We start from the raw sequence: 144,179 nt of genomic DNA, 5'->3' as shown, positions 1-144,179 counted from the left end.
CTCCCCGCTAGATCTTTTGCCAATGATCTTAAATCCATGGCCTCTGGCTGTTGACCCACTCTTCAGTGCATTACACGAGAGCCCTTTGTGAGCACAAACCAGGTATAAATACAGCTGTGGTACATACGGTATTGCGAATTGCATATATCCACCAGCAGATCACGGCACGGAGCGATAGAGTTAATTCACCGAGCGATAACTCAAAATAATTAGCATTTTCAACTTTTCAATATTGTGTATTCTGTTCATACTACGCATCCAAAGTTACACTTTTGTTTCAGTGTCAGATTACGGAAGCTAAAACCGCAGCCATGTATTTATAGTATTCTACATCATAGGTACTGGTTTGACACTGATACCTACGGAGATAGATATGGGATTGGCAGACCCAAGTTACATTGCCAGCACAATATAACAACAACAACAACTTGCATTTATATAGCACCTTTAACTAGTAAAACATCCCAAGGAGCTTCACGGGAGTGTTACCAAACAAAGGTTGACACCGAGCCACATAAGGAGATATTAGGACCAGTGACCAAAGGCTGGGTTAAAGAGGTAGGTTTTAAGGAGCATTTTAAAGGCGAGGCAGAGAGATTTAGGGAGAAAATGGCAGAGCTTCGGGCCTCAGCAGCTGAAGGCAACGGTAGAGCGATTAAAATAGGAGATGCGCAAGAGACCAGAATTGGAGGAGTGCAGAGATCTTGGAGAGTTGTAGGACTGGGAAAAAGCGGGGTGGTGGGGGGAGCTCTGTGCAGGCTTATCAGTGGCATCAGAATGCCAATTCAATTTTAACATTAGCAGAACTATCAGCATTCTGCAAGCAGCAAAAAGATTAAAAACGTGATTTAAGAAGTTCCCAAGCTGTTCAATGGACCACCTGGGGACATTTTAAACTTCGTTGCACACTGCCTGCAGTTATGAAGCCAAAAGTGGTGTAAAAATACCTCTAGGAGTCACTATGTATTCAAATCCCACTTCGCAGTTTGCGGTGATGAGAAGTCAAAACCGTATAATATAATTGGCCTATTATTAACCATCAGCCATACTTTCATCTCAGGCAGCTGTCTTTCTTGAAGTAAGAAAGATGTGGGGGGAAAAATCAGCCATTAAATTGATAGTTTTCAGCTTTTAAAATGCCATTATAGAACTATTAATATGAGTTATTTACTATAATGAAGGTTATCCAGCCCTAGGCTAAATAATCCGTGTTGCTTTTTTTTATTAAACCGACTGATCATTAAATAATAAACTTTATTGACCTGATCGCATGACAAACTCAGGATTCTAAGCAGCCCAGTGCTGCAGTAGTTTTTATTTTTCATTATTTATATAAAACTGCTGAAAAAAATGGATGCTGCTGTTTGACGTGCATTCCAGCAATCCTGTCGGCTAAAAAGTCCTTAGCCAGACCATCTTTATGGTGTGTCGGTCTTTTTAATAGTCAGGAAAATGTCTGCTGCAACGTTTAAAAGAATGTAACACAAATCATTGGCTTTTAAGCAAAAGTCTTTGGAAACCCCATTTTATTTTCTTCTTGCAGTTTGTTAAACAATTTTCTATACCAGTGGTTCCTCAGTCACTCCCCTCCCTCCTTGTTGGTGTAGGTGCATTTGGTGCCCTCTGGGACCTTACTATTCACGTGCAACTGCTTTAAGAAAAGACTTGCATTTATATAGCGCCTTTCACCACCTCAGGACATACCTTTACAACCAACGAGGTACTTTTGAAGTGTAGCCACTGTCATAATGTAGGAAACGTGGCAGCCATTTTGTGCACAGTTCCCACACAAACAGCAACAAAATAAGTATGCAGATCATCTGTTTTTAGGTGTTTGTTAAGGGATAAATGTTGGTCAGGACACCAGGAGAACTCGCTTGGGAGTGCCCTAGGATCTTTTACATCCACCCGAGAGGGAAAACAGGGCTTTGGTTTAACGCATTATCCGAAAGACGGCATCTCCGAAAGTGCAGCACTCCCTTGATGCAGCACTCCCTTGATACAGCTCTGAAGTGTCAGCCTGGATTATGTGTTGGAGCCTCTGGAGTGGGCCTGGAACCTATAACCTTCTGACTCAGAGACCAAAGTGCTACCACCAAAACCAATGGCTAACATCTAAAGGAAGTGATTCTTGGACTGGGCAATTCATTGTCAGGCTGGAGAACATACACACTATAAAAGAAAACAGAACCAGATCAAATGGTTATTGTACAGTAAATTAGCTTATTCAACCAAAAGGACTTATTTTTTATTCCCAAGATTTATCTGTTTATAATTTTTATAATTTTTGATATTTTACTTAAATTTTACTTAAACTAAACAATTCTTTAAAAATATATTTTTGAATTAATTCACAGCATGTGTGCATCGCTGACAAGACCAGCATTTATTGCCCATCTCTAGGGCTGTAGATAGGGCTTTAAACTAAATATTGGCGGATGGGGGGGGGGGGCATCCGGTAAGAAGAAATTTTAAAAGTCAAAGAGAAAGAAGGCGGCAAAAGTGCAGGGTAGTGATAGGGATAATGATAACCAGAGTGTGACAAGTAGGGACAGAGCGTAGACACATAAGACGAAATTAAAAGCTCTATATCTAAATGCACGAAGCATTTGAAACTAGATGAGTTGACGGCACAAATAGAAATAAATGGGTATGATCTGATTGCCATTACAGAGACGTGGTTGCAAGGTGACCAAGGCTGGGAACTAAATATTCAGGGGTATTTGCCATTTTGTAAGGATAGGCAGAAAGGAAAAGGAGGTGGATTGGCTCTGTTAATAAAGGATGAGATGAGTGCAGTAGTAAGAAATTATATTGGCTCAGAAGACCAAGATATAGAATCAGTTTGGGTGGAGATAAGGAGTAATAAGGGAAATAAGTCATTGGTGGGAGTGGTCTGCAGGACCCTAAATAGTAGCCACTCTACGGCACAGAGTATAACTCAAGAAATAATGGAGGCTTGTAAGAAAGGTACAGCAATAATCATGGGTGATTTTAATCTTCATATTTATTGGACAAATCAAATTGGCAATGGTCACCTTGAGGATGAGTTCATAGAGTGTATGCGGGATGGTTTCTTGGAACAATACATTGTGGAACCAACCAGGGAGCAGACTATTTTAGATCTGGTAATGTGTAATGAGTCTGGATTAATTAATGATCTTGTAGTGAAGGATCCTCTTGGAAAGAGTGATCATTACATGGTAGAATTTCAAATGCAGTTTGAGAGTGAGAAAGCTAGGTCTCAAACTAGTGTCCTGAACTTAAATAAAAGTAATTACAAAGGTATGAAGGCAGAGTTGGTTAAAGTGGACTGGGAAAATATATTCGAGGGGAAGATCGTAGAAATGCAGTGGCAAACATTTAAGGAGATATTTCATAACTCTCAGCAAAGATATATTACAGTGAGAAATAAAGATGCTAAGAGAAGGATGAATCATCCGTGGCTAACTAAGGAAGTAAAGGATGGTAATTGAAAACAAAGGCATACAATGTTGCCAAGGACAGTGGAAGACCAGAGGATTGGGTAATTTTTAGAAACCAGCAAATGATGACTAAAAAAAATGATAAAGACAGAGAAGACAGCATATGAAAGTAAACTAGCAAGAAATATAAAAACAGACAGTAAGAGCTTCTACAGGTATATAAAAAGGAAATGAGTAACTAAAGTAAATGTTGGTCCCTTAGAGGATGGGACTGGAGAATTAATAATGGGGAACAGGGAAATGACAGAGACTTTGAACAAATATTTTGTATCGGTCTTCATGGTGGAGGACACTAAAAACATCCCAATAATTGATAATCAAGGAGCTATTGCAGCCGGGGAGAGGGGGTGGGAGACTTAAAACAATCGCTATCACGAGAGGTAAAGTACTAGGCAAACTAATGGGACTAAAGGTGGACAAGTCCCTGGACCTGATGGCCTGCATCCTAGGTTCTTAAAAGAAGTGGCTGCAGAGATAGTGGATGCATTGGTTGCAATCTACCAAAATTTACTGTATTCTGGAGAGGTCCCCAGTGGACTGGAAAACCACAAATGTAACACCTCTATTTAAGAAAGGAGGGAGACAGAAAGCAGGAAACTAGCCTAACATTTGTCATTGGGAAAATGCTGGAGGCCATCATTAAGGAAGTAGTAGCAGGACATTTAGAAAATCATAATGCAGTCAAGCAGAGTCAGCTTTATGAAAGGGAAATCATGTTTGACAAATTTGCTGGAGTTCTTTGAGGATGTAATGAGCAGAGTGGATAAAGGAGAACCAGTTGATGTTGTATATTTGGATTTCCAGAAAGCATTCGATAACGTGCCACACAAAAGGTTACTGCACAAGAGCTCACGGGTTTGCGGTAATATATTAGCATGGATAGAGAATTGACTAACTAACAGAAAACAGAGACTCGGGATAAATGGGGAATTTTCAGGCTGGCAAACTGTAACTAGTGGGGGTGCCACAAGGATCAGTGCTGGGATCTCAATTATTTACAATTTATATTAATGACTTGGATGAAGGCACATTTGCTGATGATACAAAGATAGGTGGGAAAGCAAGTTGTGAGTATGATGCAAATAATCTACAAAGGGATAGAGATAGGTTCAGTGAGTGGGCAAAAATTTTGCAGATGGACTATAATTTGGGAAAATGTGAGGTTATCCACTTTGGTAGGAAAAATAAAAAAACAAATTATTATTTAAATGTGGGAGAGATTTCAAAATGCTGCAGTACAGAGGGATCTGGGAGTTCTTGTGCATGAAACGCAAAAAGTTAGTGTGCAGGTACAGCAAGTAACCAGGAAGGCAAATGAAATGTTGGCCTTATTGCAAAGGGAGGGAGTATAAAAGTAGGGAAGTCCTGCTCCTGCTGCACAGGGCATTGGTAAGACCACACCTGGAGTACTGCGTACAGTCTTGGTCTCCTTATTTAAGGAAGGATATACTTGTATTGGAGGCAGTTCAGAGAAGGTTCATGAGGTTGATTCCTGAGAAGAAGGGGTTGTCATGTGAAGAAAGGTTGAGCAGGTTGGGCCTATACTCATTGGAGTTTAGAAGACTGAGAGGTGATTTTATTGAAACATATACGATTCTGAGGGGACTTGACAGGGTAGATGCAGAGAGGATGTTTCCTCTTGTGGGGGAATCAAGAACTAGGGGGCATAGTTTCAGAATAAAGGGTCGCCCATTTAAAACAGATGTGAGGCGGAATTTCCTCTCTCAGAGGGTCGTGAATCTTTGGATCTCTACCCCAGATAGCTGTGGAGGCTGGAGCTTTGAATATATTTAAGGTGGTGATACATATTTTTGAATGATAAGGGAGTCAAGGGTTATGGGGAGTGGGCGGGGAAGTGGAGTTGAGGCCAGGATCAGATCGGCCATGATCTTATTGAATGGTGGAGCAAGCTCGAGGGGCCAAATGGCCTACTCCTGTTCCTATTTCTTATGTTGTTATTCTAATTGCCCTTGAAAAGGTGGTGGTGAGTCCCCTAGCTTTATAACTGAGTGGCTTTCTAGGCCATTTCAGTGGGGTAGTTAACAGTCAACCACAGTGCTGTGGGTCTGGAGTCACATATAGGCCAGACCGAGTAAGGAATAAGTGAAGAACATTAGTGAACCAGATGGGTTTTCACAACAATCCAGTAGTTTCATGGTCACCATTACTGATACTAGCTTTTCATTCCATTTATTTAATTAACTGAATTTAAATTCCCCAGCTGCCATGGTAGGATTTGACTCATGTCTCCCGATCATTAGTCCAAGCCTCTGGAGTACTAGTTCAGTAATATAACCACTATGGTACTGTTCCCTACAAATAATATCCCTTAAAAAATATCTTCTAGGGTGTCTGTTTTACACCTAGCTCGTGCCTGGACAGACGACATGAGTTCAACAGCTCGACCTATATTGCTGGCTGTGCATTGATTTCTGGTCAAAGAGGAGCTCCATTTTAGACATCCAAACACAAACCCTGGATCAAACCGCCATCTCTCTGCTAACATCTAAAATATTAGAAGTGAAGTTTACGATCCATTAGAACTTTTTAAACTTAGCTTGACGCTGATGGTCATGTCGGAGTCAGTGAGAAGCCACATTGCCTGAAGACCAATGTCACAAGGTGGTATTCCAGTGTTTTGGCCAGCTTCGCAGTTGCGTAGATTATGGAAGGCAAATGCCACTCTGCATGAATGTCCAGTATAATTGGCCTGTCACTTAACTGAACAGGGAACGTATTAATGTGAATGTAAAAGAGATGGGATTATATAAACATAAGCAGTGTTTCTGGTTTTTGCAAAATGTTTATTTCTACATTATCATACATGATTCAAAGCTGCTATACAAAAGTGCTTTGTACAAAAATAAATTCTGTTGATACAAAAGGATAAATGCAATGTTCATCACCTTCTTACAGGAACCTTCAGCTTGTTAAACATATCAAAATACCAATGTTAGAACCATGTCACATATTCAGATACTTCTGCATTTCATATAAGCAATAACCAATTTCTAATCATTTTTCACATAAAAATATTCAATAACAATCCAAAATATTTCTGTCTTCCTGGGCCACAAAAGTTGATTTTCTATTAATCTAATTACTGTGAAAGCACAGAGCCCAATGCAATGTTTTCTTTCATGACGAGATATACACTGAACCGAGCTTAAGCACATTAAGTGTGATAATGAGAGAGCTTTAATGAAGCATTGCCCCATTGCCGATTTACTCGCTTTCTCTCCCAAAGGTCATGGTCTTGTCCGGTACAGGTCCATGGTCTCAGCAGGCTTCCAATACCTCACCCAAGCTACCACTAGCCATGTGTGAACCTATTCAATTGATAAGGAATATCAGAGCTGAGCCCAATCCTATTCTCGTCTCAAATGACACCAACACTTTCCAGCAGGAGTGACTCGATAGCAATCAGGAATGAGAACAGTGACCAATGTTCCCCACCCTGTAGGTACTGAGATCAATTTTAACGCACCTACTGCCGCCCTGACTGTGGTCAGATAACTCAGCCCAGAACAGGGCTTTGTATTAATAAGTCGGAGTTGGGGCGAAATTGCATTGGGTTAGATCTGACTTTGTGCGATATTGTGAAACGGGTGATGGTGAGTCAGCAGCCTGTTTCCCATCCCTCCCTGCTTTTATTTCCATTGACTTCAATCGGGAGCGATGTAAAACGGGCTGCCGATTCGCTATCACATGTTTTACACGATCGCACAAAGTCAAGGTCTACCCTCATTGTATGATATTAACATACAAATGAGTGAGTGAATCTGAACTGAGATGTTTCTGTAGAACAACAAGCAAAAATGCTGCAGATGCTGGAAATGCGAAATACAAAACAGAAAATGCTGAACACACACCAGACAGGCCGCATCTCTCCAGGAACGCTGCCTGACATGTTTCCAGCATTTTTTGTTTGTATTTAAAATTCTTCTACCTTTTTTGAAATCAATGCCGTTAAACTTTTTAAAATAGAGGTGGCAGTAGGGTACTGTAAAGTAAATGAGTTGAAACAGCGGACAAAGATAGGGACATGTTAACACATCTGTGTACTAATATCACAAAGTACAGTAAAATCCCAATTGTGATTGGTCAATGGATCAGTGACATAAAAGTGTGTGATATCGCCACCTATTTTTCACCACTTCTGTTATGTATGCTTTGTTACTGTGGTCCCAAAAGACTGCCTTCTGTGACATATTCAGAGATGCATGCAAGAAATATACATGAGTATGTACTTCAATCTGATCTCCTCTGCACCCTACCATCTCATTGACTGAGGGGTTTCAACTTGTGGAAACCTTGATCATTTCACAATGTCATGATCTCATACAGAATTCAATCACAGGCTGTTTGTGTGCGGTGGAGACCACATTTGACTAAAGAGAAAGGTTTACATAATCTAGAATTGAAATTGGAATTGTTTACTAATTGAAATTGGAACTAAACAGAGATAAAGAACAATGTACATTGTCTAGTCAAATTATGGAGAGACTAATGAAGGTTAGAATTTCCTAACAACCCACCAGCGCCCAATTACTGCCCAAAAGACCGCTACCCAACATTATTGACGGCAAAAACTTCCCCCCAAAAAATAAAAAAATCCGCCCAGTGAAAAAAATGGGCATTGCACCCCGATTCTCGGCGAAAAAGTGGAATTTGAGGTCGATTGGACAGTTCCTAAAGAAAATGGGCGATAAATTAAAAAATCACTAAAAACTTACCCCGAGGCTGCAGGTTGGGCCTAGGAGCAGAAAACACTAAATATTTTTTCAAAAACAGAACATAAAAAAAATCATTAAAACATTCTCCAGACCCTTTTAACCTCAATCACCACAACAGAATTTTAAAATAACGAGTAAAAAAACAATTACTCACCTTTTTCTTGAAGAGCTACTCACCTACCGCCCAGCTCCGCTGAGTCTCAGGGGCAGATTTTTTAATACTTACCTACGGGTCACCGCTGAGCCAAATATCTTGTGATGATGATCTGAGGACGGTGCACGCTGGCGGTCCGCTTACCACCGGTGCCTTGAAACCGCCGGCGTAACTCAGGTGGGGAATTTCTCGCTCACCTGGTTATTGCCCACAATGGCCAAGACTGCCCAGAAACTGGGCAGTAAGCCAATGGAAATTCTAGCCCCAGATGACTCTGTCTTTGGTTCTTGACCTTTAGTTTTCCATCTTATCCCAAATTTCCAAAATCATACATCATAATTTTAAGATCCTGATATAAAGTAATTGTCACAAAGCTAATGGAAGCATTTAGCTACATCACTGAGTATGGTTTACATAACTAACAAAGTACATGACCATTTCCGATTGATCACAGTAATGATTACATCAAACTAAAATGGCGGCGGCCATACCAAGAGCGGAAATGGGTGAGTGGGGTGAGTGGGGTACTACCATTTTCAGCCCACTACTCTCCTGCTCCCACTGGTGGAGGCCATAAGTTTAGTGTTGATGCAAAGCCAAAACCACTTTGCACCTGAGTGTAAATTGGATGCCAAAGTTTGAAGTGACTCCCAATAAAAATGGAAAGAAACTCCCTCTCCAGGGAATCTCACTCAGTTTAGTTCTTGTGTCAGGTCAGGCCAAACCTCTTTGTACTGAATGTATCCTGAAATGAGTGAAAGTTATCTCACGTCCATATACGCCTTCTGATGCTTTACAAGCTCTGTTCATGTTAAAAATTAATGAAAAAATGTTTTTTCAATGAATGAATTATAATGAAAAAGTAAGTCATGATATAAATTGACTGCTCAATAGGTAAGTGGAATAACATACTTAATCATAACACATAACTCTCATTTGTGAATGTTTTCTTACTCAAGTGTTATGAATGAGATTCCATGTAGTCATGGAATGGCTTGTATTGGTTTAACTGGGGACTATGGTGCCTAGGTTCATATACTGTCGCTCAGATGAGTCTTTTGACTCATAAAAACATTTATTTTAAATAACTATTACAAAATGGAACAAGGAGCTGTTAGCTACTTATCCCTTTTTCACATGGGTAACATTGAAACATTACCGTTAGGATTCAAGGAATTAGTAATTATACCCATTGAATAGATTTACATTGCCACAATCATTTATGACTTAAGGATTCCTAATAGCTTCTCCCACATTTTTCAATCAGAGGAACTCTTAAAATTAACATCTTTACTTCACACTCTCACCTCCGAAGTGAATCTGAGGTTGAGTCTACTGTAACAGAAGCTTTCACTGGTTTTAATTCAAGAAAATAAATTCATCTCTCCTTGTAGTTTCCTTTCCACCAATACCTCCCATTTTCCTCTTCTACTCTCCTCCTGAGATTGACTCTTACTGGGGTACAATCCCATAGATACCATTGGCTGTCTGGTACTTTGGGCAACTTGCCAGTCTTCATTTGTGAGCCTGGACATGGAAGATGCTTCTGTTCTGGGTTTCTTCTATTGGGATTCTGCCACTCAGAAGCCGGCAAGGTGACGAGAAACTGCCACATTGGAGTAGAAATTCCGATGTCCTGGGCCCGTACGAAGTTTCTACGGACGCGGGAAGACATCGAAAAAGCCGATTTTCAGCGCGCAATGCGCATGCGCTAAAAACCGGCTTTTCCGATCTGTCAAGCTGGAGTTCGACAGATCGTAGACATCTTGGGAGCGAGGATGACATATTGGCTGCGAGGACATTTCTTGGGCAAGTTTGCAGGATTAACGCATATCTTGCCCAGCAAATGTCCTCAAAAATCTTGCGCCTGAAAAAGCAGAGTTCAAAAATTAGCTGCATAAATAGTTCCTGTGAAATAGTTCCCATTGTGCTGGATTAATGTGAAAAGCATGCAATCTGTTTCAAACAATATATTAAAGATGTCACTTTCCTAATACGAGAGAGCAGGGAGGAGGATAGAGGGGGGAACTTCTGCCACTGAACATTGGAAAATCAGAGTTCTCAGAACATAAATCCCCAAAATATTGATTGGAATTTCTGGACCTACAGAATTCAAACACAAAGGTAAAGTACCAGAACTGAGAATTGTCGGACAAATATAAACAAATGCAGTGCAGCTTTAGTCTCACGAGGAATGTTTTAACAAATGAAACTTAGTTCGCAAACACTCTGCGTTGACAAAATGTAGCATTACGCTATTCAGAGTGTGACAACTACGGGCACTAAATAGAAAAAAACAAGGAAGTCATGCTAAACCTTTACAAATCTCTGGTTAGGGCTAAGCTGGAGTATTGTGTACAATTCTGGGCACTACCCTTTAGGAAGGATGTCAAGGCCTTGGAGTGGGTACAGAGGAGGTTTATCAGGACAATTCTATGGGCCCGAACTTGGTGGAAGTTAAGTTCTGCCCAACTGCCACCTAAAGGATCGCCGAGATGCCTGACGGTACTTTGGACGGGAGTTTCATAAGAAAAGTCCTTGAAAGACCGCCCGGTGGCAAAAAAGGGACTTACAGCGTGAGTCTGGGCAGCAGCGGGCGGGAGCTCCCAATCTTGGCAAATGCAATCCTAAACAAAATGCCACCGGGTGGATTGAGTCGGGTCCAGTGAGGGGGTAGCACAAAAAAACCTCACTGGAAGACCCTTAGGGGACTCCATCCACATAAATAGCTGGAAAAAAAAATAAGGGGCTCAAGTTTCGGCCTGAGTTGCTCCTATTTTTTTGGAGCAACTAGTTTAGAATGGAGCATCTTAGAAATTGCAATTCTCGGCATTTAGTTTGCTCCAGTTCTAGTGAGTTAGAATAGTTTCATTTTAGAACAGATTTTTTTTTCAAAAGGGGGCGTGTCCAGTCACTTACGTCTGTTTTGCAAGTTTAGGCAGCGAAAATTTACTCCAAACTAACTTAGAATGGAGTAAGTGTAGATTTTTATACGTTCAGAAAAACCTTGCCTACACTTATAAATCAGGCGTAGGAAACGAGAGATGGTGGGGGGGGGGTTTAAAAACATTAAACACTTCACTTTTACAAATAAAGAGCCATCAATAATAAATGATAAATAAATCAATAAATCAACCAATAAATCAATCAAAAAAATTAAATATTAAAAAAAATTAAAAAATCAATCAATAAATAAAAAATTAAGTTTCTACTCACCGACTGCAGCACCGGGAGCCCTCCAACAGCATGCTGGGATGGCCCCCGCCCCCAATGTCTCTCTCTCTGTCAGTGTCTCTCTCTCTCTGTCTCTGTCAGTGTCTCTGTGTTTGACAGCGAGGGTTGGGGGCAGAGAGGGGGAAGGAGGGAGCAGGGGGGAGAGGAGGAGGGGGAGGGGGGAAAGGGAGGGGAGGGAGGGGTAGAGGGGGGGAAGAGGATGGGAAGGGAGAGGAGAGAGGGCGAGGAGGGGGGAGAGGAGAGGGGAGGGAGACAGAGGGAGAGGAGACGGAGGGAGAGGGATGTAGAGGAGGGGGAGGGGAGGGAGAGGAGAGGAGGGAGGGAGATGAGGGGAGGGAAGAAAGGCAGAGGAGGGGGGAGGGAGGAAGGGAGGGAGGGGCAGGGGAGAGGAGAGAGGGGGAAGAGGAGGGGGGAAGAGGAGAGGGGGGAAGAGGAGAGGCGGGGAGAGGGAGGCTGAACAGGCCCCGACGATGACGACGATGCCTGGCCGCACCGAAGACTTCGGGCGGGACCCGCCCCCAGCAAGATGCCGGGCGGGCAGACCCCGCCGAGGACATGGAGGGAGGGAACAAGGAGGCGAGAGGAGGGGGAACAGCTGAATGGGAGAGGTGGGGGTGGGGGGAGTGGGAGCTGAATGGGGGGGGGGGAGCGGGAGCTAAATGGGAGGGAGGGAGGAGAGGGGGGAGCGGGAGCTGAATGGAAGGGAGGGAGGGAGGCACGAGTCCGATCTTCGCCCTGGGAGCCCATTCAGCCAGGGCTAGGGGCGGTGTGTTTTGGGCCCCTCCCACGCAGCCTTGGGGGCCTGGAGCTACTGCACATGCGCGCACACTCTAGCATGCATGTGCAGAGGTCCCAGCACTGTATTCAGCGCCGGGACCTGGCTCCGCCCCCAACCCATTGTGCTGCGTCACGCCGAGCACGAAGACATCCTGAGGAGCTCGCAGAATCACAAGGTAACCTTTTGGAGGTGCGCCGTTCTGACAGAGGCCCGAAACGAGGGCCCAAGATCACTAACCTTTTTTTGCAGGTCTTCATACTTACCGTTGGGGTTAGACCTGCCTCCATGCAGCGGTCCTTCCCCCTGCTGCCGCTGACTCCCGCCTGGAGGAATCTGCCAGCTCAGCGGGCGGGAGGCCACTTACGTGCCTTGCACGATAGCCAACGTCAGCGGGTGGTTCCCAGCGGTCCTTCCCTTCCGGCGGCGGGAGGCCCAGAGGAAATTGGCACCGAGGGGAGACCGCCGAAAAAACTCGCCGGCAGCGGGCAGTAAGGCCACCAAGCTTGGGCCCGAAAACTCTGGATCCTATTGTTAAATGACTGTGTATAGGCCCTATAGAGTAGTTCATAATTAGATATTTTACTGGGGGAGAAGTTCAGGCTTCAAGTGTATATAGGGGTGATATATAAAATTAAACAGTATTGTCTCTGTAATTGGGATTGCTTCCTTCATATAACAGCTTTGGTAAAAATTAGAACTGTAATCATGATGAAAGTAAAGTTTTCAGGGCAGTAAAACGGGGTGCACTTTGCTGGTAAAAAATACTGTGCCATCTCTTAAATAGGTGCTACGTGACCAAACTGACCTGATTTAAGTAGGTAACTGTTGTGTATCTGTAAAGCATGCACTCCCATGATCCGCCACCAGGGAGTGCATCACCTAGAGTCCCAAGGGATCCCAGCATCCCTTGGGAGGACTGTATATAAGCTGGCCTCTAAGGCCACTTCCTCACTCTGGAGTGTCTTAATAAAGACTGAGGTCACTGTTACTTTAACCACCTGTGTGCAGTCTCAGCTGTGTTAGGAACACAATAACTGGCGACGAGTATACGAATCCAATGCAAAGATGCAGCAAACTGTGGGCATCCTGGAGAAGTCCTCGGAGGGTGAGGACTGGGAAGCCTATGTCAAATGGCTAGACCAGTACTTTGTAGCCAACGAGCTGGACGGAGAAGGAAGCGCTGCAAAAAGGAGAGCGGTCCTCCTCACGGTCTGCGGGGCACCAACCTACAACCTCATGAAGAATCTTCTGGCTCCAGTGAAACCCACATAAGTCGTATGAGGAGCTGTATACACTGGTTCGGGAGCATCTTAACCCGAGGGAGAGCGTGCTGATCCCGAGCTAAGGCGACTTGCAGGACAATGTGAGTTTGATGGCTACCTGGAGCAGATGCTCAGAGACTTTTTTTACTGGGCATTGGCCACGAGACTATCCTACAAAAACTTTTGACTGTAGAGACACCGACCCACAGTAAGGCCATTGCTATAGCACAGGCGTTTATGTCCACCAGTGATAATACCAAACAAATCTCTCAGCACACAAGTGCTAGCAATGTTCATAAATTAACTGGAACTGTGTATGTGAGCAGAAATGTACAGGACAGAAACCACGAGTCTGCAACCGCCAGCAGGCCTCAGGTGACCCAGATGACTCAGAGTCCGCAACAAAGGATGAATGCAAGGCAATTCACACCTTTTTGGCGTTGTGGAGGCTTCCATTCAGCCTATTCATGCCGCTTCAAAGGGTATGTTTGCAAGAGCTGTGGAACAATGGGGCACCTCCAATGAGCTTGCAGACAAGCTGCAAGCTCTGCAAAACCTGCTAACCACCACGTGGCAGAGGAAGATCAGAGAGAGGAGGCAGATGCTGAAGTACACGGGGTGCACACATTTTCGATGAAATGTCCACCTATAATGCTAAATGTAAAATTGAATGGCTTAACCATAGCCATGGAACTGGACACTGGCGCTAGCTAATCCATCATGAGTAAAAAGATGTTTGAGAGACTGTGGTGCAACAAGGCACTCAGACCAGCCCTGAGCCTCATCCACACGAAACTGAGAATGTACACCAAAGAGCTCATCATCGTCCTGGGCAGCGCCACGGTCAAGGTCACCTACGAGGGCACGGTGCATGAACTGCCACTCTGGATTGTCCCGGGCGATGGCCCCACACTGCTTGAAAGGAGCTGGTTGGGCAAAATCCGCTGGAACTGGGATGACATCCGAGCGCCATCACACGTCGATGAGGCCTCATGTACCCAGGTTCTCAACAAATTTCCTTCCCTTTTTGACCCAGGCATTAGATACTTTTCCGGGGCGAAGGTGCAGATCCACTTGGTCCCAGAGGCACGACCCATTCACCACAAGGTGCAAGCGGTATCTCACATGATGAGGGAGAGAGTGGAAATTGAGCTGGACAGGCTGCAATGCGAGGGCATCATCTCCCCAGTGGAATTCAGCGAGTGGGCCGGCCCGATTGTTCCAGTACTCAAAAGTGATGGCACGGTCAGGATTTGTGGCGATTATAAAGTAACTATTAATCGTTTCTCGCTACAGGACCAATACACGCTACCTAAGGCAGATGACCTATTTGCGATGCTGGCAGGAGGCAAGACGTTCACCAAGCTTAACCTGACTTCGGCCTACATGACGCAGGAGCTGGAGGAATCTTCGAAGGGCCTCATCTGCATCAACACACAAAAGGGACTGTTCATCTACAACAGATGCCCGTTTGGAATTCGGTTGGCTGCAACGATCTTCCAGAGAAACATGGAGAGCCTACTCAACTCGGTACTACGCACGGTGGTTTTTCAGGACGCCATATTGATCACGGGTCGGGACACCGTCGAGTGCCTACAAAACCTGGAGGAGGGCCTCCAGTGACTGGATCGCATAGGGCTGCGGCTGAAGAGGTCGAAATGCTTCTTCATGGCAACAGAAGTGGAGTTTTTGGGGAGAAAGATCGCGGCGGATGGCATTTGGCCCATAGACGCCAAGACAGAGGCTATCAGGAACGCGCCCAGGCCACAGAACGTCACGGATCTGCAGTCGTTCCTGGGACTCCTCAACTATTTTGGTAACTTCCTACCGGGGTTAAGCACCCTCTTAGAGTCCCTACATGTGTTATTGCGTAAAGGTGAGAACTGGGTATGAAAAAAAACCAAGTAATTGTTTTTGAGAAAGCCAGAAACATTTTATGCTCCAACAAGCTGCTTGTATTGTATAACCCGTGTAAAAGACTTGTGCTAACATGTGACGTGTCGTCGTACGGAGTCGGGTGTGTATTACAACAAGCTAACATTGCAGGGAAGTTGCAACCTGTCGCCTATGCCTCCAGGAGCTTGTCTAAGGCCGAAAGGGCCTACAGCATGATTGAGAAAGAGGCATTAGCGTGTGTGTTCGGGGTAAAGAAACTGTACCTGTTTGGCCTCAAATTTTAGCTGGAAACCGATCACAAGCCCCTCATATCCTTGTTCGTTGAAAACAAGGGGATAAATACTAATGCCTCAGCCCGCATACAAAGGTGGGCACTCGCGCTATCAGCGTATAACTATACCATCCGCCACAGGCCAGGCACCGAGAACTGTGCGGATGCTCTCAGTGGGGGGTAGAAATGGCGCAGCCTGCAAACTTGTTGATGGTGGCGCAGCCCGCAGACTTGTTGATGGTCATGGAAGCGTTTGAAAATGATAAATCACCTGTCACGACCTGCCAGATTAGGACTTGGACTAGCCAAGATCCTCTGCTGTCCCTAGTAAAAAACTGTGTATTGCATGGCAGCTGGGCCAGCATCCCTGTTGAAATGCAAGAGCTAATCAAGCCGTTCCAGCGGCGAAAGGACGAGCTGTCCATTCAGGCAGACTGCCTGTTGTGGGGTAACCGGGTAGTGCTACCCAAAAAGGGCAGGGAGACGTTCATCTCGGATCTCCACAGCACACACCCGGGTATAGTAATGATGAAAGCGATAGCCAGATCCCACATGTGGTGGCCCGGTATCGACTCTGACTTAGAGTCCTGTGTGTGGCAATGCAGCGTGTGTGCTCAGTTGAGCAACATGCCCAGAGAGGCATCCCTAAGTTTGTGATCCTGGCCCTCCAGACCATGGTCGAGGATCCATGTCGACTATGTGGGCCCGTTTCTCGGTAAAATATTCCTCGTGGTGGTGGATGCTTTTTAAAAATGGATTGAATGTGAAATAATGTCGGGAAGCACAGCCACCGCCATCATTGAAATCCTGAGGGCCATGTTTGCCACCCACGGCCTGCCTGACATACTGGTCAGTGACAACGGGCCATGTTTCACCAGTGCTGAATTTAAAGAATTCATGACCCTCAATGGGATCAAACATGTCACCTCGGCCCCGTTTAAACCAGCCTCCAATGGGCAGGCAGAGCGGGCAGTACAAACAATCAAACAGAGCCTTAAATGAGTCACAGAAGGCTCACTCCAAACCCGCCTGTCCCGAGTACTGCTCAGCTATCGCACGAGACCCCTCTCGCTCACAGGGGTGCCCCTGGCTGAGCTGATCATGAAAAGGACACTTAAAACCAGACTCTCGCTGGTTCACCCCAACCTGCATGATCAGGTAGAGAGCAGGCGGCAGCAACAAAATGTAAACAATGGTCGCGCCACTGTGTCACGGGAAATTGATCTGAATGACCCTGTGTATGTGCTGAACTATGGACATGATCCCAAGTGGATCGCGGGCACGGTGATAGCTAAAGAAGGGAGTAGGGTGTTTGTAGTCAAACTAGACAATGGACAAATTTGCAGAAAGCACCTGGACCAAACGAGGCTGCGGTTCACAGACTGCTCTGAACAACCCACAGCAGACACCACCTTTTTTGAGCCCACAACACACACCCAAAAGGATCAACGACACCACCCCGGACCAGGAAATTGAACCTATCATGCCCAACAGCCCAGCAAGGCCAGGCTCACCTAGCAGCCCTGCAGGGCCAAGAACACGCCAGCCCAGCGAGGGCACAGCCAACACACCAGAACAGACATTTGTACCGAGGCGGTCCACTAGGCAAAGAAAGGCTTCCGACCGCCTCACCTTGTAAATAGTTTTCACTTTGACTTTGGGGGCGTGGGGTGATGTTGTGCATCTGTAAAGCATGCACTCCCATGATCCGCCATCTGGGAGCGCATTCCCTGAAGTCCCAAGGGATCCTGCATCCCTTGGGAGCACTGTATATAAGCCGGCCCCTAAGGCCTGTTCCTCACTCTGGAGTGTCTTAATAAAGACTGAGATCACTGTTACTTTAACCTCCCTGTATGCAGTCTCATCTGTGTTAGGAACACAATAGTAACAACCACGCAATCACCTCAAATGGGCAGATAATGCCAATGCTAATGTGTTACTGGCAGTAAGCTGCAAAATACGTTGGATCTCATGGCCTCAAGAGGGGACAAAATTGTGCTTGTGAAAACTATTACCCAGTCCCTTCACAAAATGGCATGGAGAAGAGCCACATAACGTGCAATGGTCTTGAATTTACTTGGTGCAATACTAATGTATCCATGCTTAATGTCTTTATGTGAGATTCCTTTGTCTATTATTGGACGAGGGCATTAGCTAATTTATTTGGATTCAGTTAAGAGCTCCGTTAAAACACGGAATTTCATGCAAACGTACAAAAACAGGCACACACCAGTCAAGCACACATCAGGGTTCAGAGTTAATTCGTTGCCGATGCCCTCACTTTCTGGCTGAGTCCGTTTCATCTCCAGAGCTGCCCAAACTGCAAAGAAGATCTTTCTGCCGTTTTACATTATAAGCAATGAAGAAGGCACTGGGAGCTCACCGTTGCATTTCTATTTTTCTGATGTCTGAGCTACATAACAAGTGAAAACGTATTCTGGTTTTATTTGGCCTGCTGCTTGGATAGAAAAAGGTGACCGCGTGCAGTGACATGCATCTTTGTCATTGGGCTACACGGGGTTCTCTTGAATGATATTAACTCACAGCACATGTTTTTTAGATCGCTGGGAGGGTGGGGTGGGCAATTAATTCACAAATTAATCCGTGAAAACCAACGGGATGAAAATCGCACTGGTTCTATGATGGGTGGATCAGATTATTGCCCAGGTGGTGAAGTGGACAATTGCCAGCTTCCCAATGGTGAGATGAGATGGTAACATCACTCTGACTCTCTTGTTGTACACTGACACCATTTGACAGTCACTGACTGCTGGCTGCTTCCCTGTAGGGTACAGCTCTGATTAATGGCAGCCACCTAACAATCTTGCCTACATCTTGACACTATCTGTGAGATCTGTCTGACTGCACCCTTCCAAACCACTTCTAGGTCGATGCATTTAGACTGAAAAAAAAGAAAGATGGGTTCAATACCAGGCTAGACCAGACATTGTCAGATCGCACTGTAACTTATTGGGCTACACGAACTAATGGTTATGATGGGACAACAGCATTACATAGTATTTACCCTAATTCAAGAAGGGAAAATCAATGTGGTATCTGTTATACTTAAGCCAATGCTTTTAGTATTAACAGTGTCTGATTGGTTTATTCTTTGTGGTGAGGGGAAATCTTTTGTTGAGCCGCTGTCAGTTCTTCCTCTTTGTGGTTGGCCATATCTATTTTTTTATTCAGCTCTATTTGTCGATCCACCTACGGATCGGGTGGTGCGAGAAACATCATGAACTTGGCAACTAACCTGCTCCTATAACTGTGTTTCCTGTTAAAATCACTTTGATGATGGTCTCCAAACAGCCTCCCATGTTCTTCTAGATAGTGGACCTGAAGTTGCAGTCGGAGGCTTCCCACGGACTAATGCCTCTGAACCGCAAGTAAAATCCGTACGCCTGAGTAGAGGCTCACGTATCCCGGGGCGCAGGCGGTTCACAAATCTCCCTGGGATCATGTGGGCCAGCCCAACCAATCAAAAAAGAGAATTTGCATTATGATAATGGGGTTCAATTTACATACAGGACATTGTTAATTTCCACCTGGGCTTGGTCTCTGAAGTTTCCTCAATATTATCTGGCAATGGTAGGCAGTAGGCCACTTAATAGTGTAGATGAACAAAGGGACATGGAGTGCTTGTCCACAGATCCCTGAAAGTAGCAGGCCAGATGGATAAGGTGGTTAAGAAGGCATACGGAATGCTTGCCTTTATTGGCCGAGGCACAGAATATAAGAGCAGGGAGGTTATGCTTAAATTGTATAATACTTTGATTAGGCCACAGCTGGAGTACTGCGTGCAGTTCTGGTCGCCGTATTATAGGAAGGACATGATTGCACTAGAGAGGGTGCAGAGGAGATTTACTAGGATGCTGCCTGGAATGAAGAATCTTAGCTATGAGGATAGATTGGATAGGCTGGGTTTGTTCTCATTGGAACAGAGGCGACCTCATTGAGGTGTACAAAATATTGAGGGGCATGGACATAGTGGATAGTAAGGATCTATTTCCATTGGTGGAGGGGTCTATTACGAGGGGGCATAGTTTTAAGCTGGTTGGTGGAAGGTTTAGAGGGTGTTTTGAGGGGGGGTTTCTTTACGCAGAGGGTTGTAGGGATCTGGAACTCGCTGCCTGGAAGAGTGGTGGATGCAGAAACCCTCACCAGTTTTAAGAGATGGTTGGATGGGCACTTAAAGTGCCGCAACCTGCAGGGTTACGGACCGAGAACTGGTAATTGGGATTAGACTGGATGACCTTTTGTTGGACGGCGCAGATATAACGGTAAGTCCAGCAGGGAATAGAATACGGCCAGGGTGATCTCCTGGACCAGTTTCGATCACCTGGATGGGTCGGAGAGGAATTTTCCCAGATTTTTTCTCCAAAAATTGGCCTGGGTTTTTATCTGTTTTTTGCCTCTCCCAGGAGATCACATGGCTCCGGTTGGGGTGGAGTGTAGAATGTTTCAGTGTAAGGGGTGTCGCAGTTGTGTGAGGCGGACTGGTTGGGCTGGGTGCTCTTTGCCTTTCCGTCATTGTTCATAGGTTTATATGTAACCTTCAGGGCAGCTGACCAAAGGCCGTGTGGCTCTTTGTCAGCCAGCGTGGACACGATGGGCTGAAATGGCTGTAAATTTCTATGTTTCTATGTTTCTATGCATGGTATGTGCAAGCAGTCTTATCTGCTCGAATAACTTTCATTATTTCAAGGTCTGTTGATGCTTGTTACAAATTTAAATAATTGCTTTAAAAAAGGCAATATGATTTTTGGTGATTCAGAAATCTTTCCTTGACTAGGCTCAGTAAGCGGGTAAACATTCAGGTAGTCATATAAGCCCAGGTGATGGTGAAAAAATAGTAAAGTACCGTTGATACTGTTTGCTGTACTGCATTAAAGAGAGATTGCCTGGCAATACCATATCTACAAGAGACTCGCACATCCTAATGTGGGTATTGTTAATGTTGCTACAGATCTAAAATCCCATGTATTTTTTGGTAGTTACCACAGGTTGTTACAACAGCAACAAAGAGGGCAAGTAACCTGTTCCAGGCCTTCACCGATGGTGCTCCATGTCTGGTGCCAGAAGATGCACAGAAGCAGCTCGAGGGTTACTTCCTGTAAACGCATCAAGGACATTGAAAAGGCAGCCTGTTGCTCTTTGGAGGAGCTCAGGTATGGGGGGGGGTGGGGGCGGATGAGTTTCACTGGGCAGCATTGACTATTCTCATCTTTCTCTTCTGCTATGTTCCTAAATTTTTCTTCTGAGAGATTAGGGGCCAAAACTTGGCTGCTTAGCGCCACCCGTTAGTACCCCAGTGCGAGGCTAACGGGCCGTTAAGCTTCTACCGACAGAGAGCGGTGCTGGCAACGCCTCCCGGGAACCTCAGTAGAGGCTCACTGGCGGCGCTAACAGTTAGCGCTGTGCACTCTATCGCCACCCACTTGGTGATGTAGATGCGCGTGCAATGCCTGTTAGCGCCGTGATCGCAAACTTCATTGGGTTTGCCTGTCGCTAATCGTGACATAGAAAGCAGGCGGGGTTCCTCAACCTCCCCAGGTGATAAGGAGACGGTCGAGCAGATGGATGTCCATAAATTGCGATTTTTGAATTTCCATTTAGCTATTGTGCACTTATTTCACCTTGATTGGTGTGCAACAGTCTTCAAAGGAGCTCTGCACTTCCCCTTTAGGCGATAGGATGCCTAAAGGTTTCCGAGCGCCAAGCCTTCAGCTGCGATGCCGGACGATCGCCCCAGGAATCAGGGTTCGCGCCCCAAGAGGAAAGTTGAATGCTTCCCTTAGTGCTGCACTTCCCTTTTAGGACGCTAAAACCGAATGAGGCGGTAAACATCGCCCGATGCTAAAGTTAGCGACCAGGCGGTGTTACCGTCTCAATCCCAGCTATACTGAATTTCGAGCCTCGGAACTTAACAAAGTGCAGGCGTTGAACAACTGCTCCTGCCCATGCTACCAAAGGTATTTAGAACTGTTACATTCACAATGCCAGATGAGAAAATCCTACCCAAAGTTCTCAAATGACAATCCTAGGTACTCAGTGCATGGATTGGAACAGGTTAACATAAGACTTGAAACTGTTAGCTTTAAAAACAAGTGCATTTCCTATTTACATTAACTGCATTCTTAAACATTTAACAATGGATTTAAAAAAATATTAAATCTTGTAAGTTGTTATCATACAAATACGAAGCACACTTATAATTCTTCTTTGCCATTTTGACAGTAGCTTAAATCCAACCAAAACAAACATCTGCAGTTGATCATTAGGAAATAAGACAGCATATCTGATTGTTTTATCGGCAAACTGAGGGAAAGAGGTGAGGTTGAAAAGAACAGAGGAAAAGATGAGAGAATTGAAGCTGCAATAGTTAGGAAATTACAAGCTTGGGTTTCAAAAGCCTTTTAGGAAGGAAGGAAAACCATAGGAGGGGGCCTACTGAGGTCCTGAGAAAGACAACTGTGCAACTAGTCTTGGTCTTAGCACAGTGATGAGGCACAGAAGCGGAAGAGCAGGTAGGATACCATATTTGGAGATCAGGAAGAACAAGAAAGGAATGCTATGGAGCAATAATTGCAATGGTATCCATGCAATGGAGAGAGAACAAGAAAGGCTGTGATGGAGAGATTGGAGGCTGGAATTAAGAGGATCATGTGTCAGATGAGAAACATGCAGTAAATTGCAGGCAATGTACATATTACCCTAAAACATCGACAGCAACTTGTCTCTTCCACACCACTACTGGCCATCAGTATAATATATTCTATAATAAGATTCCCAATCAATAAGCCTAATTTTGCCCTTTTAACTTAAATTAAATTATACTTTTTTTTGCTCTCTGAGGCAGTATTTTATGAGACTAATACATTTAGAACTTTCTGTGATTTTCTCATTTTTGCTGAACGGATAATTTAGATAAATTGACTCATATTTTATTTAAGGTGATGTTAGTGACCCAGTAGTTACGGTGTCTGAGCAGTGAGCCTCCAGCTGGGAAACTTGACGTAAAATCCTAATTTTGACAGACAGTTTTTAAAATCTGTTAATTTGCCATTATACTGTATGCCCTCAGGTGATGCTCATGTTGCAGTCAATGCAGTTCATATTGGATTAAACCAGATAAATAATGAATTCTCCAAGAATTAAAAATTCATCATGCACAAGCACATACATGGCAAAAGGACTAAATAAGTGAGCAGGACCACAAGGACAAAAGAATTGGGCTTCGCCCTCGCCATTATTTGGAATGATCTATTTTCTTTCAAGACCTCCTGGTCTTCTTGGTCTGTCCCATACACCACCTGTAGCCAAGGCAGTGATCAATTTGTTTCTGGGCATTTCTCAATGCTTGGCAGAAGCTGTGTTATGGGGGACGAGGAGGAGCAATAGCTCTGGCCTCTGGGTTTCCATTCATCTCTTGGGAGATGCCTGGCTCTTGTCCCAGCAAGGTGGTGCAGTCAGGGAGGCAAAATTGACACAGTCCAGCTAGTTCTACATCAATCACGCACTCTTTGTCACACAGTTAGTCCAAAACGGAAGTCGGTCTTTCCTCCTGCCTGGAGGAATTTCACCGCGACATGAAGGGAAGAGAAACTACTTTACCGTTACATGTCACCAGTTTTGTCATATGCACCTCAGCAGATCTCCCGTGGCATTGCTCAGTGAATTAGAGGATACAAAGACAGGAGTACATTGTATTATACCCTATTTAGGACATAGAAACCTAGGAACATAGGAAGAGCAGTATACCATTCAGCCCCTCTAGTCTGTTCGAGTAGACCATGGCTGATCATTCTCAGTTTTGAAATTTTCAATTGACCTAGCATCGATAGCTTTTTGGGGGAGAGAGTTCCAGATTTCCACTACTCTGTGAAGAAATGCTTCCTGATGTCACACCTGAACAGCCTGGCTCTAATTTTAAGGTTATGCCCCCACCAGAGGAAATAGTTTCTGTTTACCCTATCAACTCCTTTAAACATCTTAAACACTTTAATTCGATCATCCCTTAATCTTCTACTCAAGGGAATACAAGCCGAGTCTATACAACCTGTCCTCATAATTTTAACTCTTGTATCATTCTGGTAAATCTGTGCTGTGCCCCCTCCAAGGTCAATATATTCTTCCTCAGGTACAGTGCCCAGAACTGAATGCATTACTCAAAATGGGGTCTAACCAGAGCTTTACATAACAGTAATATAAAATACACAGTTTTTATGTGACCCTTTGCTAATAAGCATAAAGGGACTACCATGAGGAAAGCTGTTTGCTGTTAAGGTATAACTTAAATAACTTGACCTTTAAGGCCAAAAAGTGGGAAAGTGTTCCAACCTGGCACATACTATTCTATGATCAATTAGTGGCTAACTGCATTTGGTAGGAGAAGTGACGATTTTTTTAATGGGGGTTAATTCATAACAGTGAGAGATGGAGATCCAGAATAGGGGGGAAGTGGGGGTCGGTGGGTCAAGAATACAGGAAGGGGAAGAGCGACAACAGGGGGAACAAGTGGGGATCCACAATATGGGGGAACAACCCACAATAGTTGGACATTCACAAGAAAGGAGCTGCACAAGCGATGATAGATCTACAAAGCTGGTAGTGGGGCAATGGGGCTTGATGTGTACAGGGGGATCCATATTGGTGAGAAGGATAATTGACAATGGGGTGAAATGACAGTGGGAGACATGAAGTGGGTGAGATATACAATGGGGGGGAGACATCGATAACTGTGAGGGGAGGAATTCACAATGGGAGAGGATGACAAGCAACATTAATCAGAATTTTCCCACTTATTAATGCCAACTAATTATATATAAGTTATAATAATTCTTTCCTTAATTCTTTCCTGCATCATTTCATAAAAGCCTAATAATTTGCAAGTGGCCTCTCACTTTCCAGCTTGGCGCATTAGTACATGGATGTTGAACACATTTGCCTGAATCCCGCATCCATTATTTCAGATGATTGTGTGAAGTGTTCTTACACCAGTATCCTATAGTGTAATTTCAGAGTAATAATGTGAAAAATACAGCACATTTGTATGTACAAATATTACTGTGTCTACGTGGTTAGTACACCCTTTTTCAAATATACTCTCAGGTTCCAACTACCTGTTGCCTCTGCATGGTCTTTGGTCAGCAAGGCAGGTAGGATAGGCTGGAGCAGAGATAGTTTTAATATAGCTGTCATCAATGGTACTGCACAATGAGCAAATAGAAGAGTTCTCTCGGCCCAGAATGAGCTCCTCCCGGTAGCCTGGTCAAGAATTGATAAGCCACAGAAACTTAACAGGGTTCAAGTGATATTTGAAGCTGAAAAGTGAACTCGTCTGTTGTTGGGAATATAATACTCAGCCCCCAAAAGGCTGCCACATTTAGGACTCATAGGAGCTTCTTTCTTTAGTAGGAAATTGTCTTGCTCTCTCAAAATTGAGCAAATTTTAGTAAACAGTGATGCCCTAATGTTACATGAATGCTCTTAATCCTATCAGAAAGCATTGGTATTACAACCAAGACTGCAAGCATTGACCACTCAATGTCAGTTTGCTCTCAGTAATCCCTGATGGAACGGATTTTATGATGGCAAAAAATAGTATTATTCTTTCAATTCTTGTATTGCCATTCCATTAATTCGGTAGGTTTGTTTTGATGCCCCTGCCTAAATCCCGATTAGGAGAGTGGTGTTAGCGTTTAAAAATCTGTATTTAACATTATGCAGTAGACCAGGAAGAAGCTTAATTGGAATTTACAATCATTGGTTCTTCCTTCATTCCAGTCGCAAGAACATAGACAGATGTAATTTTGCATATAGGAATTACAACAAAACTGTCAAAACATTAATTTATAAAAGATAATGTGCAACTAATCCAGGGTGAGTGGAAAAGAAGTTAAGCATTTTGATACCTACATCTGTATTCACTTCACTGTACAACATTATATGGCCCTTAATGTTTACACTCAATATGGATTAGGACAGATGATATACAAGTAATTCATGCACTGTTAATACAGGAGCGTTTAAAAAAAAGTTTGAATATTTTTTTCTATAAAAAGAAATATTTGATGCTAATGAGATAAGAATGTTCTAAAGTATGTCACTCTGCAGTATTACATAACCTTTATTTTAATTCTTTACTTTTTTTAAATGAAAATGTAGTCTGGCACTTTTTTAAATTATTAATGGTAGAGTTTAATGTTGGCTATCCAGATGAAAGCAACTAATTTCTATGTCCTGATAATATTTCAATAATTGTTACCATGACAGCCACACTGCAATTTTAAAAAATTCTACTCGTTAATTTTTTAGTGTTATTCAATAGAAGAAAAAGACAAATTTAATTTTTTTTATTCTACAGACACCTCGGAGGTGAAATACAACCTTGGTGGTGGCACAAATCAGGTGATGGTGAATCGGCAGCCCACTTTACTGCCCGCCTGATGTTCTTTTCCACGGACTACCGATTCCGCAATCGCCCGTTCTGCGCTACTGCACTCCCCTAATTTCTAACTTAAGAACCAGGTCACCTTGCCAATGTCTGATCAGTATTAAAACAACTGATCTTAATGATGCTCATTAGTAATGTGGAGGTATCACCTTTTTAGACTTTGCTGTCCAAGTAGATGTTCGCATACATTTTAACTATCTTTTATAATTCGCTCTTGGGATGTGGGCGTCTCTGGCAAAGCCAGCAATTATTGGCCATCGCTAGTTGCGCATGAGAAAGTGATGGTGAGCCTTCTTCTTGAACTGCTGCAGTCCATGTGGGGAAGGTACTCCCATAATACTGTTAGGTAGGGAATACCAGAATTTTGACACAGCAATGATGAAGGAACAGCGATATATAGCCAAATCAGGATGATGTGTAAGTTGGAGGGGTAATTATCTGGAGCTGAAAATGTTATCATGCGCTTGCTGCCCTTGTCCTTCTAGGTGGTGGAGAACACAGGTTTGTGAGGTGCTGTTGAAAAAGCCCTAGTGAGTTGCTACAGTGCATCCTATAGGAAGCACTGTAGCCACGGGGCACCAATGGTGGAGGGAGTGAATGGTTGAGGTGGTGTATGAGCTGCCAATCATATCATCCACTCCATCCACTACCAGTGCACTGATGGGCTATCTACACAAAATTTTAAAATATTGTGACTAAGATACAAATATTGGGGTCAGAACATGGTTATTATTTCAGAAACAAAAACCTTACCCTTGTGTTACATAGAATTAATTTAATATTTTTAATGGAAACTAATAATGACCTAAATGTATGCATTTATTTTAGTGAAACATATCCGAAACTTTCATATCACTCTGCAAAATCTTGAAAGGAGCTGGATGGGAACTAATAAGACTTCAACCTTGGTAAATCGCCTCAGCCACAAAGGGCAAATAAATGGCTAATGGGATGTGGAGGGAATGAACATTTGAGCTTTCTTTGGGGATTATAATGTAGATCAATTTGGCTTTGCAGCTAACAACCTGAACTGTTGAGCTTTTCAGAGAGGGTGCCCTCTGTACACTCCTGTATTTGCTCATTTTAAACAAATAATCCCAGAACCAGGAAGGATGCCATGGGGTAGATTTTTAACTTTCCAAAGGAAATGAAATTCACATAATCCCACAACGCCAGTTTTCTGCCTGGACAGCAAATTGAAAATCTACCCAATAAGTTGCTCAAAAGGAACGGCACTAAAATCAGCTTGTTCTGCAATTCCAGGGTAGTGACTGTTTGGTTAGTTGGAATAAACAACTGCGAGGGGTAATACAATTAACTTTTATAATCATAAAATTCTATGAACATCAATAGTATAATGACTCACCCACAAATTGAAATTCATAAAAGCAGTGAAGTATATTAAAATATGTTTGGCCAATTTGCACATCATAAATTGCATCATACTAATAGTACCACACATCTAAAGGAGAGTCCGGGAAACACCAAGACAAGAAATTGTTTGCACTTATTCAACCAGTACATGGCAAGTAACCGACCAAATGGCTCAGCAGTAAAATGCACTGTTGCCCTTGCGTAGTGCTAAGAATTTTGAGAAAGCTCCCCTGATGGCTCAGTGAGCTATCAGGTATCTGAGCAATACAGACCTGGAGGAAGGCCCGAAATTGTAATTTGACCTTTCTAAAGGTTAAAGTTTCCAGCGATTGCATTCTTTTAATGTTAGTAAAGTGCCAACAGGATAAACAACAATAATTACAACAACTTACAGTTATCTATCTCCTTCAACTTCGCAATAACCTTGCAGTAACTATAAACAACTTACAGTTATCTATCTCCAACTGAGCAAAACATCCCATAGGAGCTTCCCAACTCAAGCAGGCAAAGGGGGACAATTGCAGGAGGTGGCCGTAGGTTTTAAGGGGGCTTGTGAAGGCAGGGAGCGAAGTGGAGAGATTTGAGAAGAGACAGTTCTAGAGTGTGGGCTTGAGATGGCTGCAGGCCCTGCAGCTGATGGTGGGTGGACCCAGTGAGGAACACAGAGCAGACAAGAATTGGAAGAATGGAGGACTGGAGTAGAATGGCAAGCTTGTAGAGGGATGAGAATACGAGGTCCAGAATTTTGAGGTCAATGCACCGAAGGATGGGAAGCCAAGAGACAACTCAAGTACAGCGGTAATATTTGAATGGGACCTTCTGTGAACTAGGGGCAGTAGAATTCTGAGGGAATTGGAGTTTATGGAGGATAAGACTTGGGAGGACGCTAAGAGGAATGTGGACAAATCAAGTCAGTGCTTTACTCATTTTTAAATTTCACTGGACGATGTTGACATTGAGCAGAACATACACAGAGCTCCATTTTGCCAAGTGGAATTGGCAGCATATTCAATGCCTTTGTAAATGCAGCTACTGGTGTCAGTCTGGTAACTAGAGTTTTAAGACAGCATTGGATCAGCTCTTCCAAAACAAAGTACTACTGCCTACAATTTACACCAACTGGTCAACTAAAGTACTTGTATTTAACCCATTAATTGTTGGAATATCAAGCAAGTCACTGGAATGACAGAGAGGGTTTTATCTGCCACTTGATGCAAACTGGATAATAGCACCAATCCATCAATGCAGGGTCAACTTCAGAACTGTTTGTTGTCTTCAGGATGGTTACATGATTAAGATATCCACTGAAACTATGTAGGGAAATGTATTAAACACAAATGCTGAAATCTACCAGATGCTGAACATTTTTGAAAGGTCATTTATATGTTCGCTTTAAGGCAAATGGTCACACCGGAGATATACGTGCTGATCCAGTTTAGAAAACAGATGAGAAAAGGGTGGGAAGAAAAATATGCTTAATGCTGAAGTAAATTTGGATTTTCAGACATTACAGCCTAGAAAATTATTATTTGATATTAATGTCCAAATGTTTAACACAATTGTATGATTGCTCTGTCCACTATTTTAAAATAAATGGGTTAATACCTCCATTAAAATAGCAGACAGAAGAACATCAAACAGATATATTCTCATGGCAAACGACGATGTCTAGGTTTGTAGCTTTTCAGCACTGCTTCCCCCGTGATTTTTAGCTCATTGGGACCTGTTCGTATTTTCACAGTAGAACATTAATTTCACTGTATTGAGTTTAGTTAGAATAATACGGAAATGTTGCGCCCGGCATTGGCCTCTTTAAAGAAAGAAAATTGTTGGGGGGCAGTAACGGGGCACTAGCATGGCCGTCGCGGGGCGCAATGCTCAGCACATCAGTGCCACAGTGATGTCAGCGCGATGCGGACGTCCCACGTCACGCTGACGTGTCACAACGTCCCTTCCCTTCTTTTAAAGGGGAGGGCCGCTGCGAGCTCTGCAGCCGCTTTAGAGGCACCCAGTGGGCCATCAGGGAGGGCTTCGGTCTGGCCAGTGGCCCTGTACCCAAGACGGGGGTGCTGAGCTGCCCGTTGGTGGCCCGGCCGAACCAACGGCTGCCATTGCCGAGCCGACAGCGAAGTCGTCCGACAAAAAAAAAAGCTGCCGACTGCGGCACAGGTCCCTCCCCTTTACAGACGGACAGGACGCCCCAGCCACCACAGCTTCACGACCCACAAAGCTGTCGGTGGCATCGCCCCGCGCCAACCTCGCTCCCGCGGGGCGCAAAGGGGTCAGCGCGCGGCGATAAGGGGTCAGTGCGCACGGCGATGATGTCATCGCTATGTGCGCTGGCGCCCGGGGGCGAAAATTACAGGGCGCAGCACAAACCCGTTTTCGCAGCCGCCATCGTGGGGGCGATTCCGGGCGGGTCGCTTCTGTCGCCTGCCCCCGGGCGAAAACCCTTTAGCGTCTGTTGCCGCCCCCCCCGGAGGCACGACCGGGCCTTTTTGAGAGGGGCAATTTCGGCCCCTCAGATAAATCTTTTCAAGCAAATGTCCACTCTAACAGACCGTGAAACAGATAGGTCAACAGCTTTCTTCTCATTTATAATTTAACTTAACACTTTTGTAATGAAAGGGTCAATGCTAGCACAATCACCTTGTGAGGATTTCTGAATGAGTTGTTGGAAAACATTTCCACATTCGTAATGGTATGCTGTTGTAAACAGGCCGCAAATTCGCTCTGATTTCGGTCTTATTGTGTGGGGAAACCTCCTGGAATGGAAAGAGTTAAAGAAAATCCACCTGCACCTGTGCTATAAAAATTCCAGAGACACATGACGACAAGACTTAGGTCAAAATTTTTTGAGTCACGCAATCCAATAAGACACATTTTTCCTTGACCCAAGATTCCTGTCCGCTGCAGCATGAGGTTATTGATCTATTCTTGTTATGAAGACCCACTCTTTACCCTTCTTTCTGATCTTTAAAAGCATTTGTCAGCCTCACATTACCTTACGAACACAGGCTTGAAGTGGTGATACATTGTTTATCTCTTCAGCTACATCATCTGGGCAGATACTCCTTGGGCAGTCCTGTGAGGTTTTTCGTTTTGAGAGCGTCATCCACCATCTCTATATAACTATTAATTACACTTTTCATTTCGAGTGTAAATGGATCAAAATCTTTCTGCCTCAGACCGGATCGTTTGAAGCTTCCGTCCTTTTGAGTTTCGACGCATAACAGTCTGTCATCTGACACAGTGACATTCAGGAACTCCACCATGCGTCTCAGCTGCTGCAAAAGGTTGTGTTTCAAGTCTTCATAGTGAACTACTAGCATTTGATTGCAATACTTCAACCAATCCAAAGTATGGGAGGCCCACCAGGAGGCATAAGTGTTTACAAATTCTGGCCATTCTGCAGAGAAAAAGTTTGAACATTGTTCAGTAATGATTGCACATCAGAATATGGAGCTGCAATACTCCCTTAACCCAGACTGCAAATCTATCAGTAACTTTTTTCTCATAGCTTTTCCAATGGCTCAGATACACAGCAACGGAACTGATTATCAGGCGCTTCATATAATGGCCAGCTGATCCGATACCACCCGTTTTGGCCCACCGCCTAAGATGAATTTCTAGGCCGGTTTACCTCAGCTAAGGTGGTTTTAAGGTTGTTACAATTGGCCTCGGCTCCCCATTGCTAAGGAAAGGGAAATTTCACCTGATTTCCTGCCTCCAACTGACAGCCATCTACTCCTGCAAGAGCTTAGGTTCAACCCAGTATCTTATCAATCAGCAAAACTGCTTATTTCCGTCTTCCCAGCAGTGCCTGGCCATGCCTTGCCTCAACCCACTGCCGCTGAAACCTTATCAATGCCTTCATCACTTCTGGACTCAATGGGGCCTTAATTCCTGGGGCTCCTCTCCACAGAAGGGCAGAGCTTCCAGTCATCATTCTACTCCCGCCCCTGGCTCCAAGCTAAATCCCAGGGTCAGGGTCGCTTGCACAGAAGGGTGGGTGCCTGTGCCAGTTCCAGTGTTCCCAGGGTTCCCACCCTACAGGAGCCAGGAATTTCTTCGCAACACCTTACCTCTTTGTTTGGGAGTGAGCCATTCCAGCTGAAGATCTTCAGAAACCTTAAAAGGAAGTTTTGAATTTAAAGTTGCCACTTTTCCAGTAACAATAGATCACTCTGTGCTCTGCCTTTCAAAAACTGTCCTTTGCAGCTTGCTATTTTATTTGTCCCAGTTCCACCAGGATCTGATCCTGGCATGCAAATTTGAGATGGATAATATCATTCCACCTCTACTGCATGGAGGGGATGGGAGCAAGCTGGAGACCCAGCAGAACTGGGTCTGGCCCCAAATTATGGCCTGCCTTTCCAGGCCCAGGAGATTTGGGACCATATTTTCTAATGTTCTACTTGCCAACCTTTTGACCTCCACCTTCTACAAACTCCAGCTTCTCCAAAAATTGTACCACCTGCACCCTGTCTCTACATCTGGCTCCTCCCTCCCGCACCACCTCCATGTACCAAATTTAAGATTCTTGTTTTCATCTATAAATCTCTCTATGACCTTCCCACCTTATTTCTGCAAACTTCTTCAGCCTTATGTCCCCTATTATTCTCTCTGATCATTTAACCCTGGCCTTCTGTGCGTCTTCCATTTATCCCCTCCACAATCAGAGGCACAGCCTTCAGCCACTTCAATTATACCTCTTCAACTCCCTCCCTATACCCATCTAGCACTCTTTTTCCCCCTCTACCTTTGAAAGGCTGCATGGAGGATGGACCTGAACATTTCTCTGACCAAGCCTACGGCCACCTCTCGTAACTCCTCACAAAGGCTCCGTGTCTATTCCTTGCTTCCTCTGTGGAGCACTTGGGCTCTATTCTACATTAAAGGCGCTATATAAATACAAGTTGTTGTTGGTATAAGGATGGGTCAAGAGTTACTCCCCTGTGCATTTCCTTCACTCATTTCAGATCGCTCTTAGCCTTCATTTGATGCTTGGGAACTCACCAAATAGCAAATCACAAACAGAAACTGCCATCCAACTATTCCAGGCACAGGACATCAACGCACCTATGAACACTGCCACTATACAAAAAAAACTATCACAATGAGTCGGTGATCACTGACATGACAAGCATCAAGTTTTTAATATTTAACTGCACTGGATATCATCCTCCATGTTGTTTTGCCGAAAGTCATTCAATTGTTGGAGCGGGATGTGCCATTTTACCTTTGCTCTTCCAGTGGCGTTCTGATGCATATCCCAGATGTCCTGCACGCTTTCTATTAAACTCGGCCATCAAAGCCTTGTAAGGGTTTCTGATCAACAAGATGGCCGCATCAAATGTTTCTATTTCTCTCTTCCCACTCTCATGGGTTTTTATACAGATAGTCCGGCCACTTTTCCAGTAGTCCTTTTCCCCTTTGAAACCTATCAAAAGAAAAAAGAAATGAGCAATGCCAACTGAGAAGAAAGACTTGGATTTATATAGCGCCTTTCACGACCACTGGATGTCTCAAAGCACTTTACAGCCAATGAAGTACTTTTTGAGTGTAGTCACTGTTGTAATGTGGGAAATGCAGCAGCCAATTTGCACACAGCAAGCCCCCAAAAACAGCAAGGTGATAATGACCAGATAATCTTTTTTTTTGTTATGTTGATAGAGGGATAAATATTGGCCAGGACACTGTGGATAACTCCCCTACTCTTCTTCGAAATACTGCCATGGGATTTTTTGCGGCCACTTGAGAGAGCAGATGGGGCCTCAGTTTAATGTCTCATTCAAAAGACGGCACCTCCGACAGTGCAGCGTTCCCTCAGCATTGCACTGAAGTGTCAGCCTAGATTTATTTGTGCTCGAGTCCCTGGAGTGGAACTTGAACCCACAACCTTCTGACTCAGAGCCGAGAGTACTACCCACTGAGCCAGCTGCAACAGCACCTTTACATATGCTGTCCTATGAAATTATGCACAGCTTATTCAAATGGAAGCTAAGGTTTTGATTTCTTTGATTTCAAGCCAAATGCTACCATTATAGCTTCTTATATATGACAGTTGCCAATACCTTTATGAATGACATTGCTGCTGTTCTAAATATATTTTGACTGTTGCATGTGATCAATCCTAATCGTAAGTCTGTTGGGTGTTGTTCATTTTGTGATACAATGCCAAATGCATCCAGATTTCATAAATGTAAAAACAAATCAATAGGCTGCACAACATAAGGAGATTAAATAATGATACCAAAAATATTTAAAAATACCAGTTGGAAAGTACACAAAGTACTTGCTTAGCTTAAAGGCATAGACGCACAGAATGGCTAGATACATTCCCATTGTTTTATTGGTACATGATTCAATTTCAAATCATATAGTCGTCTGTTAATATATTTTTCTGCGAATGCTTAAAGATGCTGAATGTGTCTTATTCAATGGACGTGCTCAGAGATTTACTAAAATCTGTATTGTCAGGTGTAACTACAAATAAAGTGGTTAGGCTTCTGTTATCTAGGGGACATTGCTATACTCATGAAGCTCTATCAGAGGACACATTTTGAGTGCAGCTTAACCCATTTGCTTGTATTAATCTAGATGTGGGTTTAAGGAAAATGCTTTCTAAGCAGAGTAAAATCAACCGCTTATCAGAACCATTATACCATACAAATAAATGTGTCAATTTGCACTGCCTATTCCATTAGTTTTACATTGAGGAACAGATTTCATATCAATTTGTAATTGAAGTTCACGTGAAATATGCCATTGAAAATCTGGATGTGGTTTTACATTTCTCTGTACTGTTAATCAAATAAAAGCTATTATTGCTTCCGCACAACAATATTTAATCTTATAAAACAGATTCCTCATAAACCTAATTGATTGGGGTTACTGAAACTGGCGAACAATTAAAAGCTGTAAATATAATTTATGGAAATTTTATTTTCCCCAGGAGGGTTTGAGCACTAAAGCAGATGGCTTTCTAAGGCTAAAAGTTTACCATGTAGTTCTTACAAATAGTTGTTGAATAAATAGTAAGGAGAAGAATAACACATACCCTTGTTATAAAGGGTCCCATCAAAATAATAGCTTCCAGTGTAGAATCCAGTGCCGTGTTCTACCAAATGCCGTGCCCATGTATTTCCAGCACCTGGAAAGCTGGAGAGAGCAACCATTACCTTCGTTTTTGTAGGCAGAAACTTCCTATCTGTACATCTGGTGTCTAGAAAAGAAGTGGAGGTCTATGAAATGGCTTATAGTTCCTGATTTGTTTTTACCTGATATAATTTCATTGTGGACAGGACTATAAATCAATTGGATTGGACATATTAGGTATATTTTGAGAAAAAAAAGCTTTTCATTTAATTTGAATCCAACTTGGATGATTTGGACGAAGATAGCTTTCAAGTAAATTGTACTGCACATGTGCAGTGGTGTATTTAGTCCTATATGTTTAGATCTGAAAATATACAATCCCATAAGAACATATTATGCAGTTCCGTATTCTGTACATCCTGGGTGAAAGGAAATGACTAAATGATAATGGCTCTGAAGCACCATAAAAATACACACCTACCTAATGGTCCTGGATCCACAGTGACCCGCGCTCCTGGGCCTCTGCGTGTAGGCCCCGCGTAGAGGCCCACGCATCCCAGGGGCGCAGGCGGTTCACAAGTGCCCCATGGATCACATAGGCCACCCAACCAATCAGAAAGGGGATTCCTATTGTACTGATGAGGCTTCCATTTAGGTACGGTAGCCCACTAAGCATAAAAGGAATCACCTAAAGAACACATTTTTACAGCACTGAAGTAAAAAAAATTACACGTTTAAAATTAATTAAAATACAATTTAATTAAACATTTAAAACAAAAATTTTATTTTTTGAAAAATAAAAACATTTTTCATGGGGCCAAAAATAACAAACGTATTTTATAGGATTTTGAATGTTAAAATGATTCTTAAAAATTATTTTAATGTTTATTTTCACACTTAGGCTGGTAAAAGCTGTTACCAGGCATAAGAGTTTCATGGGCATTTGCTGGGCAAGAGTTGGGCAAATAGCCCATCGCTCCGTCAGCGAATGTCCATTTCCAGGGGACGCGGGTTTTCATGCATACGGAACTGGTGAGGCATTTACAGCCGCATACGCATCCGTACATGGTCATAGGCCCCGTAAAATCCCCGTAAAATTCTTTTAGTTAAAGATGATCACTGAATTGTTCCAATGTTTATAGTAGTCTCTCTGGTGGTCTTTGGCGCTAGTTCATTGATGAATGCAATTGCCATTGATCGATCCATGACAACCTAAATCTATTCCAGCCTAGCGAGGGTGTCTCTCATCAACCTTCCTGCAGTGTGTTATGTTTCCTTTCTCTCTGAACCTGGTTTGAAATTTGGATTTTCAACTCAGATAATTGCTGTTTTGAGATTTAGGATCCAGAGTCAGAAATAAAGTGACTGTTCATTCCTACAGCTTTGTCTTTAGATACACCATCCAATAAAAAAACAGGGAAATTAACACCCATCTGAGATTTACCAAACAGCTCATTTAAAAAAAAGAGAAAATATGTCCTCCTGATTCTCATTTGTTTTCTCCATTGTTTGCATTTCTATAAGCATTTCTGTTTTTGCTAATTATAATGAAAAATTAATTTGAGTAAAAGTGATGCAATGTTTGTATGAGAATATTTACAGTCTTGGTCATTTTGAACTCATGGAGCATTCTGCAGGTGAATATTCAAATTGAAAAAAAATGTACATTTTATTCCCGATCAGACCTGAGATTATTGAGTTCAGTGAAGAGAAAGATTTGGAAATATCACCACAGCAAGTAATAATAATGAACAGCACAGAGAAATATATATATGTAATACTGTTGAACTTAGTTGAGTGATCATAAAAAGTTTCCTGCACCAAATTGGGGAATTGAGGATAGACAGGTCAATTGAAGGATGAGATTGTCAGGTCATGTCCTTCAATCAAACTGCCGGTCCTCAATTTCCTGCTACATTACACACAACCATTCATTATTGTCATTTTATCAGATTTTAATGGAAAATCTGATTCCCACTTTGATTTCTTGGCTGCTTAATTTCCATTTTTGTTTCCACCTGTCACCGGCATCAGGGACTATGCTCTCACTCACTGCCACAGTAGGGGCTTGTCATGCAAGAGCACCCACGTTTGTGCCAAAGTGTCCCCTTATCACATTCGAAACCGCAGTGTTCAGACAATCAGAACAGAGCACTTGGCCGGGGTATGATTGAATATGCAATACCTTCGTCCAAAGATTAAACTGCAATAGATTGGATTAAACGGAACATTTTATAAAGGAGAATGGGGTTCTAATTAATTCCCGCTAGATCGCTTTTTAGGACATTTTATTTCTCGGCACATCTATGCTGCTTAGAAAATAAAATAAAAATGCAGAATAGATCATCTACAGTGTGCAGAATCAACATTCAAAGTAATTTGAATCAGCCCAATTGAGACCAATGCAGATTAGCATGTTGGATTTGCTGCTTGTCCTCCTGACCAGGACAGCAATGTGTTGTCTTTCATGCAATCCCTGGAGTATCATGTTGTCTGTCCCCTTCAAAGCCAACTACACAGATTTCTGATGTGTAGACCATGCTTAATGTTAAGGTGGATTTTCTATCTAGGTCTGACATGTGCATGCCAGTTTGTTAGCCCAGAAGAGGCGTGGGTCCAGTGTGATATGTGTGCGCACTAGGTCCATGCAGCAGAGCAGGTCTCCAGTCGTCTTGGTTAATCCTTGCCACTGGACCAAGACCTAGCTCTGTCAAGCCCGTGTGGTGGCTGATGTGCAACAGCCACCACACGTTAAAAAAAACCACGCAGAGGCATCTTCCACCCTTCAACATGCAGTTCGGGACCTGGAATATTAGGTCCTTCATGGAATACACCTGTGAACTCATTGAACTCATCCCTTTTTGGCGTGGAAGCAAGTCATCCTCGATTCGAGGGACTGCCTAAGATGAAGAAGAGTTTGCTAGCATTCAACACATTAAAAAATAAGGTAGTATGCGCCACATAGTTTGAATTACACATTAGCAAATATAGTAATTGTGAATAAGAATCACAAATTGCACCTAAAAACAGGAATAAAAGGTGAGATAAAGGTCTCAGAGTAATCCCCCTCCAATTTGTTAAACATACTCATCCTCTCCTGAAGACAGCAGAGGTATTAAACTCTGCCAGGAAATCTGTACCCCATTTAGGGGCCATCCTTCTTAAATGGTCCCAGACAATGTGTTATGACATGGGGTTAAGTGGCACCCCAGTCTGAACTCACCCTCACATACAAGCACTTTCCAACAAGGGTCACCAACCAGCAATCATGAGAAGGAATACCTATTATTTATCCTCCACTCCTTGGTCCAAGAATGTAGAGGCCAACTGAAATGCCCTTGCCATACCTTGGTTGAAACAGAAATATTCGCACAGGAGGAGGCCATTCGGCCTTCTTGCCAGTTCTAAATGTAGGCCTCTCCCTGAGGCTGATAATATGTAGATCTACTAACTAACTCAGCACAGATCAGGGTTTGAAACTTGGCCCTTCCTTGCCATAACTATTTATTCTAGTTTTTAAAACAATCGGGAATATGACTCAGTGAACTCTATGTTAATCAGTTTCCCCAAGTCCAGAGATTGACATTGGAAAATCATGGTATTTTTACTGTTCTTTTGCGGTCTGGATTTTCCTGAATATGTTTTAATCTGCAGCAAATTAATACAATTCTGTATGGATTCTACTTTCAATTTTTTTCTTATTTCATGTTTTTCCTACATTTAGCTTCTATAGCTAATTCATAGATAGACCCACGTATAAAGCGTTAAAAAGGCGGTGGTTGGTATTTAGGGTTAGACACTGAGGGGTCGAAATTCAGCACCGCAGTTTTTGAGGTGGTGTCACCGCATGAGTGCTGAATTTAGCTCCGGACATTAGACACAGCCTCAAAGTCCTAAATTCAGTTTTTACGTCCAAAGATGAGAGAGCAGCGCTAAAAAGTGGCATTGCACACTCCTCCTTGGGCGGGAGCTCAGCAGGCCGACTGAATTTCCCAACGGGAGGCTGCCGCCATGCTAGAAAAAAATGGGAAGAAAAAATAAATAACGACAACTTCTTCGATCCACACACACACTTCCCCACCCTTAAAACTAATGGAAACATGCAGAAATAAATAGAGTAAAAAAGTTACCTTCCTTTCTAGGCGATTCCACCCGAGATCCGATCTGTTACGACCAATTTTACCTGTCCGTGCAACCGGCAGTTTGCACAGCAGCCGTACAAAGCAAATGTCTCGACAGAGGCGTCAAAGAGGCATTGTACACTGGATGACACCACCTCGCGGGTGGCGTTAGCCAGCACAGTGTTGCCTCCTGGTGCCTCTGCCAAAGAGCCGACTTAATTTAGGGCAAGGTGTTGACGCCGCTTACCGATGATGGTAGACCTTTGCTGCCCATTAGCCACCTCCCGCGTGCGGTAACGGGGCAGCGTTCAAAACCAAATTTCAACCCCTGAGCTTTCACGTTTCTGGCCCAGGTTCAAATCCAACATAAACTGCTCGGTGAAAGGCTTCTCTGTCTTCTGCCTGTGAGGGGGCTATATGAATTGAGTTTGAGCAGTCTCAACAACAACAACAACAAAAACATGTATTTACATAGCGCCTTTAATGTAGTAAAACATCCCAAGGCACTTCACAGGAGTGTTTTAAGATAAAACAAATAAATTTGACACCGAGCCACATAGGAAGAAATTACGGCAGATGCTTGGTCAAAGAGGTAGGTTTTAAGAAGCTTCTTAAAGGAGGAAAGAGAGGCAGAGAGAGGGAGAGGTTTAGGGTGGGAGTTCCAGAGCTTGGGGCCAAAGTAGCTGAAGGCACGGCCACCAATGGTTGAGCAGTTATAATCAGGGATGCTCAAGAGGGCAGAATTTGAGGAGCGCAGATATCTCTGACGTCTCAATCTAAAACCGAGTGATCCACCACACAAAATTACCCCTAATTTGGCATTAAATGTTTAATTTTACTCTGAGAGGTCAAATGATGGCTGCTGTGGGATATCAAAACATGCCCCAATGGTATAGTAATTGGGCTCTTTTCTGAGGTTGAAGCTGGGGAACATTATTGGTGGTCCTGGAATCTGTACATAAAAGCAGTACTATACTTGACAGAGTGCTTGATGACAATACATAATACTCATATTGGAAAGTGTCCCATTCCCCAGTATTATCATTGCTTAAAAATTCACACACACAAACCAAAAATTGAGGAAAATAAATAACATTTAAAAAAGAATCATTGGATTATTTCATGACGATATCCCAGGTACATATCTGTTAGTTGAATTTACGATTCTGACCGGAACAAATATATATTACATTTCAAATCAACATGTCACTGTCAAGCCACAGACTATGATGTTCCAGTTTTACCTTGAACAGGAGTCTGATAGATAACACAATAATTTTCCTCTCCTAAGAACTCTGTTGTAGTGTCACTTGATAGTTTTCCACAGAGCTGGTCGTTCGCAATGTCATGAAGGGTGAAGTGAGTTGTGGCAAATCCGCAGTAACATTCCGTCCTCCTGATGACAACGAGGGGAAACTCCTGTCAAGGAAAATTGCATGAAATTGTGATAAGCGCCCCTGAATCTCTTTATAAGCTAATACCCTGTGTGTTGATGTGTCTGTCCTGTCAACTGAGGAAGAGTGTTCTTCTTTCTTTTGTTGACTGCACACGGAAAAACAGGTCAATTATTTTGCACTGCACAAATCTCCTTAGTAACAAAGGACTGCTGCATTGTGCACTTTTTAGACCTTAGCTTTCAAAGTTGATGTGACTCTTCACACTCAGTACATTCCATGCATATTTTACTTAATGCTAACTGTATATATTTACATACTAACTGAAATTGAAATCTGAAGATATAATATACTCTTCTGCCAAAACCCTTGAAATAAATATTTAATCTCATAAAAATGAAATTCCACAACACATTTGCCTATAAGCACAATAATATTTTTTTATCTTTAAGGGAATCTTACCACAATGAAACATAGCCCGAAAATGATGGTTGCAAATATTGGTGGAAGATTGCTTAATGTTCTTGCATGATATTCCTCTGTCTGCGAGATCCCCCTAATGGGTCGCGATGGCGCCACACGCAGCGGGATCGATGCGGCCGGCGTTGATGGCGTGTGGTAAGCCTGCTCCAACTCAAGCCCGACTTCTGTCCCGAATCTTCTGATGATTGTGCTTGTTAAACCCGCCCTGCGGGCTTCCCGGCCAATTAAGAGGAAGCCGGTCTAATGATGTCATCAGCCAGTTTCCTTAAAGGGACCATGGCCCACATTGCTTTTGACAGTTCTTCTATTAGTGTTCTGCAGCATTGAGGTGCTGCAAACGCTGAGAAGCACTGCACAGAGGTGACCGGCTGCACCCAGGCTCTCCCATGACTCCCTCCAGATGCTTATGGAGGGAGTCATAGCACGTAGGGAGGTCCTCTTCACTTCCCATGGGCGGAAGGGACCTCTACAGGACACCAACGCAGCCTGGTTGCACATTGTACAGGAGGGCTCAAGCAGGGATGTCGTCATGAGCATCTGGCTGTAGTGGCACAAACCTTTCAATGATCTCAGGAGATCATAAAATGTTACTGAAAAGCCACACTCAACCTCATCCTGCTGTGCCACTCATCACATTTCCATCACACTGCCTTCCCTACTCTAACCCTGCACATCCTTACTCATGCCAATTTACCTGGCACCTCCATCTATCCCATTCTCTCTCTATTTACATTATCACATTCCCATCTCACTAGCCACCCCTCACACTCACCCTCATCCTTGTCCAATCATACCAACTAACAACACACAAGGGTAGGCACTAGGGTCATTTAGCCAATGTTTATGTATAGTTAATGTTGATGTGTTGTGAAACATCAAAATCTTTATTTTCAGCACTTTGCGTTCTTGGACAGATTTGTGGCCAGCTTTGGAAGTGGCTTAGTGAGTTGTCGTGAATGATCAGACATAAGGGTGTCAGACACGATGGTGATGAGTGTGAAAGGAATGGCTTGGACATTGCAGGGATGTGGTGTGGGGTGGTGCGAACCTGGCACATCATGTGGCAGTGAAGTGAAGTAAATTTGGCCATGGTGAGGCCATCACTGGCCTCCCAGGCAGCAATGTGGTCAGGTGCTGATGCCCTGTGTCTTGTGCAGCCTCAGGTGATTGCAGAGAAGGCTGCTGTTGTTGCTCGTGATGCTGGTGTGTTTAGTGCTGTTGGTGTTGGGGCTGATCATGGTGGGATTCTAAGGACCAGGGTGAGATTTGTTCAAGCACACCGATACTGATGGAATAGATGGCAGGTGAGGTTGAGATGACAGAAGCGATCTGTCAGTGGTAAGAGAGGTTGCTCCAAGAAGGTGACAGTGAATAGAGAGTTCACTGCAAACGCTTCCAAACTACATACAGCTCAAAAGTCTCTTCCAAACCCTGAAGGTTTCAGCTTCTGACATTGGAAAGTGAACAACTGTGAAATGGTAGCTTTTACTTCTGCAGCTGTCAACTAGTCAGAGCAACCTGACTCCACTTACCTGGCGTGTTCCTCGAGGGACAGCAAACTCATCAAAAAGTTGGTAAAATTATAAGTGCCTGCTTTTAAGCCTCTTAACTAGCATTTAAAGTACTTTTTAATAATGTTAATTACCTGTCGCGTTACTTGTTGTTGGGCCTGCAATCCGAACGCAGATCTGACAGGTCAGAAACTCACACGGAGGCGGGTTTAGTGTGGGATCCCGCCTCCAAACCTGCACTCGCAGTGCTGGGACGATTCTGGCCACGGGAATCTACAATACATTGCATTAAGAGATAGCCTCATGCCACATTTGCTAGTCCAGATTCCGTTACCACACTTCTATCAGAGGTTTCCTGGTCAGTATTAGATTGGTTGATGTTGCCCATTGCTACACCATTCTTATCTCATCGTATAAATGACTGTCATCTCCCTTTACCAGCCTTGGGGAATCTATGGTTGAGCCTAGACCAGCTTCACTCATTAAATGATGAATGTCAGAAAGCTGGTTTGTTACCTGGTTACCTGAGCCAGTCATAGAATCATACAGCACAGAAGGAGGCCATTCAGCCTATCATGCCTGTGCTGGCTCTCTGAAAAAGCTGCCAATTAGTCCCACTCCCCTACTTTTCCTCCATAGCTCTGCACAATTTTCCCTTTTAAGTATGTACCCAATACCATTTTGAAAGTTACTATTGAATCTACTTCCTCCACCCTTTCAGGCAATGCATTCCAGATAGCATAGCAGTCCTTTATCTAACAGCAAACATCGTCAGTGGTTACACTAGGACCCCGAAATTCAGTCCTTCTGGAAAGCTGGTGCTCCCCCCACTTTTTTGGGGCCATTAGCACCAACATTTTTTTCTGGCTGGGCCACCCCATATTCAACTCCAAAAGTGGAACAATGGGTTCCTGCGCTAAAGAACCCTTTCAAAGTGGCTGTCTTAAGTTGAGCATTACCACTGAGAAATTCAGCATGCAGGTAAAGGTTTCTAATTAACCAGCTGTTCCCTGGCCTTTTTAAAGGCCAAGGTTTGCAGCAAGGTCCTGAGGGGGGAAGGAGGTTGGAAGGATGGCTGGTGTAAGAGGTGCAAGGAGAGCCAACAGGTTCACCGATATGTAGCTGGAGACAATGATGGACAGTGTGGAGGACAGAAGAAGAATACTGTTTCATAAGAACATAAGAACATAAGAAATAGGAACAGGAGTAGACCATACGGCCCCTCGAGCCTGCTCCGCCATTCAATAAGATCATGGCTGATCTGATCATGCACTCAGCTCCACTTCCCCGCCCATTCCCCATAACCCCTTATCGTTTAAGAAACTATCTATTTCTGTCTTAAATTTATTCAATGTCCCAACTTCCACAGCTCTCTGAGGCAGCGAATTCCACAGATTTACAACCGTCTGAGAGAAGAAATTTCTCCTCATCTCAGTTATAAATGGGCGGCCCCTTATTCTAAGATCATGCCCTCTAGTTCTAGTCTCCCCCATCAGTGGAAACATCCTCTCTGCCTCCACCTTGTCTAGCCCCCTCATAATCTTATACATTTCGATAAGATCACCTCTCATTCTTCTGAACTCCAATGAGTAGAGGCCCAACCTACTCAATCTTTCCTCATAAGTCAACCCCCTCATCCCCGGAATCAACCTAGTGAACGTTCTCTGAACTGCCTCCAAAGCAAGTGTATCCTTTCGTAAATATGGAAACCAAAACTGCGCGCAGTATTCCAGGTGTAGCCTCACCAATACCTTGTATAACTGTAGCAAGACTTCCCTGCTTTTATACTCCATCCCCTTTGCAATACAGGCCAAAATAGCATTGGCCTTCCTGATCACTAGCTGTAACTGCATACTATTCTTTTGTGTTTCATCCACAAGTACCCCCAGGTCCCACTGTACTGCAGCACTTTGCAATCTTTCTCCATTTAAATAATAACTTGCTCTTTGATTTTTTTTCTGCCAAAGTGCATGACCTCACACTTTCCGACATTATACTCCATCTGCCAAATTTTTGCCCACTTACTTAGCCTGTCTATGTCCCTTTGCAGTTTTTTTGTATCCTCCTCACACATTGCTTTTCCTCCCATCTTTCTATCATCAGCAAGCTTGGCTACATTACACTCAGTCCCTTCTTCCAAATCATTAATATAGATTGTAAATAATTGGGGTCCCAGCACTGATCCCTGTGGCCCCCCACTAGTTACTGGTTGCCAACCAGAGAATGAACCATTTATCCCGACTCTCTGTTCTCTGTTGGTTAGTCAATCCTCTATCCATGCGAATATATTACCCCCAATCCCGTGAACTTTTATCTTGTGCAGTAACCTTTTATGTGGCACCTTATCAAATGCCTTCTGGAAGTCCAAACACACCACATCCACTGGTTCCCCTTTATCCACCCTGTTCGTTACATCCTCAAAGAACTCCAGCAAATTTGTCAAACATGACTTCCCTTTCATAAATCCAAATGTCCTGCTACTGCTTCTTTAATAATGGACTCCAACATTTTCCCAACCACAGATGTTAGGCTAACTGGTCGATAGTTTCCTGCTTTTTGTCTGCCTCTTTTTTTAAACAGGGGCGTTACATTTGCAGTTTTCCAACCTGATGTGGGGAGACCTGGCAGACTGCCAGTACATAATACATGGAGAGAGATTGCAGGGGAGGTGTCAGGCACCTCCATATATGTGAGGATGCACCCTCCGAGGAGGGTGCTGACCAGTCTGCACCCGGCCCTTCCAGGGTGGCGATGGGTCGATGCTTCCTATGTCTGGGATGACGGGGATCCTCCTCCTCTTCCTCCTCAGGTGGTTTTGCTGGCTCGACATCATTGAGGAGAGTACTGCAAGGTGCCACCAGAGCGGTCCAGGCACCAGAACCTCTGCTTAAGGAAGCCCATGCACTGCTCGATGATGCGCCTGGTGGCACAATGAGCGTCATTGTATGCATGCTCTGGCGCTGTCCTGGGGTTCCACAGTGAAATGAGCAGCCAAGTGCCCTTGTCCCCAAGCAGCCAGCCGCAATCCTGATTCGGGCCGGTGAAGACGGCGGGCACACTGGTCTGGCGCAGAATGAACGAATCATGGCTGCTGTCTCCCTTGCCCGCTGCCTGTCTGCACGGCGCTGTCGCTGACATCTTCTCCTGCGTGCTGCCCTGCTTCTGAGCAGGTGTACCAGATGTCGCCCTCCCAACACTCCTCCCATCCTCAGGGTGAACCCTGCCAAGCAGGTCTCTGCAGCCCACAGGCCTCCACTACAGAGTCAGACCTGAAAGTTGTACAAAAGTACGGGGGTATGTGCAAACCTCTGAGCAGCACTCAGCAAGTTTAATGGAGCCAATTAATAAAACTATTTCAAAAGCAAAATACTGCGGATAATGGAATCTGAAATAAAAACACTAATAATTAATAAAACTATATGAAAAGCTAAGTACTGTGGATGATGGAATATGAAATAAAAACACTAATAATTAATGAAACTATTTCCCTACCAAACGGATTCGATCGCGGCAAAACTCCAGCGGTGTCGCGTTCGTGCACTGACAGGCGGGGGCACTGCCGGGAAAAATCCTACCTTTTTAAATCGCTGAATTTCGTTGTCCTGGCCGCTTTTCAGCGGCCCGAACGCTGCTGAGCTCACCGCAGAAAATCTTCCTTTACTGAGACTTCACCCCACCGTTTGCGGCAGAAGTGCGCACCGTTCAAATCCGCCCCCCCCCCCCCCCAAACCCAAGCTGAATATGGCTCAGGAGTGAAAAACACCCGACCGCGGCGTCTGATCGATTTTTCCCGTCGGCCGCCCAAACCACGCGGTAGCCATCCCGTCGGAGACGGTGAATTTCGGCCCCAATATGCTGCATTTTTTATGCTTCAGAAGTTGTTACTAACTCTAGCAACACTTCATGTATTCAAATGTACATGGGCTGAATTCACTAGCGTAGGCTACAAAACATCTTTGGCAGGCTCCTGAATTTAACGTCGAAATATCAGTGAAGCAAAATATTACAAATCACAAAAGGAATGACCTCTGCATTTCACACTATAAATCGACAAAATCATCCGCAGGTTTCTAATGTTGGAATGAAGCAGTTAGAGAAATCTTCCCAATCGTAGTGTATTTGGATCAATTCAAATATCCTGACGGTTAAATGAATTCCAATCCAAGCCAACGCTTTAGATGTCAGTCGGGCGAGGTTTCTGATCTACCAAGGGAATGGGTACCATGAATCTCCCCTGACTCAAGGATTTACAACACAACCTTGAACAGAGATATTGAAGTGGAGATGTGACACAATGAGCATAAGAAGCCAGTAAGAATGTATTTGTCTCCATGTAGGATGATATTCACACCTTCCAGAAGTCACTGGGTAGCAATTAGGAGGAGAAACATTGAGTGACTTTTCTTTCCTTTGTCAGTAGCACTGAAACCAACTGTAGTGCCCCATCCCACTGAGATAAAAGAAAGACTTGCATTTGTATATCACCTTTCATGGCCTCAGAATGTCCCAAAGTGCTTTACAGCCAATGAATAACTTTTGAAGTACAGTCACTGTTGAAGTGAAAGAAATGTGGCAGCAATGTGATAATGACCAGCTAATCTGTTCTTTTTGTAATGATATTGGTTGAGGGATAAATACTGGTCAGGATATCAGGGATCACTATCCTGCTCTTCTTTGAAATAATGCCATAGGATCTTTAATGTCCACCTAAGAGGGCAGACATGGCCTCCATTTAATATCTCTTCCAAAAGACGGCACCTTCGACAGTGCAATGTTCCCTCAGTACTACACTGGAATGTCAGCCAAAATTTTATGCTCAAGTCTTTAGTGTGGAGTTGAGCCCACAATCATCTAACTCAGAGGTGAGTGTAATGTATTTGCTTCATGGGTTCTTTGCTTAAGAATTCATAGCAACAAATTGCTGTTAAGAACTAGTTGGTTTATTAGCAAAGGTTTAACAATCACAGTACACATTACCAGGCTCACAACCACCTGCCTCATTATAGGTCCCCTAAACCCAACTGGCTGGGGTATTATTGAGTCTTGTGAGCATCACACAACTGTCTAAGCCACTCAAAACTCAACAGCTCTACAACTATTTTAGTTGATAACCATAAATCAAGTGCCCCCTGATTAAAGAGGGGCACTAAAACCGACCCATTAAACAAATTAAACTTTTGACAGTAAACTTAAATCAAATTAAAATTTGGTTGCCGGGGGTAATGATGCACCCCAGTCCCTCCGGCGGCCACCTCTCGCGGAAGGCCGTGAGCGTACTGGTAGACACCATGTGCTCCACCTCCAGGGACACCCTGGCTTGAATGTACCCACGGAAGAGAGGCAGGCAGTCGGGCTGAACGACCTCCTCGACTGCCCGCTACCTGGACTAGTTGATGGCCACCTTGGCCGTGCCCAGGAGCAGTCCTACGAGGAGGCCATCCGATCTGCCCGCTCCCCTCCGCACAGGGTGCCCAAAGATCAGGAGCGTGGGACTGAAGTGCAACCAGAATTTGAGGAGCAGCCCCTTCAAATATTGGAAGAGGGGCTGCAACCTCACACATTTAACATAGACATGGAACACAGACTCCTCCAGACCGCAGAAATTGCAGGTGGCCTGGGAGCCCGTGAACCGACTTAAAAATCTAATGCACGGGACTGCTTCATGCACCACCCTCAAGGCCAAGTCCCCAACAAATAAAGGGAGGACTCCCGGGTAGAGAACACTCCATTGGGGACCCCTGCCTCCTCTCAACAGCTCTACAACTATTTTTGTAGACAACATTAATCAAGTGCCCCCTAGTTAAAGAGGGGGGCACACTCCAAACACTTTCAAACAAGTGCCCCCTTGTTTTTTTGGGGGGAGGGTTTTGAAGGCACTAAAAACACAAATTATACAACTGCCCTCGAGCTAAAAGAGGGGGGGGGCACTAAAACCGACAAACATAGACAAATGAAACTTTAAACATTAAGGATTAAATTAAAATTTGGTTGCCGTGGGTGATGATGCACTCCAGTCACTCCGGCGCCCACCTCTCACGGAAGGCCGCGAGCGTACCAGTGGACATCGCATGCTCCATCTCCAGGGACACCCTGGCTCGGATGTAACCGCGGAAGAGAGGCAGGCAGTCGGGCTGAACAACCCCCTCGACCGCCCGCTACCTGGACCGGCTGATGGCCCCCTTGGTCATGCCCAGGAGCAGTCCTACGAGGTGGCCCTCTGACCTGCCCGCTCCCCTCCGCACAGGGTGCCCAAAGATCAGGAGCGTGGGACTGAAGTGCAACCAGAATTTGAGGAGCAGTCCCTTCAGATATTGGAAGAGGGATGGCAACCTCGCACACTCAATAAAAATGTGGAACACGGACTCCTCCAGACCGCAGAAATTGCAGGCGGCCTGGGAACCCGTGAACTGACTTAAAAACCTATTGCGCGGGACTGCTCCATGCACCACCCTCCAGGCCAAGTCCCCAATAAATAAGGGGAGGACTTCTGCGTGGAGAGCACTCCATTGGGGACCCCCGCCTCCTCTTAACAGCTCTACAACTATTTTAGTTGCAATCAGTAAACAAGTGCCCCCTGGTTAAAGGGGGGCACACTCCAGGCACTTTCAAACAAGTGCCCCCTTGTTTTTTGGTATTTTTGGGGGTATTTTTGAGGGCACTAAAAACACAAATTGTACAAGTTCCCCCTAGCTAAAAGGGGGGGTGGGGGCACTAAAACCGATAAACATAGAGAAATTAAGCTTTAAACATTAATGATCAAATAAAAATTTGGTTGCTGGGGGTGATAATGCACTCCAGTTCCTCCGGCACCCACCTCTCGCGGAAGGCCGAGAGCGTACCATGGACACCGCGTGCTCCATCTCCAGGAACACCCTAGCTCTGATGTAAGCGCGGAAGAGAGGCAGGCAGTCGGGCTGAACGACCCCCTCGACCGCCCACTGCCTGGACTGGCTGATGGCCGCCTTGGCCCTGCCCAGGAGCAGTCCTACGAGGAGGCCTTCCGACCTACCCGCTCCCCTCTGCACAGGGTGCCCAAAGATCAGGAGTGTGGGACTGAAGTACAACCAGAAATTGAGGAGCAGCCCCTTTAAATAATGAAACAGGGGCTGCAACATCGTACATTCAATAAAAACATGGAACACGGACTCTTCCAGACCGCAGAAATTGCAGGCGGCCTGGGAGACCATGAACCGACTTAAAAACTTATTGCACGGGACTGCTCCGTGCTACACCCTCCAGGCCAAGTCCCCAATAAATAATGCGAGGACTCCCGCGTAGCGTGCACTCCATCAGGGACCTCCGCCTCCTCTCAGCAGCTCTACAAACCTATGAGCATACACACAGGTGCATACAGTACAGTGAGAGTGCTATCACTTAGTGCTATCAGGCTGACACCTGATAAGAGATCAGTTGCCATGGTGCAGACCTTATGGTCTAAGTCCTGGAGGGAGCCCATAATGTTTACTAGTTAATGCCTTCATCTGCTTTCTGCAGAATTGTCAGCAGCAGTATTTGCAAGTAAAAAAAAAACCCAAGGTTGAAAGCATTCAGCCTAAGAAATTCAGCTGACCTCAGGCCACAATTGCAATCTAACATCTACTTTGGCCCCAGTGCCAGAGATAAGAAATTGCTGAGGTGGAACCATTGTATCTCAGGGTAATAGGGTGGAATCTCCAGCAAGATATCAATGTCGCATCCCAGACTAATTGCCAAAAGAAAACCTCGAAATGGAATAAGTTATCTTGGCTACCTACGCTCTTCGCTCGAGTAATTTTTTGCCACAAATTATTGTTGAGAATGTATAGGTTTTTGCAACACATTTCAAATGTGCAAAACAAAAATCATTTAACTCCTTACTCAAGGTGTCATTGGAAAAGTAAGAAAGAAATAGAATTGGCAACGTGAGATCCAGAAGTGATTTATTGCAAGTAAGACTGGATTTCATTTCTTCAGCACCTTTGCTTCCATTTTATACCACTCCCCAGCACTGGTGACTCATTGCTATAAAGAGAATGAGAGCATAAATATGATCAGTAATCTGGTATTTACAGCACTGCTAATGGGACTTTGATTCCTCTCTTAATGCCACAGCTCAGAGGTGCTGCAGATGGAATCAAAATGCAGCAAAATCCTACTGACCCCAATGTATCAGAGATTCAAAAGGGCCTTTTTATCCCATTTCTGATCCTATGCTTTACTTTTGCAGGTCTGATAGCTTGGATAAGGTAGTCACCCATCTCCCATTTAGACAGATTCTCTTGAAGTTTCTAAAATGAAAATTGGGTGAAAAATGTATTCCCCCCTCCCCCCCACCCCTCGCTTTTATGTATCATGAGGTGAAGGCACTAACAGTCGAGGTTTTTGATAAATATTAATCATCAGCAAATTCGACTTCAGAATTCAAGCTTTGACCCCGCCTGTATGCTCTGGATCTATGTTGCCCCGTCTGGTCTTGCAGCTGACAGATGGGGGTGAATGGGAGGGGGATAGAGCAGCGGTAACGCAAAGATGGAACCTTAAACTTGCAGTGATTTATGAATCATTCTTTCCTGGCAACTTGAGTATAATTCCAGTCGCATTTGTGCAAATGCATTTATCTCCAGAGGAGATTTAATTGAGACGATCAATATTAATTCTGAGCTGCAAATCTCTGCATCATGGACCCAAATAATATTGTATTTAACCACAGTACACATTATCCTTGCCAGCTCTAATGGTAAAAGCAAAGTCTCACCAGTAAACTGTAATTTCATTTATGTAAGCAAAAGATTCATTTTTTTTTAAACTGATTTTCTGTTTCCACTGCATAAAATGTCTTCAGAGAGAAACTGTCCTGATCTGTTAATGATAACATTTAAAATGTTTCAATATCCAGATTCCCACCACCACAGATAAGCTTTGCAAATACTTCACAGGAAGTAATGATCATTTCAATCATTAATAACTTGTTTACCTGTGGCCTTTAAAACAAAATGAACATGATATTAATATACATCAGTTTACTGTGGTTTGAGGCTGGATTGAGCTCTGCACTGCTGCCCAGAATGAACATCCATCATAGCCAGAAATGTCCCATTGAATGCTTTCTGATAAACATAAATATGTCAGTAAAATGCAGATTCCCCGGCACATCACAGTACGTGTCCAGCTGCACTTTCTGATATAATTGCAGAATGTTTTTCCCCCTTTTCTTAAGGAAGTGCCTCATGTTGCGGTAGATGACCATCGGAGGCAGCGACCCTCCGACACTGCACCAAAGTTGCCACAATTCATGTGTGGATGCCAGCTAATCTACCATGGAAGGCAGCACAGCTGAACCCAATCCAGTCCTTATGCAGCATCCATGCGTGTAACTTTCAGCAGGGGTCCTGAGCCCTGGCTAAGCTTCCCTCTTCACAGCGAACTGAGACAATTTCAGCAGCTCCATCACAGCCTCAAATCAGATCAGCTCACTAAGCTGAGCCTGGCTTGCATTAACCCACTGAGTCATTGGGCCAACTTTGATGCATGTAAGTTATACCATGTCCACCTTTTGATCAGCTCCAAAAAGCTAACTCTAAATTGAGAAACCCGATGCCATATTCTTAATATATTGTCCAATTAAAATTACTTTCTTTCTGTGCATCTGAAAACATTTTGGGGACAAAATTGTCCCCTTCCTTAAGGTCCATTACCACCTCTTAGAGGTAAGGCCTTTTCGACCGGGCAGGTGAATGGGCTGACACAAAATTGCCCCCGGGCTGGGAGCGTCAGTGCCCATGTTCCCACCCCGTCAGGATCGCGCAGACCGGCGGCGATCCCTGTTCGCCTGAGGGAAATTGCCCTGCGGGAGTGGAATGGCCGCAGGTCAGTGCACCCAACAGCTTTTCCCGGCGGGAAGCTGCCAGTGGCTGGGCGGCACGTCTGCCCTTAAAGGAGAGGGCGCTCCGCCGCAGCCACCATTTTATTTTAATTGTCGGCCGACTCTGATGTCGGCCCGACAATGGCGGCCATGGGTTCGGCCAACAGGCAGCCCGGCCCCCCCCCCCCACCCCTCCCCTCCCGGATACCAGGCCACTGGCCCAGCCAAAGCCCTCCCTGGTGGCCCAGAGCTTACAGCAGCCCTCCCCTTTAACTGAAGGGAAGGGACGTTGCTACGACTCAGCGCGACGCGGCACGTCGAAATCGCACTGATGTGCTCAACGCCGCGCTGATGACACTGCCCGCCTTCCGCCCCACAGCCCCCTGAAACACCGCCTGGAAAATTAAAAAATTTAATATCAATTTCCCACTATTCTCCGCCTCATGGATTGGAGTGGAGAATAATCATTTATTTCTAAATGTGTGCCCCTTTTTCGGGGGGGGGCGGAGGGGGAGCAATTTCGGCTGCTTTACATTTGAGAATGAGCTGGAAAGATTTAACTCTTGGTTTGGCTCCACTATTGTGTTCAGATTATAATTTAGCTGGTGTTACAACCCATACTTAACCTCAACTCCGGCACCAACCTATATTTCAGTTTTGAGCCAAATGCATTGCATTAAAGTAGACATACTTGGAAGGATGCTATTATTTTGGTAAGTCGCTTTGTCAATGAGATCCACACAAAATAAATGTAATTCAGTGGAACTTTCAACACATTTATAAAATATGTACCAATAATTTATATACAGACGCACCAATCAAAGACAACAACTAGAGCAGCAACCACACGGAGAACCTTTGCGTAACAACAAATCAAAGCTGAGGACGATGAGAAAGGAACGGCAAGAACACCAGAAATAAAAAACAAAAATATCAATTGACTTTGTACAGGACTTAGTGTTGGCATTCAAAGTGAAAAGGAAACGTTACATTGAGGGAAATTAAAGACATTGTGGGGCCGAAATTCCCCTTCGGATAAGGCCTCTGGCCGCCTGAAAGCAGCGGCCACGGGTTGGTGTCGAATGGCCGCTGAGTCTCCCCGGAGGGGCCACAATTTTAATAATTTCCCTTCATGGGTCTGACACTAAACATCCTTACGACAAAGTTCCTCCACGACCCTGACCCCGCCACACAGCACTGCCCCCCAGTCATCAAGATCCACGGCACAGCTCTTGACAACATGGGCCACTTTCCATACCTCGGGAGCCTATTATCACTAAGGGCAGACATCGGCGACGAGGTTCAACACCGCCTCCAGTGCGCCAGCGCAGCCTTCGGCCGCCTGAGGAAGAGAGTGTTCGAAGATCAGGCCCTCAAATCTGGCACCAAGCTTATGGTCTACAGGGCTGTAGTGATACCCGCCCTCCTGTATGGCTCAGAGACGTGGACCATATCCAGTAGACACCTCAAATCGCTGGAGAAATACCACCAACGCTGCCTCCACAAGATCCTGCTAATCCCCTGGGAGGAGAGATGAATCATCGTCAGTGTTCTCGATCAGGCCAACATTGCCAGCACCGAAACACTGGCCACACTCGACCAACTCCGTTGGGCGGGCAACATTGTCCGCATGCCGGACCCAAGACTCCCAAAGCAAGCGCTCTACTCGGAACTCCTACATGGCAAGCGAGCCCCAGATGGGCAGAGGAAATGTTTCAAGGACACCCTCAAATCCTCCGAGATAAAGTGCAACATCCCCACTGACACCTGGGCATCCCTGGCCAAAGACCGCTCTAAGTGGAGGAAGAGCATCTGGGAGGGCGCTGAGCACCTCAGGTCTCGTCGCCGAGAGCATGCAGAAAGCAAGTGCAGGCAGCGGCAGGAGCGTGCGGCAAACCAGGCTCCCCACCCACCCTTTCCTTCAACCACTGTCTGTCCCACCTGTGACAGAGACTGCAGTTCCCGTATTGGACTGTACAGTCACCTGAGAACTCATTTTTGGAGTGGAAGCAAGTCTTCCTCGATTTTGAGGGGCTGCCTATGATGATGATAGCCCTTTCTCAGGTTTGGAGCGGTATAGGGGGCCGCTCTGCCCGTTTCCCCGCCATGGTGTGCACGCGCCAACCCCTTACCGACCGGTGGCGACCCTTCTCAAAATTGCCCCATGGGAAATTGCCCCTTACCCGGAATTGCCCCGCAGGAGGTACACCATCGCTGATTGGTGCCACTGACAGCTTTTGCTGTCGGCACAATCTCTGTGGCTGGGTGGCACGGCCGCCCTTAAAGAGGAGGTGGCACTGCCGGCGACTCCATATTTTTTTTTAATGTCGGCTGACTGCCAGGTCGGGCCAACAATTATGGTCGCGGGTTTGGCCGGGCCACCAACAGGCAGCCTGGCACCCCCCCCTGGGTGCCAGGCCACTAGCCTGGACTAGGCCCTGTGTTTGCCACTAAAGTGGCTGCCAAGTTTGCAGCGGCCCTCCCCTTTAACTGGTGGGGAGGGACGTTGTGACGTGTTGCCAGCGCGATGACATCATCAGAGCAGCGCTGACGACTTCGAGCATCGGCTACTCCAACCCCCCCCACAATTCTGCCCCGCTAGTGACGGCCACTCCGCCCCGCCCCAACTTCCGTCCCGATGATGAGACCACTTCTGCCCCGATCCCCAAAAAACCACGAGGTGCTGAATTTCTCCCGTTAGGCCACCCCATGCATTGGGGTAGCCGGAACATTTTGAAAATGGTAGGTGTGACTCGTTTCGGGCGGTGGACAATTTCGGCCCCTGTGAATGTCACTGGACGACTGCTGAAGACCTCATCCATGTCTTTGTTACCTCTAGACTTGACTATTTCAACGCACTCCTGGCTGGCCTCTCACATTCTACCCTACGTAAACTTAAGTTCATCTAAAACTCGGTTGCCCATGCCCTAACCTGCACCAAGTCCCGTTCACCCATCACCCCTGTGCTCACTGACCTACACTGCTCCCAGTTAAGCAATGCCTTGATTTTAAAATTCTCACCCTTGTTTTCAAATCCTGCCATGTTCTCACCCCTCCCTATCTCTGTAATCTCCTCCAGCCCCTCAACCCCCCGCGATATCTGTGCTGCTCTAATTGTGGTCTCTTGAATATCCCTAATCACTCCACCATTGGTGGCCATGCCTTCACCTGCCAAGATCCTAAGCTCTGGAATTCCTTCCCTAAATCTCTCCGCCTCTCTTTCCTCCTTTAATATGCTCATTAAAACCTAGCTCTTTGACCAGCTGCCCTAATCTCTCCTTATGAGAGTTGGTGGAAAAATGTTGTTTTATAATACTGCTGCAAAGTGTCTTGAGACATATTGCTAGGTTGAAGACGCTGTATGAATAATTGTTGTTGTTGCTGTTACTCAAGATAATAAGAATTTTATTCCTATGTCAGACCTAAGTAAGAATGTCTCAGTTCAGCTCACTTGGTACAACTGCTGAGTCAGAAGATTGTATATTGAGGCGCAAACTGGAGGTTTACATTCATAGTGTAGGGTGGCACTCCAGTACAGAACTGAGGGAGTGCTGCATGGTCAGATGTGCTATCCTTTGGATAAGATATTGAACCATTGGCTCTGTCTCCTCATTCTGGTATAGTTCAAGTAAATGTTAAAAATCTCGCACTACTATTTAAGGAAAAGAGATTCCCCTGGTGTTGTGGTCAAAATTCATTCCATCACAAATATATTAACTGGATATTCCTCTCATTGCCTTTTCTGGGTTGTTAGTAGGACAGAATGGCTGCCACCTTAAATGCAAATCAATCCTGTCGGCTAACATAGCAAATGGTCAGAAATGGTTCAGATCTGAGCAGTTAAGTAACCTGCTTGTTTTTAATTGGGGGATGGCTGGAGGTGAGCCTCCAGTGATTTTAACTGTCCAAATACCTGGGACGAAATTTTGCCCGAGCTCAGAGGACGGGATCGGTGGCGGGTCAACTGTTGATGATTGGGTCCGGACCCCGCTGTCAACCAGCCTCCACGCTACTTTCCCAGATGTGGGGACAGTCTACGCTGAAAAGACCCGACATGCAGCAGTGATGGAGACAATTTACGTGCTTCCCTCTAAGACAATTTTGAGCTCAACTTACCATTTTTCCAGGTTTTCCACGAGGTTCCCGCTGCTCGGGGATCACGTCAGGTAAGAATGTTGGGAGTCAGGATGAATTCATTTCTTTACCTGACAGCTGCAATTGTGCGATAAAAGCTTCCATCTCACAGCTATTGACTTTCCAAGATCAGAAGCTGTTGCTTACTGCATTTGGAAGGCACATTGAGCTTTATGCAGGTTGCAAGTCTTTGGAGCAATCTCTCCATCCTGTGTCACCTCATTGGAACAACCTCTCACCATTGGCAGATCGCTTCTATCATCTCAAGTTCACCTGCCATCTATTACATTAGCACCGGTGCCCTTGAAACTATCTCACCTTGGTCCTCAGAATCTCACCATGATCAGCCCCAACAACAGCAGCACCAACAACAACACCAACCTTCTCCACAATCAACTGATACTGCACATGACATCAGTATCCAACCACGTTGCTGCCCGGGACGCAAGGGATGGCCTCACCGTGGCCAGATTTACTTTACTTGACGCTGTACACTCTGGCTGCCACATGATGCACCAGGTTGGCGCCACCCCACACCAACACCATAAAGCATCGCTACAATGCCCGAGCCATTCCTTTCATACTCATCAGCATTGCGGGGGTTGCCATTATGTCTCACCATTCACTGCAACTCACTAAGCCACTTCCAAAGGTGCACAGAATCCCCAAAAGTGCTGAAGTAAAAACAAAAAAAATACTGTAACAGTACAGTAGATCTATCAGTAGCTTCAAAGAGAGAAGGCTTTTGGCAGGAAAAGACCAGCTGGTCCATCAACCCTGCCCCACACGATGATGGCCCGACCATCATGACTGAACATCTCCCTCCCACCCACCCCCAGTTATGGTTAACGCTTCGGATGAAGACCCTCCATCAGAAGTGACTTTCCAGTATCTGCACTTTTTTTTCTTTTCACATGTAAAAGTACTCTTGTTTTCAAAGGGTTAATCTTGTGCTGATCGAGATACACAACCAGCTGGAGCCGATTCTGGAACTTCAGCTTGCTGCACAGTCATTGCACGAGGAGACTTGCTGATGTCAAGACCACAACCAATGTTCCCTCTCAACCGTTTTTTGCGCGCGGTACCTTTACATTTGTTGTGCAGCCGCACATGCGCGGTATCTTAGAGGGAAGCGATGTGAGCGGCCTGCGCGGTACCTTCCCGATGGCCTCGCACGCGCACAGCTTCGAATGAACTTTGACCACAATGCCAGGATTAACTGTTCAACTCAGGTGGGAACTTCCACCAAGCAGCTGGCCAGGGATCCTGACAAACCCTATCACACTTACAGCTTTAACGTTCAAACCAACCTTCAGTGTAATTTAAACTTTCATTCACCTCCAGCATTTAGGAATTTTCCACACAACCCGCACCTTTCACATTCAAAACAATGACCCAATCACTTCGTGCAATTATATCTTTGATTATCTGCAAAGAAAGATTGCACCTACCTTTTTAGTGCAGAATTCGGTGCATTTAGCAACAGTCAAGTTAGGCTGGATTGAATAGACCGGGAAAGTTGCAGTTAGATTCTTGGGTATCTTGAAACATCCTCGATAGAGAACATTCCTATCTGAAGCAACATAAAGTGCATATTACTTTAAATCAACAACAATGGGTCTATCACAATTATTTGAGAATAACACTCAATGCAATTGAAACACTCACTGGAAAGGTAATATCTTACTTTCTTAGATTAGGACACGAGAATGGGCTATGACGCTGCCAACAATGTCAAAGTGCTGCTTACCCAACCAGAAGACTACTGCTCAAGCGTCCTGGTCAGATCTTCTGCGGGAAGCAAGGAAGAGTTTTTTCCTCGATTGTCTCAAATACTAAGTGAAGAACTGCACTCAATGCATTTGGGGAACAACAACAACTTGCATTTAAATAGCATCAGAAAAATGTCCCAAGGTGCTTCACAGAAGCATAGTCAAGGCAGAGATTGGTCTCCAGTCATCTTGGTTAACCCCCCTTGCCACTGGATCAAGACCTAGCTCTGTCAAGCCCGTGAGGTGGCTGGTGTGCAACGGCCACTCCACATTAAAAAAATCCACACACAGGCACCTTCCACCCTTCAATATGTAGTTCGGGACCTAGAATGTCAGGTCCCTCATTGAAACACCTGTAAACTCATCTCTTTTTGGTGTGGAAGCAGGTCATCCTTGATACGAGGGACTGTCTAATACTAATACTACTAGTCAAGGCACAAATTGACATTTGGAGAGGTGGTTAAAGCTTGGCCAGAGGTTACAGAATTGATCTGAAAAATACTTTTTAAAGGTATTTTTAAATACATTTAAAAGGTAGATTTTTACCAATTATAGCTGGTACTGTAAACCAATTCTGATTACATGTTTTTTTTAATATACAGTACACTAAACATTTCAGAAAGTCATGATAAAATTGAGAGGGAGATAAAGCTACACTTCATAGTTGACACAAGAAATCAATTAAAATATAATAGTGGAATTGGGAGCTACTAAAGGATCTGCCATGTGCTGGAATAACATAATTTGCACTGTCGGTTATTAGTCTATAATGACTATTAGTTATCATTGGTGATTCCATAAATTATGTTCTACTTGAATGAAAAATAAATCTGCCTGATTTGGCAATGGTAGTGTTTTCTGGAAAGGATGTTAAATATTTAAACCTTTTCTTTTATTTAAAGAATAGAGATGTGGATTAGAGTTGAGGAGAGAATCGTTCCCTTTATTGATCTGATTTTTAAAAACCTTTATTTATAGGGTAGCACATTCCTTTTTAATTCACGGCAGAATTCTTGTGCGTCTCGTTCCTTCCATTAGCTGCCCAGGCCCCACACACAAGAATTCCGTCACTAAACCCTTCTGTCTCTCCACCGATAAGACCCTCTTTAAAACCATTACTTTGACCAAGCTTTGGTTACTCCTCCTAATATTTCCTTGTTTGGCTTGGTGTCCATTTTTTTACGTGCGCCTCTGTGAATCAGCTTAGAGCAGGTTTTACATTAAAGATGCTATAGGAACACAAGTTTCTGCTTTAGTAGTTGAGGCAAATAACTCTTGTCTTGTATAAAACAAGATCCCTGAGCAGACATTTGCATTCGGAAATGGTCTGTTTAGATCAGTTTTAAATTACATACATAATCACAACATGGTGGATCACCATTCTAATTCATTGAAAACAGACTGTTTCTTCCCTTCATCTCAGTCACTTTATAATTCAATGTTCAACTCTCTAAGAAGCCGTTTTGCCAAGTGTTGGCTGATATAATGGACAGCACATATTGATCGAGTTGGCAACATTAATTGGACGCATGTCTGGAGGTTTCATCACATGACCTCCCGTCTCCAACCGCCTCACCCAGTCAAATAGCCTTTCTTACCTATCTCCGATATTTTTATCACTAATAAACAAAAGTGTTCAAAGTAAATGAAAAAAAACACAATTTCTTTAATGCCCTTATGGTTTTATCTGTTTAGTTGTTCACAGCAGTGTCTAGAAGAGCAATCTTTAATTTCTGGAGACTCCAAGACAATCCTGGAGGGTTGCCAACCTTTCATACTGAGTAAAATTTGAAAGTTCACTGACATCTGGTACTGTGTCTATTTCTCAGTGTCAACTATTCTACAACTCTACCGTAAACTGGGTAAGTTGTGACAGCAACAATAATAATTGCATTTACAAAATGCCTGGTCACGTCAATGCATCTGAAAGCACTTCACACAGTGAATTATTTTGAAGTGCAGATATTCTGTAGCAGCAATGTCGCACAAACGGCAACAAGCTGAATGGCCAGTTAATCTTCTTTTTGATGGTAATCAGTTGAGAGAGGATTCCTAGGCTGGATGCCAGGGGGACTCCTTACTCTTCTTCAAATAGTGCATGGGATCTTTAATGTTCATCTGGACCACAGAATAAGTAGACAGAACCTTGATTTGGCACTTCATCTGAAGAATAAATGCTTAGCACAGGAGCAAAGCGAATCTGTGAGAGCAAATTCTACCCTGTTACTGAGTAAGAAACCACTATTCATTTTCACATATTATTATATAGGCCCAGATTTTGGGGTCAGCGGTGATGGGACGGTGCTCACCACTGACCTCGAAGCTACCCACACAGATTTAGCAGGCTCTGCAGCATTGAATTCCCCTATTGTGACGTGACTTTCAATAAGGCGTCATCTTGGTGATCTGTGTCGTCCGTGAACAGTGAAGTCATCAAACAGGCTGAGCAGCCAATCAGATTGAAGAATTCACACAGGCACCAAACCAGGAAGTAAAAAGCACTGATTATCATTCACTTTTTAATCATTGTACAGAGAGCGAAATAAAGATTGAGACATACACATGGGATTAAGGTAGAAGCTGAAATATCATAAACAAATATTAACAAAATAAAATAAAATTATTTTTTATTTTAAAAATCTAAGGATTTCTATCACGGAATGAAGGGAATGATACTCCACTCTTCTAAAAAATTAGTTTTTCAGCGCCAGAGGAGTTCTTCAGCAGTAATTATGACTTAGTACACTGTTAAAAAAACTCAGTTACACCTCATTCAACAAGGTTTAACATTTTCAATGGTTTTTACAACAAGAATAGTGTGTAAAAAGTTGAACTGACATCAAATCATTGATTTAGTGTTGATTGCATCGGCAAAGACTGCAACAGCGTCCCCCATGGAGGGGCAGGGTATCACTGACAGCAACTTCGAGAGTTCTGTGTTGAACTGCGCAAGTGTGGACGCCAGAAGTTGCTGTCAGTTTTACACAATAATGACAGCAAGCACTGACAGTTGCACCGACATTACAACCACAAATTCCGGGCCAATGAATTACATTTGCTTGGTATCTCAGATGGCTGGAACAGCCATGTAATTTACAACATACGTCTTCTGCACAAATGGTTCACAGCTCCTGTGATATGAAGAGGGATTTTCCTCTTCCTGCACCTGGAGAATGCTCAGCGAAGCGCAGCTTCGATGTACAGATGGAAACCTGTCGTCGACTCATTAAACAGTCAGGAGGCAGAAAATCCCCGTCATTCAGTTCCGCAGCCAGCAGTGACTCAGGGAACACAGACAAAATCACTGATGAATTTGAGCGAGATGGGGAAGGTGATGGTTCTGTGAGCTGATGAATGGATACATGTGAAATGGACGCAACCTGCCTGTACCGATAGCAATTACCTTTGAACCCTATTTTTGCTAGGGTGCAAAGGGCTTTGTTCATGTACACAAAAGTGGAGGGCAGAGAAACCCAAGGCAAAGAACAAAAAGGGCCATTGTACAGCAAAATTCTAAAAGGACAAAGGGTGTTAAAAAAACAAGCCTGAAGGCGTTGTGTCTTAATGCAAGGAGTATCCGCAATAAGGTGGATGAATTAACTGTGCAAATAGATGTTAACAAATATGATGTGATTGGGATTACGGAGACGTTGCTCCAGGATGATCAGGGCTGGGAACTCAACATCCAGGGGTATTCAACATTCAGGAAAGATAGAATAAAAGGAAAAGGAGGTGGGGTAGCATTGCTGGTTAAGGAGGAAATTAAGGCAATAGTTCGGAAGGACATTAGCTTGGATGATGTGGAATCTATATGGGTAGAGCTGCAGAACACCAAAGGGCAAAAAACATTAGTGGGAGTTGTGTACAGACCTCCAAACAGTAGTAGTGATGTTGGGGAGGGCATCAAACATGAAATTAGGAGTGCATGCAATAAAGGTGCAGCAGTTATAATGGGTGACTTTAATATGCACATAGATTGGGTTAACCAAGCTGGAAGCAATACGGTGGAGGAGGATTTCCTGGAGTGCATAAGGGATGGTTTTTTAGACCAATATGTCGAGGAACCAACTAGGGGGGAGGCCATCTTAGACTGGGTGTTGTGTAATGAGAGAGGATTAATTAGCAATCTCGTTGTGCGAGGCCCCTTGGGGAAGAGTGACTATAATATGGTGGAATTCTGCATTAGGATGGAGAATGAAACAGTTAATTCAGAGACCATGGTCCAGAACTTAAAGAAGGGTAACTTTGAAGGTATGAGGCGTGAATTGGCTAGGATAGATTGGCGAATGATACTTAAGGGGTTGACTGTGGATGGGCAATGGCAGACATTTAGAGACCACATGGATGAACTACAACAATTGTACATTCCTGACTGGTGTAAAAATAAAAAAGGGAAGGTGGCTCAACCGTGGCTATCAAGGGAAATCAGGGATAGTATTAAAGCCAAGGAAGTGGCATACAAATTGGCCAGAAATAGCAGCGAACCCGGGGACTAGGAGAAATTTAGAACTCAGCAGAGGAGGACAAATGGTTTGATTAGGGTAGGAAAAATGGAGTACAAGAAGAAGCTTGCAGGGAACATTAAGACGGATTGCAAAAGTTTCTATAGATATGTAAAGAGAAAAAGGTTAGTAACGACAAACATAGGTCCCCTGCAGTCAGAATCTGGGGAAGTCATAACGGGGAACAAAGAAATGGCGGACCAATTGAAAGTACTTTGGTTCGGTATTCACTAAGGAGGAGACAAACAACCTTCCGGATATAAAAGGGGTCGGAGGGTCTAGTAAGGAGGAGGAACTGAGGGAAATCCTTATTAATCGGGAAATTGTGTTGGGGAAATTGATGGGATTGAAGGCCGATAAATCCCCAGGGCCTGATGGACTGCATCCCAGAGTACTTAAGGAGGTGGCCTTGGAAATAGTGAATGCATTGACAGTCATTTTCCAACATTCCATTGACTCTGGATCAGTTCCTATGGAGTGGAGGGTAGCCAATGTAACCCCACTTTTTAAAAAAGGAGGGAGAGAGATAACAGGGAATTATAGTAGTGGGTAAAATGATGGAATCAATTATTAAGGATGTCATAGCAGTGCATTTGGAAAGAGGTGACATGATAGGTCCAAGTCAGCATGGATTTGTGAAAGGGAAATCATGCTTGGCAAATCTTCTGGAATTTTTTGAGGATGTTTCCAGTAGACTGGACAAGGGAGAACCAGTTGATGTGGTATATTTTGGACTTTCAGAAGGTTTTCGACAAGGTCCCACACAAGAGATTAATGTGCAAAGTTAAAGCACATGGGATTGGGGGTAGTGTGCTGACATGGATTGAGAACTGGTTGTCAGACAGGAAGCAAAGAGTAGTAGTAAATGGGTACTTTTCAGAATGGCAGGCAGTGACTAGTGGGGTACCGCAAGGTTCTGTGCTGGGGCCCCAGCTGTTTACACTGTACATTAATGATTCAGACGAGGGGATTAAATGTAGTATCTCCAAATTTGCGGATGACACTAAGTTGGGTGGCAGTGTGAACTGCGAGGAGGATGCTATGAGGCTGCAGAGCGACTTGGATAGGTTAGGTGAGTGGGCAAATGCATGGCAGATGAAGTATAATGTGGATAAATGTGAGGTTATCCACTTTGGTGGTAAAAACAGAGAGACAGACTATTATCTGAATGGTGACAGATTAGGAAAAGGGGAGGTGCAACGAGACCTGGGTGTTATGGTACATCAGTCATTGAAGGTTGGCATGCAGGTACAGCAGGCGGTTAAGAAAGCAAATGGCATGTTGGCCTTCATAGCGAGGGGATTTGAGTACAGGGGCAGGGAGGTGTTGCTACAGTTGTACAGGGCCTTGGTGAGGCCACACCTGGAGTATTGTGCACAGTTTTGGTCTCCTAACCTGAGGAAGGACATTCTTGCTATTGAGGGAGTGCAGCGAAGGTTCACCAGACTGATTCCCAGGATGGCGGGACTGACCTATCAAGAAAGACTGGATCAACTGGGCTTGTATTCACTGGAGTTCAGAAGAATGAGAGGGGACCTCATAGAAACGTTTAAAATTGTGACGGGGTTAGACAGGTTAGATGCAGGAAGAATGTTCCCAATGTTGGGGAAGTCCAGAACCAGGGGACACAGTCTAAGGATAAGGGGTAAGCCATTTAGGACCGAGATGAGGAGGAATTTCTTCACCCAGAGAGTGGTGAACCTGTGGAATTCTCTACCACAGAAAGTTGTTGAGTCCAATTTACTAAATATATTCAAAAATGAGTTAGATGAAGTCCTTACTACTAGGGGGATCAAGGGGTATGGCGAGAAAGCAGGAATGGGGTACTGAAGTTGCATGTTCAGCCATGAACTCATTGAATGGCGGTGCAGGCTAGAAGGGCCAAATGGCCTACTCCTGCACCTATTTTCTATGTTTCTATGTTTCTATAGCGAAGCCCTGAACATTAGTGCTGTACATTTGTATGGTCTTCACCCTACTGTGCTACCCCAACATAAAGCCATGCCAAGAGATGTGCCTGCACCCAGCAAATCTGTGCACTTGCCTCTCCTTACAGGCACAGCAGCTTAGATATACTTAAAAAAAATATTTGTTCCGTGAGTGTCGCTGGCAAGGCCAGCATTTATTGCCCATCCCTAATTTCCCTTGAGAAGGTTGTGGTAAGCCACCTTCTTGAACCGCTACAGTCCTTGTGGTGAAGGTGCTCCCACAGTGCTGTTAGGGAGGGAGTTCTCGGATTTTGACCCAGCGACGATGATGGAATGGTGATATATTTCCAAGTCAGGATGGAGTGTAACTTGATGGGGAACTTGCAGGTGATGGTGCTTCCATATGCCTGCTACCCTTGTCCTTCTGGGTGGTAGAGGTTGCGGGTTTGGGAGGGTCAGCCGAAAAAGCTTTGGCGAGCTGCTGCAGTGCATCTTGTAGATGGTGCACACTGCAGCCACAGTGCGCTGCTGGTGGAGGGAGTGAATGTTGAAGGTGGTGGATGGGGTGCCAATCAAACACTTACAGCAGTGTTTGCTTCAATGTACTGTAAAGTGTAAAAATAACATTTAATGTCATAATATAATAATATTAGAGGAGAACATGACTCCATGTCACCAGTGCAACTTTCCAGCAAAATGAAATAAGTGAATGTGAGATAAGAAGACTAAAACAAATTAAATATTCTGAATTGCATGGAAGGGGATGTCAGTCTATAATTTTTACCAATGTTTTCGACAATTGATGGATGAGTATTGCTGTCATGTAATTGTCACAATATTGCATAATATAATTACTAACCCACTGAATTTTCTTCCTATCACAGCGATTCCATTCCTCACCCCTCCCCCTCACTCTGGGACAATTTGAGTCAGCCACACCATCAATGGAATCTTCACCATTGGTGTTGAGAGCAAACATAAAGACTGTCATTATAGCTGAACAAAAGGGACGTGCTGATCGGGAGAGGGTCAATTTGACCTCCATTGTACAATGTATGCAACAAAATTACTCAATGTCAAACAGTAAAATAATAATGTTTTAATGTGAGACAGCATAGTATAATATCGTTCGACTGAACTGTTTAATGCCAGTTAGACTGTAGTGTATAGAATCAAACAGCCTCGTGTAGTGTCAGTTAGACTGAAGTGGATTCTCAGATATCATTGCATTGTGTAGACAGCACTATATAGTTTCATTGATATATAACCTGGAAATTCCAGAAACAAATCTATTGTGCAATCAAATCAGTAATCATTAGCATAAACAACTCTCTATTCACTAACCTTTCCCCACCATCAACTCTCATCATCATCATCATCGGCAGTTCCTCGGAATCAAGGAAGACTTGCTTTCACGCTTAGCATAAGTTCTTAGGTGGCTGCACAGTCCAATACGAGAACCACAGTCTCTATCACAGGTGGGACAGAGAGTGGTTGAAGGAAAGGGTGGGCGGGGAGCCTGGTTTGCCGCACGCTCCTTCCGCTGCCTGCGCTTGTTTTCTGTATGCTTTCGGCGACGACACCCGAGGAGCTCAGCACCTTCCCGGATACACTTCCTCCACTTAGGGCGGTTTTTGGCCAGGGACTCCCAGGTGTCAGTGGGGATGTCGCACTTTATCAGGGAGGCTTCGAGGATGTTCTTGTAACGTTTCCGCTGCCCACCTTTGGCTCGTTTGCCGTGGACGAATTCCGAGTAGAGCGCTTGCTTTGGGAGTCTCATGTCTGATATGCAAACTATGTGGCCTGCCCAGCAGAGCTGATCAAGTGTGGTCAGTGCTTCAATGCTGGGGATGTTGGCCTGGACGAGGACGCTAATGTTGGTGCGTCTGTCCTCCCAGGGGATTTGTAGTATCCTGCGGAGACATCGTTGGTGGTATTTCACCAGTGACTTGAGGTGTCTACTGTACATGGTCCATGTCTCTGAGCCATACAGGAGGGCGGGTATTACTACAGCCCTGTAGACCATGAGCTTGGTGACAGTTTTGAGGGCCTGGTCTTCAATCACTCTTTTCCTTAGGTGGCCAAAGGCTACACTGGCGTATTGGAGGCGGTGTTGGATCTCGTTGTCAATGCCTGCTCTTGTTGATAGGAGGCTCCCGAGATAAGGGAAGTGGTTCACGTTGTCCAGGGCCGCGTCGTGGATCTTGATGTCTGGGGGGCAATGCTGTGCGGCAAGGACAGGCTGGAGGAGGCCTTTTGTCTTACTGATGTTTAGCATCAACTCAACTCTGTACACATGAGCGCTCCCCCATCACCAAATTTGTATTCACGAACATTCCAACATCATCTTTCTGTTATCCTACAACGTGTGTTATATAGAATGGGTAAGACAATGGGTCAAATTTTGCTGAGAGAGGGGTTGAGGGTGGTGTCAGTTCGACTTTTCCCTGCATCTTTCAGCTTGTAATTATTTTGTACCGTAACTTATTGGAAGTGCGAGCTGCTAATGGTGTGGCGAGGAAAACGGGGCACCTGGGACCTTAGTGAGTGGCAGGGTCAACAGGTTGTCTCCTTAACAACTGAGATTGAAGGGCTGAGAAGGAAACAGTATTGACAGAGAAGGAGGCTGAATTAGAGTGGGTGAATTTAACGTCAAATCAAGTACTGAAAGATAAATAAAGAGAGGAAAAGAAATCATGGATTGAGAGAGAGAAAAAAAGGAGGCAGAAATTAAAAGTAAAAAAAAATGTAACAATTGAATCTTTAAAAAATTCTCTGTGAGAAATTTCCGACATACAGGAATAAAACTGAACAGTTTAAATTGTTTTCTTTCTGGGCCAGAGAGGCTGACTGACATTGCATTAACAATTATCATGTCGTTAAAAGGGCACTTGTGCTCCTAACGACCAGCCCTAACTTTCTGCGGTGAGTTTAATGGGAAACTTATGTACAAATCGAGCAAGTTCTTAACAATAACGGGGAGTGAAGGGCGAGATTCTATTTGTGCAAAGTAAACTGCGGAGCTGTGTAAACCGACCAGAAAGTTCTGGAGATTCATAACTCATGGCATATCTCTTAATCTCCTGAATTTGCTGGCCGATTTGCACATTAATAATGGTATTGTGTCATCAACACGCTGTTATTTTTCAAGCAGGATTTGGCCCATTAATTTGCAACAGTGTAATATTTTTCGACCAAAGACATGATGTGCAATGGAATTTCTACATTATTTAATGTCGCAACTGAAGTGATGACTGTCATGCCACTCACATTGGGGCATTATTTTGTAGTTTGATGTGATTTTCCCTGCAGTGTGGAAAGTAAAGAGCTTTCATAGAATCTTACAACACAGAAAGAGGCCATCTGGCCCACTGCGCCCCAGCCGGCTTTTTGACAGAACTATTCAATTAGTGCCACTTCCATACGTATAGCTGTGCAAATCTTTCCTTTGCATGTATTTATCTCATTCCCTTTTTAAAGTTGCTACTGAATTTGCTTCCGCCATCGTTTTGGGCAGTGCATTTCAGATCATAATAACTCGCTGCATAAAAATAATTTTCCTCATCATGCCTCTGGTTCTTTTGTCATTTATGTTAATTCTGTGTCATCTGGTTACTGACCCACCAACCAGTGGGAACAGTTTCTCCTATGTACCGCTCGACTGAATTTTCCCTGAGCCTTCTCTGCTCCAAGGAGAACAAACCCAGCTTCCCTAGTCTCCCCACATAAATGAAGCCCTGGTATTCTGGTAAATCTCTGCAACCTCTTCAAGGCCTTGAACTGTGACTAGAACTGATGTTTATAGGAGGCCACAAACTCTGAGGCTGAACCAGACACTTCGCAACCTTGATGTCCTTGTTGACCCCGAACTGAGCTTCTAATCCCATATCCACTCCATCACCAAGACAGCTGACTTCCAGCTCTGTAACATCGCCCACCTCCTCCGCTCTGTCAGTCTATCTGCTGCTGAAACCCTCATCCATGACATTTTTATCGTCAGTCTCAACTAATACAATGTTCTAAGAACATAAGAAATAGGAGCAGGTGTAGGCCATTTGGCCCCTCGAGCCTTCTCCTGGCTGGCCTCCCATCTTCCTCCCTCTGTAAACTTGAGCTCACCCAAAACTCTGCTGCCCGTTCTCCCATCCACCGTGCTTGCAGACCTACCCGTTTCAGCAACGCTTCAAATTTAAAATTCTCATCCTTGTGTTCAAATCCCTCCATGGTCTCATTCCTCTCTATCTCTGTAACGTCCTCCAGCCTGCAATCCTCTGAGAACACTGCTTTCCTCCAATTCTGGCCTCTTGTGCGTCTCTGATTTCTTTTGTCTCACGATTGGTGGCCGTGCCTTCAGCTGTCTTGGCCCCAAGTACTGAATTTCCTTCTCTTCAACTCTCTGACTCTCACGCACTCTCTCCTCCTTTAAGATACTCCTTAAAACCTATCTCTTTCACCAATCCCAAGATCTCCTTATGTGGCTCAGAGTCAATTTTGTCTGATAATGCTCCCGTGAAGTACCTTGGGATGTTCTACTATGATAAAGGTAAGCTGTTGTTGTTGAGGCAGAAGATGTCACTTCTTTCACTACACTGGGCCATAATTCTGCAGTGGCAGGGCATGTAACGCCGTATGTTAGATTTGTCTTTGCATGTTTAGGTTAGTAAATCTTTTGCGTGGCAAGTTGCTGAAAGTGGGAGCTGATAGTGTCGCAGCGAGGGAAACAGGGCATCTGGGACCTGAGTGATCAGAGAAAGCAACTGCATATTTCCTTAACCAATCAGGCTGAAGTATCATGAAATTAACAGCACAAGGACTGAGAAGGAAATGTAAATTAGACTGGGTGAATTTAATATCAAATTGAGTACAGAAAGAGAGGAAAAGAATTAAAAATAGTAAAGAAGCTAAGGTAAGCCAGAATGTGGCTTAGTGGGTAGCACACTTGCCTCTGAGTCAGAAGGTTGTGGGTTCAAGTCCTGCCCCAGGGGCTTGAACACGTAAATCTAAGCTGACACTGGAGTGCTGCATTGTTGGAGGTGCCATCTTTCAGGTGATATTTTAAACAATGTAACTATTTGTACTACACTTTTTTTGACAGACAGGCATCTGTCCAGTCCCGCCCGTACTGCACTTTTTTTGACAGACATGCAACAAGTCCCACCCCTGTCAAGCCCCGCTCCCCCCCCATCCCATCCCGGCCCGAATCATTCCATTCACGTTGTGCCGAGAAGCAGGACCTGAGACTCCGATTCTCTCTCTCCCTCTCCCCCCTCCCCTCCCACCCCCCCACCCCCCGGCCAGTGTGGGGCCGAGAGTGGAGTGCACCTTGGGGCCGAGAGTGAAAGAGAGGGTGGGGGGAGAGTGAGAGGTTGGGGGGAGAGGGAGTGAGAGAGACTGGGGGAGAGTGAGAGAGGCTGGGGGGAGAGTGAGAGAGGCTGGGGGGAGAGTGAGAGAGGCTGGGCGGAGAGTGAGAGAGGCTGGGGGAGAGAGTGAGAGAGGCTGGGGGGAGAATGAGAGAGGCTGGGGGAGAGTGAGAGAGGTTGGGGGGAGAGGGAGTGAGAGAGGCTGGGGGGAGAGTGAGTGAGGCTGGGGGAGAGTGAGAGAGGCTGGGGGAGAGTGAGAGAGGTTGGGGGGAGAGGGAGTGAGAGAGGCTGGGGGGGAGAGGGAGTGAGAGAGGCTGGGGGGGAGAGTGAAAGAGGCTGGGGGGAGAGGGAATGAGAGAGGCTGGGGAGTGAGTGAGAGAGGCTGGGGGGAGAGTGAGAGAGGCTGGGGGGGAGAGTGAGAGAGGCTGGGGGGAGAGAGTGTGAGAGAGCTGGGGGAAGAGGGAGTGAGAGAGGCTGAGGAGAGAGTGAGAGAGGCTGGGGGACAGTGAGAGAGGTTGGGGGGAGAGGGAATGAGAGAGGCTGAGGAGAGAGTGAGAGAGGCCTAGGGGAGAGAGAGTGAGAGAGCTAGGGGGAGAGGGAGTGAGAGAGGCTGAGGAGAGAGTGAGAGAGGCTGGGGGACAGTGAGAGAGGCTGGGGGGAGAGGGAATGAGAGAGGCTGAGGAGAGAGTGAGAGAGGCCTCGGGGAGAGAGAGTGAGAGAGCTGGGGGGAGAGGGAGTGAGAGAGGCTGAGGAGAGAGTGAGAGAGGCTGGGGGACAGTGAGAGAGGCTGGGGGGAGAGGGAATGAGAGAGGCTGAGGAGAGAGTGAGAGAGACTGGGGGACAGTGAGAGAGGCTGGGGGGAGAGGGAATGAGAGAGGCTGAGGAGAGAGTGAGAGAGGCCTAGGGGAGAGAGAGTGAGAGAGCTGGGGGGAGAGGGAGTGAGAGAGGCTGAGGAGAGAGTGAGAGAGGCTGGGGACAGTGAGAGAGGCTGGGGGGAGAGGGAATGAGAGAGGCTGAGGAGAGAGAGTGAGAGAGACTGAGGAGAGAGTGAGAGAGGCTGGGGGAGAGTGAGAGAGGCTGGGGGGAGAGGGAATGAGAGAGGCTGAGGAGAGAGTGAGAGAGGCTGGGGGAGAGTGAGAGAGGCTGGGGGGAGAGGGAATGAGAGAGGCTGAGGAGAGAGTGAGAGAGGCTGGGGACAGTGAGAGAGGCTGGGGGGAGAGGGAGAGAGGTTGGGAGGAGAGGGAGTGAGAGAGGCTGGGGGGAGAGTGAGAGAGGTTGGGGGGAAAGGGAGTGAGAGAGGCTGGGGGGAGAGTGAGTGAGGCTGGGGGAGAGTGAGAGAGGCTGGGGGAGAGTGAGGATGGTTGGGGGGAGAGGGAGTGAGAGAGGCTGGGGGGGAGAGGGAGTGAGAGAGGCTGGGGGGGAGAGTGAAAGAGGCTGGGGGGAGAGTGAGAGAGGCTGGGGGAGAGTGAGAGAGGCTGGGAGGAGAGAGATAGACATGGGTGGGGGGAAGATGGATCACATCCTTCCAATCCCCTACAAGGGACATCGTTGGAGTGGATGCTATCCAGAAGTCACGACACTGTCACTATTCACTTCATACCCAATAAACCTGTTAACAATCCGTACACAATGCCTGCACCATCTATGGTGGCGGGTGGGGTGGGGAAAGATGCACCTGGACTGGGGTAAGGCACCGGCTGGGGGAGGCATGCACTTGGACTGGGGTAAGGCACCGGCTGGGGGAGGCATGCACTTGGACTGGGGTAAGGCACCGGCTGGGGGAGGCATGCACTTGGACTGGGGTAAGGCACCGGCTGGGGGAGGCATGCACTTGCACTGGGGTAAGGCACCGGCTGGGGGAGGCATGCACTTGCACTGGGGTAAGGCACTTTGGCTGGCCCTTGCTGTCTTCTGGGGAGCTCTGTCCTCTGTCATTTCAGGAAGTGAAAGTGGATCGAGTTACAATTTGCAAAGTCAGTGAGACCTTGAGATGGGCGGTTCCAGTTACACATTCCTGTGAAACTTCAGGGTGTGGCTTATCCTCCAAGGGCATCAATCAGAAACAAAAGATGGAGCATGGTGGCCATTTTTGCAGTACAAATAAGGACGTCCTATTTTAAACCAAAGCCCCATCTGCTCTCTCAGGTGGACATAAAAGATCCCATGGCACTATTTTGAAGAAGACCAGGAGAGTTATCCCTGGTATCCTGGCCAATACTTATCCCTCAATCAACATAACAAAAACTGATTATCTGGTGATTATCACATTGCTGTTTGTGGGAGCTTGCTGTGCGCAAATTGGCTGCCGCATATCCCACATTACAACAGTGACTACACTCCAAAAGTACTTCAGTGGCTGTAAAGCTCTCTGAGATGATCATGAAAGATGCTATATGAAAGGTGCTATATAAATGCAAGTTTTTCTTATATGATTGGGCATTAAATATCTGAAGATTGTAAAAGGAAGGGTAGACAGAGGGAGATAAGATGGTCAAAAGTTTTGAGATCCTGTCAAAGCATGAGATATAGAGTAGGATACATGGTTTGGGATTTCCAAAATAGAGAAAGGTGAAAAGGAGTTTGAGTCTAGTTACAAGAAAGATCAAATTATTTTATTGGCTATGAGCTGCCAGTACACTCCTTTGGATATGGGAGCAATTCAATTCTTGAACATCTTAGACTTTATAGAGAGTTAAGAAGCATTGAAATGAAAACAAATGTTTGGCACAAAAGAGAAACTTCTTGATTTAAAAAAAAATTCAGGAACCAAAGTGAAAGGTTGAGTCGATAACGCAGGGTACTACCAAGATTGTAAATAGTAAAAAAGATGAGGCAAATCAACCAAGTTGAGCTTTAAAAGTCTGAAGACTTGAGAAATGCAGGCTATCTGGGATTCTAATTCAATTCAGTAAGATATTGAGGCCAAGCATGCTGACAGATGAAGAAAGACTCTGATCGGAACCATCAAAGATAAGCGATGATAAATATCGGTGAAAATTCAAGAGATAGAGAATAAGGAAAGGGGTATAATTCTTCCTGTTACACTGGGAACAAAATGATTGATTATCTGGTTGAAAGAGAGACTAAAGGCTCTCTCTAATAAGTAAGCAACCCACACAGACCAGACAAGAAAGGTCCCAATTTCAATCCTCAGTCTGTGCTGAGTTTGCTGATTTCCGCTCTGGCATTGATAGGCTGCTACAATTCACCTCAGCAATATAGGATTAGAGGGGATAAAATCCATCTGGCACTCCTGATTGTTATTCAGCAACCACTGCTGGTAGTGGGTGTGCAGGAATGTCAGGACAGGATTGACTCTGACTGTCAATTACTGTGTCAACACTCATTGTTAAAGCTCCTATATAAAAAAATGGCTATTTGGGTGCTGTATATCAAAGGGTAATTGGCACTAAGAGCTATACTCCAGAAAGAACCCACATCTTCAGGAGGGGAAGGAAGGGAGAAAACTGGCATAAGAACATAAGAAATAGGAGCAGGAGTAGGCCATTTGGCCCCTCGAGTCTGCTCCACCATTCAATAAGATCATGGCTGATCTGATCAGCCTCAACTTCACTTTCCTGCCCGCTCCCCAGAACCTTTGACTCCCTTATCGTTAAAAAATCTATCTATCTCCACCTTAAATACATTCATTGACCCAGCCCACACAGCTCTCTGGGGCAGAGAATTCTAAAGATTCACAACCCTCTGAGAGAAGAAATTCCTCCTCATCTCCATTTTAAATGGGCGACCCCTTATTCTGAAACTATGCCCCCTAGTTCTAGATTCCCCCACGAGGGGAAATATCCTCTCTGCATCTACCCTGTCAAGCCCCCTCATAATCTTATACGTTTCAATAAGATCACCTCACCTTCTTCTGAACTCTAATGAGTATAGCCCCCAACCTGCTCAACCTTTCTTCATATGACAACCCCTTCATCTCAGGATTCCCAGTGTAACAGGAAGAATCAAGAAATTAACAAAAAAAAAGAAAGAGGCTGAAGATTATAAGGATGTTGTCATGTATGTATGCTTGGGGTTACTAGCCACCAGGGGACGCCACTGTCGGAGGTCATTGGGCTGTATGCACGTGTGTGCGGGCCAGGTATATAAAGCAAGCCACCATGTAATGTGGGCACTTTGGGCCGAATAAAGTTGAGCCAGGTTTGCACCTGAGTGAGTTTACAGTATTCAGCCTATCGAGTTATTACATACATAACAGTTGTTGAGATATATGGGTGCATTTTCCAAGCTTGCACCATTGGCAAGGTACGATGCTTGTCGGTAGCACATAGCAGAAAATTGCTCACAATTTTCCATCCACTAATTTCAATCGACAGGACGTCATAGGACAGCACCCTGCAATTTTCTGATTACACTGGTGATGACACAATACAGAACATGATAAGTCCTGCACTGCTGTGGTCCATCTGTCACTCTGTCCATAAGAAGAACTTTATTATATGGGTGTATATAAAGAATGAGATTCTACATCAGGTTCTTTGCGGAAATGTTAAGCGCAAGGAACGGACACGAGTCCCTTGCTGCAGGGTAAGTGCAAGAAATGATTTAACTCAATCTGCAAACTTTACTTAAAGGAGATTGACTGTGGTCTCTAGCACAGAGCGAGAAACCATAGTCTCTTTATTTACGTGACCATAGCATTTCTTTAAAAAAACAACTGATGCTGCTGGTACTGGTTGGGAGGTGGGTGGGGGGGTTGGGGAAGAGGATATTTAGAAACTGTTCCAGTATCTTACTCACGGAAATGTTGATTTGTTTGTATGCTGTAGAGATGAATGAATGTAGAGTTCCTGCTGGCGTTCTGATTGGTCTGTGTTAACCATTTGGTATTATACATATTTAGGCCAGGTCAATTCAATTCCAGAACCAAGTTGAAAGAAAGTGCCTATGAAGGTCTAATCTCCAAAATCATCTCTTGTCCCATTCTGGGTTGCTATTGGCGATTGTCCCAACAATCTGAGCCACGGCTGCAGTTAGCACTGTTCCCTTCTGCCTGGTAATATATCAATAAATGGTCCCAAATATCAGCAATAGCATCTGACCCAGCTAAAAACATCCCTCAGTCTGACTGGAACATGAACGGAGAGGTTAAGTAAGCAGGTTCACAGAATTGGGCTTTGGAGGAAAGTAAATTGAGAGGGCATATAATCCAGTTCAATTTGCTGCTGCTCAATGTATCAAGGGTCACATCCAAAACTTGTGACTCCATTTTACTCTCCCACTCTCCCAGTTCCAAACCTGATCCAACTCTGTGGCTTCTTGGCTCTCAGGCTGAACCACCTTCGATACTCCTTTCCCAATCTGCCCTGAGCTGGTTTTGCAGTCAACCCTTTCCTTATCTGACTCTTTAGCCTTCCCACTCACTCACCGCTCAATTTAGCTGGAGTTTTTGTTTTAGTCAGAACATAGGGAAAGTTTATAAATTAAAACAGAAAATACTGGAAATACTCAGCAGGTCAGGCAGCAGCTGTGGAGAGAGAAACAGAGTTAACGTTTCGGGTCGATGACCTTTTGTTCAAATGTAAGGTCATCAACCTGAAACGTTAACTCTGTTTTTCTCTCTCCACAGAGGCTGCCTGAGTATTTCCAGCATTTTCTGCTTTTATTTCAGACTTTCAGCATCTGTACAATCTTGCTTTTGTAACAGGGCAAGTTTATGTTGAATCAAAAATAGCTGACCACTGTCTGTAAATTCACTACAAGAGTCATTGCAATTGAAACATTTACGAACATTCAGCAGAACCAAAAGAATTTTTAAAAAAGATACGGCATAAAACACAAGTTCTCACAGTACAAGCTTTCAGGGAGTTCAGGGAGCAAAAAGGCATCTAAGTACAAACTACAGACTATTGCAGCGGCTGGCAAGTCAAGTTAAAATTAATGATTGTAGTTGATTTTTAATACTTCTAATATAGTATTTCATAATAAAGTACCACAAAATGTGAAAGAAGGCAGATCAAAAGGCACCAGAGTATTTTTTTGTTATTCATTCACAGGAAGTGAGTGTCATTGGCAAGACCGGCATTTATTGCCCATCCCTAATTGCCCTTGAGAAGGTGGTAGTGAGCCGCCTTCTTGAACCGCTGCAGTCCGTGTGGTGAAGGTACTCCCACAGTGCTGTTAGGGAGGGAGTTCCAGGATTTTGGCTCAATGACGAATAAGGAATGGTGATAAATTTCCAAGTCAGGATAGTATGTAACTTGGAGGGGAACTTGGAGGTGGTTATGCTCCCATGCGCCTGCTGCCCTTGTCCTTCTAGGTGGTGGAGGTTCGATCTGGGGACGTGGCCCGTTTTGTGGACCGGGCCGGCTTCTAGCGCGATTTTTTAAAAAACAGTGGAAATCCAATCTGCACTGAATATAACTTGCACGTAGAAAAGCCTGTGACCTTTTGAACTGGATATGCCGATTTCGGGCGAATTGCACCAAAGAAAACACTGCAACCGAACGGAAACTCCAGACCCTGGTGTTCAGAATTGGATTGGAATTATTTGACACCAATCTACTAATCTGCGTTGATTTGCAAACCACTAATCCCCATGCACTTCATCAACTAAACTGAGCGCAGAGCTTCTGCAAAGATGATTAAGGAGCTAAAATCAATAGAGTTGCATAATCCACATGCATTTCACACATTTTATACTCAACTTCAGGTAAATTGTGAAATGTATGGTGATTAAGGAGCAGCATTTACATGGAAATTAGAAGACGGGTGTTAACTGATATAATTTGTTCTCAAAACACCCATGTATTGATACATGAAGCATTGGTTGGAAAATAGGGGCAGATTTTATGAATTAGTGCTTCCGATGCAGAGATTTTCACAATAGGTGTGTTACTCGGGAATTCAGACATGTAGACATCAGCAGGCCTCATGTGATTTTCAGTCCATTGGAGTGGAGAATTGTGTAATGCACGTTTATCTCGACACCCACATTCTACAGCTGCACTCCTGTTGCTCAAATTTCTGGGGGACTGGGTCTGATTTGTCAAATTTAGATACAGTGGGGAAAACTAAGAGAGAGAAATGGGGAACATTGGCAGGGAACACATTCGAAGGTGTATACTAAATTCTGTGGTGATTTCTGTGGCTGGGAAATCATAGAGTACTTATGTGGGCCTGACATTAAATGAGCAGTCACTGTTCCTGTGTTAATCATGGACTAAGTGTGTGTAACAATGTTTTTGGGAGAGATCTCCCATGCTAGGTTTTACACTAGAATTTGCGATTTTCAGTCTGTGGGCTAAAATGTGGGAAGCCTCTCGCACACTCTAGGCCAACCTATGAGAAGGATTCAGCACTAAATCCGCTAAATTTCCCTCTAACCCTGATGAAGATTATGTCCTTTAGAGAAGTAATTGTGAATTCTCCAGGCTCTCAATAATGTCTAGTTGTTTGAATATACACATCATCTGAGAGACTGCTCCTTGGATCATCTCCAAGGAGCACGACTAGACAAACTAGCAACCTAGGTAATGTCTAGTGTCAGCTGTGGCTCAGTTGGTAGAACTGTTATCAGTAGCCCAGAGAGTTGTGGGTTCAAATCCCACTCAAGAGAGTTAAGCACAAAAATTTAGGCTGACACCTCAGTGCAGTACTGAGGGAGTGCTGCACTATCGGAGGTGACGTCTTTTGGATGATACGTTAAATCGAGCCCCTGTCTGGTCTCTCAGGTGGACGTAAAAGATCCCATGGCACTATCATAGAATCATAGAAGTTTACAACACGGAGCGAGGCCATTTCGGCCCATCGTGTCCGCGCCGGCTGACAAAGAGCTATCCAGCCTAATCCCACTTTCCAGCTCTTGGTCCATAGCCCTGTAGTTAAGGCACTTTAAGTGTACATCCAAGTATTGTTAAATGTGGTGAGGCTTTCTGCCTCTACCACCCTTTCAGGCAGTGAGTTACAGACCCCCACCACCCTCTGGGTAAAGAAATGTCTCCTCATATCTCCTCTAAACCTCTCACCAATTACTTTAAATCTATGCCCCCTGGTTGTTAACCCCTCCGCCAAGGGAAACAAGTCCTTCCTATCCACTGTTCCAGGCCCCTCATAATTTTATACACCTCAATCAAGTCTCCCCTCAGCATCCTCTGTTCCAAAGAAAACAGATCCAGCATCTCCAATCTTTCCTCATAGCAAAAATTCTCCAGTCCAGGCAACATTCTTGTAAATCTCCTCTGCACCTTTTCCAGTGCAATCACATCTTTCCTGTAATGTGGCGAGCAGAACTGCACACAGTACTCCAGCTGCGGCCTAACTGGTGTTTTATACAGTTCAAGCACAATGTCCTTGCTCTTGTATTCCATGCCTCGACTAATAAAGGCAAGTATTCCATATGCCTTCTTAATCACCTTATCTACCTGGCCCGTTACCTTCAGTGCACCAAGGTCCCTTTGTTCCTCTACATGTTTCAGTGTTTTACATAGAATCATAGAAACATAGAAAATAGGTGCAGGAGCAGGTCATTCGGCCCTTCGAGCCTGCACCGCCATTCAATATGGTCATGGCTGATCATGCAACCTCAGTACCCCACCCCAGCCTTCTCTCCATACCCCCGATCCCTTTAGCTGTAAGGGCCACATCTAACTCCCTTTTGAATATGTCTAACGAACTGGACTCAACAACTTTCTGTGGCAGAGAATTCCACAGGTTCACAACTCTCTGGGTGAAAAAGTTTCTCCTCATCTCGGTCCTATATGGCTTACCCCTTATCTTTAGACTGTGACCCCTGGTTCTGGACTTCCCCAACATCGGGAACATTCTTCCTGCAACTAACCTGTCCAGTCCCGTCAGAATTTTACAAGTTTCTATGAGATCCCCTCCCATTCTTCTAAATTCCAGTGAGTATAAGCCTAGCCGATCCAGTCTCTCCTCATATGTCAGTCCCGCCATCCCGGGAATCAGTCTGGTGAACCTTCGCTGCACTCCCTCAATAGCATGCATGTCCTTCCTCAGATTAGGAGACCAAAACTGTACACAATACTCACCAAGGCCCTGTACAACTGCAGTAAGACCTCCCTGCTCACTATACTCAAATCTCCTCGCTATGAAGGCCAACATGCCATTTGCTTTCTTTATTGCCTGCTGCACCCGCATGCCTACCTTCAATGACTGATGTACCAGGACACCCAGGTCTCGTTGCACCTCCCCTTTTACTAATCTGTCACCATCCAGATAATAATCTGCCTTCGTGTTTTTGCCACCAAAGTGGATAACCTCACATTTTATCCACATTATACTGCATCTGCCATGCATTTGCCCATCCACCTAACATGTCCAAGTCCCCCTGCAGCCTCTTAGCATCCTCCTCGCAGCTTGCACTGCCACCCAGCTTAGTGTCATCTGCAAACTTGGAGACATTACATTCAATTCTTTAGTCTAAATCATTAATGTATATTGTAAATAGCTGGGGTCCCAGCACTGAACCCTGCGGCACCCCACTAGTCACTGCCTGCCATTCTGAAAAGGACCCGTTTATTCCCACTCTTTGCTTCCTGTCTGCCAATCATTTAATGTGAATTCCCTTGTCTTGTTAGTCCTCCTCAAATGCATTACCTCACACTTATCCAGATTGAATTCCATTTGCCACTGTTCTGTCCACCTGACCTGTACATTGACACCTTCCTGCAGTTCACAGCCTATTTTAGTGTCTTCTGCAAACTTCTTAATCATACCTCCAACATTCAAGTCCAAGTTGTTGATATATAACTCAAAAAGCAAGGGACCCAGCACTGAGCCCTGCGGAACCCCGCTGGATGCAGCCTTCCAGTCAAAAAAACACCTGTCAACCATTACCCTTTGCTTCCTGCCTCTGAGCAAATTTTGGATCCAACGTGCCACTTTGCCCTGGATCCATCCCATGGGCTTTTACTTTCGTGACCAGTCTGCCACGTGGGACCTTATCTTTGGAGAAGAGCAGGGGAGTTATCCCCGGTGTCCTGACCAATATTTATCCCTCAATCAACCTAACAAAAACAGATTATCTGGTCATTATCACATTGCTGTTTGTGGGAGTTTGCTGTGCGCAAATTGGCTGCCGCGTTTCCTACATTACAAAAGTGACTACACTTCAATAAGTACTTCATTGGCTGGTATGCGCTTTGGAATGTCCGGTGGTCATTCTTTACGTATAATCACAGAGAGACATTTTGTAATGACTTAGCTTGAAGAGACTAGTATAGATTACATTTGCCCTCGAAACATGAAAACATTTTTATTTTCTGACGATTATTCAAAAAATAAACACCTTTAAGGTCTACGGCTGTATTAATGGCTACAGTGGCCATTTTGAACTCTTCCCATTTTTTAGAATGGTTCAGGTTTCTTCAGCTCAGTTTGGGGTCAAATGCATCTGCTTTTTAGGAGGAGGACAGACTCAAAGCAAACCAAAAACGACAATACTTCTCTCGAGAGGTTTTCTCACAAGATGGATAGCTTATGCTGGGACTAATGCCAATGGCAGATGAAAAAGAACTGAAGCTGATTCATCAAGGGGGACCCTTATAGACACAATGAGGACAGATCATTTGGGTTTTGGCTGAAGCATCTCTTAAAGAAACCGTCATTCCTCTAATTTTCTTGGCTACATATCTTACCTTAAGCTCCATATAGAATACACATATATAAACTGAATAAACATAATCATTTTCCTACGAAAAAGACAATCTATTAAAAGAACTAATAAACGGAAAGATAAACCATGGTAATATGTCACTACCAATCAGTGTAGCACACATATTGGTTTCCTTTCCAGAACTTTGCTAAATTGGTTGAAGTAAATATTTTGCTGAGTGCAGAGGAATCCCCATTAAGGGGCTTATAGTGCATATTGGTGATTAATTAATGCCAAATTACTATATACTGTTGCATCATGTTCCTTTAACTATTTCCAAGGAAGAAACATACATCGTTTGTTGCTTGGTCGAAGGTCTTCCACTTTGTACACCGACAGTCTATTCACTCCACCACACACTGTGTGTTTCTCCCCTTTACACTCCATGTTGCAATCCTCTTGCCTTGCATTGGTTGAAGTAACTCGATTGCCACAGTAACATTCTGCACCATATTCCAGACCAGCATACAGATAGCCTCTGTAGAAACAAATCTGCTGTCAGATTACAAAGAAAGGAAAACTATTAAGAGAATGCTCTGAAATGTTCTGGTTCTAGGTGTTGAGCTCCCTCCCTGACTCTGAGAACCAGAATGGGCCTTTACTCTCTGGAGTTTAGAAGAATGAGAGGTGATCTCATTGAAACATACAAGATTCTGAAGGCGATTGACAAGGTAGATGCTGAGAGGCTGTTTCCCCTGGCTGGAATGTCGAGAACTAGGGGGCACAATCTCAGGATAAGGGGTAGGCCATTTAAGACAGAGATGAGGAGGCATTGCTTCAATCAAAGGGTGTGAATCTTTGGAAATCTCTGTCCCAGAGGACTGTGGATGCTGAGTCTCTGAGTATATTCAAGGCTGAGATAGATAGATTTTTGGAGTCTAGGGGAATCAAGGGTTATGGAGATCGGGCGGGAAAGTGGAGTTGAGGTCGATGATCAGCCATGATCTTATTAAATGACAGAGCAGGCTCAAGGGGCCATACGGCCTACTCCTGCTCCTATTTCTTATGTTCTAATGTAAGCTCAAACTGAAAGACAACTTTAGCTTTGTAGCAAGTCATTTTTCTAATTGTTCAGCTCTTTACACAAAATCCAACAAATTGGATAACTTGGTAGCAACATGGTCGCTAAGTGCTTAATTCCCAATCAGCGAGCTCAAGTTCCGGGCGTTCCTGTGACTTAAGCCTGTTACTATGGTTGGATGAGTTTCACCACTGAATTGTGAGAGGAGAGGAGAGGATCCAAAAATCTTTAAGATCAACCGGTTCTCGAACAAATCCCACGTCATCTTAACAGGGTCCCAAATCGTAATCACCGAGGAATTAGAGCAAGAAAGCAATGTGGAAACACAACAGGTGACGAGACGCTGACATTTTCCCTTACCTTTCTGCACAACTGTCTTGACATTGTGAAATGGTCATCTTTCGAAAGTCATAAAACACTGCCCCTTTCAGAGCCTTCTCCTTCGCTTCATCTTTGAAACAGCCTATGTGCGTGGCTGAAAAACACAAGAGATCCACCTTAAGTTCTACATCACACTTTACAATATTGTGTTCACTGATTGAGAAATTCTAAGGATTATCTGTTCCAAGCAACAGCACATATTTCACAATAAAAATGTAATCCTGAAACTAAATTCCATTCAAATATTTTTTAAAAACTGTTCCAATTTTCAGTCGCATTTCACTGACTCAGTCATTCATGTGTTTCAAATACTAACAATTGGCTTGAGTTATTCAAACTGGATTGCCTATTGCAGGTGAATTGGGAAGGCATTATGCAGTAGATGATGAACATACTATATCATCTTTAACTGTTAATGGGCCGGATTTTGTTCTCAGTGGCAAACGAACAGTGCCAACCATTCATTACACCTACACTTGCCGACAGACTTTCTACTGGAGTTTGCACTAGAAGTTGCGGTGATTATAAATCTATTTCAGTGTGATACACTCTACAGGGGATCTAGGACCTGTGTGAATACGGCAAGCAACTGTCTATCTCTTTAACCAATCATATTGAAGAATTGTTAATGAGGAGCGCAGAGTCCAAACCAGGAAGTGTAAGTTAGAATATTTAATTCAATGTCAAATTAGGTACAGAACAACAACAACTTTTATTTATATAGCCCCTTTAACAAGTGAAATAAAGAGAGGGGAAGAAAGGTGGGATTAAGAGAGAGAGAGTGACAAAAGGGACAGAAGGTAAAAGTTAAAAAAAATGTTTTAAATCTCTAACAATAATTAAAATGTGAAGAAATGAGACTCCACACTTGTAAAAGTCAATTTTCATTACCAGAGAGGTTGTTTGGTAGTAATTAAGACTTACTGCACTGTTAAAGATTCACTTACATTAGCATGGATAAGCCCCAACTTTTTCTGACACGTTCCGTGTGTATCTATCACACAAGTACCCCAACCTCACGCTGTTCCATGTGTTTCAATGCCGAGTCTCTCGGCGAGATACTAGTTAGAGCGCAGCTTCTGAAGGAGCAGCGCAACTCGGCCAACAACTTCCCAATTGCTGTGTTTAATTGCGCATGTGCGGTCGCCGGAGTTGCTGTCTGATTTACACGTTAATAACGGTGAGCGCGCATAGCCTCGCAATTATTTCTACAGCAAAATCCAGCCCATTCACACTGGTGAAATGTTTACTAAAGTTTGACACAACAGAATCGAGCCAATGGATTTTGGTTTCTGAATCTAGAATTGATTCTCCAAGAAGTTACTTGTATTAAGGATGTCCAAATTGTTCCATTTTAACTGACTTCTGAAGTACTAAATGTAAAAGAGATCTTGGAATGTTCTTGGGCATTTTACAAAACTTGATGTGAATAGCATTGGTAGTTTGCACCATTTTATTGACATTTTTTATTTATTTGCATGCAGCCACATCAACCCCAATGCTAAGGATCAATTTTGTGACAATATTGCTACTTCTTAATAATAATCTGGATTTACACAAGACAGACGACATAAGTTGCATCTTCCTTTCTCAAATTGGCACTTTCCGTGTAAGAAATGTCCTCAAAGGCACAAAACAATAATTATCTAAAAATTGCAATTACAGTACAGAATATATATTGCTCTAGTATAGCAGAAATATGTAAAATAGGTAGGTTCTGAGCATATTCACAGCTTTTAGCTGATTTTCTTGAAAATCGGTGCAAAGTGATGTAGCAGCAGAGTGCTGGAGTAACAGCATGCAGTGTTATTGAGATAGTGGGACACAGATTCAATCATTTATGCTGTAAGATTCCAAGACTGGAGGCCAAGTGTTTCCCTACATAGTGTATTTACAAAGAAACCTATGCCTTGAAATTGTGCTTTGTTAAAATAGTAACAAATGCAATAATGTACTTAAAAGAAATGGCTTAAAAAAAGAACTTGCATTTATATCGCACCTTTCACCCCAAATCAAGCGCAGGCAGCAGAAGGAGCATGCGGTAAACCAGGCTCCCCACCCACCCTTCCCCTCAACCACTATCTGTCCCACCTGTGACAGAGACTGTAGTTCTTGTATTGGACTGTACAGCCACCTAAGAACTCATGCTCAGAGTGGAAGCAAGTCTTCCTCGATTCTGAGGGACTGCCTATGATGATGATGATGATGATGATGTAGGAAACGTAGCAGCCAATTTGCGTACAACAAGCTCCCACAAACAGCAATGTGATTTTGACCAGATAATCTGTTTTGGTGACTTTGTTTGAGGGATAAATATTGGCTAGGGCATCCCTGCTCTTCTTCAAAATAGTGTCACGGGATCTGTTACATCTTGCTACAGGAGTGGACAAAAGATTGTCATATAAATGTGTTAATTCATTCGTCTCTAATATTGGACAGCGTAACTTCAAGGCAAAAGAGCAACCAAACAACAAATGATAAAGCATTCACCAACCTCAAAGTGCCTTAACAATATATTTGATTCTGAACCGATTCTCTCCTTCCCTCCCCCCACGGATCTAGCTTCATTAATGTGCAAGCTATTGGCCTTATTAGCACTATGGTCAGGAGCAGGCTTGCCTTGCGATGACCTCTTTCGAATATGCCCTTTGTTCTTTCACTCAGTATGATGATTTACCTCATCATATCCCTCATCGCCCTTCCATTCATTTTGATTGATTCCCTTCCCTTAATCAAACATTCAACTGCAAATAATGGTTATACTTTGAATAAAAATAACAAAATGTAAATGTTTTTCTCCTTGAAATGTGAATTTACAAACAATGGATGTATTACTGTTTTGCCATAAATAGTGGGCATTAACACTTAGTCAGGTATTGAAGTATTATTTCTGTGGTAAATGTATATATTCTTACAAGGAAACGTGTACTTCTGTTTGGCTCTTGCTGCATTATTTGAAGAGCAATTCCTAATAAAACAAAATTGCTATGACACAAAAGTTTAGTTCCTTCCCTGCTGTGTTTTCCCTCGGATTATGATTACAAAAGGCATGGGCAAAGTTAATTTGTGGGCAGAAGCGTGGCTTCCCCTCCAGAAGAGGTTAATGCTGTGTAGTTGTTCTCTTGAAGTGCACCTTTCATGTGAACCTAATTTGTACGATGCATTCTAAATGTCAACAGGGCAAAATGACAAATTGTTATACCATTTACCAAATTACTATGAGTTAAAGGCTTATTAAAGATAATTAAAAAGCAATCAAGAAGATTTTAATTTGCTGCAGTGAATGTCAATTAGTCCAGTAAATCTATCACTAATGAATATGTCCACCATTCTAGCTGTTGAGTGCAGCAGTTAACAGTTCTGCACAACTGTTTCAATTGTACAATGCATTCCCAATGCATTAATTTTGGAAATGAAATAATGTGGTCAAAACCAATAGTTCAGGTAATTAATAGATAATGTAACGAGGATCAAAAATGTAAGTAGGAATATGAAAAAAGAAAAAGCTATACAGACTCCAGATAGTCTCAGCAGTGATATCCACTGCTTGGAATTAATGGCTGTGTGCAGACAATGAGAGAAGGTCACCCCAGCATGAGGCAGTAAAGGAGACTCCTTTCCCAATTGTTATGCGCCTGCAAAGCGCCTTGGGACTTTCTCCTACGTTAAAGATGACATGTAACTGCCAGTTGTTATTGCTTCAATAAAAAGAGCACCCATCCTAAGATTATACTATATCTGTTTTAATCTTTAGACAGTGAGAATGCATTGCCAGCCAAAGCCAACAGAAATCATTAAAAGTTGCATTTAAAATACGGGTTGCTCAACACAATAGCACTGCCTCCTCCCCCACTTTCTCTGTTGAAGAATCCAACACATTAATCCACTGTAGCTGAGAATGGGATATTCAGATAGAAATCACAGCCATTCCTGCCTTTTACACGAAAAACTGCCCCAGGTGACAAGCTGCTGATAAGTGTGTAGGCAACAAACTTTAAACACTGCAGATTCAAATGCTGCCACCATGCTGCATGTTAGGAGTGTTCCTCGAGAGGTTGTGGGCCTCCGCCAATCCACCCTTCTGTGCAAACGCTGAATTTTACATTAAAATGTTGTACGTTCTGGTTAATTTTATTTTAGAGTTCTTGCCACAGTTGTTATAGGGGAAAAAAAGCATTAGTTTGAGCCAATTTATTTGAGGTTTGAAACTCCAGTGCCAGCTTATGGTGAGACATTTTGAGTAGCTGAATCAAATGTGATTTCTTTCATCTGTTAGCATATAGAAGCAGAATGGATATGTGCAATTAAAATTCATTTTATACTCTGTTGCCCTGAAAATCGTTGGACAGCAATCCCAGCTCTCGCTTCTCTTTTGTTCATGGGATGTGGGCATCGCTGGCAAGGCCAGCATTTATTGCCCATCCCGAATTGCCCTTGAGAAGATGGTGGTGAGTCGCCTTCTTGAACCGCTGCAGTCTGTGTTGTGAAGGTACTCCCATAGTGCTGTTAGGAAGGGAGTTCCAGGATTTTGACTCAGCAACGTTGAAGGAATGGTGATATACTTCCAAGTCAGGATGGTGTGTGACTTGGAGGGAACGTGGAGGTGGTGGTGTTCCCATGCGCCTGCTGCCCTTGGTCTTCTAAGTGGTAGAGGTCGTGGGTTTGGGAGGTGCTGCCGAAGAAGCCTTGGTGAGTTGCTGCAGTGCATCTTGTAGATGGTACACACTGCAGCCATGGTACGACAGCAATGGAGGGAGTAAATGTTTAAGGTGGTGCATGGGGTGCCAATCAATCTTGTGCCAGGATTGTGCCTGCCAGGCTCCTCCAGCACTGAGTACAAGATGCACTGCAGCAACTCGCCAAGGCTTCTTCGGCAGCACCTCTCAAACCCGCGACCTCGACTACTTAGAAGGACAAGGGCAACAGATGCATGGGAACACCACCACTCCATGTATTCAGACTCATCTGCAGCAAGATTTGAAAGGCCTGCAGTTGGTTAAAGTGGCAGGCATCAGCCGTGCTGAAGCAATGGATTTTTCAAAAAAATGTCATTGAGGTCACCTGCAGAACTAATAAATCGCAAACGCAGGGCATTTCTGAACCTAAAACAACAACCCAACTCGGGAGCAGCAAAGCAGCTTTACAGGCGGCTTAAGGCTGAGGTCCAACAAAAAACCCACGACCTAAAGAATAGATGGTGGGTGGAGAAAGCACAGGAGATTCAGCAGCTGGCTGACAGCCATGATGTCCGAGGATTCTTCACCGCAGTCAAGTCCATCCATGGCCCAAGCACAGAAGGCCCCACCCCACTGCTGGCCAAGAATGGGGAGACACTCATCAAGGACACCGAGGCAGCCAGGACCCGCTGGAAGGAGCATTTTGAAGATCTCCTTAACCTGCCTTTCACATGAATGTCCTCGATTCCATCCCGCAGCATGCTACCCGCCATCATATAAAGTCCCAATGTCAGCGTGGGGTGGCAGTCGGAGCAGTGTCGGAGAGACGAGCGTGGGGAGGCCTATAAAGGCCCAATGTCAGCGTGGGGTGGCAGTCGGAGCAGCGTCGGAGAGACGAGCGTGGGGAAGCCTATAAAGGCCCAATGTCAGCGTGGGGTGGCAGTCGGAGCAGTGTCGGAGAGACGAGCGTGGGGAGGCCTATAAAGGCCCAATGTCAGCGTGGGGTGGCAGTCGGAGCAGTGTCGGAGAGACGAGCGTGGGGAAGCCTATAAAGGCCCAGCAGTTCGGAGAGGCCAGCCGGTGCAGCTGCAGCAGGGTGAGAAGGCAAAAAAGAAGTAGAAAGAAATCGAAAGGTGACGTCACAGCCAAGGGGATAAGTGATTGGTAAGTAGTTTTTCTTTTTCTTTTCTTTGTCAGTAAGTAACCTTTAGCATTGTTGTTGCCAATTTAAGTTTATCTAAGGGTTAAGTCATGGCAGGACAGCTCGGACACGTGTTATGCTCCTCCTGTACTATGTGAAAAGTCAGGGACGCTTCTGGTGTCCCTGACGACTACGTGTGTGGGAAGTGAATCTGCCTGCAGCTCCTGACGGACTGCATTGCGGCACTGGAGCTGTGGGTGGCTTCACTCTGGAGCATGCACGATGCTGAGAATGACATGAATAGCATGTTTAGTGAGTTGGTCATACCGCAGGCAAAGGGTACACAGTCAGATAGGGAATGGATGACCAACAGGAAGAGCAGTGCAAGGAAGGGAGTGCAGTGGTCCCCTGCGGTCATCCCCCTGCAAAACAGATACACCGCTTTGGGTACTGTTGAGGGGGATGACCCAGCAGGGGAGGGCAGCAGCAGCCAAGTTCATGGCACCGTGGGTGGATCTACTGCACAGGAGGGCAGGAAAAAGAGTGGGAGAGCGATAGTGATAGGGGATTCAATTTTAAGGGGAATAGATAGGCGTTTCTGCGGCCGCAACCAAGACTCCAGGATGGTATGTTGCCTCCCTGGTGCAAGGGTCAAGGATGTCTCGGAGCGGGTGCAGGGCATTCTGAAAAGGGAGGGAGAACAGCCATTGTCATAGTGCATATAGGTACCAACGATATAGGTAAAAAACGGGATGAGGTCCTGCAAGACGAATTTAGGGAGCAAGGAGCTAAATTAAAAAGTAGGACCTCAAAAGCAGTAATCTCAGGATTGCTACCAGTGCCACGTGCTAGTCAGAGTAGGAATCGCAGGATAGCTCAGATGAATACGTGGCTTGAGGAGTGGTGCACAAGGGAGGGATTCAAATTCCTGGGACATTGGAACCAGTTCTGGGGGAGGTGGGACCAGTACAAACCGGACGGTCTGCACCTGGGCAGGACCGGAACCAATGTCCGAGGGGGAGTGTTTGCTGGTGCTGTTGGGGAGGAGTTAAACTAATATGGCAGGGGGATGGGAACCTATGCAGAGAGACAAGGGGAAGTAGAATGGGGGCAGAAGCAAAAGATAGAAAGAAGAAAAGTAAAAGTGGAGGGCAGAGAAACCTAAGGCATGAAGCAAAAAGGACCACATTACAGCAAAATTCTAAAGGGGCAAAGTGTGTTAGAAAGACAAGCCTGAAGGCTCTGTGCCTCAATGCGAGGAGTATTCGGAATAAGGTGGATGAATTAACTGCGCAGATAGCAGTTAAAGGGTATGATGTAATTGGCATCATGGAGACATGGCTCCAGGGTGACCAAGGCTGGGAACTCAACATCTAGGGGTATTCAACATTTAGGAAGGATAGACAGAAAGGAAAAGAAGGCGGGGTGGCATTGCTGGTTAAAAAGGAAATTAATGCAATAGTAAGAAAGGACATTAGCTTGGATGATGTGGAATCTGTATGGGTGAGCTACAGAATACCAGGGGCAGAAAACGCTAGTGGGAGTTGTGTACAGAGCACCAAACAGTAATAGTGAGGTTGGGACAGCATCAAACAAGAAATTAGGGATGCATGCAATAAAGGTACAGCAGTTATCATGGGCGACTTTAATCTACTTATTGATTCGGCTATCCAAACTGGTAGCAATGCGGTGCAGAAGGATTTCCTGGAATGTATTAGGGATGGTTTTCTAGACCAATATGTCGAGGAACCAACTAGGGAGCTGGCCATCCTAGACTGGGTGATGTGTAATGAGAAAGGACTAATTAGCAATCTTGTTGTGCGAGACCCCTTGGGGAAGAGTGACCATAACATGGTAGAATTCTTTATTAAGATGGAGAGTGACACAGTTAATTCAGAAACTAGGGTCCTGAATTTAAGGAAAGGTAACTTCGACGGTATGAGGCGTGAATTGGCTAGAATAGACTGGCAAATTATACTTAAAGGGTTGACAGTGAATAGGCAATGGCAAACATTTAAAGAACACATGGATGAACTTCAGCAATTGTACATCCCTATCTGGATTAAAATAAAATGGGGAAGGTGGCTCAAGCGTGGCTAACAAGGGAAATTAAAGATACTGTTAAATCCAAGGAAGAGGCATATAAATTGGTCAGAAAAAGCAACAAACCTGAGGGCCGAGAGAAATATAGATTTCAGCAGAGGAGGACAAAGAGTTTAATTAAGAGGGGGAAATAGAGTGAGAGAGGAAGCTTGCTGGGAACATAAAAACTGACTGCAAAAGCTTCTATAGATATGTGAGGAGAAAAAGATTAGTGAAGACAAATGTAGGTCCCTTGCAATCGGATTCAGGTGAATGGGGAACAAAGAAATGGCAGACCAACTAAACAAGTACTTTGGTTCTGTCTTCATGAAGGAAGACACAAATAACCTTCCGGAAATACTAAGGGACCGTGGGTCTAGTGAAAAGGAGGAACTGAAGGTATCCTTATTAGGTGGGAAATTGTGTTAGGGAAATTGATGGGATTGAAGGCCGATAAATCCCTGGGGCCTAATAGTCTGCATCCCAGAGTACTTAAGAAAGTGGCCCTAGAAATAGTGGATGCATTGGTGATCATTTTCCAACAGTCTATCGACTCTGGATCAGTTCCTATGGACTGGAGGGTAGCTAATGTACCACCACTTTTTAAAAAGGGAGTGAGAGAGAAAGCGGATAATTACAGACCGGTCAGCTTGACATCAGTAGTGGGGAAAATGTTGGAATCAATTATTAAGGATGAAATAGCAGTGCATTTGGAAAGCAGTGACAGGATCGGTCCAAGTCAGCATGGATTTATGAAGGGGAAATCATGCTTGACAAATCTTCTGGAATTTTTTGAGGATGTAACTTGTAGAGTGGACAAGGGAGAACCAGCGGATGTGGTGTATTTGGACTTTCATAAGGCTTTTGACAAGGTCCCACATAAGAGATTGGTGTGCAAAATCAAAGCATATGGTATTGGGGGTAATATACTGACGTGGATAGAGAACTGGTTAGCAGACAGGAAGCAGAGAGTCGGGATAAATGGGTCCTTTTCAGAATGGCAGGCAATGACTAGTGGAGTGCCGCAGGGACCCCAGCTCTTTACAATATACATTAATGATTTAGATGAAGGAATTGAGTGTAATATCTCCAAGTTTGCAGATGACACTAAACTGGGTGGTGGTGTGAGCTATGAGGGGGACGCTAGGAGGCTGCAGGGTGACTTGGACAGGTTAGGTGTGCGGGCAAATGCATGGCAGATGCAGTGTAATGTGGATAAATGTGAGGTTATCCACTTTGGGGGCAAAAACGCGAAGACAGAATATTATCTGAATGGCGGCAGATTAGGAAAAGGGAGGTGCAACAAGACCTGGGTGTCATGGTTCATCAGTCATTGAAAGTTGGCATACAGGTACAGCAGGCGGTGAAGAAGGCAAATGATATGTTGGCCTTCATAGCTAGGGGATTTGAGTATAGGAGCAGAGAAGTCTTACTGCAGTTGTACAGGTCCTTGGTGAGGCCTCACCATGAATATTGAGTTCAGTTTTGGTCTCCTAATCTGAGGAAGGACATTCTTGCTATTGAGGGAGTGCAGCGAAGGTTCACCAGACTGATTCCCGGGATGACAGGACTGACATATGAGGAGAGACTGGATCAACTGGGCCTTTATACATTGGAGTTTAGAAGGATGCGAGGGGATCTCATAGAAACATATAAGATTCTGACGGGACGGGGCAGGTTAGATGCGGGTAGAATGTTCCTGTTGTTGGGGAAGTCCAGAACCAGGGGACAGTCTTAGGATAAGGGGTAGGCCATTTAGAACTGAGATGAGGAGAAACTTATTCACTCAGAGAATTGTTAACCTGTGGAATTTCCTGAAGCAGAGAGTTGTTGATGCCAGTTCATTGGATATATTCAAAAAGGAGTTAAATATGGCCCTTGCGGCTAAGGGGATCAAGGGGTATGGAGCGAAAGCAGGAAAGGGATACTGAAGGAATGATCAGCCATGATCTTGTTGAATGGTGGTGCAGGCTCGAAGGGCCGAATGGCCTACTCCTGCACCTGTTTTTTATGTTTCTATGTTTCTATCTCAGCAAAACCCTAGCCCTGCACAAGTTAGAAAAGGCCTTCCGTCAGCTCAAGAACAAGCATCGGGAGCGGATGAAATTTCCGCTGAGGCACTAAAGTATGGTGGAGAGGCACTATTGGCACGAATGCATGACCTCATCTCTCTCATCTGGAAGGAGGAGAGCATGCTGGGAGATCTCAGAGATGCAGTAAGCGTGACCATCTTTAAAAAAGGCGACAAGTCTGACTGCAGCAACTACAGAGGAATCTCCCTGTTATCAACCACTGGGAAGGTCAGCGCGAGTATCCTCCTCAACCGTCTTCTCCCCGTGGCTGAGAAGCTCATCCCGGATTCACAGTGTGGAGTCTGTCCACTATGGGGCACAACGGACATGATCTTTACGGCGCAACAGCGACAAGAGAAATGCAGGGAACAGTACCAACCCTTGTACATGGCCTTCTTGGACACCGTTAACAGCGGGGGATTATGGAGCGTCCTCCTCGGTTTTGGCTGCCCACCAAAAGTTTGTTGCCATCCTTCGCCTGCTCCACAATGACATGCAAGCCGTGATCCTGACCAATGGATCCACCATAGACCCAATCAATATCCGAACCGGGGTCAAGCAGGGCTGCTTCATCGCGTCAACCCTCTTCTCAATCTTCCTCACTGCAATGCTCCACTTCACACTCAACAAGCTCCCCGCTGAATGGAACTAAACTATAGAACCAGTGGGAACCTGTTCAACCTTCGTCACCTCCAGGCCAGATCCAAGACTGTCCCATCCTTTGTTGTTGAACTACAGTACGCGGACAACGCTTGCGTCTACGCACATTCCAAGGCTGAACTCCAAGTCATCGTCAACATCTTCACCGAGGCATACGAAAGCATGGGCCTTACACTAAACATCCGTAAGATAAAAGTCCTCCACCAACCTGACCCCGCCACACAGCACTACCCCCCCAGTCATCAAGATCCATGGTGTGGCCCTGGACAACATGGATCACTTTCCATACTTTGGGAGACTATTATCAGCAAGGGCAGACATCGACGACAAGGTTCAATACTGTCTCCAGTGCACCAGTGCAGCCTTCGGTCACCTGAGGAAGAGAGTGTTCGAAGATCAGGTCCTCAAATCTCGCACCAAGCTTATGGTCTACAGGGCTGTAGTGACACCCGCCCTCCTGTATGGCTCAGAGACGTGGACCATATACAGTAGACACCTCAAATCGCTGGAAAAATACCACCAACAATGCCTCCGCAAGATCCTGCAAATCCCTTGGGGGGACAGATGCACCAACGTCAGTGTTCTCGATCAGGCCAACATCCCCAGCATTGAAGCACTGACCACACTCAACCAGCTCCGTTGGGCGGGCCACATTGTCCGCATGCTGAACACAAGACTCCTGAAGCAAACGCTCTACTCAGAACTCCTACATGGCAAGCGAGCCCCAGGTGGGCAGAGGAAATGTTTCAAGGACACCCTCAAAACCTCCTAGATAAAGTGCAACATCCCCACCGACACCTGGGAGTCCCTGGCCAAAGACCGCCCTAAGTGGAGGAAGAGCATCCAGGAGGGCGCTGAGTACCTCGAGTCTCGTCGCTGAGAGCAGGCAGAAAACTAGCGCAGGCAGTGGAAAGAACATGCGGCAAACCAGACTTCCCACCTATCCTTTTCTCCAATGACTGTCTGTCCTACCTGCGGCAGAGCCTATAATTCCCGTATTGGACAGTTCAGTCACCTGAGAACTCACTTTTGGAGTGGAAGCAAGTCGGTGGCTTCTCGGTGGCTGATGTGGAAGTCCTGCTATGGGAGGCCAGGCAGGGGATAGAAACAAAGTTTGAAATGGAGTGAAGCAGGTCCAAAGGAGATCTGCCCAAGAGTAATGGAAAGAGATAGCCAGGGCAGTAATTGCCAACTCCAATGGCCCATACATGGGCAGTCCGTGCCAGACCTTAGCCCAAGATCAGATCAGCCATGATCTTATTAAATGGCGGAACAGGCTCGACGGGCCAAATGGCCTCCTCCTGCTCCTATTTCTCATGTTCTTATGTAAGAGGAACAAGCCACACCATCGAAGAATGTGAACATCTGCCACTTACAATGACCCCGCTCATATCATTTTAGAGTGCATGAAGCAGCACAGTACTCTTTCTGCTCCTATCCTTCCCCTGCATGTGTTACTGCACTTAATTCCTTACATATTTTCCTTCTGGTAAAAGCTTCACATCATATGTTGCACACAGGTCCTCATACCCATTATGGGTGGCATGCTGAGAACTGGAAATCCCTGCAGAGCATAACTGGATAGCAAGTGGTGGTGGCACATGATGGAGTAAGATGTTAGTGGTCGGAGAGTCAGAATGCCCCTTCGCTCAGCTGAAGGGTCTGGGCATCTGGAATGCACTCATCCTAATTTGAAAAGGCAATTCTGCCAGAGCACCAGATGTTGGTGCAGGCTTTAGAAGTCACATCACAACTTGTGCTGTAGATGGCACTTGGGTAGAGGAATTCACCTGCGCCATTTCTAGTGCAATAGAGATTGGCGACACGACACTGCAGGGGTTTGTGGTAGCTCCAGGACACCTGCAGCAAGTGCCCCCTCCCCCAAGATAAAGGCTCATTGGTTGCTGCCATAGAGGTCTGGATTGCCACAGTGGAGAAGGTCGTCATGTCCAGATTCAACACATGGTTGTGGAAAACCCTGCGACAGACGTCACTGATTTTATTGGTACCATTCAGTTTGCCTTCGCGCAGATCACTGCTGAGAACATGAAAGGAATACACACAGTTGATGTTTCAGGGTAGCAGCACAGCTGGCCCTCCTGCCAGCCCCTCCGAGGTCTGAACATGTGGCAGAAAGGAGGAAGGGTCAGTCTGTGCGTGCATCAGTACAGGAGATGCTGCTTGCAGGAGGTCTGGTTCAGATCCATGCAGTTAACTCTTTGTAAGGCAAAGTTGTGTAGCATACAGTGCACAACCACAATCCATGACAAGTTAGTAAGTTTACATTTCAGGACGTCCCCATATTGATCCAGGCACTTTAAGCATGACTTCGACATACTAATGGTGAGCACAATTACTACTCTGCTCTTGGAATGGACTTCATTATATCAGCCCCCAACTGAGATGGATGATGACAGCCTTCCCTGCTCCAGGATCTTAAATCACAGCTAAAATCGTCTCATAGAAACATAGAAACATAGAAAATAGGTGCAGGAGTAGGCCATTCGGCCCTTCGAGCCTGCACTGCCATTCAATGAGTTCATGGCTGAACATGCAACCTCAGTACCCCATTCCTGCTTTCTCGCCATACCCCTTGATCCCCCTAGTAGTAAGGACTATATCTAACTCCTTTTTGAATATATTTAGTGAATTGGCCTCAACAACTTTCTGTGGTAGAGAATTCCACAGGTTCACCACTCTCTGGGTGAAGAAGTTTCTCCTCATCTCAGTCCTAAATGGCTTACCCCTTATCCTTAGACTGTGACCCCTGGTTCTGGACTTCCCCAACATTGGGAACATTCTTCCTGCATCTAACCTGTCTAAACCCGTCAGAATTTTAAACGTTTCTATGAGATCCCCTCTCATTCTTCTGAACTCCAGTGAATACAAGCCCAGTTGATCCAGTCTTTCTTGATATGTCAGTCCCGCCATCCCGGGAATCAGTCTGGTGAATCTTCGCTGCACTCCCTCAATAGCAAGAATGTTCTTCCTCAAGTTAGGAGACCAAAACTGTACACAATACTCCAGGTGTGGCCTCACCAAGGCCCTGTACAACTGTAGCAACACCTCCCTGCCCCTGTACTCAAATCCCCTCGCTATGAAGGCCAACATGCCATTTGCTTTCTTAACCGCCTGCTGTACCTGCATGCCAATCTTCAATGACTGATGTACCATGACACCCAGGTCTCGTTGCACCTCCCCTTTTCCTAATCTGTCACCATTCAGATAATAGTCTGTCTCTCTGTTTTTACCACCAAAGTGGATAACCTCACATTTATCCACATTATACTTCATCTGCCATGCATTTGCCCACTCACCTAACCTATCCAAGTCACTCTGCAGCCTCATAGCATCCTCCTCGTAGCTCACACTGCCACCCAACTTAGTGTCATCTGCAAATTTGGAGATACTACATTTAATCCCCTCGTCCAAATCATTAATGTACAATGTAAACAGCTGGGGCCCAAGCACAGAACCTTGCAGTACCCCACTAGTCACTGCCTGCCAAAGGTCACCGAACTTGCCGTTAAATCAACAGTAGCAATTGCTCAACTCGCGACCTGGGAAACAGCATAGGCTTCATAAGCTATAGCTGCAAAGGATCTATAGCTTCTCCCTATAGAAGCTCCCAAAAAAAACAACTGATGTCATCAAACACACTTTCCAGCAGGAGTCTTTGAATGGCAATCAGAGGCAAGAATGCTGCATGATTCCTCCCCCGCCCCCGCACCTTGTCCTTTGTCACTAAAAGTCATTCCATGCTCAGTTGCAATCAGCTCACAGCATCAACATAGACTGGGAAGTGAAATTGGGGACTTCTTGATAGGGTTGGCTGTGTTTTGAAACACAATGCAACAGAAACACATGGGGAGACAGTTGAAGGAAGATGGATGGAAACTCAGGATTTCAAATTTTGAAGAAGGGAAACATATTAATGGCAGAGGTCAAGAAGTTAAGGAGGAGTAGTCAATAGAGGTACCATTTGTCGGAAGATGCTGAAAATCAGAAACCATGAAATAGAACAGAGGGAAAACTGAAGTGAGAGAATTTGGCAGCCAGAAGTAGACATAGTCAATTTGAGAGGGCGAGATAAAATCTAATGGCAAAAAGAGAGAAAAGAAAGCTATACAAGGGAAAAGGATCAGATGGTAAAATTCACGCGATTTCAAAGTTCTCATCCTTGTTTACAATCCCTCCATGGCCTCGCCCCTCCCTATCTCTGTAATCTCTTTCAGCGTCACAAACCCCGAGATGTCTGCGCTCCTCAAATTCTGCCCTCTTGAGCATCCCTGATTATAATCGCTCAACCATCAGTGGCTGTGCCTTCAGCTGCCTGGGCCCCAAGCTTTGGAACTCCCTCCCTAAACCTCTCCGCCTCTCTACCTCTCTTTCCTCCTTTAAGACGCTCCTTAAAACCTACCTCTTTGACCTATCTGCCGTAATTTCTTCTTTTGTGGCTTGGTGTCAAATTTATTTTTTTTCTCTTGGAACACTGCTGTGAAACGCCTTGGAATGTTTTACTACGTTAAAGGTGCTATATAAATAAAAGTTGTTGTTGTTATGGTGGCAGTATTTTTAAAAATAACTATTTTGTATTCTCATCAGAACGTTGATAATTACAGATGGGACTTTACCGAGCGAGGGTCTTTTATATGATTTCTCTATTAATGAGGAAACCATAAATAATTGACATCATCAAATATATAGTGGTTATTTTACATACAAAGGATATGAAATTTAAGTCACAAAGATGAGAAAAAAATCTCAAAACATAACTATCACCCTGGGCCTGCCAGCAGTTGGAAGAAAGTTCCAATATTCAGCCAGTTAGATCCCCTCAATTCATGCTTAATAACTGTTGTTGAACTTTCTGTCCTGTCATACCACAATCAAATATTGTCTTGCCATAATCTACTTCACAGCAGACATTTCTGCTCAAACCAAAACATGTCAGACAAAAACTTCACTAATAAAAGGTTTGACTTTAACAAAATAATATGAAACTGGAACTCATATTTGCAAGAAGATGCTGGGACCTTTATAATGCACTTGCCTGTGAATTATGTGGTGTCTGTTACTTGTGAAATTAATTTACTATTCAGTAACTTCCTCTGCTGTGTCCTCTATTGAGTCATTGCTGTATTTTTCAGCCAGCTTTCAGCATTTGAAAGGAGGTGTGACTTCATTAAATTTTAAAAAGTAATATTAGCTGCACATCGCTGGTGGTACAAAAATGTCCCAAAATACCACACAGTATACATGTTATAAACAATATCAAACAGCAGTAACTTCAAGATCACAATTTAATCTTCAAGGTCAGATATTGTTCACTGTGGTGAAGAGTTTAAATACTAGAGAGTACACGTTAAACATTAGGCAGTTAAGTGTAAGAAAGGAAGTCAGACAGATAATTTTTTTTAAATGAGTTGCACTCAGCTTTGGAATTAGTAACCAGGGAAAGTCATTGAATCAAATTATATAAATAGATTCAAGAGCCAACTTGATGTGCTTCTGGAGAGAGAAGAACTTGCAAGATACAATGACAAGGGTTGGGCCTAATGGCCTTTTCCTGTTTTTTGAAATTCTTGTCCTTTTCTGCTGACCATTACGAACTTAAGTTTTACTCTTATGACAGTGTCTTAAGCTTTTACAAGCTTCAATGTGGGGGCACCTAGAACTTCTTTCCAGGGAGGGAGCCTAGCAACCTCCTGAAACCATCTACTTAAGCTGGACTTTCCAGCACCATATAGCTTGTGAGTGCCTTTGATCAAGCCTCAATGGTGCAGGCACCTGTCATTGGCACGTAAGACATGAGACCTTTCCCTAGCTGCACCACCTGTGTCCCTTACACTGGAGTCTGCCTCCCCACTACAGTGTTTGGGGTTCCTTTTTGCAATTGCTCTCCTCCATTTAACTTTTTTTTGTTACTGCATCCATTAATAATTATTTGGGTACCCCAAAATATTGCATCTACTTGCATTATTTGCATATTGTCCACTCCAAGATCATTGTTTGGGAGGTTTTGCATCTGCAGTCAGTCCTGTACCCTTGTCATAATCATACGTTGTACATCAATTTTTCATTTATGTTGAAATCAAATTCCAAATCATTCAAACTGAATAATAATTTATTCATATGTTACAAAGATTGGCTGACGTAACACATCCCTGCCTTACGCTTCTCCTGCTCTTTGTCCTTTTTGGTAGCTGATTACTGACTCTTATTTTGCTTCTTGTTTCCAATAAAAGTTTGCGTTAAATCTCCATTTTTTCCATCAACTCCAATTCGTTGCCGAACACCGAATCATCTTTCATGCTTCACCCTTTCAAACACTTTCTCATCATCCGTGAAGCACTTGATACACTTTCTCCTGATTTCTATTCTGTTCACAAATTATTCATAAGCTAAGTATTCCTCTGTGAGTTCTATTCCTGCTTCTGAAGCCAAACTGTCCCTCAACTCCCTATCCAGTTTCCTTTTCATTCTTTCTAATATGATTTTTAAGAGCACTTCACAGTATGCTTCACGAGACTGATGGAGCTCTGTTGTCTACATTCTGTGCCCTTTGATTTTTCTTTTGGGGGGGGGGGGGCGGGTGGTTTATGAATATTAAATCTGGTAATTCCATAGATAGGATTCCTGAGCTGTAGATGATAAAGCACAGTTGGGTCATTTTCGATAACCATGTCTCTCTCTCCCGCCTAACCTGCCTCGCCTGCCTTTTCTGCATTCATAAACATCATAGAATGCTCAACCTCTGTCACTGCTTTACCACAGAAACCAGCAAAGCAGTAAAACAGCAGGGCCTGAGCTCCCGCCAGCATCCTTTCTTATCGCTGCCTAGTAGATGTATTTATATCCAACATTAGGCCCTCAATACACTAAATAAAAGGAAAAAGCCTGAAGTTGTTGACATTAGCTCACAGCTTTGAGACATAGAGCTAAAGCTGAAAATGTTTTTTTTTTATTCATGGGATCTGGGTGTCGCCAGCAAGGCCAGCATTTATTGTCCATCCCTAATTGCCCTTGAGAAGAACCGCTGTTATTTTTATAGCAGTTTATTACAACTGAGTGTCTCACTAGACTATTTCAGAGCCAACCCCATTGCTGTGGGTCTGGAGTCACATATAGGCCAGACCAGGTAAGGACGGCAGATTTCCTTCCCCGAAGGACATTAGTGAACCAGATGGGTTTTTACAACCATCCAGTAGTTGCATGGTCACTATTACTGATAATGGTAGATACTAGCATTTTTATTTATTTAATTAACTGAATTTAAATTCACAGCTGCCGTGGTGGGATTTGAGCTCATGTCTTTGCATCATTAGTCCAGGTCTCTGAAGTACTAGCCCAGTGACACATAACCACTTTGCTACCGTACCCAAGCTGAAAATAGTAGGTCGTTAAAAGCGAGAGAGATAGAGGGGGTGAAATATGTCTTGGACAATTGTGAAAATGGGCAATAGCAAATCGGCAGCATGTTTTACACTCGCCTACTATTCCTCTCCACTCCAATGGGCAAAGAGTATAAAACAGGCTGATGATTTGCGATTGCCTATTTTGCAACACGGCGCAAGACATATTTCACCCCCATAATGACACTGACACAACCAAACTATCCTGTGTAGATTATCAATAATAAGAGAGAAATACATCATTTCAAGGCTGTAATCTAACCTTGGGGATTCAATTGATTCTGTATAATGGTGGATGTGATACCCACTGAACCTTTCTCTCTTGAAAGAAAAGTCCACTGTCGTCCATTCTATCTAAGGTTTCCATCAAAGATGTGTTACAAGGGCCTTAGAATGTCTGTTGCAGGCATCTCTAAAAGTATCTTAGCACTCCATTTCAATGATGATAGTGTTGGTGGTGACTCCCCTGAGGATCAAATGCATTCTATTTGTCACCTTGACCAATGGGCTAACCAGTAGAAGATGGTGGGATGGGTGTTTGCAAATCCAGTATTGAGGCCTTTCATGATTTGAGGAGGCCTCAAAGATATTGACTGGATAAAACAAGGGTTGTTGGTCCCAGTTGTTGCTTCATATCAGTACTGGGGGTCACGGTGTTGGTCAACATCAGCGGGACACAGTTCTTTGTAACTATGATGAGAAAAAACAAAAGGCACTTTGTTCTTTCTCATTTTCCTTTAATGGCAGCAAAGTCCCAATATAGATTAAGCTTGTTATGTATAGGACATGTGTCTAAGCTGTTCTCCCTCATGGTATAGAAATTCCTCTAGCATGTCTGTGAGATATAGAAGCAAATTAGGAAATGGATTAGTGACAAAAAAGGGAGACAGTTACAGGGACACAGAGGGATCAGATCTACTTCATTTATTATTGAGTTCTCTGTAAAAACTCAACCACATCGTGGCCTCACTTCTTTGCCAAAGCACTGTGCTGGCAGACTGTGCAGGTTCAGCTAGTTAAACGTCATCAGTACCGTTGTACACACTTGGGATTCCCTCAGCCTGGAGTCTGCAAAATGGTCACCCCCTCGGGTAATGGTCACCTCGGGTAATGGCCACCTCGGGTAATGGTCACCTCAAGTAATGGTCACCTCGGGTAATGGTCACAACCTCGGGTAATGGTCACCTCGGGTAATAGTCACCTCAGGTAATGGTCACTTTGGGTAATGGTCACTTCGGGTAATGGTCACCTCGAGTAACGGTCACCTCGTGTAATGGTCACCTCGGGTGGGTAATGGTCACCTCGGGTAATGGTCACCTCGAGTAATTGTCACCTCGGGTAATGGTCACCACCTCGGGTAATGGTCACCTCGAGTAATGGTCACCTCGAGTAATGGTCACCTCAGGTAATGGTCACCTCGAATAATGGTCACCTCGAGTAATGATCACATCGAGTAATGGTCACCTCGGGTAATGGTCATCTGAGGTAATGGTCACCTCGGGTAATGGTCACCTCAGGTAATGGTCACTTTGGGTAATGGTCACTTCGGGTAATGGTCACCTCGAGTAACGGTCACCTCGTGTAATGATCACCTCAGGTGGGTAATGGTCACCTCGGGTAATGGTCACCTTGAGTAATGGTCACCTCGGGTAATGGTCACCACCTCAGGTAATGGTCACCTCGAGTAATGGTCACCTCGAGTAATGGTCACCTCAGGTAATGGTCACCTCGAATAATGGTCACCTCGAGTAATGATCACATCGAGTAATGGTCACCTCGGGTAATGGTCATCTCAGGTAATGGTCACCTCGGGTAATGGTCACCTCGGGTAATGGTCACCTCAGGTAATGGTCACCTCGAGTAATGGACACCACCTCGGGTAATGGTCACCTCGGGTAATGGTCACCTCGAGTAATGGTCACCTCGGGTAATGGTCACCATCTCGGGTAATGGTCACCTGAGGTAATGGTCACCTCGGGTAATGGTCACCACCTCGAGTAATGGTCACCTCGGTTAATGGTCACCTCGTGTAATGGTCACCTCAATTAATGGTCACCTCGGGTAATGGTCACTATATTGAGTAATGGACCCCCAGGAGGGTAATGGTCACTTCAGGTAATGATCACTTCGGGTAATGGTCACCTCGGGTAATGGTCACTTTAAGTAATGGTCACTTCGGGTAATGGTCACTATCTCGAGTAATGGTCACCTCGGGTAATGGTCACTATCTCGAGTAATGGTCACTTCGAGTAATGGTCACCTCGAGTAATGGTCACCTCGTGTAATGGTCACCTCGGGTAATGATCACCTCGAGTAATGGTCACCTCGAGTAATGGTCACCATCTCGGGCAATGGTCACCTCGGGTAATGATCACCTCGGGTAATGATCACCTCGAGTAATGGTCACCTCGGGTAATAGTCACCACCTCGGGTAATGGTCACCTCGGGTAATGATCACCTCGGGTAATGGTCACTATCTCGAGTAATGGTCACCTCGGGTAATGGTCACCACCTCGGGTAATGGTCACCTCGGGTAATGATCACCTCGGGTAATGGTCACTATCTCGAGTAATGGTCACCTCGAGTAATGGTCACCTCAGATAATGGTCACCTGGGGTAATGGTCACCTCGGGTAATGGTCACCACCTCAGGTAATGGTCACCTCGAGTAATGGTCACCTCGAGTAATGATCACCTCGGGTAATGGTCACCTCGAGTAATGGTCACCTTGGGTAATAGTCACCTCGGGTAATAGTCACCTCGTGTAATGGTCACCTCGGGTAATGGCCACTTCGGGTAATGGTCACCATCTCGGGTAATGGTCACCATCTCGGGGAATGGTCACCTCGAGTAATGGTCACCTCGAGTAATGCTCACCTCGGTTAATGGTCACCACCTCGAGTAATGGTCACCGCAGGTAATGGTTACCTCGAGTAATGGTCACCTCGAGTAATGCTCACCTCGGTTAATGGTCACCACCTCGAGTAATGGTCACCACGGGTAATGGTCACCTCATGTATTGGTCACCTCGGGTAATGGTCACCTCGAGTAATGGTCACCATCTCGGGTAATGGTCACCTCGAGTAATGATCACCATCTCGGGTAATGGTCACTTTGGATAATGGTCACTACCTCGGGTAATGGTCACCTCGGGTAATGGTCACTTCGGGTAATAGTCACCTTGAGTAATGGTCACCATCTCGGGTAATGGTCACTTCGGGTAATGGTCACCTCGGGTAATGGTCACCTCGGGCAATGGTCACTTCGGGTAATGGTCACTACCTTGGGTAATGGTCACCTTGGGTAATGGTCACCTCGGGCAATGGTCACCATCTCGGGTAATGGTCACCTCGGGTAATGGTCACCTCGGGCAATGGCCACCTCGGGTAATGGTCACCTTTGGTAATGGTCACCTCGGGCAATGATCACCTCGGGCAATGGTCAACTCGGGTAATGATCACCTCGGGCAATGGTCACCTCGGGTAATGGTCACCATCTCAAGAAATGGTCACCTCGGGCAATGGTCACCTCGGGCAATGGTCACCATCTCGAGTAATGGTCACCTCGGGTAATGGTCACCATCTCGAGTAATGGTCACCTCGGGTAATGGTCACAATCTCGAGTAATAGTCACCTTGGGTAATGGTCACCTCGCATAATGGTCATCTCGAGTAATGGTCATCTTGGGTAATGGTCACCTCGAGTAATGGTTACCTTGGGTAATGGTCACCTCGGGTAATGGTCATCTCAGGTCGTGGTCACCTCGGTTAATGGTCACCTCGGGTAATGGTCACCTCGAGTAATGGTCATCTCGGGTAATGGTCACCTCAGGCAATGGTCACCTCGGGTAATGGTCACCTTGGGTAATGGTCACCTCGGGTAATGGTCACCTTGGGTAATGGTCACCTCGGGTAATGGTCATCTCGGGTAATGGTCACCTTGGGTAATGGTCATCTTGGGTAATGGTCACCTCGGGCAATGGTCACCTCGGGTAATGGTCACCTCGGGTAATGGTCATCTCGGGTAATGGTCACCTGGGGTAATGGTCACCAGCATCAGAATTCTGATCAGGTCATCAGCTGGCTGCTGCTGGAAATGTAAAAGTGGAAGCACTGCCTGCAGGTACTGATCTCCCGATTCAGGAATAAAAAAAGAAAAGTTGGTACAGTTTATTGTTATTACTTCAAATGCCTTTTATACCCCACCCTCCCCCCAAAAATTCAAATTGGCAATTTTAATAAGTAAGCACAAGATGTGTTTTTTTGTTAAAAAATAAATCAAATTAACAGGTAGCTGCAAATTAAGAGTAAATTCTGTAAAAAACACCTCTAGACACTACATTGCCCAGAATAATGCTAAGCAGGCCTGTTCTTAAGTTTCTTGCACATTGTGACCAGTTGCTAGGTGATGTGTGAAAGCTCTGGGAGTGATTCATCCACTAGTCTTCTCTCTCTCACTCATTCTCTATCAGGACACACATAAAACGTTGTTTTCAATACTGCCTGAATGCCACACTGAGATTGGAAAAGTGTTTGGAGTGAATGCCCCGACACACTGCCCACTGAATTGTATTTAAAACTCCTGTGTGTCAGAGCATGATTTTTGCACTGCTGATAGTGACGTATACGTTCGGAGTAAGGACACATTTAAACTAAAAAAATTTCTCATTCGTAATTTCTGTGGGAGTTCTTCTGATTCCCTGCCGTACTTTAGTGGAAAATGAGCAGAGACCTCGGAGGAAGATATAAACGGACGAATGCGCGGTTTCGTGCGGGTTCCAGCTGATCGTCCATCTTAAGATAAACAACAACAACTTGCATTTATAGAGCGCCTTTAATGTAGCAAAATGTCTCAATGAGCTAAACAAGAGCTTCATCAATAAAAACATATCTGACAATGAGCCATAGGAGGCGATATCAAGACAGATAACCAAAAGCTTGGTCGAAGAGCTAGGTTTTAAGGAGCGTCTTAAAAGGTTGGGGGAGAGGTGGAGAGACAGAGAGGTTTAGGGTGGAATTTCAAAGCTTTGAGTCTTGGCTGCTGAAAGCATGGCCACCAATAGTAGAGCGATTAAAATCGGGGATACGCAATAGGCCAGAATTGGAGATCTCAAAGGCTTGTAGGGCTGGAGGAGATTACAGAGATTGGTGCAAGTTAAGATACAGAGTTTTAGATAAGCACAATTTTATGTAGGGTGGAAGATGAGAGGCCGGCCAGGAGTGCGTTGGAATAATCAAGTCTCGAGGTAACAAAGGCATGGATGAGGGTTTCACAGCAGATAAGCTGAGGCAGGGTCAGAGTCGGGCGATGTTACGGCGGTGAAAGTAGGCAGCAGGCAGGTGATGGAGCGGATATGTGGTCAGAAGCTCATCTTGAGGTCAAACACAACACCAAGGTTGCAAACCAACTGGCTCAGCTTCTGACAGTTGCCAGGGATGGAAACGGTGGTCAGGAAGTGGAATTTTTGGTGGGGATCGAAGACAATGGCTTCAGTCTTCCCAATATTTAGTTGGAGGAAATGTCTGCTCATCCAATATTGGATGTCGGACAGGCAGTGTGACAAATCAGAGACAGTGGAGGGGTCAAGAGAGGTGGTGATAGAGCTAAGTGTCGTCAGCGTGTATGTGGAACCTGACGCTGTGTTTTCGGATGATATCGCCAAGGGGTAGCATGTAGCTGAGTAATAGAAGGGGGCTAAGGATAAACCCTTGGGGGACTCCAGAGGTAACGATGCGGTTGTGGGAAGAAAAGCCGTTGCAGATGGTTCACTGGCTGCGATTCTATAGATAAGAATAGAACTAGGCAAGGGCAGTTCCCCAACTGGACAACAGAGCAGAGGCATTGGAGGAGGATGATGTGGTCAACTGTGTTGAAGGCTGCAGATAGGTCGAGAAGGAACAGTCAACTCGAATGTCACGTATGACTTTGACTTTGATAAGGGCTGTTTCAGTATTGTAGTGGTTCGGGGAATTCCTGCGGAAAATCTCCAGTCTGTTCTGCCATTTCTGTTACACAACTGACAAACAATTTAATTGTTCGTTTCTACTTTAGATAACACGATGAAACATTTTTTTTTAAAACACTCCAGGCTAAGTTCAGCAAACCCGCACTCACCGTGAGATGCTGCACTGGAAGACAGCGAGAGCTGGAGAGTCAGCCTCTGGTCTATAGGCCTATCTCCAATCCACACTCTCTTCAAATGTAGCTCCCTGCTGGGAGCACAGGTACATTACATTTACTCTTATATTTGAAATCTGATTTTGGGCCATCACGAGTAGCCAATTCGGGCCTTTCTGAAGAAATAAACATTGTTTTGCAACTTTAACTCTGACAACTAGCTCCCTCCAACAAATTGCACAGAAATTCCTCAAGCTGACCACGATTTACAATCTATATTAATGACTTGGATGAAGGGACCGAGTGCAATGTAGCCAAGTTTGCTGACGATACAAAGATGGGTGGGAAAGCAAATTGTGAGGAGCATTCAGTTTTGGTCTCCGTATTTAAGGAAGGATATACTTGCATTGGAGGCTGTTCAGAAAAGGTTCACTAGGTTGATTCCGGAGATGAGGAGGTTGACTTATGAAGATAGGTTGAGTAGGTTGGGCCTAGACACATTGGAGTTCAGAAGAATGAGAGGTGATCTTATTGAAACTTATAAGATAATGAGGAGGCTCGACAAGGTGGATGCAGAGAGGATATTTCCACTCATAGGGCAAACTAATTATCTACCCCAGAGAGCTGTGGAGGCTGGGTCACTGAATATATTTAAGGCAGAGATAAACAGATTTTTGAGCGACAAGGGAGTAAAGGGTTATGGGGAGCAGGCAGGGAAGTGGAGATGAATCCATGATTAGATCAGCTATGATCTTATTAAATGGCGGAGCAGGCTCAAAGCGCCAAATGGCGTACTCCTGCTCCTATTTCTTATGTTCTTATATTCTTATGACAGGTTAGTAACATTGATGACATTATCCATTAATCACAAGGCAGTTTCTTTTAACCTGTGTTTCATTCAAAATACTTAGTTCTATGGGGGTTGTCGGAAAAGTATAATTTGACTCAATGTTTTCATTAGGATTTCACGAATGATTAAGACTCGAGATTGACAATTTTAAAACTATTTCTGTTCAGCTGTGAAAAAACACAGCTGTAGACTTTGTCCTTCCAAACAGCTAGTTACTTGAGAGTGCTTTAAGCTACTTATCATTACTGTGAAGTGCAGGTGGTATTGCACAAGAAGTATAATCCAGTAAATTAGAATACATGGGCCGAAGAATAAACTTTTGTACTGAGGGAGTGCTGCACTGTCTGAGGTGCCACCTTTCAGATGAGATGTTAAACCTAGGCCCTGTCTGCTCTCAGGTGATGTAAAAGATCCCATGGCACTATTGTGAAGAAGAGCAGGGGAGTTATCCCCGGTGTCCTGGCCAATACTTATCCCTCAATCAACATCACTAAAACAGATTATCTGGTCATTAAAACATAGCTGTTTGTGAGAGCTTGCTATGTGCAAATTGGCTGTCATGTTTCCTACATTATAACAGTGACTATGCTCCAAAAGTGCTTAATTGGTTGTAAAGCACTTTGAGACGTTCGGTGGTCGTGAAACATAGAAAATAAAACATGAAAGGCACTATTTAAATGCAAGTCTTTCTTTTTGACCTAATTCTGTTTGAGGGCTACGTAGTAACTTATTGACGTGCCACCCTGAAAAATCTGGCATAAATCAAATGACATAGGAGCAGCTGAAATGGATGTGGACAGGAAGTAAGTGGAGCAGTAGCAATGGGAGCAGACTTGAAGGTGCGGGCTTACAGGAGATCTACGGGAGTGCTCTTAGTAGGAGCAGTGTTGGATGCCGGCAGGAGAAGCTGAAGTGTGTTAGGGAGTCGAATCATTTAGCCATGTTTTAATGTATGCATCTGTACAGGTTTGTAGAGCTGTTGCACGGTGATTTTAAGTGGCAGGCGGACGAGAGGGCAAGGTGACCAAGGTCAGGGATCTACTGGATGGCGGAGGAGTGGGTTGGATGGCACAAGAAGAGCTGGCACAGCGCCTAACCTAGGCCAACATCCGGCTCACGGCCCATGCCATCAAGTCGCTAAAAATAGCACTGGGCCCTGACTCCGTTAAGTGCGTCGAGGAGGCTCAAGCACGTGGGGCGATCCTGTCCAAACTGATCCCTATTCAGACGGAATTCCTCATCGGCACCAAGCCCCGAAACCTCCCTCAGGAGCCGGCGTCTCACAACTTGAGTTCTGTGCGGAGGAGATTCCTGTACGGGAGGCTCTTGCACGCCCTCCATTTAGCCATCCTCACCTGCAATTTCTGCGGTCTGGAAGAGTCCATGTTCCATGTTTATGTTCCATGTGCGAGGTTGCAGCCCCTGTTTCATCATTTAAAGGGGCTACTCCTCGATTTTTGGCTGCTCCCATGCTCCTGATCTTTGGGCACCCTGTGCGGAGGGGAGTGAGCAGGTTGGAGGGCCTCCTCGTAGGACTGCTCTTGGGCCTGGCCAAGGTGGCCATTAACCGGTCCAGGCAGCGGGTGGTCAAGGGGGTCATTCAGCCTGACTGCCTGCCTCTCTTCCATGGCTACATTCATGCCATGGCTACATTCATGCCAGATGGAGCACGTGTGTCCACCGGTACGCTTGCAGCCTTCTGCGATAGGTGGGCACCAGAGGGACTGGAGTGCATCATTAGCCCTGGCAACCAAATTTTAATTTAATTTAAGTTTCTGTAAAATTTGAATTTGAAATTTGTGGGTTCTAGTGCCCTCGCCAAAAGGGGGCGCTTGATTTTATGTTCTATGAGAATAGTTGTCGAGCTGTTGCATGTGAGTGGCTTAGCCAGTCACGTGATGTTCACAAAATTCAATAAAACCCCAGCCAGTTGGGTTTAGGTCATCCACGATGAGGTATGCAGTTGTGAGCCTGTGGATGAACTGGTAATGTGTAGTGCGATTGTTAAACCTTTGTTAATAAACCAACTCGTTTTTTATAGCAATGTGTTGCTATGAATTCTTAAGCAAGAACCCATGAAGCAAATACATTACACGTCAATCGCAACTGAAGCACGGACTACAGGACTGCCGGCGTCCAATTAGATCAGGTTGGATTCAGTCCAAGGGCTGCAACAAAGGCTTTGCAAAGGCTGCAGTTAGCCTGAAGGCTATATATTACCATTGCATCAAATAAACCCAGTGGGAATCTGTAACTGAGGCTGGAGCAAGTATGTCCTTGCAGTATCTCCAAAGTGCATTCAATAGTTTTAATAAAGTACCAAAAATGTCCAGATTGCTATAATTAATAATTCAAAAATAGACAAAATTAAGTATTTGCTTCGTGTCCCAAACCAGCATTTTGAACTATATCACAAATTGTAAAACCTTTTTATTGTTGGTTAGAACAAGAACAAGGCCAACAGTCCATTAAAATTGAAAGCAAACACCTGCCAAATGTACTTAACACTTCATATATAACCCAGTGGCACAGAGGTATGAGAGAACTTAGGTTAGTACTGAGTGATTTTAAAGAAATCCATCAGTCAAGGTCCTGATTGTTGCAGCTCTGGCCCAGGCCACTTACTCGAGAGTCCTGTGGTAATAGGGCACTCCAAATTAGGAGAGAGAAAAACTGACATCGTTTGTCACACCCCCACAGCAATCCTGCTTCCTGTCAACCAGCAACGAAGCAGAATCAGGGGCAGTCATGGAGAAATTTAGTTTGGGTTTCTCTATTCCTCTGGCTGACAGCTTCAACTCATCTTCCTTGTGGGGACAGTGTAAGCAGAGATCATGTACAGCAGGATATAAGATACCAGTTTAACTCACATAAGTGTGTAGTCGTCAGCAATGAAGACTAGCCAAGCAGGCCAAAAGTACAATATAAATAATTTTGTTTTCCCCTGTTAAATAAATGCAGGCTCAACAAAGAAGCCAAATAATTTTCAGAGTCCCCTTTCTTTGAGTGGAGGGAGAAAGTAATTTAACAATCTTTCTCCTCTTCCTTTTCTCAGAGCTCCCCACCCTCCCCAACATTTTATGAGATACCAAGGTGTGTTCAGATCACGAGGGCTCCTTGGGACATTCAACTTTAAACTGCCAAAGTACCCACCCGATGAACATCTGACAGGGAGTGGTTTTCACTTTCACCACCTGGGCTGTAATTTGGCCGAGCAGGTTGCCTGTCCATTTTAGAACCCACCCGACTGTTGGAGTTTAGAATCCAAGCCTCAGCCACTCTTCCTGGCAATCCATTCCCTAACTAACAGGGTCGCACCTGGCCTGTTGCTAAGGAGCCAATGTTTGTGTGAAATATTTCACTATTTGTAGTCTGTTGAAAATGTGATACAAATGAAATACAATGGTCTGTTTAGAGAAAACAGCCACAGGGATTGGAGACAGGAAGAAGAGGAAGAAAAAGAAAATGGATTAGCTTTTAACGATCAGTACCTTTGCTTCCAACAGTTTTCTTTACTGTTCCGATCTCCAGCCTTTGCCTCGGCTCTTGTTCCTTCACAAAGCTGTTAAACCACCTCCTTCGCAAATGACCAATTTCTGGATGTCCTGATATCAGCCAGCGCGGTCCAAATTTCCTATTCAGAACTGGCTCATCCCACACCTGCATGCTTATTGGCATTTTGGACTTGTACTTCATGTTGTACACTGTTTCGGGATCAGGGATAACTTTCTCGAGGACAGTTGTGACAGAAGCTGGCACTGCCTGGCTGTTGGAGGCACTGCGTGGGCCCAGTTGTATAGAGAACCCTGACCGCTGCAGTAGCAGCAGGCTGCCGGCCATCAGGTAGGCCACAATCAGGAAAACGAAGAGTATGGGTGTCCGCCGGAGAAATCTCTGTAGTCTAACAAAGGGTTTGGCCATGCCCTTTCTCCCTAGCTTCCACCTCAAGCACTGTTAGACTTTGAGGCTGGGAATCATTCCATCCCTTTGAAGTTTTCGAAAATCTGCATTCTGTTAAACTTTCACTTCCTTCTCTTGGACAGGCATCAGTGGAGCAGCACACAACACCACGTGTAAACGAGTGAGGTTTCCAAGCACTGAAAAACTACTGCTTCTGTATCAGAATCCTCCCCCTTGAGACACGTGTTTAGCCAATGCATGGTGAAGCCTGAACGAAGGAATAATGAGGCAGGTGAATGAGTCCAAAAGCACTTATGGAACCTAAAGAGAAAAGAGACACACTTGAATTTGTCCTTATTTCCATTCAGTTATCCATGCCCATTATAAGTTAATTTGCAATTATTTCATAGCTTATATAAAGTAACACATGTTAATGTGAAACTATTCTGGGTCATTTGTATATCATGAAATAACCATGGCTTCACAGATAAATAACAATCACAATGCCACGACTAAAGCTAGGCTTTCCTAGTAATGATCCACAAAACATGGGTGAAATAAAATTAAGTGAATCACTCATTTTCAAGTAACATCCATTGGTTCTGTAATGCATTTTGACCAAGATTAATAAGATATGGGTCTGTGAGTTCTACTCTTCATTGTGTTGTTGAGAATGGTACCAAGAATACATTGAATGCTTTTCAAAGAGGAAAGAGTCGAAAAAGAATTGCCAGGCAAGTCATCTCAATGAACTCTCAAACACTTCCCCGTGTTCATAGCAAATTGACCATGGCTTTACAAATGTGTCTATGATTTTGCTACATTTAATGCTCAGAGGAAATCTGCCACATTAAATGGCGGTGGGTGGAGGGGGGGGGGGGTGGGGGCAGAAGACCATAAAAACAGTGATAAACAAAAAATCACAAGGGCAATAGGTTTGATCTCTGATTCTCCCTTGAAGAATGGCAAATTCAGTTTATTTGGTATCATGATTGTGTGGACAGGATCGAATGACCTGTCCATCATTGTTCATGTGTTCGTATTTGTTGGAAAAGATATCTACCTCTTATCAGTCTTCGCTTTAAATTTTGTGATAGGTATTTACATTCCAGTGAAAGTCAACTTTTCAATATTTCAAAGTCCTGCACATATATTCCTCTGCTGATTTATGGGTTGGAACTGGGCCAAGCGGTGAGGGGATAAGAGATAAGGACGCACTCGATCACATTGCTAACCAGTTTGATACCCATTGGAAAGTGACTGGTGACATTCAACACATCCGTCAGTATATGGCTATGGATCAAACACAAGTCAATATATCAGCTAGTGTATTGCCATCAGTGAGTCAGCTGTGGCTCAGTGGTTAGCACACTTGCCTCTGAGTCAGAAGGTTATAGGTTCAAGTGCCAATCCAGGGAATTGAGCACAAAAATCTAGGCTGACACTCTGAGGGAGTGCTGCACTCTCGGAGGTGCTGTCTTTTGGATGAAATGTTAAACCGAGGCCCCTTTTTCTGCTCTCTCAGATGGACATAAAAGATCCCATGGCATTATTTTGAAGCAGTGCAGGGGAGTTGAGGCGTCCAGTGGTCATGAAATGTGCTATATAAATATTTAAAAAACCTTGAATTTCGATTCAAAACACCTGCCCCAAAAAATGGACAAATGTTTACAGCATCACCCATAATTTCTGGCAGAAAATCCAACAGGTGTGAAAAATGGGTGGGACTGCCCAGTTCCATCTACTGACTTCCAATGAAGTCAATGAAGGAATGGCAGGGGTTCCCAGGCAAAGGATCTGAAAATAAAATACACTAAAGGCAACATTAAGAGCACATCCATTATTTTTAAATGTTGTCACTGTTGGAGGTGCCTTGGTTTTTGAATATTTGGGCTCAATTTTTCCCAGTGATTTGCGCCTTTTTTTTGGCGCGTGCTGCTTTTTTAAAAGTTAAAAAATACAAGTTCCCCCAATCAATGTGCGCCAGCGTAACTCAGTTAGTTACGTTTTTTTAGGTTAGTTTTTTTTTGAGTCATAGGGGGCGTAACCTGCCACCTATGCCAGTTCTGGCCATTTAGGCAAGTTTGACCAGTTCCGATTTACTCCAACTCTTCTTAGGACGGCGTGTGTGGCCTCTGTAGAAAAACCTTCTGATGAGTTATGAAAATCGGCGCAGGTAAGTAAATCAGCGCAGCAGATGCAGTTCCACAGCCCAGACAGCAGGAGAGGTAAGAGAGAGGGGCGGAGGGAGGGAAAGGCTTTTGGGCATAGTTAGGAGCAGGGACCAGGAGGGAGAAGGCCATTTGGCCTGAGATAGGTCCGGGGACCGGGAGGCCATTCGGTCTGGGAGAGGAGCGGGAACCTGACCGACATGTGGGGGAGGGGGGGAACTTTAATAATTTAATGGAGGTAAGTTGCTGCAATGTTTAATGTGCTTGGTAAGTTACTGTAATGTATTTTAATGTGCTTGTGCAGGTTGCTGTGAGCTGGCTGTATGTTTCACTTTCCAGCCTCAGCCTGCATTGTGTCCCTTGTTACCGTGGCAACCCGATCTTTTTGGCACAGATCTTGGGCTTCAGCCGCAAAACTAAACGACAGGCTAGGCGGCGTCAAAATGAAGAATTCAAACGAGGAAACTTGGATGATTTGCTTTTGGCTTACTTGGGCCCCAAGTACACCAAAAAACAGCTTTGGGGAAAATTGAGCCCAAAATATCTAAGTATCAATCATAATGGCCTGGAAATTTCGACCTCCTGGGTCCGTACGGAGTGTGTACGGACCCGGGAAGGCATCACAAAAGCCGGTTGTCAGTGCACAATGCGCATGTGTTGAAAACCGGCTTTTCCAATCTGAGTTTGACAGATCTAACGCATATCGGGAGCGAGGACATTTGCAAGGACAAGATTGCGGGATTTACCCATATCTTACCCAGCAAATGTCCTGAAAGCTCTTGCACCAGATAAAAGCAGGCGCATAGCCTACTTTTACAGGTGTAAGAGTTTTAAAACATACAAAAATATATTTAAATTAAATTTAAAAAAACACATTTTCTTTTTAAAAACCCTGCCCACTACGTCAAAGCTATTTTAAACCATAATTAAAAAAACGTTTTAAAAACTTGGGAAAAAAACATTTCTCTAAGATATTTATTAACTTTAATTTCAATTAATTTTAATTATGTGAGGTGTGTTTTTTATTTGTTATTATGGTGTTTAGTGTGTTTTTTTTTCTCATTAATAGCAATGAGAGCTCGTGGATACGGAGTTCTCATTGCTATAAATGAGAAAGCTGTGGAATACTGTACCTGATTGGCTGAGCAGTCACACGTGACTGCACCTACTGCGTGGGAACCTGGAGGACGGGAGCGCGCTTCACAGTGCGGGAAGAGAAGATCTCCCCACCGGAATCCCACGTTCCTCCAGGACCACCAGGTAAATTCGTAGAAATTTTTCAGGTCGGAGGCAACCGCCCGCAATTTCTGGGCCATCATCTTCAAGAGGCCTTTAGCAACTTTTAAAATGATAGAAAAATATAGGAAATTAAAAAAACAGTTAAAAAAATCTCATCTCCTCCCATTCCATAGTGTTTTGTTTGAACAGTGAAATGTTCCAATCACTTATTTCTTGAGGTGAATAATTGTAATGACTGTGAAGAATTAATTTAATAGATCTGCTGTCACCTGATCCTCTTACCCACCTTATCTCTTAAGGCATCTTCAACATGCCTGTGATGTGTAGAAACGTTCCTATCTTTACTTCATATACTTTTTTTGAATAACAAGTGTTGAAAGTTGACTTCCCTTGCCAAATTTCAAAGTAGAGGCCATCGATGGAAAAGCAGCAAATGCCTTTGATTGGAAACCAATTAAGTCAAGGGACGGCTGGACTAGCCATGCAAAATGTTAATATATGTGCACTGACAGCAAGTGGAATGGATATTGTTATTCTGTCTAAATGCTGAGCCATTAGACGAATCTATTTGAGAGGCAAAACTTCATTGACGGAAAAGCACTATTTATAGATTAATAATTATGAATACTGTTCTGATGAAAGGTCATCGACTTGAAACGTCAACTCTATTTCTCACTCCACAGATGTTGCCTGGCCTGCTGAGTGCTTCCAACATGTTCTGTTTTTCTGTTGCGACTGTGACAAAGGCAAACTATCCCTCCTCATCCTTCTTGACTTGTCTGCAGCCTTTGACATGGTTGACCACTCTATCCGCCGTCGTCCAGCTGGGTGGGACTGCACTCACTTGGTTCCATTCTTATCTATCTAATCGTAGCCAGAGAATCACCTGCAACGGCTTCTCTTCCCATTCCTGCATCGTTACCCCTGGTGTCCCCCAAGGATTTATCCTTGGTCCCCTTCTATTTCTCATCTATCTGCTGCCCCTTGGCAACATCTTCCGAAAATGCAGCATCAGTTTCCATATGTACTCTGGTGATACCCAACTCTACCTCACTACCACTTCATCTCAACGCCTCCACGGTCTCTAAATTGTTAGACTGCTTATCCGACATCCAGTTCTGGATGAGCAGAAATTTTCTCCAATTGAATATTGGGAAGACCGAAACCATTGTTTTCGGTCCCCGCCACAAACTCCGTTCCCAGGCCAGCTCTTTAGCTCAGGAATTTCCCTTGTTCAGCCGGCCTAGCACCCTAAAAGAAACATGCAACGCCTCCCTTAGCGCCCCGCTCCAAACTCCGGGCCCAGCTGATGAATTTTGCAGCGGCAGCCGGTGCAAAATTTACCGCTCCGCCCGGGACACCGCCCCAACTGAGGCGCAACCGAATTTCTACCCCTTACTCTTTATCGGTATAGCTTCTTGCATTTGGATCAGGAGATTGTGGTTTCAAGCCCCACTTAAGGGACTTGAGTACATAATCTAGGCTGACACGTGCTGTGCAATACTGAGGGAGAGCTGTGTTGTCTTTGGATGAAATGTTAAACCAAAACCCTGTCTGTCTGGAAGTAAAAATGCCAGTACTTGAGGAAGAACTGGGGAGATTGCCTGGTATCCAGGCCAACATTTATCTTTCAATTAGCGCAGTCAAGAAGTAGATTAACTGGTCATTTACGTTGTGGAACCTTATGTGAAACAAAATGTCTGTCCCATTTGCCTACATATCAACAATAGCTACACTTGAAAAACAAATCATTTGCTGTAAAATGTTTGGGACATTCTGAGGATGTGAATGGTGCTATATAAATGCAAGTTTGTTATTTTCTTTAATCATACTTGTTGATGCATTTCTGGGCTAGCTTGCTTTTGGATTTCAGGTTCGAACGTGTTTTTATGCCTCATTCTTCCAATGTTCTCATGCATGTTTCACTGATGTTGAATCATTGATGGTGAGGTGATTGCTATTGTTTTCCTTTACTCGAGTGTTTCCAAATTTTGGTTTCAGTACATTAGGCCTTTCTTTATCCAGGAGGGCTTAGAGCTATCCATTAGTTGCCATGGATTCTGAGTGATTTTAGAGGAATATTTATACTTGAGGGATGTGCAAATACTATTTGCACCTTTACTTGGATTTTTGCCATTCCCTGGATTCTGCTGGTTCCTGAAGGAACAATAATAGCTTGCGTTTTCAAACAGAAGCACTTTGCCCACACCGCGAGATGATGGGGTATATTTCCCCACCCAGAGTGGACCTCTGGGACCTGGTGAGTGGGGCACATCAGTCACCCGCCTGATAGTTCCAGCGGGAGGCTTCACTAGCATTCAGCTGGTAGGCTGCGGGTGGAAAACAATACACCCCGAGGCACCCCGCGGACTCTGGTTCTCCGCAATATTGGGCGGCCTGGTCCTTGGCAGAGGTCCAATCGCAGGGTGGGGTGGAGTAGTCGGACGCACAACAATGGCGGCCCAATCTGCAGGAGTGCTCCTGCTTCTCCCGACACCACACAAAATAAACGCAAACTTACCGGCCGGCTCCTTTTCGGTTGGATCAACAGCTGATACCAGGAGCAGCATGTGCTGAGCATGCTCAGCCCAGTACTGGCCTAAAATGGCAAACGCCGTCCTATATACACCATGGGACCTTAATTTGCATTTTCAAAGCCTACCTTCTTACAGCGCTCTGGCTGCCCAACAGAAGGCCCAGGCAAAGATTGCGGCAGCCACAGCTGTAGTGTATCTGCTTCATGGTTTTTTTCTTAAGAATTCACAGCTACACATTTGCTGTAAAGAACGAGCTGGTTTATTAGCAAAGGTTTAGCAATCGACTGAACCCTACCAGTTCATCAACCAGGTTCACAACTGCACGCCTCATCGCGGGGAACCTGGACTCAATTAACTGGGGTTTTATTCAGTCTTGTGAACAGCTCGCGACGGGCTAAGCCACTCACGGTGCAACAGCTCCAGAAACTCACAGGTGCATACATTACAACAGCCACAGCGGGAATGGGATGGTAAGTCATTCCCCACCATTTCCGGGGCACAAATTTCCTCCAGCCAGGAGGACTCTAAATCTACAACGATAGCATTGATTACATTCGGATGAATCTTGATTGATCAGAGATCTGCATTGTTCCAAAGTGATCTGGGATGAAATGGAAGCCCTACCGGCTCCCCACTTCAGAGCTAAGATGAGCACTCAAGTAAATTCAAATATCATTACAATGATGCCAGCAGGGAGTCCTTTCATGATTCGCTCCCACCTATTTGCACCCCCACTGAAGTTGAATTTCACCCCTTCTATCTTCATTCTGAATCATTGTATGTATTTGTGAATTTATGCAGGGCAAAGATCTGCTTGTGTTCATGATATGCCCACATCAATTGTATCAGTTCGGACCTTACACTGGCTGAGGATACAGCTGCTAACAATAACATCTTGCACTTATATGGTACCTTTAGCATAGAAAAATGGTCCAATGTGCAAAGAAACGTAATGAGGCAAAAATCGATGCAGAGCCTATGATGGAGATATTAGGAGGGGTGACTAGAAGCTTGGTCAAAGAGATGGGTTTCAAGAAGTGTCTTAATGAAGGAGAGAGAGATGCAGAGGCAGCAATTTTGAGGGAGCTAATTCTAAAGCTTAGGGCCCAGATGCCTGAAGGGATGGCCGCTGGTGATGGGACAAAAGGAGTTGTGGATGCATGAGGCCAGAGCTGGGAGAATGCAGCGAACTCAGCTGCCTTTATCCTAATTTGCACCAAACCTCACCCCTCCCTTTCTCTGTAACCTCCTCCAGCCCTACAACCCTCCAGATCTCTGTGCTACTCCAATTCTGGCCTCTTGCATATCCCCAATTTTAATCGCTCCACCATTGGCGGCCGTGCCTTCAGATACTTTGGTCCCAAGCTCTGGAATTCCCTCCCTAAACCTTTCCACCCCACTACCTCTCCCTCCTCCTTTAAGACGCTCCTTAAAACCTCCCTCTTCGACCAAGCTTCTGATCATCTCCTTATGGGGCTCAATGTCAAATTTTGTTTGTTAACACTCATATGAAGCACCATGGGACGTTTTATTACTTTAAAGGTGCTTATATAAATGGAAGTTTTTTGCTAGTTGTAGCCTGGAGAAGATTACAAAGACGGGGAGGGGCGAGACCATGAAGGGATTTAAATGCAAGGATGAGAATTTTAAATTGGATAAGTTGGGGGGGGGGCTTAGAAACCAATGAAGGTAAGCAAGCATAGGAGTGATGTGTGAGTGGAACTTGGTGTGGGATAGGATGCAGACAGCAGAGTTTTGGAAGAGTTGATATTTATAGAGAGTAGAGGATGGGAGGCCAGCCAGGCGAGCATTGGAATAGTCCAGTTTGGAGATGACAAAGGCATGGATGAGGATTTCAGCAGCAGATGGGCTAAGGCAGGGGCAGAGATGGGCGATGTTATGAAGATGGAAGTAGGCAGTCTTTGTGACGGATAGGATATGAGGTTGGAAGCTCAGCTTGACGTCAAATAGAATACCAAGGCTGGTTCAACCTGGTACAGTGGACGGGGACGTGGATGTAATTGGTGGCGAGAGTACCGAGCTGGTTTTCAATCAATGAAACCCTGGTTTTATTTGGAACTTGCTGATACTTCAAAATTGGACTTGAGCAATGAGGGGAGGAGGCAAGCAAGTGCTTAGATTACATTTTAAATTTACCAAAGTGTCCATTTTTACATATTCAGTTAGGCAATATTAGATTATAGAAACAAAAAATTAAAGTTGAAATACAAAAAAATAGTAAAGAAAATAAATAAATAGGGAAGGAGAGAGAATGAAGAGAATGAATCAACAGGGTGATCAGAATTAAAGGAATTCAGTTTTCTATTTTTGGTTAAAGTTGTGTGCAGATGCATTTTGTTTTAGTTTAGATCGATGTTACAGTAATAACGCTACTGCTGAGTATTGTAATATTATTGTTTATTTCAGCAACAGATATGTGAGCTGAAAACGTCAGCAACCAGCCAACCTCAGGAAGTCTCACTTCCCTGGCCATCCCAACAGTTGAAGGATTTTTTTTGTATATTAGGATCTGGCAGATGCCAGGGAAAAGCTTATACTTGCACAGGTAATTCGTAAATATTACCTGAAGCAATTTTTTAAGTAAATTGTTTGTGACATGAAGTTTATTCACTCCCGAGCTCTTAGATTTGTATGATACAAAGAGAATAACTAAATGGGGATCTGTGCTTTCTGCTTTTCTGTATGTTGTCAGTGAAATTCTTCCCTATCTCTGAAACCTCGTCCAGCTCTACAAGCCCCTCTCAAACGTTTCATTCCTCTGACTCCATCCTCTTGTGCATTTCCCTCCCGAGACTTGCCAATGGCGGCTGTGGCTTCAGTCACCTAGATCTCATTCTCCAGAATTCCTTACATATGCAACTGCTGTTAAAATCATAGAATGATACAGCACATTTGGCCCATCGCGCCTGTGTCAGCTCTTTGAAAGAGCCACCCAATTTTTTTGTACATTAGGATTTGGCAGGTGTCAGGGGTAAAGCTTATACTTGTGCAATTTTAGTAAATATTACCTGGAGCAATTATATAAATAAATTGTCTCTGTCTACACACCTTGGCTCGTTCCCCAGAGCCCTGGAAATGTTTTCGCTTCAAGTATTTGTCCAATTGAAAGTTACTAGTGGATCAGCTTCCAACACACTTCAGGCAGTGCATTCCAGATCACACGAAAGCGCTGTGTGAAAAAAAAATTCCCTCATGTCACCTCTAGTTCTTTTGTCTCTTCCCTTAAATCTGTGTTACCGAGCCTTCTGTCACTGGAAGCAGTTTCTCCTTATTTACTCTATCAAAACCGTTCATGATTTTGAATACCTCAATCAAGTCTCCTCTTAACCTTCACTGCTCTAAAGGAGAACAATCCCAGCTTCTTCAGTCTCTACACATAACTGAAGTCCTTCATCCCTGGTATCATCCTAGAACATTGCTTCTGCATTCTCTCTGAGACATTGACATCCTTCTTAAAGAATGGTGCCCGGAATTGAACACAATACTCCAGCTGAGGCCTAACCAGTGTTTTATAAAGGCTTAGCATAACTTCCACGCTTTTGTACTCTATGCCTCTAGTATTAAGCCAAGGATCCTGTGTGCTTTCTAACAGCCTTCTCAATGTGTCCTGCCACCTTCAAACATTTGTGTACATACACCCCCAGGTCCCTCTGTTCCTGCACCCCTTTTAAAATTGTACCATTTCGTTTATATTGCCTTTCTTCACTCTTCCTACCAAAATGTTTTGCACTTCCTTAAATTTCATCTGCCATGTTTCTGCCCATTTCACTAGTCTGTCTACGTCCTCCTGAAGTCTGCTCCTATCCTCATCATTGTGTACGACATTTCCTGTATTTGTGGCCCAGTTGGTAGGTAACACGCCTCTGGGTCAGAAGGTTATAGGTTCAAGTCCCACTCCAGGAACTTGAGCAAATAAATCCAGGCTGTCACGCCAGTGCAGTGCTGAGCGAATGCTGCACTGTCGGAGGTGCCGTCTTTCAGATGAGATGTTAAACCCCCGTTTTCTCTCTCAAGTGGACGTAAAAGATCCCATGGCACTATTTTGAAGAGCAGGGTAGTTATCTGTTAAGAATGTGTTCTTTCTGAACACTCTCCAGTTCAAACGAAGGGTTATCAACCCAAAACATTAACTCTGTTTCTCTCTCCACGGATGCTGCTTGACCTGCTGAGATTTCCAGCATTTTCGTTTTTATTCCAGATTCTAGCATCCGCAGTATTTTGCTTTTGTTTGAGTTATCTTCAGTGTCCTGGCCAATATTTATCCTTCAATCAACATAACTAAAACAGATTATCTGGTCATTATCACATTGGGGTTTGTGAGAGTTTGCTGTGTGCAAATTGGCTGTCGCGTTTCCAACATTACAACAGTGACTATACTCCAAAAGTACTTAATTGGCTGTAAAATGCTTTGAGATGTCCGATGATCATGAAAGGCGCTATTTAAATGCAAGTCTTTCTTTCTTTACATTGTTGCTACATTTACTACATTAATACACGTTGTTGGATGGTGCCACTGTGTTGTGTAATAGTTCATTTGCAGAGAAAAGTTTTTCCCTCACTCACTGCTATTTTCATCATCATAGGCGGTCCCTTGTATTGAGGATGACTTGCTTCCATGCCAAAAAGGGATGAGTTCACAGGTGTTTCAATGAAGGGCCAAATATTCCAAGTCCCGAACTACATGTTGAAGGGTGGAAGGTGCCTGTGCATGGATTTTTTAACGTGTGGTGGCCATTGCACACCAGCCACCACACGGGCTTGACAGAACTAGGTTGGTCAGGTCACTGATTGGAGCGTGGGCAGGTACAGTATGAGTGGCGTGGTTGGGACGCAGGAGCGGCAAATGATCGTGGAGCGACGTGATCGGGGCCCAGGAGTGGCGTGAGTTCGGGGCCCAGAAGAGGCAAGGGCCCAGGGGCAGCACGGGCCAGCCCACGCTGCAATGTGTACGCGCACTAGGTCCATGCAGCAGAGCTGGTCTCCTGCTATTTTACACGTGAAATGTATGTTTGGTATATTTTGCTGAACTGAATGGATAACTCTTAGCCTGGTTTCTCATTAGCTGTGGACGACTGCCAAATCTCTCAAATATTGACTTTGCTCTTAACCATTAAAATGCTTCCCCTTTGATTTGCTTCAATATTCAACCTCTCTCATTAGAAAGTGGGATGGAACCAGTCAAATTTGTATAGATCAGAGAAGACTTTGGTCAGGGTATTTTTATTTTTCACAGGCAGTGCATATTTGTTGAGTTTGTGTTGTAAATATTGTAAACAGGCAGCAACTGGATTGCAAGTCACACTTGAGCAGCAGGAAGACAACAGGCTTTTGTTTGGCTTTCACGACCTTCTAGGTTTGAGTCACCATCCATCAGAAGGCACCTGTAATGATTTAAGCTCACATCCGGAGACTTACTTGGATTTCCTGAGGGAATTGCATTGAGAGCCAGCAGAACTCCAGTGGAATGCAAGGCAAACTTCCTCACCGGATCCTCGCTTGCCCCGCCATGTCCTGCATTTTCTGCCACAAGTGTCGTCGGGCATACAGCAAGTCCATCCAAATATGGATGGCGTATTATAATTGACGTGAATCATCATCATAGGCGATCATCATCAAACAAGGATGACTTGCTTCCACATGAATTCACAGATGTTTCAATGAAGGACCCGATGTTCCAGTCCTGAACTCCAATGGAGGGGGTGGAAGATGCCTGTGCGTGGAGTTTTTTAACGTGTGGTGACCGTTGCACATCAGCCACCACAAGGGCTCGACAGAGCTCGGCCTTTATCCAGTGGCAAGTGTTAACCAGGATGACTGGAGACCAGCTCTGTTGCATAGACCTAGTGCGCACACATATCGCAATGTGGGCAGGCCCGTGCTGCCCCTGGGCCCTCGGCTCTTTTGGGCCCGGTACCCTCATTTACCGCACCTCCGCCACGATTTCTCGCCGCTCCTCCACCACAAAAACACTCGCCGCACCTCTGCCGCGATCTCCCGCTGTACCTTGAATGCAAGAGGGTTTTTTTTCCCACTGCTGATCTGGTTTCTTCGTGGGGTCCTGGCCGAGATTGCTCCGCCCGGCACTCTGCTTCAGTGTCGGGCTGATCGCGTGGCATTGATGTGAATAACAGGGGAATGTCATACAATGTACTTACCATCATCTGTGCCTCAGCAACACTGAGCACAAGGGACATGTGTTCATCCCTCACATCCGATGTTGCTATGGATGGCGGAGAGGTGACTTAAAAATGAATGGGACAGAAAACTTATGCAATCGTTTGATTGGCCAGGCTACAGTTATTTTTCAATTATAACCTCTTCGGCCAGCGCAGAGGCTGCTGGCCATCTCTGAACCCCTCCAGGTGGATTCTCTGGCAGAAGCCCACTTCCATAGAATCATACAGCTCAGGAAGCTATTCAGCCCATTGTGCCTGTGATAGAACTGTCCAATTAGTCCCACTCCACTGCTCTTTCCTCGTAGCCCTGAAAACCCACTTTAAAAATCTGTGAGATTCAGACTTTCTGTCCTCAAAGAGAGAGCTGAAGTTGCACTGATATCTCACAGTGATATGTGTTGTATCATACCAATATAACTTTAAGCGACTCAAATTGTCAGTGCAATAATGAAGAATTAATGAGCTCTAACTTTTGATCGTATCTGCATAGAAAGTCATTAAATATCTGGTGATGCTGCATCAGTGAATACAGCCTCAGTTACTACGGGCCCAAATTTCGGCTATCCCGCAGAACGGCGCACATCCGAGAGGCCCGCCTATTTTGTAGAATTAAAAGTGCGCCTAAAACTTACCTCGCAATTCTCAGTGTTCAGTAGGCTTGTTTAGCAGTCAGTGCAGCTCACCACAAGCAGCTGGGGATGGAGCTACAGCCCTGCATCGAAAAGAGTGCCGGCAGCTGTGCGCATGCGCAGTGGAGTCTGCGCGCGTGCGCAGTAGCTCCTGGCCCTCCCAGTGCGTCCTGTCTCCAGGCGACCCTATCCCTGGCCGATGGGACGTCGTGATGTTCGCTGACCCTATCCCGGTCCGAGTGGCCTACCTGCCTCACGGTCCCTCGCCTCGCCGCTGTCCAACCTCGGGCCTCACCTTGTCGCCACTGCCCTTACCTCAAGGCCTCCTCGCTGGCCCGCCCGAACACCTCTTCCGTGATGGGGCAGCCTGACCAGCTCTTTGGTGGGCCCCAGCCAACCACCTCCTCGGCGGCGGGGCCTGCCCGAACTCTTCCCCGGTGGCGGGCCCCGCTCAAACACCTCCTCGGCGGTGGGGCCCACCCGACTAGCTCTTTGATGGCGCGCCCTGCCCAAACACCTCCTCGGCAGGCAAGGCTGCGTGTGCTGTTGGAGGGCTCCCGGTGCTCCCAAACAGACAGGTGCTGCAGTAATAATTTTTTATTTACTGATTTATTGATTGATTTTTTTTATTTTTTATTTATTGATTTATTTATTGATTGGTTGATTTATTGATTTATTTATCATTTATTATTGATGATGGCTCTTTATTGCTAAAAGTCAAGTATTTAAAGCTTTGGAAAATCCCCTAACTTCCCTCTAACTTTCCTTCCCCCAACTCTATCTCTGGCTACCTGCGCCTAATTTCTAAAGTGTACAAAGGTTTTTCTGAGCACACAAAAGTCGACACTTACTCCGTTCTAAATTAGTTTGGAGTAACCTTTTGCTGCCTAAACTTGCAAAACAGGCGTAAGTGGCTGGTAACGCCCCCTTTTGAAAAAGAAACGGAACTAAAATGAAACTGAAGTAATTCACTGGAACTGGAGCAAACTAAATGACGAGAATTGCAATTTCTAAGATACTCCAAACTAAACTAGTTGCTCCAAAAAAATCGGAGCAACTCCAGCTGAAACTTGGGCCCTACAGAACTACGGTGGGGAGGGGAAAGAAATGGTTCTTTACCTTTTCTTTCAAGTTCATGCTGACAATTCATAAAATCATACAGCACAGAAGGAGGCCATCATGTTCATGCCAGCTGTTTGAATGAGCTATCTAATTAGTCCCATTCCCCAGCTCTTTCCCCGTAGCTCTGTGAAGTTTTCCCTTGCAAGAATATATCCATTCCCTTTGAAAGTTACTACTGAATCTGCCTCCGCCACCCTTTCTGGCAGTGCATTCTAGATCATAACAACTCACTGTGTGGAAAAAAACTCACCTCCCGTCTGGTACTTTTACCAATTTAAATCTATGTTCTCTGGTTACTGAACCTCCTGTCAGTGGAAAGAGTTTCTCCTTATTTACTCTGTCAGTGTCCGCTGTGGCTCAGTGGGTAGTCCACTCCAGGGACTTGAGCACATAGATCTCGGCTGACACTCCAGTGCAGTGCTGAGGGAGTGCTGCACTGTCGGAGGTGCCGTCTTTCAGATGAGACGTTAAACTGAGGCCCCATCTGCTCTCTCAGGTGGACGCAAAAGATCCCATGGCACTATTTCGAAGAAGAGCAGGGGAGTTATCCCCGGTGCCCTGGCCAATATTTATCCCTCAATCAACATCACAAAAACAGATTATCTGGTCATTATCACATTGCTGTTTGTGCTGAGCGCAAATAGGCTGCTGTATTTCCCACATTACAACAGTGACTGCACTCCAAATGTACTTCATTGGCTGTAAAGTGCTTCGAGACAGCCGGTGGTCGCGAAAGGCGCTATATTAAAAAATTGCCATAAAAAATGCAAGTCTATCAAAACCCTTCATGATTTTGAACACCTCTATTAAATCTCCCCTAACCTTCTCTGCTGTACAATCCCAACTTCTGGAGTCTCTCCACATCACTGTATTCCCTCAGCCCTGGTATCATTCCAGTAAATCTCCTCTGCAACCTCTCCAAGGCCTTGACATTCTTCCAGAATTGGACACAATACTCCAGCTGAGCTCTGACCAGTAATTTATGAAGGTTTAGCATCACTTCCTTCCTTCTGTATTTGCCTCTATTTATAAAGCCTTGGATCCCGTATGATTTTTTAACAGCCTTATCAATTTGTCCTGCCACCTTCAAAGATTTGTGTATGTGAACCTCGGGTCTCTCTGTTCCTGAAACCCCTTTACAATGTTGGCAGTTTTCCAGGTAGACCTATTTCTGGAGCAGACTGGGCTGTACGCCATGATCAGAACGAAAAACAAAGCATAATGACAACTAAAGGGAAGTGATTTAAAAAAAAAGTACGAAATGATTTATAAGAAAAATTACAATCCAGCTGTCTGTTAATTTGATCTGAATTTGCACTGCCCGTGAGATTCTTTTCACACTCTCATTCAAAGCAGCCTCGGTTTGTGAAGCATAGTCTGGCAGCGAATGACAAGCTGGCCAGATGGATCTATGACCTGTTGCCAGATTTCCCGATAAACAACGGGAACATTTCTAGCAATTTGGTTCATCACTGGATTGCAGAGCAATCGCTTCAGAAGGAGACCGGGCGACTTTGAAACTCAAATCACTGAAGAAGCTCATAATATTGTGAGCCAATTATCAGAAGTAGCACACAGATGGCACTGTAATGCCCACAGAAAGGGGGGTGAAAATGATTTGTTATGAATCATCCCTGCTGATACCCTTTGAAATCATATCAAAAAGGCAGAAGCAAAGCGCCGTAGATTCATAGAATGATACAGCACAGGAGGCCATTCAGCCCATCATGAATGTGCCGGCTCTTTAGCGGAGCTATCCAATTCGTCCCACTCACCTCGTTCCCCAGAGCCCTGTAAATGTTTTCCCTTCAAGTATTTATCCAATTCTCTTTTGAAGGTTACCATTGAATCTGCTTCCACCGCCCTTTCAGGCAGTGCATTCCAGATCACAATAACTCGCTGTGTAAAATAATCTTTCCTCATCTCGCCTCTGGGTCTTTTGCCAGCGCAGCCATAGACTACATTTCTCAGGCAGTTTGAAACCCCTGCAGCCGTGTTCATGTATACTGGAGTGCAGCAATATGAGCATCAGAAAGCGATGGACACCCAAACATATGACATAGAGAAGCATTTTCTTCATTTATTTGTAGGAATCCATGTGACTATGTCAAAACTGTTATATCAAAATAGTATCCGAGATTCCTCACCAAATCTGTAGCGAGGAATGCGCACTGATCTGATGACGTTTTGTGCTACTGATTGTACTTAAATTTCAAGCACTTCCAAACATGGGTTAGATGCAGGGTTAGTGTTTTTTCGCCTGTACTGTCCCAACAATGCTCCCACACTCAATTTCAGAACAGCACTAACTTTATTTGTATTACCACTCGACTGACCTCTGACAGCAGCCAATTTAATAGACACGAGACAAAATATGGACAGTACAGTACTCTGGAGCTGCAGCCAGTAAAACAGAACAAGACTGACTTAACTTAGTCCATTACAGCTATCAGAGGAGACTTTCATGCCATGAGATCGAGATTTCTACTCAAATCCCAGAGGTGAAAGGACAATGTACTAAGCAACAACAACAAATTGCATTTATATAGCACCATTAATGTAGCAAAATGAACCAAGACACTTTACAGGAGCATTATCGAAAAGAATTGGACACCGAGCCACATAAGGAGATATTAGGACATGTGACCAAAAGCTTGGTCACAGAGGTAGGTGTTATGTATGCGCCTGTGAGTATGCCCATGGGTTTGTAGAGCTGTTGAATTGTGGGTGGCTTAGCCAGCCATGTGATGTTCACAAGACTCAACAAAACCCCAGTCAGTTGGGTATAGGGGATCCACAATGGGGCATGAGATTGTGAGCCTAGTGGATTAACTGATAATTTGTAGTGTGATTGTTAAACCGTTTGCTAATAAACCAGCTAGTTCTTAATAGCAATGTGTTGCTATGCATCTTTAAACAAAGAACCCATGAAATAAATATGTTACATAATGGAGGAGAGAGAGGTAGAGAGATGACGAGGTTTAGGAAGGTGTAATATATAAGAACATAAGAAATAGGAGAGCACTAGTAGGCCATTTGGCCCCTCGAGCCTGATCCGCCATTCAATAAGATCATGGCTGATCTGATCATGGACTCATCTCCATTTCCCTGCTCGCTCCCCATAACCCTTTACTCACATCGCTCAAAAATCTGTCTATTTCCGCCTTAAATACATTCAATGACCCAGCCTCCACAGCTCTCTGGGGCAGAGAATTCCATAGATTTACAACCCTCTGAGAGAAGAAATTCCTCCTCATCTCAATTTTAAATGGGTAGGCCCTTATTCTGAGACTTTTTCTCTATTTAAATTATAATTTGATTTTCTATTATTTCTGCCAAAGTGGATAACCTCATATTTTCCCACATTATACTCCATCTGCCAAATGTTTGCCCACTCACTTAGCCTGTCTATAACCCTTTGCAGATTTTTGTGTCCTCTTCACAATTTGCTTTCCCACCCATCTTTGCATCATCAGAAAACTTGGCAACATTACACTTGGTCCCTTCATCCAAGTCATTAACATAGATTATAAATAGTTGAGGACCAATCCCTGCGGCATCCCATAAGTCACTGTTTGCCCATTTATCTCGACTCTCTGTTTTCTGTTAGTTAGCCAATCCTCTATCGATGCTAAAAATTACCCCCAACCCCGTGAACTTTTATCTTGAACAGTAACCTCTTATGTGGCACCTTATCGAATGCCTTCTGGAAATCCAAATACACCACATCCATTGGTTCCCCTTTATCCACCCTGCTTGTTACATCCTCAAAGAACTCCAGCAAATTTGTCAAACATGATTTCCCTTTCATAAAACCATGCTGACTCTGCTTGATTGAATCATGCTTTTCCAAATGTCCCGCTGCTACTTCCTTAATAATGGACTCCAGCATTTTCCCAACGACAGATGTTAGGCTAACTGGTCTATATGTAGGTGGAACAAATGAAGGATAGAGACAGGATGAGTTGCTAGTCTGTGTGCTTGTTTACTAGGCCAGAGCGAACTGAGCATGCTCATACCAAACCATGTGATAAACCATCTGATAATACAATCCAAGAGGGAATTCCAGAGCTTGGGACCTAGGCAGCTGCACAACTCAAATATCCCTCCTCCCATGCCAACTCCTCTTATATGTTATTTACTTTACCTACTTACGAAACTCTTATGCATCAGTACAGGTGCCACTATATCTATAGCACAGAAGGTCTCGTCTGTGCTCTATCATTTCTACTTAAATTGATTAGACTTTATTTCCATGTAAAATGGGGCTGGAATATCAGTGAAAGCAGCCGCAGTGTTGTTGCTACATCACCATAGTGACGGTGATTTAGCTAATTTCACACACTGTTGGTGATCTGAGTTCCTGTGAAACAGAGTTTAATTTTCAAATACTGAATCAGGAGGTTTGGAGGGTAGAAAATGACACTGAACTGATGGAAATCATGTTTTTAAAGAACTTTGTTAATGCTTCGTGAGATTTCTCAAGCAGCCTTTCATTGTTCATTGACTGTCCATAGATGAATGTCCATTAACAAGATCCATCACTGCACTTTGATGGTACTGGAATAATAGATAGAAGAATGCATGTGAAAAACATTTTATCTGGTGGTCGGCTCGATTGTCAGTGGGCAGACTGCTAATGTCTACGAAACCATCACAGCCAAGGAGAAGATGAGAATTAATTCATTAAAGTGCTATCTAAATATCAGTGATGAATATCATAGTAATATAAATAATTTCTACATTCACAGTTTTAAATAAGTGTTCTTTGCAAAACTATACGGCGAAAATTCATTAAAAGCAACAGGAACAACGAGACAGGAAAAGGTCATTAGCGCAGCATGTCTTTTTTTTTACAGACCTCAATCTTATTCTGCCTTCTCCCATATCTCTCAATCCCCTCTCTTTCCAGAAACATATGTAATTGCCGCTTGAGCCCATGGATACAATCTGCTCCATCTATTCAACATTTCAATTACTCTACGTATGGAACAGTTGCATTCGTCTTCCCTTCTTACTCAACAACTTGCATTTATAGAACACCTTTAAAGTTAAAAAAAATATATCAAAGCGTCTAAAATCAACATCGAGCCAAAGATGATATTAAAAGGTTTGACTAAAGGCTTGGTCAAAGAGGTCGGTTTTAAGGAAGGTCTTAAAAAGAGGAAAGAGACCAACCTCTGCTGGCTCATGATTCACTTTCTATGCCTCCTCAGCTTTCTATTAGCCATTGAACAACTTCCAACAGTGCACTCACTGATTCTCCGCCCCTCCAACAGCTCCTGAGCTCTTTGCTCCTCCACAACCGTCTCTGAACCTGGACATTGCATCGTCGATCTTCCAAGCAGTTTCCACCTTGTCTACAGGTCAAATTCATTCTACCACAGGACCTCTGATTTTAACTTTGGATTCTCTTATATTGTTACCTCTGTTTACAAACAAGGCATGGCTCTCCTAATCTTTGTCATGCATATATAACCTGAATTCCCACTGTGCCCATTCGCAAGTGCATTCATAGACTCATAGAAATTTACAGCATGGAAGGATTCCATTTCGGCCCATCATGTCCGTGCCGGCCAACAAAGAGCATTCCAGCCTAATCCCACTTTCCAGCTCTTGGTCCGTAGCTCCGTAGGTTACAGCACTTCAAGTGCACATCCAAGTACTTTTTAAATGTGGTGAGGGTTTCTGCCTCTACCATACTTTCAGGCAGTGAGTTCCAGACCCCACCCCGGCATTTTGGCTGCTGATCCAAAACCAAGACTTCTATCTCGCTTCTTTTTTTCCTTCTTTTGACCCCTCTTGGGTCATTTTTTTTCTATCGCCTCCCATTCCTGCCAGACGTTCCAGCCTTCACTTCTCCCCTCTTGGTTACTTTGCCCTTCCCATCCTGACCCCACCCCATCAGTACTCCTCTGCCTTCCCAGGCTTAAATAAACCCACAGCTATGCTCAGTGTCTCTCTCGGCATTCTCCGAAATGCCCAATGAGGCACCCATCATGGCCTCCTTATGAACAGCAACCCCAAATGCCCCACCCTCCTCTCTTGCTGACCTTCCCACCCAGCGTGCCAAATGGGGGCTAATCTGACCAACCTCCTACGCGTCCCACTCACCCCATCATTGATTCCTTAGACTCAGCCAGTGGATATCCTCTCTCTGCATTTCCCTCCAGCTAATCCGAACTTCCTCATTTTACGCTTGTATCCCATTACTTAAAAAAAAAATTCTTGGGATAGCGACCTTGCTAGCAAGCCGAGCATTTCTTGCCCGTATCGAGCTGCTCTCGAGAAGGAGGTGGAGAGCTGCCTACTTAAACTATTCATCGTTCACAAAACCAGGATGAAAAATTGTACATTCTACATTTAAAGAAAGGCAGGGCCAGTTACTTCGCATTTTAAATATAATTCTTAATTATACGTACATGTCCTTTCATCATTTAAAGACAGTTCAAACTTGATAAGATTGTATCAATAAATATTACAAGTTGCATTCTATCACAAATTTGCAAAACTTTAGTTAATCATCATATAATTGGATGAGTGGGAGGACAGAGCCATTTCAAACTGCAGTTCCATCTCTCTTCATGATATCAGTTTCCATAATTGAATAGAACATAAGAACACAAGAATTAGGAGTGGGAGTAGGCCATTCAGCCCCTCGAGCCTGCTCTGCCATTCAATAAGATCATGGCTGATCTTCTACCTCAACTTCACTGTCCTGCACTATCCCCATATTCAAAAATCTATCGATCTCTGGATTTTAGTGGATGGGTAATATTCTGAGAAATAAAATAGTTACTTTTACAAAACATACAGCAAGGGATTTTAAACAAAACTACCTGTACTGCCTCGTTTCATTATAAATTTAATTCAATGCACTTTAGAGTAATGGCCCTGAAATTGCGGCCTCTCTGGCTGCGTATGATGTGCACACACGCCCGAAGAAGTCCCGCAAGTTTCGGGTTTCGGCGCACGAAGCACATGCACCTGAACCCGGCACTTGCGATCTATCAAAATGTCTTTTGATAGATTGCATGCATTCCTGGGAGAAGGGCCTTTAAGTGTGGAGATTTGGGTTATTTTCCCAACTCTTGCCCAGTGAATGCCCTTAAAACTCTTACTCCTGGTAAAAGCAGGCATAAGGCCTGCTTTTACTCGCATAAGAGTTTTAATAGTTAGAAAAAAAAATTATATTTCTTATTTTTATATTAAAAATCCTGTCTATGAAGGTAAGTTTATTTTTTAACATTATTAAAAAAAAACTTTTAAATGTCAAAAAAATAATTTTTTCTATAAAACATTTAATTTAATGTAATTTCTATTAATTTAAAAAATGTGATGTGTTTTTTAAATTTATGTATGTGTTTTATTTGATTTTAGCTCGGAGCTCCCATTACTATCAATGAGAATGCTATCTTGTGATTGGTGGTCCAGATCCACATGATCCCAGGATGCGCATACGTTCCTGGAACATATGGGCCTCTGTGCTGGGCAGCACATCTAGATCTCGCAGAACAAATGTTCATTCCTCCAGGACTACCAGGTACTTTCGTAAAAAAACATTTTGTCGGAGGCATCCGCCCGCAGGAAGCCTCCGACTGCAATTTTTGGCCCAAGTGTGTTTGGTTTCATATAACAGTTACTCTTCCACTCCACTAGAGGGCGAAGACAGAAATGTCTTTACCATGAAAAATCGAGCAAAGCAGGAGCACTAACATTTAGCCTAACTAGGACTGTGTTGCTACTTTGTATTTTCAGCATGGATCATATTCCAAGCATAACATTTCTGAAAGGATTGCTCATTTACCAAATTATAAAAGGTAAATTAGTTTATGTTCTATAGTGTGGGGGTTGAGTTAAAATTGACTGATCCAATCAAGTTGGGTTGCTGCCTGTGTTATTAATACAGACTAACAATCACACTGGAAGCTTAAACACTATTATACAGCAGAATATGATGCATGATTTAATATGGTTTAGCTTACAGTGGTTGTTTGTCGCAGGGTGGGCCTGTTGAGGTTTTATTCTGAAACAAGATTATACAAGTTTGCTATAATAACAGCCAAATGCTTCACACATTCATGTGATAGCCCTCCGATTTATTTGAAATGGGTTAATGACTACACTACAATAGTAGGCAGAGGAATCTTACTCAATGCTCACCTGTTGATATTGCCAACAATAATTTCTAGGCTATATTCTAAATTAGTTTGGAGTAACTTTTCACTGCCTAAACTTGTAAAACGGGTGTAAGTGGCTGGTAACGCCCCCTTTTGAAAAAAAAGCTGAACTAAAACTAAACTAAACTAACTGACTTAAACTGGAGCAAACTAAATGACGAGAATTCCAATTTCTAAGATACTCCAAACTAAACTAGTTGCTCCAAAAAAATAGGAGCTACTCCAGCCGAAACATGTACTGAATAAATTAAAATATGGAGTTAATTTAATGGATTTTGCTGGTCACAAAGAGGTTACTTTAATCCTTAACATACACATCAGTTTGCTTTTTCATGTAATTTGTTGAATTGTACATTTTGTTTGAGAACTAAAAAGCTGCAATTTAATGTTTGTTATATAAACAAGCTTGAATTAATTGGCTGAATTATTGTTAGTTAAAAAAAATTATATTTGCTTCAGTAAACTCACAGACGTTCAATGGGCAGATGCAAAGTAGCTATGATCAGTTGAACTGGGTGATCTATAATTGTGAGGAATTATAATGAATTAGTGAGAAGAAATACTGCGAACAACATCCAAAGAGAAAGGTCCATTATGGACATATGAACAATGAAGGACAAGTAAAGACCGTCTGGTCCATCCAGCCCGTCCCACACGATTGTAGTGCCTTGTGTATGGACAAGTACTAATCCATCTTATTAGTTCATATGATGCTCATTATAACTTGTGTTGGTAGCAACAGCGAATGAGAATTCATACTGTGGTGTGTGACTCTTATTTCACTAGAAAAACTGAAAATATGTCATTTTTCAGGGAAGGGCAGCCTAATGTGCTCATTAAGGAAAGTTAAAAAGTACTGGGAAAGTGAAAAAAAATTCTGTCTCTGCACATACTTGCAGTTTTTACATTGGCAAGTTGCCAATGACAGAAGAAGTGCAATCTCACCCTTGACAGGTGCTTATATAAAGCAGACAATCTTCAGATGGCAGCCAATGGTATCGGAGATCATTAAGAGACTACGGCCAAATTTAGCACTTTTACTGTCACCTTGACCAAGATCAGCTTACTCAACACAGACTGGGGATGAAGCCGAGTACCTTCCCAGTTTGTATGGCTCAGTTCAACACTTGGCATTACATTTATTAATTTTGCTATTTGGGGAGGGGAAAAAGCAATTTTATTTAATTAAGATTCATTTTTATTCTAGATTTGCGCAGGAGTGTTTATGGAAAAGGTTTCTTTTGTATGGGCTCAGCTGTCGACGTAGTGTCCATTGTAGTTTATTACAATTGATTGCTGTTGACAGAATGTTGGAGGATGTGTGTCAGAGGGAGCAAAGCACATTATAAAAACACCTGTTAATAGGCTGCACAGCTCCATCTGCAAGACTTGCATCAATGGCAGTGGAAGCGGAATTATTTCCATGAGTCTGACACTTATGCAAGTGTTATCATATGACGTAATTGGCTTTGCAGGCATCAGACCTTACTATAAATGGACACTAGACCAGCTTATTATTTCAGCGTTAAAATGGCACGGTGGTTTTTAAAGGTCTGAATCATTCATTATTTAAGCCAGAATGTGTTCGCGCCTCTGGGAAATGTAAAGTAATTTTCTTCCCTCTGAAAAAAAACAGTAGTCGGACCATTAACTCTGTGTTTCTCAAGCATGCAGTGATTTTTACAGGGGATGCATTCAGGCAGATATTTTCTTCTTGAACTTATTGTTTACTTCTGTTCATTATGTTTGACTGAAACATAGAAATATAGAAAATTGGTGCAGGAGCAGGCCATCCGGCCCTTCGAGCCTGCACTACCATTCAATATGATCATGGCTGATCATGCAACTTCAGTACCAAACTCCTGCCTTCTCTCCATACCCCTAGATCCCTTTAGCTGTGAGGGCCACATCTAACTCCGTTTTGAATATATCCAACAAACTGAAGTCAACAACTTTCTGTGGTAGAGAATTCCACAGTTTCACAATTCTCTGGGTGAAAATGTTTTTCCTCATCTCGGTCCTAGATGGCTTACCCCTTTTCCTTCGACTGTGACCCCTGGTTCTGGACTTCCCCAACATCGGGACCATTCTTCCTGCATCTAACCTGTCCAATCCCGTCACAATTTTATATGCTTCTATGAGATCCCCTCTCATTCTTCTAAATTCCAGTGAATATAAGCCTAGTTGATCCAGTCTTTCTTCATATGTCAGGCCTGCCATCCCGGGAATCAGTCTGGTGAACCTTCGCTGCACTCCCTCAATAGCAAGAATGTCCTTCCTCAGATTAGGAGACCAAAACTGCACACAATACTCAAGGATAACCTCACATTTATCCACATTATACTGCATCTGCCATGCATTTGCCCCCTCACCTAACCTGTCCAAGTCACCCTGCAGCCTCTTAGCATCCTCCTCACAGCTCACACTGCCACCCAGCTTAGTGTCATCTGCAAACTTAGAGAGGTATTACATTCAATTCCTTCGTCTAAATCATTAATATATATTGTAAATAGCTGGGGTCCCAGCACTGAACCTTGCGGTATGCCACTAGTCACTGCCTGCCATTCTGAAAAGGATCCGTTTATTCCCACTCTTTGCTTCCTGCCTGCCAACTAGTTCTCTATCCACATCAATACATTACCCCCAATACCATGTGCCTTAATTTTGCACACTAATCTCTTGTGTGGGACCTTGTCAAAAGCCTTTTGAAAGTCCAAATATCCACTGGTTCTGCCTTGTCCACTCTACTAGCTACATCCTCAAAAAATTCTAGAAGATTTGTCAAGCACAATTTCCCTTTCATAAATCCATGCTGACTTGGACCGATCCTGTCACTGCTTTCCAAATGCACTGTTATTACATCTTTAATAATTGATTCCAGCATTTTCCCCACTACCGATGTCAGGCTAACCAGTCTATAATTCCCTGTTTTCTCTCTCCCTCCTTTTTTTAAAAGTGAGGTTACATTAGCTACCCTCCAATCCATAGCAACTGATCCAGAGTCCATGGAATGTTGGAAAATGACCACCAATGCATCTACTATTTCGAGGGCCACTTCCTTAAGTACTCTGGGATGCAGACTATCAGGCCCTGGGGATTTATCGGCCTTCAATTCCATCAATTTCCCTAACACCATTTCCTGACTAATAAGGATTTCCCTCAGTTCCCTCAGTTCCTCCTTCTCACTAGACCCTCGGTCCCCTAGTATTTTCGGGAGGTTATTAGTGTCTTCCTTTGTGAAGACAGAAGCAAAATATTTGTTCAGTTGGTCTGCCATTTCCTTGTTTCCCATTATGAATTCACCTGATTCTGACTGCAAGGGACCTACATTAGTCTTCACTAATCTTTTTCTCTTCTCATATCTATAGAAGCTTTTGCAGTCGTTTTTATGTTCCCTGCAAGCTTCCTCTCATATTCTATTTCCCCCCTCCTAATTAAACCCTTTGTCCTCCTCTACTGAATTCTAAATTTCTCCCAGTCCTCAGGTTTGCTGCTTTTTCTGGCCAATTTATATGCCTCTTCCTTGGATTTAACACTATCCCTAATTTCCCTTGTTGGCCACAGTTGAGCCACCTTCCCCATTTTATTTTTAAGCCAGACACGGATGTACAATTGTTGTAGTTCATCCATGTGATCTTTAAATGTCTGCCATTGCCTATCTACCGTCAACCCTTTAAGTGTCATTCGCCAGTCTATCCTAGCCAATTCACATCTCATACCATCAAAGTTACCTTTCTTTAAGTTCAGGACCCTAGTCTCTGAATTAACTGTGTCACTCTCCATCTTAATGAAGAATTCTACCATATTATGGTCATTCTTCCCCAAGGGGCCTTGCACGACAAGATTGTTAATTAATCCTCTCTCATTACACAAGACCCTGTCTAGGATGGCCTGCTCTTTAGTTGGTTCCTCGACATATTGGTCTAGAAAACCATCCCTTATACACTCTAAGAAATTGTCCTCCACAGTATTGCTACAAGTTTGGTTAGCCCAGTCTATATGTAGATTAAAGTCACCCATGATAATTGCTGTACCTTTATTGCACGCGTCCCTAATTTCCTGTTTGATGCCATCCCCAACCTCACTACTACTGTTTGGTGGTCTGTACACAATTCCCAGTAACTTTTTCTAACCTTTGGTGTTTCGCAGCTCTACCCATATAGATTCCACATCATCAAAGCTCATGTCCTTCCTTACGATTGCGTTAATCTCCTCTTTAACCAGTAACGCTACCCCACCTCCTATTCCTTTCTGTCTATCCTTCCTGAATATTGAATACCCCTGGATGTTGAGTTCCCAGCCTTGGTTACCCTGAAGCCATGTCTCCATAATCCCAATTACATCATATCCATTAATAGCTATCTGCGCAGTTAATTCATCCACCTTATTGCGAATGCTCTTCGCATTGAGAGTCAGAGCCTTCAGTCTTTTTTTTTAACACTCTTAGAATTATGCTGTAATGTGGCCCTTTTTGATTTTTGCCCTTGATTTCGCTACCCTCCACTCTTACTTTTCTCCTTCCTACCTTTTGCTTCTGCCCCCTTTTAACTTCCCTCTGCCTCCCTGCATAGATTCCCCTCCCCCTGCCATATTAATTTAAACCTTTCCCAACAGCACTAGCAAACACTCCGCCTAGGACATTGGTTCCGGTCCTGCCCAGGTGCAGACCGTCCGGTTTATACTGGTCCTGCCTCCCCCAGAACCGGTTCCAATGTTCCAGAAATTTTAATCCCTCCCCCTTGCACCATTCCTCAAGTCACATATTCATCTGAAAGCAGCATCTTGGTAAAAAATGTGTTCCTGGATGTGGGCATCGCTGGCAAGGCCAGCATTTATTGCCCATCCCTAACTGCCCTTGAGAAGGTGGTGGTGAGCCATCTACTTGAACCGCTGCAGTCCATTTGGTGAAGGTACTCCCCCAGTGCTGTTAGGGAGGGAGCTCCAGGATTTTGATCCAGCGACGATGAAGTCAGGATGGTGTGTAACTTGGAGGGGAACTTGCAGGTGATGATGTTCACATGTGCACTGCTGCCCTTGTCCTTCTGGGTGGTAGAGGTCACGGGTTTGGGAGGTGCTGCTGAAGAAGTCGTGGCGAGTTGCTGCAGTGCATCTTATAGATGGTACACACTGCAGCCACTGTGCACCTGTGGTGGAGGGGGTGAATGTTTCAGGTGGTGGATGTGGTGCCAATGAAGCGGGCTGCTTTGTCCTGGCTGGTGTCGAGCTTCTTGAATGTTGTTTGAGTTGCACTCATCCAGGCAAGTGGAGAGTATTCCTTCACACTCCTGACTTGTGTCTTGTAGATAGTGAAAAGGCTTTGGGGATTCAGGAGGTGAGACACTCGCCACAGAATACTCAGCCTCTGACCCGCTCTTGCTGCCATAGTATTTATGTGGCAGGTCCAGTTAAGTTTCTGGTCAATGGTGACCCCCAGGATGTTGATGGTAGGGGATTCGATGATGATAATGCAGCTGAGTATCAAGGGAAGGTGGTTAGGCTCTCGCTTGTTGGAGATGGTCATTGCCTAGCACTTGTGTGGCGCAAAATGTTACTTGCCACTTATCAGCCCAAGCCTGAATGTCGTCCAGGTCTTTCTGCATGTGGGCACGGACTGCTTCTTTTTCTGAGGTGTTCTGAATGGAACTGAACACTGCGCAATCATCCACGAACATCCACACTTCTGACCTTATGATGGCGGGAAGGTCATTGATGAGGCAGCTGAAGATGGTTGGGCCGAGGACACTGCCCTGAGGAACTCCTGGGGCGATGTCTTGGCGCTGGGATAATTGACCTCCAACAAACACAACCATCTTTCTTTGTGCTAGGTATGACTCCAGCCAGTGGAGAGTTTGCCATCTGATTCACATTGACTTCAGTTTTACTCGGGCTCCTTGATACCACACACAGTCAAACCCTGCCTTGATGTCAAGGGCAGTCACTCTCACCTCACCTCTGGAATTCAGCTCTTTAGGCCATGTTTAGACCAAGGCTGTAATGAGGTCTGGAGCTGTGTGGTCCTGGTGGAACCCAAACTGAGTGTCGGTGAGCAGGTTCTTGGTGAGTAAATGCCGCTTGATAGCACTGTTGACGAAACCTTCCATCACTTTGCTGATAATTGAGAGTAGACTGATGGGGCGATAATTGGTTGGATTGGATTTGTCCTTCTTGTGGACAGGACATACCTGGGCAGTTTTCCACATTGTTGGGTAGATGTCAGTTTTGGAGCTGTACCGGAACAGCTTGGCTAGAGACACGGCTTGCCTGGAGCACAAGTCTTCAGCATGACAACTGGAATGTTGTCGGGGCCCATAGCCTTTGCTGTATCCAGTGCGCTCAGCCACTTCTTGATAGCATGTGGAATGAATCGAATTGGCTGAAGACTGACTTCTGTGATGGTGGGGACCTCAGAATATGTTTCATCCACTCGACACTTCTGGCTGAAGATGGTTGCAAATGCTTCAGCCTTGTCTTTTGCACTTGCGTGCTGGGCTCTGCCATCATTGAGGTTGGGGATGTTCATGGAGTCTCCTTCGCCTGTTAGTTGTTTAATTATCCACCATCATTCACAACTGTATGTGGCAAGACTGTAAAGCTTTGATCTGATCTGTTGATTGTGGGATCGCTTAGCTCTGTTTATAGCATGCTGCTTCCGCTGCTTAGCATGCATGTAGTCCTGTGTTGCAGCTTCCCCAGATTGGTACCTCATTTTTAGGTACACCTGGTGCTGCTCCTGGCATGCTTTTCTGCACTCTTCATTGAACCAGGGTTGGTCCCCAGGCTTGATGGTAATGGTGGAGTGAGGGATATGCCATGCCATGAGGTTACAGATTGTGGTGGAATACAATTCTGCTGCTGTTGATGGTCCACAGCGCCTTGTTTTTAGCTGCTAGATCTGTTCTGAATCTATCCCATTTAGCACGGTGGTTGTGCTACACAACACAATGGAGGGTGTCTTCAGTGTGAAGACATGACTTCGTCTCTGTTATGTTCAGAATAACTCCACAAGACTGTATATCTTAAGCTCAAACTGTTGTGACCTTGGTCTCTTTAATGTAACTCCAGAGTGAGGAGGCAGCATGGTAGACTGCCTTTTATACCTGCTTGCCCGGGGTGTGCAGGTGACCCTTGGGTCTCCCACAGGTACGCCCCCTGGTGGCAAGTATTACACATTGCTAATGTTTACATACATAACATCATTCCCCGCCCCCCCCCCCGCCCCCCTGACCCCCACCAAAGTCTTATGTACAAGTTATTTACAAGTTGAGGCAATCCGGGGCTCTGCGTTCCCGGGTTGATCGCCTGAGTTGAAGTCCTGGCATGCGTGAGTCGGTCGGATCATTGCTGCACTGCGGTGTGGCTGGTCTGATCGGACTGTCGGGCATGGTGGGTTCATGCTCGTGGTTGACCGCAAGGTCGATTGCTGGTTGGTTGTGTGTGGGTGGATCATTGATGGTAATGTCCTCTTCAAACTGTTCTTGGTTGTCAGTGAATCACAGTTTGGTCTGATCTAAGTGCTTTCTGCACGTTTGTCCATTCAAAAGTTTGACAACAAACACTCTATTCCCTTCTTTGGCTAACACAGTGCCAGCAACCCATTTGGGACCATGACCATAATTAAGAACAAACACAGGGTCATTAACTTCAATGTCGCGTGATACAGTCGCGCAATCGTGGTACATGTTATGCCGGTGACGCCAGGTTTCTACATGATCATTGAGATCCGGGTGGATTAAGGAGAGCCTGGTTTTGAGTGTTCTCTTCATTAGCAATTCCGCAGGGGGAACCCCAGTAAGCGAGTGGAGTTGCGTGCGGTAGCTGAGCAGAATCCATGATAACTGGGTCTGCAGGGAACCGTTCGTCACGCATTTCAAGCTCTGCTTGATGGTTTGGACTGCCCGTTCCGCTTGATCATTGGATGTGGGCTTAAACGGCGCTGACCTGATGTGCTTGATGTCTTTGTGGGTCATGAACTCGTTGAATTCCGAGCTGGTGAAACATGGTCCATTGTCACTAACAAGGACGTCAGGCAAACCGTGGGTGACGAACATGGCCCAGAGGCTTTCAATGGTGGCAGTAGACGCACATGACGACATTATTATACATTCAATCCATTTAGAGTAGCATCCACTGCTACAAGGAACATCTTTACTGGAAAGGGGCCAGCGAAATCTATGTGGACCCTGGACCATGGTTTGGAGGGCCATGACCACAGACTCAGTGGGGCCTCCCTTGGTGCATTGCTCAACTGTGAGCAAGTGTTACATTGGTGTATGCATGAATCCAATTCCGAGTCAATGCCGAGCCACCAAATGTGTGACCTGGCGATAGCCTTCAACATGACTGTGCCTGGGTGGCTGCTGTGAAGGTCGCGTATAAACGGTTCACTGCCTTTTTTTTGCAAAACTACACGATTCCCCAATAGGAGACAGTCCGAATGGATGGACATTTTATCCTTGCGTCGGTGGAACAGTTTAATTTTGTCTTGCATTTCCCCGGGAGCCACCGACCGGCTCCCATTGAGGACACAACTTTTTACTAGTGATAGCACAGGGTCCTGGCTAGTCCAGGTCCTGATCTGGCGAGTCATGACAGGTGACCCCTCGCTCTCAAAAACATCCATTACAAGGAGCAAGTCTGCGAGTTGCGCCATTTCCACCCTGGTACTGGGTAATGGTAGCCGACTGAGGGCATCAGCACAGTTCTCAGTGCCTGGTCTGTGACAGATTACATAGTCATACGCAGATAACATTAGTGCCTATCTTTGGACGCGGGACGAAGCATTGGTGTTAATACCTTTGCTTTCTGAGAACAGCGAAATGAACGGCTTGTGGTTGGTTTCGAGCTCAAACCGGGGTCCAAATAGGTACTGGTGCATTTTCTTAACCCCGTATACACATACTAATGCTTCTTTCTCAACCATACTGTAGTCTCTTTCAGCCTTAGATAAACTCCTGGACGCATATGCAACCGATTGCAGTTTGCCTGACACATTGGCTTGCTGTAACACACAACCGACCCCGTACGAAGGTGCATCACAAGCTAGTACTAAACGTTTACATGGGTCATACAATACAAGTAACTTGTTAGAACATAGCAGGTTTTTGGCCTTGTAAAAGGCTGTCTCTTGAGATTTACCCGAAACCCAGTCGTCACCGTTGCGTAGTAATAAATGCAAAGGTTCCAGCAAAGTGCTCAGCCCCGGTAGAAAGTTACCAAAATAGTTGAGGAGTCCCAGGAATGAACGCAGCTCCGTCACTTCTGTGGTCTGGGTGCATTCTTGATGGCCTCGGTCTTGGAGTCCGTGGGTCTGATGCCGTCCGCCGCAATCTTTCTCCCCAGAAATTCAACCTCTGGCGCCAGGAAAACACACGGAGCATTTCAGCCTGAGTCCCACCCTGTCCAGTCGCTTTAGAACCTCTTCCAGGTTGTGCAAGTGTTCAGTGGTGTTGCGGCCAGTGATCAGGATGTCGTCTTGATACACCACGATGCGCGGAACCGATTTCAGCAGAATCTCCATGTTCCTCTGGAAGATGGCTGCAGCTGAGCGAATCCCAAAGGGGCATCTGTGGTATATGAACAGTCCTTTGTGTATGTTGATGCACGTCAATTTTTTCGAAGGTTCAGCCAGCTCCTGTGTCATGTAAGCAGAGGTTAGATCCAGCTTGATGAACGACGTCCCCTCTGCTAGCGTTGCAAACAGGTTTTCTGCTTTGGATAGTGGGTACTGGTCATGTAACGAGACTTGGTTGATCGTTACTTTGTAGTCCCTGCAGATTCTGACCGTCTCATCACTTTTCAACACTGGAACAATTGGACTGGCCCACTCGTTGAACTCGACTGCCAATATGATCCCTTCTCGTTGAAGTCTACCCAGCTCGATCTCGACTTTCTCTCGCATCATGTATGGAACCGCTCGGGCCTTGTGATGAATGGGTCGTGCATCAGGGACTAGAGGGATCTGCACTTTGGTGCCTGTGAAGTTGCAGATGCCTGGCTCAAATAACGACGGGAATTTGTTTAGCACTTGGGCGCACGAGGCATCATCCACCGAAGACAGTGCTTTGATGTGGTCCCAGTTCCATCGGATCTTTCCTAGCCAGCTTCTGCCAAACAGCGTTGGGCCATCGCCTGGTACAATCCATCGTGGTAAATCATGCACAGCTCCATCGTACGATACCTTCACTGCCGCACTGCCAATGACTGGTATGAGCTCTTTGATGTAAGTGCGCAGCTTAGTGTGGATCAAGCTTAGTTTTGGCCTTTGTGCCTTGTTGCCCCACAGTTTCTCAAAAGTCTTCTGGCTCATAATTGACTGACTCGTCCCCGTGTCCAATTCCATGGAAACTGGAGTGCCGTTTAATTTAACTTTTAACATTATCGGAGGGCTTTTGGTGGTGAAGGTGTGTACCCCATACACTTCCTCTTCAGCCTCGGGTTGAGCTGCCTTTCTTACTCGTTCAGCATGATCCACGCCGGATCGGTCATCTTCTGCCGACTCTGCCACGTGGTGAGTCGCAGCACGTCTGTACATTCGCTGGAGGTGCCCCATTGTTCCGCAGCCTTTGCACACGTAGTGCTTGAATTGACATTGATGGGCTCGATGATTACCTCTGCAGCGCCAACATGGTGCTAATGGATTCGCATTCACGCCCCACGGCGTATTCTGAGTCATCCTAGGTCTGGCCTCTGCAGGCGTGTAGGTCCTGCCATGTACAGTTCTGTCGACTGAAGGCATTGTTTTATGCACAGTACTTGCCGGTGAGCTTTGATGCTGCAATGATATCTGTTTAGTGTTATCGTTCGTGGACATGAAAGCCTGGGCTGTCGTGATGGCCTTGCTCAGATCTAGGGATTCGGCAGACAGCAGTTTGCGAAGAATGACCTCGTGGCCGATTCCGAGCACGAAAAAGTCCCACAACACTTCCCCCCAAAAATCCAGCAAATACACACGGTCCTGCAAGGTATCTTAGGTCGGCGACATAGCTCGCCACGTCCTGGCCCTCGGAGCGATGGTGCGTATAAATGCGATTCCTGGCCATTAAGATGCTCTCCTTCAGCTTGAGCTGTTCCCGAACCAGTGTGCACAACTCTTCGTATGTCTTCACTGTTGTTTTCGTCGGTGCTAGCAGATTTTTGATGAGGCCATATATCCTGGACCCGCAAACGATGAGGAGAATCGTCCTGCGCTTGACCACAGTTTCTTCCGTATCCAACTCATTGGCCATGAAGTACTGGTCAAGGCGCTCAACAAAGGCTCCCCAATCATCACCTCAATAAATCTCTCAAGAATACCAATGGCAGCCATAACCAATTGAAAGTTCGTGATGTGTTACTCATCGCCAATTGTTATGTTCAGAAT

General features: G+C 44.7%; 1 protein-coding gene across 2 annotated transcripts; it reads right to left on the bottom strand.

Moving 5' to 3' along the window:
• Positions 1–30,705: 30,705 nt before the first annotated feature.
• Positions 30,706–110,785, bottom strand: wscd1a (WSC domain containing 1a). Of its 2 annotated transcripts, XM_070858092.1 has the most exons (10): positions 110,384–110,785; positions 99,831–99,851; positions 97,476–97,501; positions 81,814–81,928; positions 80,726–80,910; positions 57,686–57,807; positions 40,116–40,290; positions 34,713–34,877; positions 32,892–33,092; positions 30,706–31,058 (listed from the first exon to the last, which is right to left on the bottom strand). In XM_070858092.1, the coding sequence occupies exons 1-10, from the start codon at positions 110,764–110,766 to the stop codon at positions 30,706–30,708; spliced, it is 1,746 nt and encodes a 581-aa protein (XP_070714193.1). In that variant the 5' UTR covers positions 110,767–110,785. The 2 variants fall into 2 exon arrangements, with proteins under 2 accessions (XP_070714193.1, XP_070714192.1); XM_070858091.1 differs by lacking the exons at positions 97,476–97,501; positions 99,831–99,851 and having other exon boundaries at positions 110,337–110,785.
• Between the last annotated feature and the right edge of the window lie 33,394 nt (positions 110,786–144,179).

This window comes from Pristiophorus japonicus, chromosome 16 (assembly GCF_044704955.1).
Source record: "Pristiophorus japonicus isolate sPriJap1 chromosome 16, sPriJap1.hap1, whole genome shotgun sequence".
Classification (NCBI taxonomy): domain Eukaryota; kingdom Metazoa; phylum Chordata; class Chondrichthyes; family Pristiophoridae; genus Pristiophorus; species Pristiophorus japonicus.
Note: the sequence above shows the minus strand (reverse complement) of the source record. Positions and strands in the feature narration are given on the sequence as shown.

Coding starts and splice junctions, on each gene's coding strand:
- wscd1a (XM_070858091.1), bottom strand. CDS start 110,766: ATGGCCAAACCCTTTGTTAGACTACAGAGATTTCTCCGGCGGACACCC. Junction 57,808..80,725: donor TCGACCAAGCAACAAACGAT/GTATGTTTCTTC, acceptor ATGTTGCTTCAG/ATAGGAATGTTCTCTATCGA. Junction 34,878..40,115: donor CTATCAGACTCCTGTTCAAG/GTAAAACTGGAA, acceptor CTTCTTTTCTAG/ACACCAGATGTACAGATAGG.